Source organism: Nelumbo nucifera, chromosome 7 (genome assembly GCF_055504915.1).
Source record: "Nelumbo nucifera cultivar China Antique chromosome 7, China Antique-T2T, whole genome shotgun sequence".
In the NCBI taxonomy this organism is placed as follows: domain Eukaryota; kingdom Viridiplantae; phylum Streptophyta; class Magnoliopsida; order Proteales; family Nelumbonaceae; genus Nelumbo; species Nelumbo nucifera.
The window spans coordinates 1,107,966-1,230,341 of NC_142655.1; the positions used below are offsets into that span (position 1 = coordinate 1,107,966).

The following is a 122,376-nucleotide window of genomic DNA, read 5'->3' on the forward strand; positions in this document are numbered from 1 at the left end:
GAGAGTGGGAGGTTCGATCTTTGCAGGTTGCACTTCAGCAGCAGCTCGGACATCAGTTCATGAGGCCACCCGGGAGGAGCAGAACCCCCCAAAGCGGCTGAGAACAGAAGAGCCAATTTTCTTCACAGAAGATGATGCGCGAGGGGTCCACTATCCCCACGATGACGCGCTCGTAATAAAGCTAAGAATCAACAACTTCGAGGTCAGGCGCGTACTCGTTGACTTAGGCAGCTCAGCTGACATCCTCTTCAAAGCTGCGTTTGACCAACTTCAGTTGCAGAGAGGCGACCTGAAGCCTGCCGACACTCCTTTGGTGGGCTTCAGCAGAGAAGAAGTCCGGCCCCTTGGGAAAATAACTATACCTGTGGAAGTCGGCGCATGGCCTTGTGTGGTCAGATTCAAACACGACTTCCCGGTGGTAGCGACCCCCTCCCCCTACAATGCCATAATAGGTCGACCGATCACCCATGTCCTGCGGGCGGGTGGTCTCCACCTACCATCTGGCTATGAAGTTCCCTACAGACTTCGGTGTGGGGGTAGCATGGGGCGACCAGCTCAAGTCCCGCAAATGCTAGGTCGCCGCCCTAAAGGGAAAGACCAAGGTAGCCGACGACCTCGAACTGGAGCGACCTACGGAGCAAGGCGAAGAACGAGCCGCACCGACAAAAGAAACCGTCGCAGTCCCGACCTCAGCGGCAGACCCAGCTTGGACGCTTCAGATCGGCGCTTCTGTCCAGGAGCCCCTACGATCCGAACTGGTAAGTTTCTTACTTCAAAATTTGGATATTTTTGCATGGTCCGCGGCAGAGATGCCCGGAATAGACCCCGGCCTTATAACTCACAAGCTGAATACTAATCCTGTAGTTAGGCAAGTTAGATAGAAGAAACGCAACCTAGCCCCGGAGCGGTGGAAAGCGGTCGACGAGGAGGTCGAGAAGCTCCTCGCAGCTGACTTCATAAGAGAAGTCCACTACCCGAGCTGGGTAGCCAACTCAATCCTGGTAAAGAAGGCCAACAGCAAGTGGCGTGCGTCGACTACACCGACCTGAACCGGACTTGCCCAAAAGACTGTTTCCCGCTCCCCATAATTGATTGTTTGGTGGACACGACCTCAGGGCATGAGTTGCTAAGTTTTTTGGCCGCCTATTCGGGTTATAACCAAATCAAGATGGACCCGGCGGACGAAGAAAATACTACCTTCATCACGGAATTCAGCCTGTACTGTTACAAGGTTATGCCCTTCAGGTTGAAAAACGCAGGGGCAACCTTTCAAAGGCTTGTAAATAAATTGTTTGCGCCGTTAATCGGCAGAAAAGTAGAATGCTATGTAGACGACATGGTCGTCAAAACTCAATTCTCACATGAATTAATACAAGATTTGCAGTCTGCTTTTGAAATTCTACGTAAGTTTAATATGAGACTGAACCCAAACAAGTGTGTATTCAGTGTGACCTCGGGCAAGTTCCTAGGATACATCGTTAACCGGCGTGGCATTGAGGGCAACCCGAATAAGATTAAGGCCATCTTAGATATGAGACCACCCCGGAAGTTGAAGGAGGTTCAGAGGTTGAATGGCCGCATAGCCGCCCTGAGCCGCTTCATGTTCAAATCGGCGGACCGTTGTCTGTTGTTCTTTAAGGCAATCAAGAGAAAAGGGTTCGAATGGACCCAAGACTGTCGGCTCGCGTTTGACGAGCTCAAGAAATATCTCGCTAGTGTGCCGATCTTAACCCGGCCCGAGGAGGGCGACATTTTAGAACTGTACCTCTCGGCAAGCGACGAAGTCGTCAGTTCGGTACTAATAAAAGAAGTAGATCGGGTTCAACGACCCATCTATTATGTTAGTAAAGTATTGCAGGGAGCTGAGACGAGATACCCAGAGATAGAAAAGCTAGCATACGCACTGGTAATTGCAGCTCGGAAGCTCCGCCCGTACTTCCAGGCTCACACTGTTATCATTCTCACCGACAAGCCTCTGAGGCAAGTCTTACTTAAGCCCGAGGTCTCTGGTCGATTGACCAAGTGGGCCGTTGAGCCCAGCGAGTACGACCTCCAGTACAAGCCGTGAACTGCCATTAAGGCCCAAGCCTTAGCAGATTTCATCGCCGAGTGCACATTCAGCTCCGAAGTCCCCAGGCCAGTTGAGCACGAGGCTCCCAGTTCGGGTGAGCCCGAAGCTCCTAGGCCGATCGGGTCCGAGCCCCGTGAGGCAGCAGCCAATGTGGCATCTCTCCTGGTTCGGCCAAGCGCGAGCTGGGATGAGGAGCCCTGGATCCTTCACGTAGATGGCTCCTCGAACCAACAGGGCAACGAAGTCGGAATAGTTATGCACGGCCCAAGTGGCACAAAACTAGAGTACGCGCTACGCTTCGAGTTCACGGCATTTAACAATGAAGCGGAGTACGAGGCGTTGATAGCTGGACTAGCTCTAGCTAGAGAAGTAAAAGCCAAGCACATCGTTATCTGCAGTGACTCCCAGCTCGTGGTCAACCAGGTCACCGGCGAGTACGAAGCTCACGAGCCAACTATGATCGCCTACTTAGCCAAAGTCAGAGAAGCCCTGCTCAACTTCTAGTCACACTTTATCTGGCAAATCTCAAGGTCGGAGAACACTAAGGCCGACGCCCTGTCCAGATTGGCCAGCGCCAGCGACATCACCATGAGAACCGTGTACATAGAGAACTTGCCTCGGCCTAGCATTCTCGGGGGGGCAGAGGAGGTCGCTCCCGTCGTTCAAGCAGAGTCGAGCTGGATTGACCCGCTCGCGAGCTTCTTGCTAAACAGGACCCTCCCTGCAAATCGCATTGCAGCCAGAAGGGTGCAGTGCTAGGCAGCCAAATACGTCATGATAGACGAACGGCTATACCGGAGATCTTACACGCTCCCCTACCTGCGTTGCTTGCGACCTACCGAAGCCGAACTCGTACTCCACAACACTCATGAGGGATTGTGCGGCAGACACTTAGGGGGCAAGGCCCTCGCCTAGAAGGCACTTCGACAAGGGTATTATTGGCCAACAATGAAGGCAGATGCCATTGAACTCGTTAGCAAATGTGACAAATGCCAGAGACATGCCAATATTCACCACCAACCCGCCGCCAACCTCAAGTATCTCACCAGCCCGTGGCCCTTTGCACAATGGGGCATCGATCTACTCGGGCCATTCCCGCCAGCAACGGGTGGAAGGAAGTTCTTAGTAGTAGCGGTGGACTATTTTACCAAGTGGGTAGAAGCCGAACCCCTCGTGACGATCACAGCCCGAAATGTTCAAAATTTCTTTTGGAAGAACATCGTGTGCCGCTTCGGATTACCTCGGGTATTGATTTCTGACAACGGCAAGCAGTTCGAGGACATCAAATTTCAAGACTGGTGCCAGGACATGGGAATCCGATAGAATTTTACTTCAGTCGCACATCCTCAAGCAAATGGTCAGGCAGAAGTCACAAACAGAACCATCCTTCGTGGACTAAAAGCACGACTAGACCGAGCTAAAGGATTATGGGCAGATGAACTACTCAGTGTTCTATGGGCCTACCGGACCACGGAGAAGACCGCCACGGCAGAAACACCCTTCAATCTCACCTACGACACAGAAGCAGTGAGCCTGGCACTGGCAAGCGACCTGGTCCTTCGTAAAGTTATGGTACCTGAGCCTGGCGCTGGCAAGCTCGGGTTCAACTGGGAAGGTCCCTACCGAGTGAAGCAAGTGCTTGGGGAAGGAACTTATGAGCTCGAGACCCTCGAAGGGAAACAAGTACCTCGGGCATGGAATATTGTCAACCTAAGACAATACTATCTGTAAGAATTGAGTAGGCCACGAGCCACTCCCAAAGCCTAAGGGCCAGAATGCCGAGCTAATATGACCTCGGCACAACAGGACCCAGTCGCCTCAGTGGCATGGGCAGACTCCGAGAGTGGGCCATGAGACACTCCTCCAGCCTAAGGTCTAAAACGTCGAGCTAATGAAGAAACCTTGGCAACATACAAAGCTAAGTTGCCCCATCAGCGCGAACTAAGTACTTGCAGCGCCTGAGGTGCAGATGGCTCGAGCACGAACCTTACAACAAATAGCTCGCCCTGGCATGCGAAGAGTTAAACCTGTAAGGACAACTGACAACAAACTACCTCGGGCACAGACGGGTCGGGCATGAGCCCTACTATGTCCCTCACCCCTGCATACACAAGGCTACCCCTACTAAACAATTAGGGGCCGTGATGGCCGCTAAGGAACTCTCACCTCAAAAGTTCAATTCGATAAATTAACAGCTTGGGGTGAATGACCACTCTGACAAGATAAAATGCACAAACTCTTAGCAAAAAGAAAGAAAAAATCTCTTCATTACAAAAAGTTTGACACATAAACTTCATTAAGAATGTCTTGATTACAAGGGAGATTAAGTTTACAAATACAGGGAGCAAACTACTTCGGAAGCTCGTTTCCTCTGCTAGGGACCTCCCCGTGGGCAATAACTGGGCCAGCATCCTCTGCTTCATCTTCGGCGCCCTTGTCTTCAGAATCTGGATCATCTTTTGACTGACGCACGATGTTGTCAGTGATCCGTGAAGTGGTAATGGCCCTCGTATCCAGGTCGGGGTAGAGGTGCCTGATCAGCCACCGACTAAGCTTGAAGCCCTTATGATAGGCCTCCATCATCACGTCGTCAAACCTTGAAGAGTTGACGTAGTCAATGACGGCCTGAGTCTTGGCCTCCTCGAGAGTACCCTCGAAGATTGCAGTCTTCTCTCTTATGTCTTCCTGAAGGTACCCCACTTCATGTTCCAGCTTCCCCTTCGCCTCCTTGAGGCCTTGCACTTCAAGCTTCAAGGCATCCCGCTCCGCCTTGAGGCTGTTCACCTCGAGCCCTAAGGCCTCCTGACCGACCTTGAGGCCGTTCACCTCGGCCCTCTGCTTGTCTTTGTCTCGGGCCAGCTCCCCCTTCTCTACCATTAACACCTCGATGAAGCTCTTCTGAGCCGAGGCGTCACTCTCCAGGCGGTGGACCTGATAGTGAGCTGCCCTCAACTCAGTATGGGCTGCGCGAGATGACTTCTCAGCCTCCAGAGCCCGCCTCAGGTGCCGATCTGATTAAAGGGTCAAGGTGCGAATGGCGGTGTTCACCTACAAAGGGAAACCGATCAAGAGGGAAATAAAAAAAAAGTAAAAAAGAGAGAAGGGGGGGGCAAAAAGAGAAAGACTCACCACCATAGAATGAGTGGCAGCTCGGGCGCCGAGCTGACCAGGAGTGAGTTCGGCCCACTCGCTGACCTCCCCCAGGTATGCAGCCAGCGTGCTCTTCTTCAGGCTACACTAGGGGTTCAGGACGGTTTGGCTCCCCTGACCCTCCGAGCTGGATGCCGTCATCTCCACATCACGAGTGGAACTCTCAGAGGCCTCGGCAGGATGAGCCCCGGCGATAGCAGCATTGGCCTCGACAATGCTTTCACCAGCAGGCTCGGTGGGCCTAACGGCGGGTTCCACTAACACCTCGGGCCCCTTAGGCACGACCCCTTCTTCCAAGTCAACGACAGGCGCGACTACCACCTCGGGCCCCAAGGCAGAAGTCTGCGGAGGTTGGGGCTCGGTTGAAGCTCGCGGGGACTCAACGCACGCCTTCTTGGCTACGTGTTTCTTTCTCTTCATCTGGCATAAGAGCTTCTGGTTGTCTATTCTCTCTGCCTCCATGGGACCTGCAGCAAAACACGACATCAGCAACCCAAAGTAAACATATGAACAGAAAGATGAAGTAAAGGAGGACCTACCCGGGCTCAAGGTCGCCTGGACGAGCTTCTCCTCAGAAGTGAAGTCTTTATAATTCAACCCGAGCTGAGCCAGTGACTGGAGCACCTTTTTGGTCTTCCCGTCTAGGATGACACCGGGGTCTTGAACGGCTATCCTCCAATCGGTGGGGAAGGGCCACCCCGTACTACTCCGGACTACGAAGTAGTCCCGCTTCCAAGCTGGGACTTTGCTCAAGAGCTTGTGCATGAGTTTGAAACCCGGGCGGGGGGACAGGTAGTAGGACCGCCTGTGCCCGGGGAGAGCGCCCGAAGCGCTCTTCTTTATGGCCAAAGTTGTGCTGAGAACATCTAAATCTATGGAGAGGGAACGGTCAAAGCAAAGAGAGATGGACCCCACCACATTCCGTATGGAGTTTGGGTGGAGTTGGTCCACGGTGATGTTAAAGTGTACCAACACTTCAACGATCAAAGGGTGAAGAGGAAGTCGGAGCCCGGCTATCAGTTGCTCTTTGAAAATCACGATCTCGTCAGGACCGTGCTCCCATGGGAAGTTGCCGGTGGGAAGGCAACTTCGGTGGGAGGTGGACGCCAGATGACCCGAAGCCACCCGTACTTCGGATGGCTGAACAGCAGAGGAGCCACCCCGAGCTGAGGTACCCACCTCGGGCTCGTCGATAAGGCTGTCTACACTGGACGACATAGCGAACTAAAGCAAAGAAACAAATTGAAAAGGGGAAAGAAGCTCGGGAGGACTCACCAAAAGAAATGCAACCGGACTGGGAGAACAGGACGAATTGGAAGACCCGAGCTAAGAGACCTCCGACGCGAGCTCAAACACTAATGATGAGAGCTTTGTGGCGAAGAAAATGGCCAATGGTCCCCCTATTTATAGCCACAGTTACAGGTTCCTCGAGGCGAAAGTGGTTTAGCGCGTTTTTGACGTTTGCGAAGTCCAAATCGCGTGAGATCCACGCGTAATCCAGACGTGACTCGAGTCCTTTTTATCAAACCGGGCGCTAGACCGGTCCAGCTAGACGGAGCGTGCGACAAAGCGGCATGAAGACCAACGCCAAATCCACCCGGCGTGTCATGACCTCCCCGCATTGGGTCATCGCCGCCAACACAGGGAGTGGGGGGCAATTGATGGGGGGTGATTTGGCCCGACCTCGCAGTACGGGTACGCGTGGGCATGACCTTGCTCAAACAGTGACTCAGCACGACAGCGCAACGGACGTGACCACAACTCGGAGGGAAGGTCCCACCGAGTTCAGCTCGGCAACTGGGCGGATAAACCACTCATCGGAAGCCGCCGCACTCGCACCTCCTCTCCGGGGTTAAGGCACTTCGGGGCGCCCCGAGTTCGGGGCGCCCTGACCTCTCTTGAGGCCCGAGCTCCTCCCAACGGACCTCAGACCACTCCCAGACAGGAACATGCCGATCCATCTCTAGACAACCCGAGGCATGGACACCTTGGGTCAGTCAGCTCGGCAAAACTTCCTACGGGCAGCTCATAGCTCAAGAGACAGCCCAACTCAGGGTAATTCGCGGAAGAGTAGCTCGGCATACCGCAGGAAGGCTTCCTGCTCGACCGTCGTACCCGACAAATTTGTGGACAGCAGACATGTCCCTCGTCGAAAAGCATCGCGCCTGTCACCTTCAAAAAGGTATCTCGCACCTGACAGGCACGTACCCTGCAACGATGTCCCTGCGCGTGCCACCTCAACCTTGCCAGTAACGGCTGTGGCAGACTGACAGTGGCGGTTATACCTGCCCTGTCAGAAACAGAGGGTCTGAAACAACGGAATTCAGTTATAAGGGGCTTATTCTCAAGGAACAAGGTATCTTCGAATCACCTGCGCAATGTTCACTCTTAGCCTTTGTTTTCCCTTTGCTTCTTGGACGAAATACTGACTTAATCATCGGAGTGTTCCCGCCGGGCAAACCACCGGGAATTCTTCTTCTTCCCTCTCATTCCAGGTGCCCTTTAGGAGCCACGCGAGTGCCAGTTAGGAGTGACCGGATCGCGCTACATCAGTAGCCATAGGTGGTGGTGTCGCCTTCCTTCGGGGCGGTAGCCATGAGTGGTGGTGTCATCTTCCTTCATCATTACTCATTAGCATATAATAATAAAAGTGATTTTTCAAATGTGAAACTGCTGCTCCTGTTCATACTCCAAACTCTCTTTTTTATATATGCATCTTTTTTCTCCTTTTGCTTAGAAATGAAATAGAAAGGAAAAAACGGTAATATCTTTTGCATTTGTGCTTGGATATTCAGTAACACAGGCACCAAATAGGGGAAGACGGTCTGGTTTCTCAATTCTCAGGACTATTGCAAGCAAAGCTAGACTAGCCATCTCTCGTTTTGCTCTGTTTCCGGCGAGAAAGAGAGAGACACTAAGGGAGAAGTAGAGCTCTCTCGTTGGTTCATTCGCTCTAGATATGAAACTCAGTTGCGCCAAAGCTTCCTCAACGAAGTCAGTCTGTTATTTCCGATGAGAAAGATAGAGAGACCTGGGGAGAACCAGAGCTAGAGATGTCTAAAACCTCCCCTAAGATGCCTCAACGAAGTTAGTTTGGGTTGCTCTTCGTTATACATTGTGCTAATTCTTCCACTAAGGTTCAATCTGGGTTGCTCTTGTTGTTAATACCACTAAGATTCAATTTGGGTTGCTCTTTCCCCCTCTTCTTCTTCTCTTTCTCCTTCTTCCTCTTCTTCTCCTTCCTCCAACTTCATTTCTGTTCACCATCTTCTTGACGATGAACAGAGAACTACGAAACTCTGTTGGTAGTGTGTAGTGGAATTGTATAGTTCATCCCTATTCATCTTTGTTGAAGATGACAACCATACGTTTCTTTCCCATTTTTTATTCCATTTTATTTTGAAATTTTAAAGTAGAAAAAAGGGTAAAATAGTCATTTTTGTCTTTCCATTAACGAGTGCTAACGATAAGGGAAATATTAGTCAATTGTTAGAAACAGTAAGGTTGCACTTAATCAATTAGCTAAACTATAAGGGTAGTTTAAGAAATTTACCATTTTCTTTATTATAACTATTTTTTGGTAAATTGCAAATTAGTACCCTGTTCTTTGGGCCTAGTCCCAATTTGGTACCCAAATTTCAAAACTTACCAATCTGGTACTTAAACTCCCAAAACATCCCAATTTAATCCCTGCTGTTAGCATTTCGTCAGTTATCTAAATCAAAATTACCTTTCAAAATAAGACATTATTCATCATCTTCTTCCTCAGATTGAACCGAAATCAACCCAAAGGACATTTGGATTTGGGCATTTGGATGATTGATAAAGAAAATAAGATGATAATGGCATTTGTGTCTTTTCACATGACACTTAATAATGATTAATGATTTTGGACTAAATTAAGATGCTTTATGAGTTTAGGTACTGACACATTTTAAAATTCGGGTATTATAATGAGACAATGCCCAAACCCCAAAGTATAGGGTATTAATCTACAATTTACCTTATTTTTTTTAAAAAAAAAACTCCATTAATATCCTGTATTTTGGGCCTAGTGCCACTTTAATCCCCAAAGTTCAAAACATGTCAAATTGTCAATTTAATACATAAACTATCAAAATATGCCAGCTTAGTACCTCCCATTAATCAGCCATCAGTTCTATGTATCAAGTGCCATCAAGTGCAAAAAGAATGCCATCAAGTGCAACTTAAACTTATGAAAATATCAAAATTGCCCTTCAAAATAAAACTTTTAAACCAGCAGCGGCAACCCTTCTCCGACCTCTTCTCTCTCTCCATCATCTTTCACCTCCACCAATCGACCATGTGAAGAAGAGATAATGGATTGAGACGAGAGATGGACTTTATTCTCCACGACTGATAAGAAGAGCTCAACTGAATCTGAATGGATGATGCAGGGGGTATTTGAAGAAGATGAGCTTTGTTACTACTCCATGATAAATAATGTTGACTCGAAGAAGAGAGGATTTGAGGAGGGAGGTTTTGAATTTTGATATGCCTCTGCAAAAATAGTGAGAAGATGACGAAGAGCCAAATCGAGAAGAAGAAGGTGGGTTCTGGCAGACACTGCCTATGCCAAATGATTGTGGCTGCCAGTGAGAAGTGGTCTCAGAGAAGGAAGGTCGGTTCCGGAAACCATCCATCCATGACTGTGAAGACCGGAAAGGAGGAACTTATTTATCTTCAGGGGTTTGAAGGAATAGTGTTTAAGGGACCCAATGTTTAATTTCTTTCGTTGCTCTGTGGCTGTGTCCGTGAGAAAAATTGACCTTCTGTTTTGTTTTGCCCCTGGATGTGATCCATTGAGAACCTAGATACAGAGAAACGTACGCTAGAGTTGATTTTCGGCAGGCTTCGTTGTCACAACTTACGACAAATTCAAGTTTACCTTTTCTGTTTACTGGTCTACATGAATGAATTGCAGCAACAGACCCAGAGAAGATTTGAGTTTATACGAGTTGCCTCCGACCTAACCCACCTAAGGATTCAATGATGATGCCCAACTAGAATTCGGTAGTTGATCTGATTGGTATGGTTGACAGATCTGGCTCTGCAAATCTCCATTCTTTTGAGTCCGGGAGGAGTTCTCTGTTTATCATCTAATTGAAACTTATCGGGTTTAGGTTAAATGGTTAATCTGACCCAACAATTCTTCTATTGCCTCTTAGTTCGAAACAGAACCAGTTCTTTCTCTCGATTCATCGAAGAAGAGCTCGTTATTGGTTCTCCTCCGTCTTTTTAGGTTTTGACGCTCCCCTTCTAAAAGATTTGAGCAGACTATTGAATATTGATAAAAAGAAAATTAGATGGCATACGAAAGGTATTTATATCTTTTCATATATTATTTAACGGCTGATTTAAATTGATGTATTTTGAAAGTTTAAATACCGAATTGACACGTTTTAAAATTCGGAAACCAAAATGACACTCGACCAAAACCGAAAAGGCGAAAACCCCCTAAATCCGCTACAAGTCTACAACCAACGAGCCGTAGCCAGAGGCTTTTCCTACATGAGTCATTACACGCCTTGGCCGTTACAAATGCACATAGCAAATGAACAATGAACGATTGATAGATTAACCGCGTTAATCAAGTCAAAACTGAAAAAAGCAACAGAAAACCTTTCCCAAATGGATAAAAAACCAGCTCATCTCAGATCTTTCCCAAAGACCCAGACAATACATCCCTGATTTCCTCTGTTGTCGTGACTCTTCGAGAATTCAATTTTGATTTTGAAACGAGAGAGAGAGGAGGGGGAAGAGAGAGAGCAGAAGAGATGGTTTTCAACAGTCATTTGGTGGTGACTGTAGCCAACCTCTCTGCAAACCTGTGTCAATACATAGCTTGCAATCCAGAGAGACTAAGCAGCCAACAAGTGTTGGAGCTTGTATGCTGTTTTCCGTTGCAGCAGTTAGGGCGTCTGGCTCTCTGCTTGTGGACTTTTTTTTGCTTCCCTCCACCCCAACCGTACCACAGTTACTCATCCGATGACTCCGATTCCTCCTCGGCTTCTGATTACGAGATTGATGACTTGCATTCCGATTGATTCCACTTGGATCGGTTCGGCCTCTCTGTATAGTATTATTTTCTTTATCTTTGATTTGCTTTCGTTGTAATTTGTAAACCTAATGTTGATATATTAATGTTGTTATGTAGTTTCGAATGAAGAAAGGATTGAAACGATTTTTTTTTCATCGAGGTGTCTAGATGATTCTAGGATTTTTCGTGTTGATTGTATTGCTTCAATCGATGTAGAAATAGTGACTTTAGGCTGGTTATCTCTATTGAGGGCTCACTTTTAGATCGATTACATCTCTGGATGGTTCTCATTTCTTGTTCTATGATTTGGCCGTTGTGGAGACATAATGTTGATGTTATGCAACTTTGAAGATTAGAGATATAGAGCTTTTATTCTTGCTCAATGGTAACTTGGTAAGTCATACAAGTATTAGTAGTAGTAATAGTAGTAGTAATAATTGTTAAACTGATATTTTTCTGTTTGATTGATGTATTTAAGTATTTATTGGATTTGTTATGTTGACTTTGTTGTTTAATTTTTTTCCTTATGAATTTTGGTAAAGATGACAAGTTTGGATCTGTAATCACTTCCATGTGATTTGCTATTTGCATCTTTTTTTAGGTGGTTGATATTGTTGAGACTTGAGGTGCAGTTATAGGTGTAAGCTTAACTTTTAGTTCATTGGAAAATGAGGAAGTTATAGGATTTGGATTTGGAGATGACATGAAGACAAGTTAGAAAATGAAAGTGCAGATTGATAGAGATGAATGAAGGGACTAATTGAGAATGTATTGTGAATTTTAGTCCTGGTGCCAAAAAGCGGTTTTTATTTATTTTGAATGATAATACATCAATATGATAGGAATTTGGATAAACATTGAACATCAAAGTTGAGCTATCAGGTCTAAAGAGCATAGAGTTTCACCCACTTCTGATAAAACGCAAGTAATGCAAATACCTGACAAATATTATACGAATTTTATATGCCATTCCCACACTAATATCTTGCTTGTGTTCTCCAGGTTTATAAGCTCTTCCTTTTATCATCAAATTACTATTAGGTTTTCAACTTTCTATAGGAGCTTTAAGACTTGTTAATTATCATTTAAGTCAAATGCTACTTAAATATCTTAGTTTATGATATAATGATAGCAACCATTGCAATATGATTAATATACTATCTTAGGTAAGCAGAAGAAAAACAATATATACTGTAAGGTTATATTTTTTTAAGTCTCCTATATCTTAGTTCATCTAGAAGTTCCAAATCACCACTTTTTGATATTCAAGCAAGTTCATTTTCTTGAGACCTAACCATTTGAATTCTTGTAATTAGGATCCATGCAGCTTCAGGTCAATTAATTCTTGTATTTGTCCATATCCTTAATTCTCTTTTCTGTTTGTTTAAGTTATGATTTACCTAGGTTAATTAAGATTGTATGTCATGCACTTTTCTATCAATGCTGGTGATGATGATTTTTTTTTTTAAATCCCTGTGTTCCTAATGAAAAGATCTGGCAGAAATATCAAACATTCTTTTTTTAAGGTAATTTATATTGTAATTGATCAAAACAGGATTCATGTACAAGAATGGCCCATTGTAAAACTAGTTGGTATTACAATAGGAAACAACAAAGCACCCAAAAAAGTAAACATTTTGTGATAGCCAGTTCTCAAGTATTCTAGTGTCAATTCCTCCCTGAATTGTTTGCAAAAGGCCACCCACTTATGGTAATGCCAATGGCCTTACTTTGGCCTGATTCTTTGGGTGATCGCCATTTCTCAAATATTCTAGTGTTCCATTCTGACCATATAAGCCAAAATATGCAAAGGAGAAATATTGCCAAAGAATTTCCCCTTCTTGCCCATCTCTTCCTCCCTGAATTGTTTGCAAAAGGCCACCCACTTATGGTAATGCCAATGGCCTTACTTTGGCCTGATTCTTTGGGTGATCGCCATTTCTCAAATATTCTAGTGTTCCATTCTAACCATATAAGCCAAAATATGCAAAGGATAAATATTGCCAAAGAATTTCCCCTTCTTGCTCATCTCTTTCTTGTGCCACAAAATAAAAACTTCCAAGATAGAACAGAAAAAGATGAACTGGCCCCAAATGGTTTGAAAGAAATAGGACCATAGAAAGGTGTTGTACTTGCTGTGCTGAAAATGGGCAGTTTGTCCTCTTGTCAATTTCTGAACAAAGAATACAAGAGAGGTTGAAGATGTCACACCTTGCCTACTCAGCTGATACAACATCAAGCATTTGGAAAGGGAAGCAGTTCAAAATAGAAAAGCAATCTTGGTGGTAGTAGTTGGATCCTAGACTTGATAGTGTGGGAAATACGGAGCTGTATGTAATGTCTGAACTAAGAAAATGCCTAAGAAATCCTAAAGCTTGACTCTAGAGTCTTGAATTTCTGGGCTCTATAGGTTTTGGATGCAACTTTGGTAACAAAAATGTTAAGAAGTTCATTTCCTAGTCAATTAGGTGATGTTTGAATCTTGTATTATGGATTTTTCATTGCAACTTGTAGAGAAGATGGGCCGAATGGCCCATAGACTGTCATTTTATGTTATGTTATGTTTCTCTCTGTTGTGGGCCTTATTCTGGGCCCATACTCTGTAATATTCTGTTTTTTGTATTTTCCTGCTCACTCAAGGGCCTCTCTGTAATTTGTCAAAGATTAACTTATTAATAAGATGTTTAGAGTGTTAGAGAGAGGTAATGTTCGAACCTCTCATTCTCTAACACTCATTGCAGCAGCTCTCTCTCTTCTCTTCCTCTCTTGTTTGCTGTTTTGCTGTTTTGCATCTAATCTCAAACAGTTCCATACATCAAGTGAACTGTTTTTCAACTTGGTATCAGAGCGGGTCATTGCTTGGCGTGTCCCTCGTGTGGTTCTAGTTCAGCCAACTGCATGAGGAGGTTCTAGGGCTGAATGTTTACAGTCATTCGCCTGGTTCTTGGAGGTCATTGGAGGGTGCCCAAGTTTCTATACACTTGGAGAAGGGTTCGGTGACCAGGAGGAATCAGAGAGCAAGTTTTTTTTAGCCTGATTTGAAATCAGAGAAAAGGGATTTCGAAGCTAGCTCAGAGAGCAAAGTGTTCAGCCTGGTTTGAAGTTCAAACCAGAGATACTGTAAGTTGTTTTCTCAGTTCTTTGCTGAGTTATTTTTGTTATTTGGGAGGACTGTTAAAGCATTCAAAGCACACCTCCATTCGGCCCACTGTTGCTGGACTGATTTCTGGGTTATTCTAGAAGTGTGGTTCGGCTGTTATTGGGCTTCCAAACTGCTGAAAAACTGATCTAAATTAAGTGGTACAAGCCTCTACTTTAGTTCAGCTGCTTCTTGGACCTAGACAAAGTGTTCTTGAAGTGATTTCTGCTTGTTAACAGTGAAGTGTTGACTGTTGCATACATATTGTTTGTAAAAAGTCCTCTTAGGTACTGTGGACTGTTTTCTTTGTTCTCCTTGGAAAATTACTGTTGGGAACCAAGAATACATATTGTTTGGAGGCCTGCTGATTGTTCCTTGAAGGCTGAATCAGGGTTTCTTCTCTTTGAAAGTGCTGCCACCGAACTTGGTTCTCACGGCTGTCAGTTCTGAACTGAGTTTGTGTGCTGCTGTGTTTGCTACTGTTTCAACTCAATCTGAGTTCTTTGAAATCAAATCACTTTTAAAGGCCTGCCGAAACCCTAATTGAAGCTGTTACATAATGGACTTCTCAGAAATTGAGAACAAGAGCACTGCTGAATATGGACATAATTTGGGAACTACAACTGATTCCTTGTTGGCTGTAACTACAATTAAATTGGATGGAACCAATTATTTGGCCTGGTCACAATCCGTAAAAATTCATATTTGCAGTAGAGGAAAGTGGGGGTTTATCTCTGGGAGCAAGAAAGCTCCCCCAGAGGAGGATCCCTCTTATGAGAAATGGGTGCAGGAGAATTACACAGTGATTGGGTGGCTTGTGAACTCAATGCAGCCACAGATTAGCCAACATTACTTGTGGATGAACTCGGCTAAAGAAATCTGGGATAGTGTTGCAGAAACTTACTCCCAAAAGTTGAATGTTGCCAGAGCTTACAAACTGAGAAGTGATGTGAAGATTCTAAGACAGGGGGAGAAGTCACTTGCAGCATACTTCTCAGCCCTAAAATCTATATGGCAAGAAATTGATTTGATAGAGGCCGTGACATGGGATACCCCTAAGGATGCTGAAACATATAGGAAATTGGTTGAAAGGAATAGGGTCTTTGAGTTCTTGGCAGGGCTCAATTCTGAATATGACATTACAAAGCAAAACATCTTGTCCAAGGAAGATGTTTCATTGTCTCAAGCATATGCTTTGGTCAGCAGTGAGGAAAGTAGGAGGAAAGTGCAGGTTCAAGGGGTCAGTATCAATGATCATTTTGCAAATATGGGAATCAAACCCAAAGGGGTTACAGGAGCTCCCAGTGGCACAGGAAAGAAGGAAGTGGTGTGTGAATATTGCAAGAAGCCGAAACACACTAAGGACAAGTGCTGGAAATTGCATCCCAATCTTGTTCCTATCCGATTCCAGAAGAAGAATGACAATAGAAAGACAGGAAGTGCACATACTGCCACAAGTACAGATACAGAGTTTGAGTCTGCAAGTGCACAATTGGCAGCCATGAAAGCTGAATATGAGAAGTTTGGAAGGATGATCAGCCAACTTGAAGGTGTAACTTCATCATCCAACCCTTCTGGAAGTCCAGCCACCACTGCATTTGCTCACTCAGGTATAAGGGCTTCTGCTAACCATGCATCTACCTCAGGTAATCCCAAGACCCCTTGGATCATTGACTCAGGTGCTTCTGATCACATGACCAACCTTTCCACTTTGTTTGTGTCATATGATTTGCTTCCTGGTCGTGACAAAATCACCTTAGCTGATGGTTCTCTTGCCCCCATTTCTGGCAAGGGAACTGTCAAGCCTACAGACTCTTTACTTTTATCTTCCACTCTTCATGTACCTAAGTTAAATACCAACTTGTTATCTGTAAGTAGCTTGACCAAGTCATTGGATTGTTGTGTAACCTTTTTCCCTTCTCACTGTGTGTTTCAGAACCTGAAATCTCGGAAGGTGATTGGGAGTGGCCATGAAGCGAATGGAATATACTTGCTTGACACCCCTGGCCAATGCTTTGATCATCCCAAGAATGTTGCTTTTGGTTCTACTTCTTCAGAGTCTGTCAGTCAAATTATGTTGAGTCATTGTCGGTTGGGTCATTTACCTTTTCCTGCTTTAAGTCATTTGTTTCCCAAACTGTTTAAGGGAGTCAGTGTGTCCAGTCTCAATTGTGAGTCATGTCAGTTGTCAAAGCATTGTAGAAAAAATTACCCTGTGAGCAATAAAAGATCCTCTTTTCTTTTTCATATTGTACATTCTGATGTGTGGGGGCCTTACCACTTACCCTCTATGGGGGGCTACAAATACTTTATCCTGTTTAGTGATGACTTTTCTAGATTCACTTGGATATACTTAATGAAATCCCGAGACGAAGTCCCGAAACTTGTGAGGCAATTTCATGAGCTTGTTTTAACTCAATTTGGTACCAGAATTAAGGTTTTCAGATCTGACAATGCAAAAGAGTATTTTGAGAAGAGCTTATCCTTGTATCTCTCTGACATGGGGGTTATTCACCAAAGCTCCTGTGTTAGAACCCCTGAACAAAATGGAGTTGCTGAGAGGAAAAATAGACATATTGTTGAGATTGCAAGGAGCCTTTTATTTGCCTCACATGTTCCCACAAGATTTTGGGGTGATGCTGTACTTACTGCTACCTATCTAATAAACCGTATGCCATCCAGGGTTTTAGGGTTTAAATCCCCCTTCAGTCTTCTTCATCCAGATAAGGATCTCTTCCCAATTCCTCTTCGTGTGTTTGGTTGTACCTGTTATGTTCACATTCCAAGTGTGCAGAGACACAAGTTTGAACCAAAAGCCCACAAATGCATCTTCCTTGGTTACTCCCCCACACAAAAGGGTTATTGTTGTTTTGATCCAAAGACTGGCACCAGACATGTCTCTATGGATGTTACCTTTGATGAACTTTCTCCTTTTTATGGTTCCTCTCAGGAAGGACATTGTCAACAGGGGGAGAGTCTGTCACAAGTTTTTGCTCTTCCCCTTCCTGTCCCTGTTCAGTCTCTTGACAAATCTGTATCCTCACAAAATGAATCAAAGGAGGATCAGCCACTTCATTTTTCTTGTCCTAGTGCTCCTATCTCTTTACCTCCTCGTCCTACCCATAATCCCAAAGTGTATCAAAGGCAGAGACCCAGGAATGAGCAAGTGGTTTCCCTTACAACAGATGAGGCTCATACCCTCCCAATCACAGATGAGATAACAGGTATTGCTTCAGCTCCCTTGGAATCCTCCTTCCCAGATCTTGATGTCCCCATTGCACTATTTTGCACTGTCCAGAGCCTGGTTTGAGAGATTTAGAGCTGCACTTGTTAAATTCGGCTATGTTCAGACACAGTCAGATCATACTCTTTTTGTGAAGAAAAGTGGGTCTCTAGCAGTGTATCTCATTGTGTATGTTGATGACATTATAGTGACTGGTGATGATGCCTCAGGCATTCTGGGCCTTAAGTCTTTCCTCCGTACAGAATTTGAGATTAAGGATCTGGGGGAGTTGAGATATTTCCTTGGCATAGAAGTTGCCAGATCCAGGGATGGGATTCTTATTTCCCAGAGGAAATATGTCCTTGATTTGTTGTCTGAAACTGGCAAATTGGGTGCAAGACCAGCTGCAACTCCTATTGATATGAGTCACAAACTTTCAGCTTCGGATGGAACTTTGTTAGAAGACAAAGGGGTCTTCCAGAGACTTCTTGGGAAGCTTTTGTACCTGTGCATGACTAGGCCAGATATTGCGTATGCTGTCAGTTGCATTAGCCAATTCATGCATGCTCCTAGAGATACCCATATGGCAGCAGCAGAACGGATTTTGTGCTATCTGAAAGGCTCTCCAGGAAAAGGACTTCTATTTGCCAAACATGGTCATCTGAAACTTGAAGCCTATACTGATGCTGATTGGGCTGGAAATATTGATGATAGAAGATCTACTTCAGGGTATTGCAGTCTGGTGGCTGGTAATGTTGTCTCTTGGAGGAGTAAGAAACAAACAGTTGTGGCTCGATCCTCCGCAGAAGCAGAATATAGAGCCATGGCACATGGAGTCTCGGAATTGTTGTGGCTAAGGTCCTTAATGGAAGAACTTGGGGTAGATCATGACAAACCCATGATGTTGTACTGTGATAATCAAGCTGCCATCAACATTGCTCACAACCCGGTACAACATGATAGAACCAAACATATTGAGGTTGATAGACACTTTATTCGTGAAAGAGTCTCCTCCGGTGAAGTGTGTCTTCCATTCATTACTTCTGAAGGACAATTGGCAGATTTTCTCACCAAGGGCATTTCCAAGGCAAGGCTTCAACATGACACTGGCAAGCTGGGCATGAGTAACATCTATGCTCAGCTTGAGGGGGAGTGTAGAGAAGATGGGCCGAATGGCCCATAGACTGTCATTTTATGTTATGTTATGTTTCTCTCTGTTGTGGGCCTTATTCTGGGCCCATACTCTGTAATATTTTGTTTTTTGTATTTTCCTGCTCACTCAAGGGCCTCTCTGTAATTTGTCAAAGATTAACTTATTAATAAGATGTTTAGAGTGTTAGAGAGAGGTAATGTTCGAACCTCTCATTCTCTAACACTCATTGCAGCAGCTCTCTCTCTTCTCTTCCTCTCTTGTTTGCTGTTTTGCTGTTTTGCATCTAATCTCAAACAGTTCCATACATCAAGTGAACTGTTTTTCAACTCAACTTATAATAAGTGTTTCCCTGTCTTCAGCTCATCGTCATCACCATCCAAACCTTATCCCAACTATATAGGGCCAGCTACATGAATCCTGTTTCACCATTCCGTTCTGTTTAATGCCATATCCATTTCCCTGTCTTCGCTACCATACATAAATCTGGGAACAACCACGTGAGTATTCTCTCATTACACCAAGGTTCATACAAGAGGCAGGTTTAAGTACATAACCCAAACTGTATTTTATTCCTTTGGTAAAAGATGTTTTCTTCAATCCCTGTATTGGACTGGAAGTACCATTGGAACGGGTTCACCACCCCTGGGTTCTATCCCTCGATTTCTTAGGACATTTTTCAGCAACTACCATTCTCCAAAACTCTTTTCATTCATTGCTGAATTGCCACCACCATATCCCTATGATAGATATACTGACCATTTGTAGGTGTTGTAGATCCAAACACCCATTGCTTGGTGGAGATCTTTTTCTTTCAAGTTTCAAGTTAATGAGTGTACTCGTTTTCTTGGTGTCAATCAGCTCTTTAGTGATGAAAACATTGTTCAAGAGTTGCCTATCTTCCACGAAAACCCCTTATATGGTAGAGTTTAGGACCTTTTCCATTCACAAAACCAAAATTTTTTAAATGATCTTGTAGACATTACCTATGGGGCTTATGGATTTGTACTCCTTAATTCTAAGGCATCCCTTCTTTTTGTGATGAGAGCTATGCATGTTGTATTTAAGCTTCTTTCAAGGAAGATTTTGCATGAAATTATTTGCAAACTTTTTATTGATACTCTCTAATGATTGTCCAACTTCCACAGAAAGTCATTATGAAACTTCTCATTTCCACAGCTACTGCTTTGATTTCTTCCTCTTCAAATAGTTTTTTCAATATATTTGGATCAAGCATCTAAAATAAGGCTGTACTCGAGATCATCTAGTATCAATATCCTTTTTACCCAACCCTAGGTGTGGATTCAAGCCAAGCCAAGCCAAATGTCTAGCTATTTGAGCTCAGCTCGCCAATAAACCATTCAGGCTCAAGCACGAGTTCGATTCGAGCTAGAGACTTGTTCGAATTGGCTCGAGTCAAAAGCTCGTAAGTTTGAGCTTGGCTCGGCTCAAGCTCAACTGTGAGCCAAACATTTTATAAAAATAAAAGGTGCATATAAAAATTATTTTTATTTGGAATATAAAAAATTGGTTATTATTATATATAATATTTTTTTATATGTAAAAGCTTGATTAGGCTCGCGAGCCTCACAAGCCGAGCTTTATTGGGCTCGAGCTTGGCTTAAAGCTCAATTTAAATCGAGCCGAATTGAGCATTTCACAAGCTGAGCTTGAATAGCTCATGAAAAGCTCCTCTCATGGCCACCCTTACCCAACCCCATATAGTTGGGATAAGACTTGGTACAAGGAATAGTAGGAAAAAAAAGATTGTGTTTTAGCCCTCTTCATCCTTAATCAATTCCCCTTTCACCACCTTCTCAATTTAACTTTCACTTTCCCCGAAATTTACAATTTTATAGAACTGCTCAGTTCTGTTTATAGCAAATGTTAATAGTCTTTTCAATGAAAAGAATCGTTTTCTTATATTTAATTTCTCTGTTTGTGAAACTTAATTATTTATTTTGACGATAAAATATCTATTGATGCAGTACAAGATGACAAGACTGATAAATGTGTTATGATGGTAAACCAAAGGCTAACAAGCATGAGAATTTGGATTGGAGTCTGAGAGCAACCACTTCGTGCTAAATGTTGGAGGCTAGGTCTATATCCAGTTCATCCCTCTGAAGATCCTGGGTAGTTAGGAACAAGATTGGTTAACAACCTTTTATACAATATACTTTTAGGTCCCATAAAATAAAAGCAATAAGTATAATATATGTTTTGAGCTTTAAAAAAATCCATCTCAAAAATGAAAATGAGCAGGGTTCCTTGAACATCTCATAAATCGCTATTTATAGAAAACCAACTCCTTAATTTCCCTCAAGATGCCTTCTGTCTTCCTAAAGCCTTGGTATAGCTGTCTAAAGCTGAAGAAAGTCCAAATAGAAAACTTACATGATGAGTCCCATAACCACAATCTAGAATTGAGAAGAAAAACAATCCAAAAGAATGAGAGGACTGATTTAAAAGATGTGAGAACTAGGTAGATATCAACAGCAAAAGAGAGAAGAAGAAGAGCTCAGTTGGAGAAGAGTAGTTCGAACTGCTCCTCCCTCCCTAATCTTTTCATTAAAAAATAATTACAATTTTTCTGTAATTACAAGTAGGCCCTTAATTGGGTGGTCAACTAATTAAACAAGAATAAAAAAGTTTAACAGGCCCATTAACAAGGCCAAACTGGAGCCTTTCCCCACATGTCTATTACCTTTGCTTAAGAAATGGTGAGACAGCGACTCATCTTTTGATTTCTTGTCCTTTTGCTTATTATTTGTGGAATTGGTTCTCTTCTTTGTTTGATTATAGATGGAACCGCCCCTTAGGTGTGCTGAACCTTTTTGACTCTAGCTTCTTCTGACAACCAAGGAAAAGGGGCAGGATAATGTGGAGAATAACAAGAGCTTCCATCCTATGGTCAATTTGGGAAGAAAGAAACAATAGGATCTTCCTAGGGCAAGAAAAATCCAAGGAAGCACTTGTGGAGGTTGTCACCATCAAGGTTATGCACTAGCTGAAAGTACATCTCTTCAAGGATTTCTCCTCAGCAGACTTAATTAGAAATTGGAGTGTTATAGCTATATCCTCGCCTTCCTCCCCTGTGGTACAAGATTGTTGGGTACCACTGCCTCAGTTCAAAGTGAAGCTAAACTTTGATGGAAGCTCCTTGGGTAATCCAGGTCAGTCAGGAGTTGGGGGTGTATACAAAAACGAGGAAGGAAAAGTCTTAGCCCTTTACTCAGGTCCAATTGGGGTGGGAGATTCATTAAGGGCAGAAGTAATGGCACTACTTCAAGGTTTGAAACTGGCGTAACAATGGGGCATGCAACAATTAGAAGTGGAAGGAGACTACAAGCTGGTAATAGGGTGGATGCAAACTGGAAACCTGGGAGTGTGGTCTCTTAGATAGCCTCTAAGAGAGATTATTAGCTTAGCAAGTTTGATTGGGGTGCACTTTAATTAGGTAAGAAGGTCAGCAAATGGAATGGCTGACACTTTAGCTAAGCAAGGAGTTAATAGGGAGGCTTTGTTTTGGGCCTGTTTGTAAGTTTTTGATTTTCTTTTTCCATCCATTTTGTGGGTGGTAAGCCTATAATCTTTTCAATTATCTAATGAAAGTTACCGTTTACTATTAAAAAAAAAAGGATAGAAACAAAAAGAAATAAAGAATAGTTGTGGGCTATGGGCCATTCGGCCCATCCTCTTTACACCCCCCCCCCCAAGCTAAGCATAGATGTCAATCATGCCCAACTTGCCAGTGTATGTTGTAGTTTGGCCTTGGAGATTCCCTTGGTAAGAATGCCATCTAACTATTCTTCAAATGTAATGAATGGTAGACAAACTTCTCCAGAAGCCACTCTTTCTCTAATGAAATGCCTGTCAACTTCAATATGTTTAGTTCAATCATGTTGCACTGGATTGTAGGCAATGTTAATGGCGTCTTGATTATCACAATATAGCATCAGTGGTCTATCATACTCAACACCTAGTTCCTTCATCAGGGATTGGAGCCAAACTCAGAAACTCCATGAGCCATAGCCCTGTACTCGGCCTCAGCTGAAGATCTAGCAACAACAGATTGTTTCTTGCTTCTCCAAGAAACAATATTACCTACCACCATACTACAGTATCCCGAAGTTGACCTCCTATCATCAATGTTTCCTGCCCAATCAGCATTTGTATAAGCCTCCAGTTTCATATGATCATGCTTAGCAAAAAGAATTCCCTCCCTAGGGCTAGGAGTACTCTTCAAGTAACATAAAATTCGCTCTGCTGCAGCCATATGAGTATCTCTGGGAGCATGCATGAATTGGTTAATGCAGCTAATAGCATATGCAATGTCAGGGCGAGTCATACAAAGGTATAGCAGTTCCCTAGTAACCTTTGAAGCACACCCTTATCCTTTAACAGTTCTCCAACAGAGGCAGAAAGTTTGTGACTCATATCTATAGGGGTAGCCACTGGTCTTGCACCCATTTTGCCTATTTCAGTGAGCAAGTCTAGCACATACTTGCTCTGTGAGATTAAGATTCCATCCTTAGATCGAGCCACTCCAATACCAAGGAAACACCTCAACTCCCCCAAGTCTTTGATCTCAAACTTTATATGAAGGATTTAATATCATCAATCTCTGTCACATCAGTGTCAGTCACTATAATATCATCAACATAGACTATAAGATATACCACCAATGAACCTCTCCTCTTCACAAAAAGGGTATGGTCAAACTGTGTTTGTGTTGTCACTTTGTAACTTCCCATTATCAACCTTCTTTTGAAAACGAGGTGGAAGAAGGTCTGGATGCAGTTTCCAACATTTATCTTTTGTATGTCTGAGTTTCTTACAGTATTCACATATAACCTCCTTCTTCCCTGAACTACCTGTAGTCATCTTAGGTTTCAACCCCATATTAGCAAAATGGTCACCTAGGATAGTCCCTTGAACTTGGACCAACCTCTTGCTCTCTTCACTACTCACCATGGCATAAGCCTGAGACAAAGATACATTATCCTTAGCTAGGATATTCTGTCTAGTAATATCAAACTCTGGATTCAGCCTTGTCAAGAATTCAAAAACCCTATTCCTCTCAACTAATTTTCTATATGTCTTAGCATCATTTGTGCTTTCCCAAACAACTGTTTCCATTAGATCTATCTCTTGCCACAAGGATTTCAGCATTGAGAAGTATACTGCTAAAGGTCTCTCTCCATGCCTTAGATTATTTTTTGATCATCAAAGGAAACTTTTATTTGAAATTAGATTTAAGAAGTTTTACAACGTTGTGTATGGAACTAGAAGTTCCACACGAATACATATTTCTGTCCCTTTTGCAATGCAGCCCAAAACAATTGTTGCCTCAAAGCCCCTTGTTTAGCAAGATAATCAGCTAGCCCATTTGCACTCCTTCTAACCCATTTGAATTCTGCCTCTACCTCCCTGCCTTAGATTATTCACATCACTTCTTAACTTATATGCCCTGGCCACATTCAGTTTTTGTGAAGAGGTTTTCAGCAACACTATCCCATATTTCCTTAGATGAATTCATCCATAAATAGTGCTGACTAATTTGTGGTTGCATCGAATTCACTAACCATCCAATAACAGTGTAATTCTCTTGCAACCATTTCTCATAAGATGGGTCATCTGCCGATGGTGCTTTCTTGCTCCCGGAGATATACCCCCACTTGCCTCTACTACAAACATATATCTTTACTAATTGTGACCATGCTAGATAGTTAGTCCCATCAAGCTTGACTGTGGTCACAACCAATAAAGAGTCTACGAGTGCTCCCAGAACCTGTCTGGACTCTAAGCCAAACTTATTCTCAACTCCAGAGACATCCATCTTCCTCAACAACTCCAAAAACTACTTCAAATGATAATTAAGGAAGACAGGAAAAGGTAGACACCAACTGCCAACCTTTATGAAGTCTTATCTGTAGGCGCTACCTGTAGGCTTCACAAAACTGCACAAGACTTGGATTGATCTTCAAGATAAAGAAAAGGAACCCTTTTAGTCACTGAGCGCCAAGGTGAAGCTCCCTATGGGACCCACAATCAGAATTCTCCAGTTGATTAGGGTTTTGGGCAAAAACTCCAAGGACTACCAAAACAATGAACAAGACATCTTCCTTTTCTCCAAAAGACCACTTCCAACTGGGCTGAATACTTTCTTCAACCACTCATTCGATTCAGCTCTCCATACACATTGTGTATGGGAAAAAAACGAAAAAAAAAAGAAGAAGAAAGGAGCCCGCTCTGATACCAAGAAGAAAACAGTCCAAAAGAATGAGAGGACTGATTTAAAAGATGTGAGAACTAGGTAGATATCAGCAGCAAAAGAGAGAAGAAGAAGAAGAAGAGTTCGGCTGTAATAGGGTTTAGGAGAAGAGTAGTCCGAGCAGCTCCTCCCTCCTTAATCTTTTCATTAAAAAATAATTACAAATTTTCTGTAATTACAAGTAGGCCCTTAATTGGGCAGTCAACTAATTAAACAAGAATAAAAAAGTTTAACAGGCCCATTACTGTAAAGCCCCATTAACAAAAAGAAATAAAGAACAGCTGTGGGCTATGGGTCATTCAGCCCATCCTCTCTACAAATTGGTTTGGTTTGGTGGGGGTGGGGTAATCAACTTTCAGCAGCAAATAAACTTGCATCAACTCTATGTAGGTTCCTACTTGGGGATTTCATAGTAATTTTGAATCAAAAGTTTTCCTATCTTCATACACTTCAGAGAAGGATGGATAAAGCTCTGTAAGAAGTTGGACATCACACCATTGATATTGTCAGAATCTTAGCCTCAACCAATCCTAGGTAATTCCTTCGATCACATAAGAATATGCTTTCTTAGTGCCTCTTCAAAGACTATGTTTACCAGAAAACACATCTTTTTCATGTCCCAACCCATAATCTTTGTTTCATACCAGTCATAATTGTTTCATGAGCTTTGGGGTTGTAATTGAAGCAATATAACCATTTGCACACAACAAAATGTCAAAATCTTGTTGACATTCTCACCACTCCTAGGACCCAAACCATATTTCCTGGTGGAATCTATTTATCTATTAGGGAAAAGTAGAAAATTCATTATTTCAAAAAATAGATTCCTTATTGGATTATGCAGAGAATCTTTTGTATGTTTTGAGAAAATGGATGATGACTTGGACCAATCTCATGCATGTGACATGGTAGCTTCAAGTCTACAGAAGCTCCTTATTTCTTCTAGTCATCACTTTCATTTTGGTGGTCATCATGATTTTTTTTTTTTCTTGGCTCTATTGATATTAGTGTACCTTTCATTTACTTCCCATTGGAAACCTTTGATGCATGGAGCTGATGATGCCAAAAGCGGTACAGCAGTCATATCAATATTGTAGGCAAAATAAATGTGGAGATGAAACAAAGAACTTTGTTGATAATGAAAACTCAATTTACAAATATGATAAAGATAAAAAATGATAGGCTACATGAGGGTTGATTCAAGCCAACAGATGGGGAGTCATTCAATGAGAGTCACTCAAATTTTCTATTGCTTCTAGGCATCACTTTCATTTGGTGGTCATCATGATTTTTTTTCTTGGCTCTATGAGATTAGTGTACTTTTCATTTACTTCCCATTGGAAACCTTTGATGCATGGAGAGAATGATGCCAAAAGAGGTACAGAAGTGGTTATCAATATCATAGGCAAAATAGATGTGGAGATGAAACAAAGAACTTTGCTGATAATGAAAACTCAATTTACAAATATGATAAAGATAAACAAGGATAGGTTACGTGAGGGTTGATTCAATCCAACAGATGGGGAGTCATCCAATGAGAATCACTCAAATTTTCTAATGGAGGATTACATCCCAACATTATAACGATCAAATTAGTTCTAAAGATCTTATCATATATAATAGATATATAGAGGTGTGGCTTCTAGGAGAAGACATTTTCTCTGTATTTTCTTCTCTGTTGTTTTCTCTTTTCTTTGTCTTTTTTCTTGTAGATCTCTAAATACAGATCACAAAAACTCTTCACCACCAAGAAAGAATAGCCCAAGGATCTGTGCCACCTGGACTTCATCTTGGACAACCTGCCCCATTGGCAAGGACTTATCTGACTGACGATTTTGAGGACAGCCATATGTTTTTTAGTGTAAAGGAGCAGGGGTAGGCAGGGTCTAAGTTGTATAGTCATAGCTCCCTAGTCCCTACCTTAATATTAGCTTTTGAGTTTTTGAGGAGGGTTAACTTTTTCTTTTTTTTTTTGTACAAAGGAGCAGTGGTGGGCAGGGTCTCTTTTTATTGTCATAGCTCCTACCTCAGTATTAGTTTTTGAGGAGGGCTATCTGCTCTTTTTTATAGGGCTATCTAATTTAGTACAATCTCATTTATCTTCTATTGGGAAAAAAAAAGTGGCAAGTAGTTATTTCAGATATGACATCAGAAGATTTTAGCAGTTGTTTGGCCAAATTACATTTTTTTCATGATCTTGCCTAGATCAGTTCAACTTACTCTAGTCCCTCATTAAACCTCATGTCAGGAACATTATGGAATTCCAACATTTTGTAAACCACAACTATTTTTGACATGAGAAAAATGAAGCAAGAAACACAGATGAGAAGGTAAACCTGCTTCCATGTGACTATGCCTCAAAACATCCACTTTCATCTTGGCCAAACATAGTCTTTTAGCAAAGCCCATCTGAATCCACATAAGGTTTATAAATTCATGCTCAATTGATTATTTAAAAAGAATAATGTGGTAAGTCCAGAATTTGCCAATCCTTGGTTGAGTTGGTCGCTTGCCATCCCTTGCATTGTGGAAGAACAGGTTCAAACCTATGGAATGGCAAACTCTCCATGTTATGCCAGTGGGTGCCACATACACCCTGCTGCTCTAATCCTCTAACTAGATCTAGCATATAGCATCTCACCCCTATGGTGGCAGAAACTGCATACCCACACCCAAAAAATCTTCAAAGTTCTTATTCTTAACATGTGAAGTCATGATCTGAGCGATCAACAAATTTTATCTACCAGAACCATTCTGCCATGAAATATCCCATCAATATATTTCAACCACTCTTCTGAATAATCCCACCATCAGAGAGGGGGCTAGGTTGCATGGACTCTTCTAAATGGATAAAGTGCCCATGTTGGATGCATTTTGGGTTCTGACCATGGGATCATAAGGGACACCTCTATGTAATATTTTCCATTTTCTCCTTGCTTACTAACATAGAATGGCTAATTTATGCAAAATGATCAAAAATAGCTAATGCCATTTTTCCTATAAAAGCATTATTCAGTAACAAAGATAAATTTTAAACCTTTTTTTACTAGGTATATAATGTTAGAATTAAGTGGAATACATGGACTATTTAGGAGTTTATACCTTTTTATAGATGTATTGGTGATTCCTTGTTCTTTTTTTTTTCCTACTGAGTCAGACACCTAGATACATACTGGGTTCTGATTTCCATGTCCATGTTCATGCACCACTGGTTGGAGGGTTTATCTTCTGGTAAATGCTTCTTTTTTCCTTCTTTCTTCCCAATCTAGATAGATTTTCGCTGGAGGGCGGGGCTCTTTTGTAATGCAAATGATTCTCTATAGCCTCCCTTTTAAGAAAGAGAAAAGCCAATATTTTTGCTAGATTCTGTTTACCCCCAGCCTATCAAAGATGGTGAGACTGATAAACCTATAACCTTATAGTTGTAGGAGAGCAGCATACTTAGATTTATTAGAGTCTACAATACTTGCAGGCTTGGGGCTTGAAAAATCTGCTATTACACCATTACCCTGGGTTTCCAGTTGAGTAGCCATTTATAGTTCAGCTTAATGATGTAAGCTTCAGGATAGGGTTAAGCATTCAAGATCAAATATGGGCCTGTTACCAATGCCTAACCTATAAGGATCCAATCCAAGATAAGGATTTTAATCATGATCACCCAATATCTCTAAGGATTTTAATCATCTTCATCTTATCAATGATAGCTAGGGATGAATAAAATATATCCTAAAAAAGAAAAATCTGCTTGTTTCTTTCTTCCCTGGTCTTCAAAATGTCAAAAGACAGCTTTTTTGAAGCTTTACGCCTCTCTTTCCACAATGCATAAAAGCTCCAACTGAATGTTCAGTAATGCTTGTAGTAAGAACCATATTTCTCATCTCATCCCTCCTAGAACCTTACCTGAAAAAGCAAATGAGAATAAACGCAAACTACCTTCCTCTGTAGATTTGCACACCATGGGGTGGTCTCAATTCGACTGAACTTCAACCCATGGGAAAGTTTTTTGAATTGTCGATGTCCTTTTTATCACTATTCCTAGAGCCTTGAAGACCGAGGATGTTCTATGAGAGAGAGGATTACTGGTGCAGGTCCACTCGTAGGTCCAACCAAAAATCCCAAGTCCATTTCAAATAGGTGGGGTGCAATTTGGACTGGGTTAGATTGAGTTGAAGTCAACCCTAACCTCAACCCAGTTCTTTTTTGTTTAAAAAAATGTTCTCACTTAAACTTTTTTAAACTTAAGATTAGCCAGTTAAGGTATATGTGGGAGCAAGGTTATGGTGCTTTTAGGAGTACCATACTAAAAGTTCTTTACCTTTAACTTATAATTACTGATGCATATACATACTTCCATGCATGGATACATGAATACGTGCATACTGATATGATATTTATATATGCAAATCTGAAGATATTGGGTTCAGGTTTCAGGTTGCCCAAGGCTTCAACCCAAACCCAACCTGAAGTTAATTCAAGATTATAGTTTTCAACGCTAACTCTAACCCGACCTTTTTTTTATCAGCAAAGAAGAATTTTATTTGATATTAGATTTAAAATTTTAAAATTTTACAACTTTGTGTACGGGATTCGAACTCCCACACTATTACATATTTCTGTCCCTCTTTACATTGCAGCCCAAAACAATTGTTGCCTCAAAGCCCCTTGTTTAGCAAGATAATCAGCTAGCCCATTTGCACTCCTAACCCATTTGAATTCAGCCTCTACCTCCCTTGCGACCTTTTCCATTTCCCTTATCACTTGTTTGAAAGTCCACGAAGTAGTTCTATTGTTTTTAGTCCAAGATATGATCACCTTGAAGTCCCCTTCAACCTCAATATGCCTCATTCCTAGTTGCTTAGTTATCTTCAGTCCTTGTAACATTGCCATTAACTCAGCTTTTAGGGAGTTGCCCATGCCAATAGGTCCAGAGAATAATGCTAATATTCTCCTATCAGAATTTCTGATTACTCCCCCAATACTTGACAGTCCCAGATTTCCAAAAGAGCTTCCATCAAAATTCCGTTTGATTTTGTTACCATCTGGAAGTTTCCATTCCATCCTTACTCTCTCTTTCACTCTTGAAAATTGTGCTACTTCTGTCCAGGATCTTATAATGTCCATGACTGAGAACTCTTGAAAGATATGCAAAGATCTTACCCAATGAGCTACTTTAACTTTAATTGTATCGATTACCTCCTCAATTGTTCTACTCTTGTCCAGGAATATTCTGTTATTCCTTTCTTCCCAAATCACCCAACAAATAGCTGCTTTTGTAGCTTTTCACATAACCTTCCCTCTTTTCTTTGGTTGCCTCAAAAAAACTAGGTTGAAAAGTCCTACCACATCTTGCGGGAAAACCCACCTGCAACCAAAGAGAAAGCAAAAGAATTCCCAAATGTGATACACAAAGGAACAAGATAATAACAGATGTGTCAAAGTCTCACCACTTTCCTTACAAAGGGAGCACATGTCAAGAGAAAGGCAAGCAAAAGGCCTTCTTCTCTGCAGCATATCACAAGTATTAACTTTTTCAAGGAAAATTTCCCAACAGAAGGCTTGAATTTTTGGGGGGATAGGCTTACTCCAAATTTCTTTTACAGGGAAAGTCCCCATCCGGGCTAGAAAATTGATAATCATGAATTCTGAAAATCTATAACATTCCTTTCGCCATCTATTGGGAAATTTGGGTAGGAGTAGAACTGTAGATGGAGGGGGAGAGAGGATTCAGAACTGTAGGAAGATGGAGAGCTGAGGTGTCGATTGAAGCTAAGACCTTCAAGTTTGAAGAGGAACGGGTAAGAGGTAAGGAAGCACTAAAGATAAGACAGAACAACAGGGCGACAATACTGGTTCTAAACGAAGTCATCATATGGATGAAAGGATTTGTAGATGGGTCTATCAACTCCGACAAGTTTGAGTTCTAAACGAACTTAATGTCAGTTCCAGGCAAGAAGTATGTAATAGAACTGAAGAGAAATTGGAAGGGGTGGTTCATCACAGTGGAGGAGCTCTTTGGAACATCTGGAAAACAGATGCTCTGTGTACCAAAAGGGAGAATGCAGAAAGGATGGAAGGTCTTTGTGAAGGTGCTGCAGTCCTTTCTTGAAGCATTGGAAACTAGAAAGATGGAAGGAGTGGAGGCAACTGGTCAAAACTTCAAAGACCAGGGGCGGAGACAAGAGGAGTCAGTGTCATTTGGAACTACTGGAAATGCAGAAGTCCAAAACCTTAAGACGTCCGAAGTGGGTGGTGGCTTGTTCATCTATACAGCGTCGTATTCTGGTGGGAGCAGGGAAGGATGCTTGGAAGAAAAGAATGGTTCTGGTGGCTGATAAAAAAGTGAAAGAATGGAAGAAGGTTCTGGAGGTTGTTGCTGGTGAGATAGGTGTTGGAGATGAAGCAACATTGGTTCCATTTGCATATACGAATGTTGTGTTGGATGTGGGCGATCAGGAACTGAGCTTTGAAGCTGTAGCAGTGGACGGGGGCCTTATACAGGTCCAGAACTGGAGCCCCATCTACAATGAAGTTGCAGTCCAAGATGGGTGTGTTAGGTTGAAACTTGTAGGTCTCCCATTCCACCTTTGGTGCGACTCTGTTCTTGAACACATTGTACAGAGTCTAGGAGTCTTGGTGGAAGCTGATAAACGGAACTTGGTCGCCGTCGAGGTACAAGTGGCAGGCATCAAACATGAGAATATGTCGAGGTTTTTTGAGGTTTGTTCGGATGGTGTGTGGTACAAAGTCTGGGTAGCTGAGGAACTTACAGGGGAGAGTGGGACATTGCGAAGATATTCTGGGACGACTCAGAGGAAGATGGGAGGTGTGTAAGAGGAGGCCAGGAAGGTCAGACAGAGGAAGCAAGAAGCTTGGGACCCCATGAAACAAGCAAGACTAAAGGTCTGAAGTGGGAAAACCTATGCCCAAGACCTTGGATTGTGCAAGGCATAAATGAAAGGGCGAATCAGGAGAATCTGAAGCAGAGCTGGAACATACCAATCAGGGGTGAATTAGGGGTACAGAGAAGAGATCACCATGTTGACCAAAGGACAGAAGGACTCTCCCACCAACCCAGAGAGACAGATATTTGACCAACCTCGAGAACTAGAAAGGGAGGCCGGGTAATCAAGTGAATTCGGATTTTGTTACTAATGCTTTTTTTGTGTCCTTTGTTCCAAATTCTGCTTCCAATCCATGTCTTGATGCCCATGTATGTGCAGTCAATCAAGAGGGTAGGGTTTCAGAGGTGTTGGAAAGGGAGGTGAAGAACAACGAAGAGGAGCGGGAAGGGAGATATAGAAAAGAGAAAGTGTGAGCAATTATTGAGAGGGTATTCAAAGAGGTGGAAGGAAATGTAATATGGAGAAGGGGTGAAGAGGAGAGAAGAGGGGTGGGTCCACTAGAGAGAAGGGAAAGGAGAGTAGGGAAGGAAAGGATAATGTAGAGTGCACACTGGAGGAGGGAGGAAATGTGATAAGGGGGTGGGATGGAGAGGAGAGAGGAGGATAGGGCCGAAAAGGAATGTGGAGGAAGGTCAGTGGGGGAGGAACCTAGGCAAGAGGAGTTAATAGCAGATTTTGTGGGGAAGTTGGGATGCAGATTAGAAGATCTGAATGTGCTGAAGGAGGGGTTACAGAAGAGGAGGGAGCTCAGAACAAAAAAGAGAAAGTTGAGTGAAGTTGAGATATTGAAAAGAGATGCGGAAGGTGATAAGAAGTTTGGGGCAAAAGGGGATAGGAGGAAAGGGGGAAAGTAGTGGGTAGGTGTAGAAGGGAATTAAGGAAAGAGTGAGAATGAAGATACTAAGCTGGAATGTGAGGGGAATAGGAAGTGCGAGGAAAAGAGCAACAATAAAAGAGGTAATAAAGAGGTATGACCTAGACATCGTAATGTTACAGGAGTCCAAGAGGATGGAGTTTAATGATAAATGGGCATGGAGTGTATGGAAAGCGAGGGGGATTAGTTGGGTAGCAGCTCCCTCCCGAGTTGCTTCAGGGGGGATAGTGACCATGTGGAAGAGGGATGTGGTAGAGGGATTGGAGGAACTGATTGGAAAATTCTCAGTTTCCATGAAGTTCAAACAACAAGAGGATGGATATGTGTGGGTGCTCACAAATGTTTATGGGCCAAATGATTATAGAGAAAGAAAGGAATTGTGGGAGGAATTGGCTGATACAAGAGGACTGTGGGATGGGCCTTGGTGTGTGGGTGGAGACTTTGATATGATCAGATACACTTAGAGGAAACAAATAAGACCAATCAGAGGGTGACAACTAGCATGAGGAAGTTTAACAAGTTTATGGATGCCTTTGAGCTTAGGGAGATACCTCTAGCCTAGAAGATTTTTACTTGGTCAAATCTCCAGTCTAGACCCATTTGCTCTAAGTTGGATAAGTTCTTGTTTTCTTTGGATTGGGAAGAACACTGGGGGAACTTGGCATCTAGAGCCCTACCTAGGTTGACCTCAGATCATTGGCCCATAGTGATTTGCATGGAAGAGAGGAGTGGAGGACCTGCTCTTTTTAGATTTGAAAATATATGGTTACTCCGTCCCGGGTTTACAAATAGGGTAAGGGAGTGGTGGAATGGGAGAGGATGATATTTCATAAAAAGCTACAATTCCTAAAAGCTAAGATCAAGGAGTGGAATATCTTGGAGTATGGGAGGCTAGAAGAAAGAAAGAGAACTCTGACGGACAAAATTGAAAGCCTTGATTTCAAAGAAGAAAGGGGGGAATTTAGAGAGGGGGACAATGAACTAAGAAAAGACTTGAGAAGACAGCTAGAGGACTACCTACATAAGGAGGAAGTTAGCTGGAGGTAGAAATCTAGGTGTAAATGGTTGCAAGAGGGGGACAGAAATACTAGGTACTTTCACTCTTTGGCAGATGGACAAAGAAGGAGAAATTTCATTTCCAAACTGGTTGTGGATGGAATTGAGTTAACTCAACAAGAGGAGATAACTGGGGCATGTATAGAACATTTTAATCTATTTTAAGAAGGCCTGTAAGTGGAAGGGTGTGGGTGGAAGGATTGGACTGGCCATATGTAGGGAGGGATAACAGGAGAAGTTTGGAGAGGGGGTTTGACTTGGAAGAGATTAAGGAAGCTGTATTTTCTATGGATAGAACAAAAGCTCCAGGGCCGAATGGTTTTACAATGGCTTTCTATCAGGATTGTTGGGATTTTCTGAAAGAGGACCTTCTACGGGTTTTTGAGGAGTTTCATAGGAGAGGAATTATTGATCCGGGGGTGAACTCCACTTTCATTGCTCTGATTCCCAAAAAGAAAGAAGCCTCACACCCAAGGGACTTTAGACCAATTAGTCTGGTCAATAGCCTATACAAGATCATTGCAAAAGTGTTATCTTTGAGACTGAAGAAGGTATTGCTAGACTTAATTGAACAAAATTAGGGTGCCTTTGTGAGTAGAAGATAGATTACAGATCAAATCCTTATTTCCAATGAGAGTGTGGAGAGTTTTAAGAAAGATAAAAAGAAGGGGGTGGTTTGTAAAGTGGATTTGGAGAAGGCATATGACATGGTGAATTGGGAATTTTTTAAGAAAGTCGTGACCAAATTGGGGTTTGGGGCTAGATGGTGTAAATGGATCATGAGGTGTGTTCGGAACTGTCATTACTCAATACTAGTGAATGGGACAGTGGTAGATATTTTCCTAGCCACTAGGGGTATAAGACAAGGTGACCCCCTATCCCCTTTTCTGTTCTTACTTGTTGCTGATGATGGGAAGTTTGATTCACAGAGCAAACTCTAGGGGCCTCATTAGAGGATGGAGGGTTGGTAGGGAGGACATCCCACTCACTCACTTACAGTTTGCTAATGATACGATCTTGTTTTATAGAGGTAATGTGAGATTCATCAAGAATTTGAAATTAGTGATTCAACTTTTTGAGCAAATGTCAAACCTGAAAGTGAACTTCATGAAGAGTTGTGTAGTGAGTGTGAATATAGAGGAGGGAGAGGTTAGGGAGAATGCAAAAGTGCTTGGGTGTGAAGTCTGAGATTGGCCTTTGAGTTATTTAGGTTTGCCCCTAGGTGATACTCCCAAGAGAGAGAGTTTTTGGAGCCCAGTGGTGGAGAGATTTGAAAAAAGGGCTTGCTTCTTGGAAAAAGAATTATCTCTCCCTTGGTGGAAGGACTACGCTGATCAAGGCCACGCTAGCAAACTTACCCATTTTTTTCCTTTCAGTGTTCAAAATTCCAGTGAAGATTTCTAGTAGGTTGGAGAGATTAATGAGAGATTTCCTTTGGGAGCCGGGAAAGGAGAAGAGGGACCATAGAGTTAGCTGGAAAATGGTGACCAGGAGTAAAGCTTGTGGAGGTTTGGGGCTCGAGAATATCGGGAAAAGGAACTCGGCCCTCTTGGGAAAGTGGTTGTGGAGGTTTCCTTTGGAGCAGGAGAAGCTATGGGCTAGATTAGTGGCAAGCATACATGGGATGGAGAATGGATGGGATGCTGGAATCAGAGTAAGGTCCACAAGCAATTCACCTTGGAAACCCATTCATGATTTGCTTCCAGTCTTCTCCCCACTTGTCAGGTATGATTTGAATTCTGGCACTTGCATAAAATCCTGGGAACAAATTTGGGTGGGGAATGTTCCACTTAAGGACCAGTTTCCTTCCTTGTATGCCCTCTCTAAGTTTAAAAATAAGCCAATTTCTTTTTCCATCACCCCTTCCTCCTCAAGTTCTGGGTTTGGGTGGAACTTGGGATTGAGGAGGGCTGTGAGGGACTCTGACCTCCACAGTGTCTTGAGCCTCCTTGACCTTTTTGATAATGTCTTCATTGACCCCTCTAAGGTGGACTCTAGAACTTGGACCCCGACCCCCACGGGCTCTTTTTTCTGTGCTTCCTTTTTCAAAGTCTTATGTCAATCCACCAGTCCTGCAACCTCCCCTTTCCCGGTTAATGAGGTTTGGTGCAGACCAATTCCTCCTAGGGTTGGTAGTTTTTGTTGGGAAGCCTATCTGGAAAGATTCAATGCTGGTGATTTGCTTCAAAAGAAGAAACCCAATACATGCTTATCACCTCATTGGTGTGTTCTATGCAAAGCGGATGGGGAGACTAGTTTTCACTTAATGGTGTCATACCAATTTGCAAAGTCAATTTGGGAATGGGTTTTTTCTCTCTTTGGGCACAAGTGGAACCCTCCTTCAGATCTGTAGAGCCTTTTTTCTCCTTTGTTCAGATGGTACATGAAAAGAGAGAGGGGCTGAAGTATGCTGGTCTTTATGGGAAGAAAGAAATCTTAGAATCTTCTCAGATGAAGAGAGAGGGGCTGAAGAATTGAGGGCTATGATCCAAAACAGGTCTGTACAGTGGATGAAATCTCTAGAGCTATTCACAAACTACACAGTGGATGACATGTTGAGGAAGTGGGGTGAGATTGCAAGCTGTATGAAGTCCAAATCAGTTGTGAAGGTGTCTTGGACACCCCCACCTGCTGGATTCCTAAAAGTGAACTTTGGTGGAAGTTGTAGGGGGAGTCCTGGACATTCAGGGATTGGGGGTGTTTTTAGGGATGAGAACGGGGTTATTTCAGCCATGTTCTCAAGTCCAATTGGAGTGGGGGATTCTCTTAGAGCTGAGATCTTGGCAGTTATGGAAGGAGTTCAGAAAGCTAAGGAGATGGACGTCAGAAAACTCATAATTGAAGGGGACTCAGAGGTGGTAATAGGGTGGCTGAGGAAAGACAACTGTGGATTATGGAAGTACAGCAATGAGAGAAGAAAGTTCAAGTGGCTGGTGCGGGAAATGGAAATCAGGATGAGTTGGGTTAAAAGATCAGCTAACTCTATAGCTGATGGGCTAGCTAAATAGGGGATAGAAAGGGATGTAATGTTTTGGGCTAAGTTGTAACTAAATTGCTTTTTTTTTTCCTTTTCTTTCTTTGAGGACTTAAGTTGTTTTTGGAAGATAAGAGTGTTTGTCTTCCTTGCTGTAACTATTCTTGTGATATTTTAATAAAATTGCTGAAGTTGTTATTGATAAAAAAAAAAAGAAAGTCCCCATTCGGGTTGTTAGGTGTGGCAAGAACACTAAAAAGGGAGGAATGAGAGAAGAGACCATCTGAGGAACCTTTCCATATTCTAGAATCTTCCAAGGATGGGTCCAAATGAACTTGTCCTAAAAGATCCAGCAACTGAACTAAAGAAGCACATTCATTTTCCCTGAGGCCCCTTCTAAATCCCATATTCCAATTGACCCCATTTGGCCAGGATCACCCATTTGGGCCCCTTCTAAACCCTAACCCGACCTTCAATCCAACCCTTTTTTTCTTTTGGGTTGGGTTCGGGATAACTAGGCCCAAGTTGCACCCCTAATTTTAGATATGATTTAACATGCACTCGCCTTCAATTTCCTCAGTGTAGAACATATTTACATAACATTTCCCAGGAGTGAATGTGAAAAATGCAGCAATCAATATTAATTTCCTTCGTAAAAGAAAAGGGGGAAAATGCCAGTCAAATATTTCTTAACAGAATCCCTTCTGTTATTTTTGTTAGATCTGTGAAAACATTCAAAATATCAATTTTTCAATTAAAGGAATTCAAGGCAAACCTAGACTTGGGAGCATATCCTTATTAAGGTTGAACTGTTGAAGATATCCCATATGTCCTCTCTATGAAAGTGCATTTCAAGCCGTTTTCTGTTATCTTCCTGAATACGTACCTAGTCAATTTGAATTACACAGCTCAATCTAATCATTGTCTCTAGAATTTTCCACCTCTACCTGTTCAATGGCAAGTTTAGAGAAGAATTTTCCCCTTCTTTTTTTGATTTTTTATCTCCAGTTGCAATATTGCAGAAGACTTCCATGTTACTGTTTTGTTCGTTGACCCAGTTACCTGTAGTTTTTTTTCCTCCTTTTGTAGCCAACTGATTTATCTTTCCTCAGATTTCTCACGTGCATTCTTTAGGCAGTCTTTCAATAATACAGTGTTCATGATGGCCCTACTTTCTTTCAGACCATCTAACCTTTAACTTCCTTTAATAAGACTGGCTTTGTGCTCCCTTAAAACTTTGAAAATTGTATCCATTTCACACCTTCAACTCTTGTTCATAGCCTACCCCTGTTTTCCAACCTCCAGTTATGCAGTTACCTTTGACCTCCTTGAGCTGGGAACTCTCTTTCTAGTATTGCTTCTACCTGCTTTAATTGTGCATCTTGAACTTGAGCTATCAGAAACCAACTACTAGTCTATAATTCTTGCTTCAACCTCCTTTAAAATTTATTGATTTTTGGTTAAAGAGTGGCCATTAATTGTGCATCTTGAACTTCAGCTATCAGAAACCAGCTACTCCATACTTCTTGCTTCAACCTGCTTTAAAATATATCCACCCAGTGGCCATTGATCATTAGTTTTGCATATTCAGCGATGTTCTATAGATCCCCTCTTCTGTCATTTTGGAAAATCCCATTCTTATAATAGGTTTCACTACGAGCCTTTCCCATAGGCAGATTGATACATACATGTCATTTAGTGCTTGTCCTATGATTCCCGTTTTTAAAACTTATGATTTTACTATCAAAGTTGCATGAATGGTTGGCTGGGGACCTTATCTTATCATTCGGGTACTTAATGTACTCCTGAAGCTGAGTATGAAAACAGAGACAATGTATGAGCTTTTTGGAGCCTTTGAAGCTGCTCATGGAAGCCACCTAGAAATGGAATTAACAAGTCAATGTGATTTATAGTTCAGAATGTTGGGAAAGGGGGTTTCATTATTGGATATACATCAGGTGGTTCTTTGTTTTTCCCCAACTGGGAATTTAAGTTGGTTGAGGATTTTTCTGGTGTTTGATCATGGCACAAGGATTGACTGGAGTAAAAAGGTCCTGCAAGCTTAGAAAGTTTAAAAGTAGGGATTTACCTTTGAAGCTTTTGGTGATCGATTAGTTTGAGTTGAGTATGGTTGGAGTCTTGGAAACTTGGAGTTGTTTCTGACATATGAGGGATGGTTCTGCAGAAGATGTTAGGCTAGGTGGATTACCAGGTTTTCTAATGGAACCTTCTAGAGAATGATTCTGAACTCAACAGGATGACTGAATGTACTTTCTAGTTTCTACTTCTAATTGTGTTGACCTGTTAATTTCATTTTTCCTTTTTCTGTTTGAGGGTTTTTTTTTTTTTTTTTTGAGGGGGGGGGGGGTTAAAAAACCTGATGGATTTGCATTGATTTTTTTTCTTGTAGCAAACCAATAGATCTTATTCTATCCCGTGGCAGTAACTAATTTTTTATCCTTCAACTCCCTCATTTTTATGATTGAATGGAAAAGTTGATCTTTCAATGACCCCTTCTTGGTTTGGAAGATTCTTGTAAGTCCCTTGCAATGCATTGAGTTAATGGTACCAATCATAGATGCAAGATTTAAAAATCAAGCTGACTGCGTGGTGCCATGTGCGCCTCCTCCCCAAGGAAAATAGTGTCATTGCCTGATTGCCATACTTAGTTGTTCAGGGCCACCCTATTAGTTTGATCCTTTCCTCTGTCTTTTCATTTTCTGGTAAGTTTAATTTAATCTTTTCCCTTGAGACATGTCATTGGGTTAGTATGGGTACTGTGGTAGTCTATTTTTGTACAGGTGAGTTGATAACAATGGTGGGGCTATCTGAAAGCTTCTGCCACATTTTGAATGGGATAAAGACAATGGCCGGTCTAAAAGTTAGTACGTTGATGGACTGCATATATTGTCCGCATACAACTAATGACTCCACAGCTTTACCCACCAAGACGAGAGGAAGGGTAATTGTTAATTATACGATCAATGCCGAAAGGATATAATGTTTTCTTTGTACCTCTTGGGAGTGCAGTGCAGTGCATCATAAACAACTCATCTGGAGTATTCCTTCAGTCCAGATGGGTTGTTTCCAAATGATAGATTAGATCATTAGAGTCTTCGTCTAACGTCCTCTCACATGGAATTGGTGGAGCGTACCAGACATGGAAACGTGTAAGCAAAGCAAAACCTGAAACCTGAAAGGAGATCTCTGTCCTACACTCTTGCTCCCGATATTAGGATTGGGAAGCTAGACAATAGACAACTATGACTCAGTTTACTCTTCAAAAGTTCAAAATTTTCTCCAGGCCTGCTAATGAAATCTGCATTGTACCAACTGCTAACCATTGCTCGTTGGCGTTTATGAATGCCCAGAGCCCAGTGCCCACCCAAAGAAGTTTACTCACCGAGGACCAAAGCTAAATAAGAAGATGATATTTAAATTAGCTTTCAACAGAATTATTTACGTTATCGATATGACGAGTTCTGATTCATTGACAAGTGACAACACTCTCGTCGAGAATGCGTGTTAACCTTCTTCTATACGTTTTCTGATGGTGTGTGAATGTGATCCCTGTAAGTTTGGGGGCTCACAGGAGTGATCATTTTCAAACTAGCCCAGAAATTCTGGCCTTGGGCCTAAATTTTGTGTTTGGGCCTGGACCTGCATCAGGCCTGAGCCAAAAAACAAAGTTTACTTCACAGCCGCACACCTTGAATACTACCCTATCAATGACAGCATATTAGAAGTACAAAATGCATTTGAGACGAATGGCTGTAGTGTCTTGTGGGTAGCAGATCCGAGCTTGTGTCAAGCTCCAAGTCCAATTGCACCAAAATTTTATGGGTGGCCTGTTAAGAGTGAGCCTTCGGTACAAGGGTTGATCTGCCATGAGGCCATGAGATTGACCAAATCAGATCATGGGCACTGGTGGGAGCCCCCTTCAAAAGGCAGCTTCAAAATTAGTGTTGATGCCAGTGTTAAGCTTAACATTGGTCCTTGCGGTGTCTTTATTAGGAATTGCCTTGCAGAGTTGGTTCTCTTTTTAACTTTGACCAGAGCAGTGGTTCGTCTCTCTTTCAAGCGGGAGGCGTTTGTTGTGCTTTTTGGTTTAAATCTAGCAAGCTTGTTGGGTGATTACAACGTCATCTTAGAAAGTGATTGTGAATTCTTAGGCTATTTTTGGTTTGAAGGAAAGGAAAAGATAAAGAAAGGAAGGGGGAGGTAGGGAAATTTGTATAAGTTTTGTTTCTGTTCTCTACCCTTTTCTTCAAACCAAACACAGCCTTAGGGAATGTTTGTCATCATTGGTATAGTAATTCTGTTTTTTTTTTTTTTTTGTGCGTATTTTGTGTTATTTGATGCCATTTTGGACACCACATGGACAAAAAGGTAAAATGTTGTTTTCATTGCAAGAAACATCAAAATGATGTTTTCTCCAAAAATTCTCTCACAGAATTTGAAGTAACTTTTGGTCCTAATATCAATAAGAATAATCTTTTTAATATAATTATTAAAATAGATTAACTTTTTTTTAAAATATCAAATAGGGGCAGAAATACTATTCATCTCCTTCCTCCTTCAAACCACCGAATAAATCTCCCCCAATCCCGATTTCTAGGCTTTAATGACGTCCAAAACTGCTTCAGATACCTCTAACAAGCTTTTGAGAGACCAGAATATTTACATCCCCTATTATGCTGCTCACGTCATCGATTCCTACACTATGAACAAGGTTCATAGTTGTGAAATCTGGCGTAATCACCACTGATGGAGCTTCTTCAAGGGAAGATCAGTTGGGTCGAGCAAAGAGTTGTCATTCGAGCGTTGGGTCACCTGGCCAATTACAAAAGAACATTCAAGGCTGTTGTGCAACACGAAGAAGAGATAGTCCAGCTAGCCATGCAGTTGACTTCCGCCTACCTTGATGTGATGTACGTTAAGTTTGTCGGGGTGAAGGACAGGAAGAAGAGATTGAGGTACCAATGCGATTTTCTTACCAAAGGGGTGGGAAGCTTGGAGATGGAGAATCGAAAAGCAGAGGAATGGACTTGCCAGATTCAGTGCTGGTCTCTCTAGAAAATCAAGCAAAGGAATGCACTCCTAATGGATTACAAAGAAAACAAATCAAAATTCAAGAACAACAAAAGGGTAGAGGTATCTTAAGAAGAAGAAAAAGGAGAGAGAGAGAGAGAGATTTGTTCGGTGGTCTGGAAGAAAAATGAGATGAACAGTATTCTTACCCCTTTTGATATTTTACAAAAAAAAATTAATATATTTTAGAAATTATATTAAAAAATTATTTTTATTGATATTAAGGCCCAAAAGTTGCCCTTATCAGCTAGAATCCCAAAAAAATGAGGGAGAGAATAAATGTCTATATAGCATTGACATTGCAAAAATGCCTGAGAGAAACGACCATGATGCCAAACACCTTGGTAGATTGTATTTTGTATTGTGGTGCTGCTTGTCCAAAAACACTCCCTTTTTGTATTGAATAAAGTTTGTGTGATTATTAGATAGGATTAGTGTTGTTAGTTATCCTCCAAGCTGGTTATTAGATAGGATTAGGTTGGAGTCGTCTCCTAGTTAATGTAGTGTGATCTGTTCTTGGAATTCTTAATTATTTTTTATTGAAATTTTCTTTAACCAGAAAAAAAAATTAAAAGATCATGAGTCCTGCAAGACTCATCTTAAGATTGGAATCTGTATCCTGGTGGGTCCCAGGTCTCATCTTAGCCCAGCCTCACCACATCTTCCACTATTGACTTAAATGACTGGCATAGATGCTTGTCTTGAGAGTTGAGAGTTGAGGCTTGGGATTCAATTCAAATTCCGTTGAGAGTTGAGACGTTAATTCATCCACGACAATTGCTAATGTCATGGTCACGGCACCATCATACTTAAAGCTACTAATTGACCATTTTGTGATATCATTTCTCACGGTCTCATTCCACTGACTCTACTAATCAGTACCCAATTTTAATATAGAAAACATTTTCATTACAGGTTGGAGATTTGATAAAATGTCCCCACATGAAGGTGACCTTCACAGTTTCCCTTTTCACCATTGGATTGGACGATATGATAATACAATTACAAGGTGGTTAGGGATATTGTAGATTCAAATCTGATGTCATCCAAGTTTTATCGTATAATTATGGTTATATTCATACACCGAAGGCGCGATATGGTATGATATTTTTATATTGTATCAATACTTTGAACCTTATTAACGCAGTTGAAAATCTGATGTCTGAAAATCAAATCACCACCCTTCATTAATAAATCAGGGATTGTGAAAGCTAAAGTGGATTCAGGGGTTTCAATTCTTGGTTGGTTTTGTAGCGAAAACGTGATGGATCATAACCAGTACCATTACCATTCAGAGGCCATTTTTGTCGCCATCTTTATCACGAGAGACCACATACCTCTCGACATCTGATCTCACCTCGTGGAAGGTATGAAGAAGCTCTCTGCTCTCTGCACTGCAGCTCTCCAGTCTCCACAGTGCACGCTTACATATGTGCACTGTTTCAGAATTCAGTGTGAGAAGGCTGTGATTTTCAAACCGACGTCATCTTTACTTCTTTAGCGCCAGTCTTGCCCGTGAATGGAGCCTAATCAGAACAAAGAAAGAATAAATAAATAGAAATCTTATTTGTAAGCCTTGGCAGCATTATTTATTTGGTAGAGGTTCAGGTTGCATTCCATTTGTGCCGAGGATCCGAGTTACTGTGTACCGATGAGAAAAGAACCTTTCCAGCCGGTTGCCCGTCAGCCTCCTCCGCAAGTTGCGCAACAAAGAGGGGTGGAGCGGAAGCTTCATTCTGAGTCCGAGCAATCTCTTATTGACTATTGTAGTAACAGCGTTGCAAAGTTCAACATGACTTTCAAGAGAGAAAATATTTGGAAAAGACGAACATGTTCACGTGAAAACGAAGGGAGGATCAGGAAACCCGGGTTCGCTGTTTTTTCCAAAGGCCTAGGTTTAATGCTGCTCTCTTACACTATTTTGCACTGTCCAGAGAAAAGGTGAACAGTCTTGAGTCTTGACTAATGTGATTCTTTGGGTCAAAACTCAAAACTCTTCCCATGTGGCAACTTCACCCCCAACCACCAACAGGCCTTGCCACGTGGCAATAAAAAGTCCGGGTTGTTCAATCCTCCAAAGTCTAAAGCTTCTACGCATGACACATCTCATGGCTCATGGAGGATTCGGCACATAAAAAGGCCTGTCTATCCTGACACAAGTGTGGCAGTGGCCAGTGGGTACTCAATAGACCCTGGACCAATTAACAGGGCGCAGGTTCTATATTTGCCATTCATTTGAGATTGAATTTGAGGCCCGTTGCAATACGGGATCGAGGTCAATAGATTTCGAAAACATCTCTTGTTACATTAATAAGGCTACGTTTGGGAGTGATTAAAAATAAATGTTTATTTGAATAAATACTTATTTTGGATTGGCACACTACATTATTTTGAAAATACCCATACTACTTCTATCTTAAATAAATATGTTTTCACCAAAGACTCATGAGCACTTATTTTTTAAATAAATACTCCTAAACTTAACATCCGTTTAATAATTAGAAACAATCCAATTAATACCCCAACTGCATTTCTGGTTTTTACGCTGCCTGCATAGGATTCTCAGATCTTCCTCTCCCGGTGCTCATGGTTATACTTCTTTTGCTCAACAACAAGTTTACTCTATTTTTTATTATTTGTATTTTTTCACTTTTCTTGCTGTTTGAATTCTACGCTATTATAATCTGAGCATTTAATGACTGAATCTTACCTTTATGGCTTTATAAAAAGACAATAAAACCGATTCAGATTAAATCCAAATATGATATTTTGGATTTGAAATTTTACGAATCAGGTCGAGTTACATAGTCATAATAATTATAACATAAATAATGATGTAAGTAGCTAGTTTAATAATTAATGAAATATAACATAAATCAAATCCAAGTTATATATTCTGATTAGTTATGATCCAAACAGAATTAATTATTTACTTTGGATTTCTTTTATTTTTGCCTGATAATACGTATCAAAACCAGCATCTTTATCCACTGATTCCAACAATTGGAACAATTGTCATGTGGGAAGCAGGAACTAACGCAAGCATCCACATTGGCCAAATCCAGTATAGGAATCCATCAATCCCGAAATGCTTCATCCTCCACCTGTTTCGTGGATCAAATTTGTCCAAATCCCTTTTCCTGCCTGTGATTCAACAGGAGAAAAGAGTAGGTTGTGCTGCTGTGCAGTAGAACTGTGGAGAGGATGAGAAAAATCAAAATTCAAACATGGGATTAATTCAGAAAAGAATTGCTGATAAATATGTTGAGGCTCATCGAGATTGGAGAGAGAGAGAGGTTGATTCTCTCGACGAGAAGCTTTTGCTCCTTCGTGGAAGGAAAGAAAGGCTGCTTTCGTGGTTGGGTAATTAGAGAAAGGAAGAATGCCCACTCTCCCATGTTTGAGAGAATCTTAATCTTCACATCGATGACATGGACTACGTGGCCCTGTTTTCCACCACAGGATGGTCCCAGTGAATTCAGTAACCAGTGTTACTATATTATGATATAACATGTCTGATGGAGAACCATTTAATGGACCACTAACATACCCGATTATAATTTATTAAATAAAGACCACTAAATTACATTAGTGGGCTCCTGGAGCTAGTGATGAATTACTTTCCAGAGATCTTGAGATCTTTCATCAGTTTATGGCTGAATTCATATAAAATAGATGTCTGATACTGTGGGGTGTTCATTTCATTAATCTAAGGAACACTTTGAGAAATTGGATGCCACAATCATGGATACTAAAAGCAGAAAAAAAGGCATGAGGCTCCACTCAATTTGTGACACTTTGATTGTTTTCAGCCCCATCAAAATTAAAGTGGGTAGATACCACTTTTTTTTTTATTATTATTATTTCTGTTGTTGTTGAATGAAAGATCATGGATGGCCAATTGGCTTTCTCCAGCATTCTCAACCCTTTTCACTTGGTGGGGTGACTCTTCTTTGTATTGGGAAAAAGGCCACCCACTATATTATAACTAACATGATTGTATGGTTCATTGCATGTCGGGAGTACAGTAAAGCAAATGCTAAAGAGACTTTTTATAGGGGAATTTCTTTTTCCTCTTTTGTCTTTTGAGAAACTAAACAACCACTTTTTTTAATTATCTAAATGCTCTTCCGAAAATCTTGCTTTATTATCAAAAGAAATTTCTCCTAAGTTTTTTTTTTTTTCCGATATGAAATATTTGAGCTAGACGTAATGTACTTTTTGCCCCTCTGAAGATGAAAACATTGTTTTCCTTACCCATTACATCAACACAAATTACAAGGGGTAAAGAAACAGAAGAAAGTTGCACAGAAAGTTCAGATATTTCAGTCTGAAAATCAAAATTTTAGGAGCTTAGATTTTGCCAAAATATGAAATTTCTTCATCCACATCCTCATTCTCTTTTCTGTCAAGAAAAAGAACAAATGCACATCATTGTCTAAGGTGGGTCAGGGTTTTTTTTTTTTTTCCTTATGGCCATTTGAATTTTGAACATTTGGTGATAATTGGGTAGTTCTACTGGAAGGAAGTTAGGCAGAGAAGATCACATCTCCAATTCTCCATAGTATAAGCAAGTAGGGATCCAATTTCTGTCTCCTTATAAAGTAGGGATACCTTTTGTCTACTCTCTACAGCTTTGAACACAACCCATTTTACTATACAGTCAGCCCAATTCACCTTTGACAAAGGCTCCCTTTTTTTATTAATTTTCTTTTGGGGTTTTGGATCAGGTCCTACATTGCTTTTCCGGACACTTCGTAGGGTTGGTCCTTTGTGGGAAACCAGAGACCCATATTTGTTCCAGTGGTTAGGTAGGGTTCCTTTGTCCCAATATGACTCAAACCAGGGCTTGTCATGCACCAGTAGTCGTTGCTTCCTTGGCTACTATTAACTGAATTTGTATGGATCTGATGATGTGTGAAAGGGGGTAAGCATGGGGCCAGCAGGTCAGTCCACATCTGGCTCCATGTCAATGAACAACAAGCAAACCCACATGGTCATGTGGCCACTCAAGTACCAAACCAACCTGTAAGCTGTTCAAATGGACCCAACCGAGTTGAATTGATCACTCATTGATATTATCTTAGAAACAAACTAAATGGGCCTTGTTAGGTGAAACAGAGCAACTACCACATGCTTCCCTAGATGCCGGTTACAGGTCAGTACCCATGTCCATGGACTCCAATCTTATACAAATGCTTGAATATGGAAGACGGGTAGGAAATCACCGCGTGATGGAGGAAATCAATTGATAAATTGATCATGATTCTTGTGTTCATTTGCCGCTATATTGGACCTGCAAAGATATCAGAGACTATCAATTATCCAAGTAATTAATATTTTCTTGTAAATTGATAAGGAATTTATTTGCGTGCCGATAACACTTTCTTCTTCCTGTCTCTCTTTTTACTCAGATGACTTATATCACATAATAATGTTGAAATTTCATTTATCTGAGTAATTTTTATTTGAGAAACACTTGCCCAAAGTGTTTGGTTTTACAGAAAATAAAAGAGAAATAGAAAATTGAAAAAAAAAAACTCTTTAATTAATTTTAATTGTGATTAGAGAATGAGATCATTGCTCAATGGACTATTGAGACCCATAAAGTTGCTTTTGGAGTATGTGTATGTATGTATGTAATGTGTATAGTAGAAAGTGAATGAAACAAGTCCACATGTTGAGCCCCGTCCCAAGTCCCAACTACCTCGTATTGTTCATTATGTGGAGTACTAACGCTCAGAAGATGCTCTATCCGGAGATCTCAGCCGTTCAACTTGGTCCAATTTATTGAGAAAAGAACACCCAATGCTACATAAGAAAAGACAAATTGCTGTAATTATCTAATCATATTTGATTTTGGACACAATAGACTCCAATCCAATCATATGCAAGTTTAGCTCCTCCCCTTCTTTTCTTTTCCACTATATACTTTGATATTGCCAGGGGCAGATTCCATTTCAATGATGGATGATCAAGGCAAGCTTCAATTAATTTCAAAAAAAAAAATAGTGAAATTACAGCATGAACTGATGAAAGTACTTTATTGTGAATAAAATAAAATGTTTAGGAGGAGAGTAATCAACCCAACATGCCATGGTTTCATTGTAGAGTAGAGCCCACAACCTGCCTAAGAATTTGTTCACCAAAAGGGAAAGCAATGAGTCAATTTATTTAGGCTTTTAGCCACTTCAGCAGCCCTTATGATGACCTGACCAATGGCTAGCCCTAAGTTAAGGCCGCAAATCCTATCCAACTCAACTCAATTGAGTCCTACCTAACTATATTATGTGGGGTCGCTGTATTTCAAGCCCAAACTCTTTTTACCCTTGGATTTATTTTAGGCAATATCCACGATGCCGAAAAGGTATGATACTAGAAGAGTTTTGACGGATAAAATTAAAGGTGTCAATGGATCAGATTAAGTGATAAAAAACCAGTCTGGCACGACTCTATAGAGTTAGTATTGGATCATTCTTAATTGGGTTTTGGTTTATGTTTGAGATAAAGTGACGAGTCTGTATTGAACCAGTACTAAAATACTCGTAAATATAACTTTGGTTGGGATAAATGTATTATATATGGGTGGGAGGGCAACTTGTACATCCCCTGTTTGTTTAGCTGGCTGGGTTGGGCCAGGGATTGGGTTGAGGTTGATTCGGTTCAGATTTGAGTTGAGGCAAACCCATACTGAATCTTATCCATTGGCGTCCCTAGTCGCCCGGTATATTTTGATGAATACCACTTAATTGGTGATATCGATAAATGTTTTAAAAATCTAACTTGGAACCGGAACTGCTTTAGCCATCAATTTCTGGATGGATCAGCAGTGTGATTGTTTGGTCTGAATGGATCAATTTATGATATTTTAAAAAATTAAAATAAGTAAAACAAAATTGGCCTAAATTTATTATTTGGATCATAAATTCAGTCGTTCAAGTCAGCAGATCATTGATCAATTCAATGATTTTTGAGCAAAATATCAGTTCAGGGCTGAAAAAGAAACCGGTACCCTATCTGATTTTCAGGCCGAACAGTCTGACTATTTGGATCAACAATGATTTTAAAAATAACTCATCAGTTTTTCAATATGATGCCACGTAATATTCAAATCATTTTATTTATCCAAATAGAATTGTTTATAGATAAATAAATCGAAATATCCAATCCGATTCGATCCGTTTGCAGCCCCGAATTGGATAAGTTCGTGTACCTCACATGTGCCCCATCTCACAAAGTAATGTAGAGTGGGAGAGAGAAAGAAAGCATTACGTATTCAAAAATCTAATGATGACTCGTATGCAGTCTCAACTTTGGATTCTTTCTGCGCAGGCCGGCCGTTTCCTCTTCTGTCGTCTTCTCTCTCTTTTCTTTATTTTCGTGAAAAATAAATAAAAAAATAAATGTGGGATGTTAACGGCCACCGTGGACGGAGTTACGAAACCCAAAATATGAAAATACAACGACGTCCAGTGTGGTGTGTATGTTGCCGTGTGCGGTGTGCCTCTCCGCTTGGGAGAGTGAATATTATTCCCTTTTCGCTTTCCAGCTCCTATATGACCAAAATACCCTCATCATCCAATGGGAATCTTATTCTCGGGAAATTGCATTGAAAATATTAAAATTCTGTGTTTGGGAATAATCTAAATGCATTAATCCTAATATAATAAAATTCACAACGTGGTGAAAGGATTTAGGGATAATATAATTGAAGAAGTAGATCGATCACCTGTTTGATTTGTCTATTTAACGTTTTAGGGATAATATATTCATTTCCCAGTGTGGTTACAGAGCCTCACAGGACGAATGTCACTAATTTCTTTTTTTCATTTTTTTTTTTTATCCTCTGATCACACCAAGAATCCAAGACCACGACCACAATGCAACAAGATGTTAGAATAAACCTGGCATCGAATAATGTCAGTCAACCAGAATAGATCATTAACTATGACTCCTGCCCATACAAAGAAAGAGCTTATGCAACTCTTTCCCTTTCAAATAAAATGGGGCTCCTGCCTAATTTTTTCTGCAAATCTGTCTTCTCTCTAATGTTGTATCCAGCATTTGTATAAACCCCATTTTCTACTTTTACCTTGTTGTAAGGAATTAAGTGGGTTTTAAAGAGATTTAAGAAGAGAGAAAAAGGAATTTAATGAGAAAGTGGAGAGATTAGAACTTTAAACTCAGTTTGGAAGGAGTATAAATATAAATATGTACAGTATAAATAACTCTAATTGTTTTAATTCTATAAATAAATAAACCATGTGTGAGATAGGAGACTATTGGGTGTTTGGTGTGAGGACTCTTAACCTGCTTCTTTCCTCTATATTAATATAGATATGGGTAGATCTCGGATGCCCGAAAGATATTAAAGTACTGAAGGAGCTTTGAGGAATCAAATCCCCCAATGTAAATTTTAATGAATACCACCTGATTAGTTATCATATTTTTTATGACATGATTGATTCGTCATAAAATTTTCCAATATCATAGTTGAACCTTATATAAATATAAATAGTCTTTATAGACAAATTAAAAAAAAAAGTAGGAAAATTCTTGAGATGCTTTCACAAATGAAAAATGGAGGAAAATACTTGAATTATATGAGGAAAAATCATGTCTAGTCCTGATCCAATTAAGTTGTATTTGGCATTACTGTTGTTTCTAGGTTGATCATAATTGGTGAGTTATCATATTACATATTATCAGTCACTTTAGTTAGAATGATTAGACTTCAATACTTTACTTTCATCAAGCAAGAAATTTCAATTTGATGTTTTTAATAACATTCTCCTTTGCAATTTTTTAATGCATATATCAATTATAAAACAGCCCCAAATAGAGGCCAATTTATATTGATCAACCCAAAACCCTTTGTATCAAAAACAAGAAAGAAAAAACCAAATTTCTTCATGTCAACTAAAAACAGCATGGATACCAAACACAACATAAGAAAACATTTAGACCCAATTCCAGGCCAAAGAGCCAAACCCTAAAAATCAATCTCATACCAAATAAAGACTGGTTTTAATTATAATAATGAACGTAAGAAGTAAAAACTTTGTTATCTTTCTTCTCAACATATCTTATTCATCTCCTGTACAAAGATATTTTAATAAAAGTAGGTATATATTGTAGATGATAGGCTCAGATTATGGGGGATTGACCCGGACCCATTAACAACACTGATTAGAGGAACAAATTCAGTGAACCAACAAGTCTAGGTGCTTCGAGCCTAGCCCTAGCACTACCATCACACTCACCTTGATTTTTTAACAAAACCCTAAATCAACCTATCCTCTCCCTAAATTTAATTAAGATTGCATTTCTTTCTCTCTCCAGTTTTCAACTTTTCCTACATCCATACACAATTAACCCTAACCATTAATCTGGTTTAATGGTTTGAAACAAGAATCTTGGCCCCATCTCCGTACTTCACCTATCTACGTGACATCTTGTTGTGGATGTTACCGTTGCGGAGTTGGTCATTCAAAATTTTCTCCTTTTAAACTCTCGCCTTTTGTAAAGGTTATGGGCCTTTTGGGCGGCAGCATGGCAGAGGCGTTTAGGTAAATTCATTACGCCTATTATTTTGAAATGGAAAAAATGGGCCGATTTGGTACCCACCCAAACAACAGTCTTCCCAAAACGACAAGAAACTCTGCGTTGTGTTACACAAATCGATACATTTCTCCACCTCCCATTTTTTTATTTCTTTTCCTTTTATTACCCACTCTCTCCTGTGAAAGTGGTTTTTATTGTTCAATCCATCACAACAAATCTTAATTCCACAAAATCTTAGTTCAATCCATCACAACAAAATCCCATAATACATCCCGCTGTGTATTGGGAATATCTCTCGATGATGACATTATCATTTTTTATATTATCATCAAAAGATGTTCTTCGTACACGACGGATAGAATTCAAATAACCTCCCACTATGATGATAATATGATAAATGATGATATCATCATGCAGAGATATTCCCAATATACGGAGGAAATGTGTTGCGGGACATTATGAAGGCAATTTAGTTACTCTAGATCTCCTGCCCACGAAAATTCTACCCAGGCCTATCCAAAATACATTACCCTCCCTGGATTGGGAACATCTCCTCAGCATAATACTATGCAGAGGATGAAATGTTCTCAGCGATAGACGTGGGCAGAAGATGCGGGCGGATATTGATATTATTGGTGGGGGTATTTGAAATTTAGAATTTTGAGATGGAGTGCAGTATAGTTTAAAAAAAAAGAGAGAAGGAATAACAGAGCGTCGGCGGTTTTGTTGGATTCTTGTGGGAATAAAACCCTGCCTTAAAACACCATGGAGGGGTGCGTAGGATAAGCAGACATTGGTGTTGTTTGTGGGAGAGAAAGAGAGGGTTAAAATATCGCCTAATGCCCATGGTGGACGCTCGTTAGCCACAACAAAACTCAGTTGGTTTTTGTGTCTGAAGTTTTTTATCTGGGTTGGGCTCGGCTCGTCAGAGTTGCTGCTCTCAGTTGGTTTTCACGATGGAGCCGCAGCTTAGCAGCGGGAGGAGGAGGAGGAGGACAGTGTTGGTGCTCCTCCTCTGCTTCATGGCTTTGATCCCGTTATCGTCGGCCGCATCTGGGATGCGCATTTCAAGGCAGAAGTTGGAGGTTCAGAAGCACTTGAAGCGTTTGAACAAACAAGCCGTGCAAAGCATCAAGGTTGTTCTCTAAGCATTTATATTCTGGCTCTTTTAGATTTCTGAGTAATCCCAGTTTCTTGGTCAAGCGTTCTTTGTTTTTGTCATCTCTTCCTTCCTTCTGCCTTTTCTTTTCCTGTATGGATTTTCTTATATTCTTGTTATAATGGTTTTTCTGTATTTTATTCTGGGCTTTCTCCATTTCAACACAATTACTCTTTTTTTTTTTACTTTTCTTGTTTTATAGTTTTCTTTTTTTTCATACAATGTTTTTTCATTGCTTTTTTGTTAGGAATAATTTTGTTGGTATTGCTAATAATGTGTGTTCTGATGATCCCTCTCATGATTTTGCCGGAACAACAGAGCCCAGATGGAGATATTATTGACTGTGTCCATATGGCTCATCAACCCGCTTTCGACCATCCTTTCCTCAAAAATCACACAATTCAGGTCTGATCTCATTCTCCTTCTCTCTCTCTCTCTCTCTCTCTCCCCCCCCTTTTTTTTATTTTTCATGATTCTGATGGTGTTTTGTTATGCTTTTTTTTTTTCCAGCTGAGGCCTAATTTTCATCCAGAAGGGCTCTACGATGAAAGCAAGGTGTCTACAAGGCCTAAAGACAGACCCAGGACCATCACTCAGCTATGGCACTTGAATGGTAGGTGCCCAGAAGGAACCATACCCATTCGTAGAACAAAGAAAGAAGATATCCTAAGAGCTAGCTCAGTCAAAAGATTCGGCAAGAAGAAACACAGAACCATCCCAAAACCAACCTCTGCGGATCCTGACCTGATTAATGAAAGTGGTCATCAGGTAAGGAAAAAAGAAGAAACATGAAAGAAAAAAAGGACTTTTTTCATTTACTTTCTGCTGCTTTGTTATCTCCTTTCTTAACATCTCTTTTTTATTATTTTTGGAGTGATTAGCATGCAATAGCCTATGTACAAGGAGATAAGTACTATGGAGCAAAAGCAACCATTAACGTTTGGGAACCCAAAATCCAACAGCCTAATGAGTTCAGCCTGTCCCAGCTCTGGATCTTAGGAGGTTCTTTTGGCGAAGATCTCAACAGCATTGAAGCTGGTTGGCAGGTATAATTACTCAATAACCACATAAATATTGAAAAAGGAAAGCATATACTAGAAAGAAAACGCATTTCCATTTGTTTTTTGTTCCTTCATCGTCTTCTCTATTTAATATTAACCCAGCAAGAAAATACAGGTTAGCCCAGATCTCTATGGAGACAATAACACGAGACTCTTCACCTACTGGACTGTAAGTAACCATACTTTCCATCTTTTCTTGAGTTCTTCTTTGCTTTCTACTGTTATCTCTTTGTCATCTAATGGGTTCCTTTTTATCTCTCAAAAAAAAAAATGCAGAGTGATGCATATCAAGCCACAGGTTGCTACAACCTTCTATGCTCGGGCTTCATTCAAATCAACAGTGAAATAGCAATGGGTGCTAGCATCTTCCCTGTATCTGGCTATCGTGGTTCCCAATATGATATCAGTATACTTGTCTGGAAGGTAAAATCCAAACGACCAAACTGCCCCAGCAAAACCCATAAGAAAATACGTATGATTATAAAATTATATCAAAAGCAATTGTTCTCACACATTAAAAAATGTAAAACAAAAAAAAAAAAATTACAGAGAAGACTGAAGAGGCAGAGAATCTCTGACATGTTTTACACCTGTCCATGCATTATTTTTTCCTGTATTAATTTGTTTAATTAAAATTTGACTTGTTGACTAATCGTGTTTGGTTAATTGTGGCATTTTTGTAGGACCCGAAGGAGGGGAACTGGTGGATGCAATTTGGAAATGACTTTGTGTTGGGGTACTGGCCTTCGTTCCTATTCTCATACTTAGCTGATAGTGCATCCATGATTGAGTGGGGTGGAGAGGTTGTAAATTCAGAACCAGATGGTGAGCACACCTCAACTGCTATGGGTAGTGGTCATTTTCCTGAAGAGGGTTTTGGCAAGGCAAGTTACTTCAGAAATGTTCAGATTGTTGATGGGTCCAACAATCTAAGGGCCCCCAAGGGAATAGGTACCTTCACTGAGCAATCCAACTGCTATGATATCCAAAATGGCAATAATGGTGATTGGGGCAACTACTTCTACTATGGTGGCCCTGGAAAGAACCCTAATTGCCCATAAGGGAAAAAAAATTCTTCTAATTCCCCTTTCTACTACCTCTATGTAACATTCAATGTAAGCTAATGCCCCTCTTTTTTTGTTTATTATTATACAACCTTTTTTTTGTTTTTACTCAGGTTTAGAGTTTAGAGTTTAGAGTTAGTAACATTTGCATCTTGTTTCTTATTCTCTGTATTGTGAAGTTTTGACCCCTGTATTTTTCACTTAAAACTCTCCACATAAGAAGTTGGAGAGAGGGTCAAGTTTCTTAAGCCCAAAAGGAACAGACCCTTGTCACTCCTTTATATGTATTTGTTTGCTCCTGTCTTTGGAGTGGTTTGTTAATGGATGAATGAGATTTTGATGGTTGGGTCTTCTAGCAAGTAGTTTTGGAGCAAAAATGAGACAATACAAAAAACTTGGTGCAATTGGTTGGAATTTGGAAAGGTTCCTGCCTTTTACAAGCTGTCTACCATTTATTTTCTCAAAGACTAAGCTGTCCACCAAATCTTGAATTTTTTAAGTGTATGGTGGGAGAATATGAACTGTTTGATAAGATGTATGGACCATGGAGAGCATGAACACGTGAAGGGATGACTCATGTGGACCTGCGAGACTTTGATGGGCCATTCAATTATTTGCAAGAGTTTGTAGTTTCATGCTCAGATTCTTCTTTATAAAAAAGGATTATCAAGATTGAATTTGCCTTATCAACCGACTTCCGATTATTCTTCTTTCTCTCTCTCTGCATAATGAAATGGTTGTGACGATAGAATTTAGAAAACCCATTTAATCTGAAATAGAAAACACATAAGTGACTAGAAATGCTTGAACTCTGCACACATTCTGAAAGCATGGGAATGTACTGGTACAATGGAAACATCTCCCCATGAATTTAGCATGATTGTACAAGAGATATTCCTATTGTGTGGTTGGATGCTCTGTGAGCAGAGTTTTTACTTATATTCGGGCTTGAAAATTTTACTAGAAAATGTACTATAAAAGTTTGGGAGAAGTATGAAAAATATAATTCTCCATAGAGGTAGCAGCATTCTCACTCATTTCCTTTGTCCGGTTGCACTTGGCATCTTGTTGCTTCCTTAATTTGTTTTTCCATTTCAGTTGCTCTCTCCCATATATATAATAAGTTTATCTTACACTGCCAATGTGAACTCATCTTATGCTACTGGTCCCAAGCCCAGATAAAAATGGAGGGTTACATCAGGTTGATAGCCTGCATTTAAAACTTTTGCCTAACTCTAGTGACCAAGGATGACTGACCCCATGTGGTTTGAGATAAGGCCTCGATGATGGCGATGATCGGTCACCCTCTTCCATCAGTTTTAGCCCAAGAACTCTCAATTGTATAATGGACAATGGCTCATAAATTCCTTCCTTGCCAAATTTTCAGACGTTTCATTTAATTTGAAAGTGTTGCAAGAGGAGAGTATTCTATGGAAAATGAGAAACAATGTCATTTTCGATCGTTTAGTATTCACATTTCAAAAAAAAAAAGGTTTTTGTAATCATTTTACAACAACCCAAAATCATAAAATGATAATTCTCGTCAGAATATTATTTATTTTCTTCTTTCATTTTGATTCCATTCACCACAGAAATTTACCTCTCTCTCATGAGCATCAAATGGAATCAAAGCATGAAAGGCACGTACAGAGCCATTACAAACATGGCTAATATTTGGGGAGTCCCCCCCAATTGGCTAAACAGTAGGAATCTGCAATGTCAGTTCACTTCGCCAGTGTGCAATATCTGTTGGCTTATGAGGTAATTAGAAATTTAGAACTGAGAGTAAGTCAAAATTGTACCTCCATGACAGCAACTGCATATGGATTCAGTGCCTTAGAAGCTGTCTGGTGTCCATCAATGTCTCTATGTGATGTGGGTACTGGGTAGAGATGCCAACAACGCTCCCCTCCTTCGAAATAGGATGGGCAGAAAAAACTCTCTCTGTATTATTGCTCTCTGGGGATGAAGCTCTCAAGGCTCTAAAAACCTTACCATGCAATAAAAGCCAAAACAATTGAGGTTAGAAGTCATTGTATCATGATTTGGTGTAGACCAACATCCAACATTGTATTAGATATTCTCTATAACTGATGTCTAGCGGTGAAAATAAAGGTTCTAATTTCTAAATATGATGTCAATGAGACTGGGAATGGTTTGAGGATGAGATCAACAGTCGGTCTAAAATTAGATGGTTTTCTGTTTTAAAGCTAAGATTTTAATTAATGTCAAAATGGAGAATACAAAATTACAAAAACACAGTGAGCAGATTGAGGAAGTAGTCAATGGTGTGATGGTTGATCAGTATTGATTATCATGAAAAGTAGCGCTTTCATGGTTATGGGGATGGGACTGGGTATAAATAATTACACACAGACACAGTACCTTGAAAATAAACACAGTAATGTACTGAAGCAAGTATATTCTGAGATGGTGGTGGAGACAAAGCTCTGGCCCGGTTAGCATTCTCGAGTCTGAAGATTGAACCCAGTTGGAGTTGGAGGTGGCTTTTGGAAAAATAAATGCTAAGCTAAACAGATTCTGGCGGGGTAATCTAGAAAGTTAAACAGATTCTGGTGGGGGAACCTAAAAAGCTGTAAGTGCTGAACTTATTCTGGCAGGTTGATGGGAATGGGATTATTCTCTCTATAAAATTAAAAAAAGGTGTGGACCTGCCGAGTTCGGCCCAACTTTTGCTGGCTTCAGTGATCTCAACTTAAAAACCATAGATAGATTAGTCAACTCCCAAGCTTAAAAATTATAAATAAGTGGATGGGGGAAGTACTGAAGAAATATGCATCACTCTGAACTCTGAAGATTGTTTTTGACAAGTTTCTATACCAGATTCTCCTACATATTCCTTTTGTTTGGCCTCACACAGATCACAGGATTTTGTTTAACTTTACACACCTCATCAGTATAGACCACTGATGTTGATAATCTGATAATAATAATAATTATATGGGTAGACTGTAGACAGACCCTGTCGCTCTCTAAATCTTCAAGTGAGAATAAGTAGCATGGACTGATAAGTAGAAGTGTTAGTACTTTATGTTATCAAGCAAAGGATGGAACATTGGATATGCTTAGGTTTTGGTTAAGGCTTAGTTTGGGAGGAGTAGAACCACAAACATATAAACATGTCTTTTCAAAATCTTGTATTTGCACTGTACATATTTGGTTGTTACCTGATGTAGTTGGGTCTCGTTTGAACAGTTTTGTAAGTCTTGGACCAGATCGGATGATTCAACTGGCCTGGTGGCCAGTGATCCCTCTGGGTCTTGGCTAAACAATACCCAAAATGACTTTGGTGGAAGCAATAAGAAATTACTAAGCAAACAATTGATATGGCATTAAATAGAAAAGAATGAGAAAAGAATATTCATGTAACTGAACCCATATAGTTGGGACAAGACTTAGACGATGAATAGACCAACTATCTGATTAACCAGTAAAACCGTGACCCCTTGAGCATTCAAGTTTACTGTCCGAATCTTACAACTAGTTCTCAGGCCCTACATTTGATCCTTTGGCTTAAGCTTGGAAGTTGGATCTGCTAAGCTAGCAGGTGCATGGTACAGCTAAATTAGCGGTACTACCCTTGGCTAATGGACATGTCGAGAGATTCCACTAAGACCCCCAAATCCACCCAAGTGGCAGTGTTTATTAGTTTTGTCGAAAATAAACGAACAAGAAAAAGATTCAAGCCAGAACCGTAACTCAATTCCTAAAACAAACACTAGAAGTTTAGAGTTAGAAGGACCAATTTGAAACAGTCAATTTCCTGACCCATTCTCTTTTGGGGTTTCTCTGCTTTGAGATAAAGTAGATGTTGTGTTTCATATATTATATTTAACTTACCCTTTCTTAGGGTGGGGTAGTGAATTAATAGTTTTTCGTAACCTAGGGGATGTTTGGAATCGTGGCCGTTTTTCAAAAAAAAATGGTGTCACGCCAGATTCATATAGGTGTTTCAACAAACGCCCATATATCTCATTGTTTGGTTCAGCCAATTATTAAAAAATCGGGCATGCCTCAAAAATCGGGACTTCACCGATGCATGAAACGCCAAATTGGTGTACCGTTTTTCAAAAAATTTGGCATTTCATGCATTGGTGAACTGTTTCCCCTAACGGTTGATTGATGTGAATCCTATGTGGTGCTTACCTGTCAGCACATATATGAAAAACGGTAATGAAAATCACCTTACCAAACAGCATAGTATTACTCACTGCCTACGTGACAAAAGCGTTTTTTTTTTTTTTTGTGAAAAACGGGTTTTAGAAGCATGGGCATTTTTTCTTGAAAATTAGTCCCAAAAAACGTCCACGCTTGCAAACACCATGCTAATTCCTTGGCAATCTAAATTATGTTGTGTCAGGCTGTCAGCTCAATTGGAAAAGGCATTTTCAGTATTAATCTCTTGGCCAACTAGAATTCAGGGCACTTCTATCTTTAAGCATTTTCTATATATGGGTCTTCATTTGAAGAAGATAGGAGGTTATAAGCAGGGAAAATCATGGGCCGGGCCTGACTGGGCTAGGCCAGGCCTATGACTTTAATTATTTTATATTATCTGATATATATAACATATGTTATGTATAATAAGAAATATTATATCTTTTGGTAGATAATATGTCATGTATAATATAATAATAAGAACTTGACTATGATATCGAAAAAACTTTTAAGCAATGACTTGATGACAAGGAAAACTCTCTGCACGCATTGTTAAGCCAACTTTCTAGTTTCTTTTCATTTATTTCACTCTTTGAAACCTTGAATTGACTAAAGTGCTTTACCAAAAGAAAATGACCAAAGTGTATTCTTCCCCAGAATCAGTTTATGCCAGTTGGAGCTCTTGACAATGAGTGGCTGCTGGGCAGCCTGTTTGGAGTCTTACTTCCGTCCATTATATTGCATGATATATAAAACCTTATTTGCTTGAATTTGAATATTTATACTGTGGCAAAATTTATGGTGCATCTATTACTCCGTGCAATAAAAGATTAATTGGTTGATCTGATGATAACTACATCTTGTTAAATGCTAATATTACATTTAATTTTGTGAGGTGTAAATTAATGAAAAATATGCAAATTTTAATTCTGATTGGTTGAGATCTGAATTTAAGGTTGAGTTAATATTACTGAATGTACCTTATTTGAACTCTAGTGTTGCTTATAGATAGGTGGCATTTTGTCATGTATAAGGTCCCTGCCGTCGGGATTTGCCATTTAGTAAGGACTTAATCCATTTGATTACTGCATGTTGATCTGGATGGTCAGACCATTTGACCGGGAATCATTTATGCAATCGGTTCTGTTTTATCCCTAATTCATTCTTTCACAAAAAAAAATGTTGACTTGGTCAATGACCTGTTGACCTGGGCGATAGAATTGTCAACCCATTCAACCCAAATAATGGTTTTTGGCCTTTTTTTAATATTTTTTTATTTTTTATTTTTAAAATAGAAATGAATTATCCATTCAAATCAGACGGTTGAACTACTGGCCCGAAAACCAGTGGCCAAAGCGGTTCCAGTTCCGAGTCGGTTTTTAAAACATTGGCACAATGCCTTTGTTGGCTGCTGGGTGTGTGGACATGTGGTCATTTAGTCAGAACTTGGTAGAGATGCCTAGAGTGATTTTTATTTAGTCTCCCTCAGGTTCTTTCACAGTCAACTACTTTCTGAGACTACAGGACTTATCATGTTCATTAATTAGGCTCCAATTGCTGGACACGGAGGATCAGGATTCACCACTGTTGAAACCTGCTTAATTAATTATAATGGATCATTGCGCCTATTAAGAAAAAATGGTATTGTTTTGAGAGATGTATTGCTTACCAAAGATCAACTTTTTTGTTAATTGGTTGGAATTCTTTTCCAGAGGCTTTTATGTTCATGGTCTTGCTCACTAATTTCACATAACTGCAGCCCTAGCTAAAATGATCAACATACAGGAAGATGCTTCATTTGCAGCAGAAGGGGATCAATTGAAGCTTGTCAAACCACTGGACCAAGTTTAGTGTTTCTTTCTTATTTCCAGAGGTGAAACAGAAATCTTTGTTGAATTCCTGGTTTCAAAAACATGCAGGATTCCTGAGATTTTCCAAACGGCAGCATTAGCTTCTGTCCAAGCCCATGTAAAGGAGGGTGTCAGCTGGTTGGGACCTGCACGAAAAAACAAAACCTTTAGCCAATCCAATATGAAATATGAATTCTGATCAGATTCGCTTAATATAAACAAGAAGATAGAAACTACTAAACGACAACCCTTGTCATGGATAAGGACATGGAGTAGGTCCAGCAGACCTGATCCTGCAACTGAGGCTTTAATTTACTTACAACTGAATGAACACAAGAATTACAATCCTCTCGTAAATGAAAGAGAAAGAAATTAAACAGAGATCAGATAGAGAATAATGAAACCTCCAAAAGTTTCCCAACATCTTCAATAATCGATCGGGGAGCAACCAGAAACTCAACCTACTTGTTCTTTGTTGATAGCATTGACGAATACTCAGCATCGATCAGTACTTCTAACACAGACCTCCCCAGAACCTCCCGATCGAGATAGCTTGAACTCGAAGGCAGCATAGTCGGATTGCTAGCTTCTGCTCTTGGCTCCTGGACACCACGCATGCCAGTGACAGGCTTTACCAGCTGCATGCAGTCAAGTTCAACCCACATCGATCATAATATCTATGATAATGATGATGATGAACACCCAAATCAGGCCTCATCATAAACCCAATTCTGGAACTGTTGAGTTGGTAGTGATTTTGATCAGCCAAAGAGTAGGAGACAGTGAGACACCACTTGCAAGCGTGAGGAGGCTTAGCAGAAGTGGGGTGATAGATGAGGACAGTGAGTGAGGCCACACCAGACTTAATTTCTTTGGTGTTGCTGATAATCTTATAGAGACCTTTCTAAAGATCCAAAGCTTCTTTCTTGAATTGAAAATCAATAATTTGTTCCTCGGTTTCCAAACTGGGTCTGGTTTCCATATTTAAAATCATTCCGCAGAGAAGCCACCTTTGAAGACAATGCATCCTCTAGGATTTCTTAGGGCGATTGTTAGTAATCTCACGCTTTACTGCAACCGACATTATCCTGTGGCATTTGTAGTTGGACGTTCAAAAGTTTGGACCTCGCCATTGAGAGAAGGTTTTCTGTAAGCTTTGGACCTCGGATTTACCGATACATTCAAGATGATGCAAACCATATTACCAAACTTCGAATTATATTGGAGGAATTTAATTGTTGAATGCAGAAGTTGTCTAAAACACTTCATGTATTACTTTAGTTCTGTATGGACCTCGTTCTTGTAACCACGCTAGCTACTCAGTGTCTAGGAAAGAAAGCTAAAGAAACCAATATGAGTACTCCTTCATGTGGTTACTGGTAGCGAATTTCCTTGCTCAAACATGTTCTTGAGAAAGAGATGCACCCACAGAAAATATTCATGATCATTAGTGGAACTTCAGTCTTTGGGCATTCAAAACAAAAGGTCTTGGTATGTAACTAGCCACATTGTTAATTTATGCTTCAGATTAAACAGGTTGTTTTGTTGTATGCATGATTAATATAATTTTTTTGCATATATACTGTTAACTGTCTCCCTGATCAATTATATTGTTAATTTAAAAGTTGAACAGAAAAAAAGGAAAGGATCAATGGTCTTTATTATGTTTTGTAATATCTCCTTTTATTAAGAGAAGCTGTGGGGAGAGTAGCTTTGCAGCTGTTAAGTTCACACAAGCAATAAGATTAGCATCTGCAGCTTGATTCACAAGTCATGCTAAGAGAAACATGCAAAGTGCATATCTATATGTATACTTCAATTCAAGCTACTGCTGCAAAACATTGTGTATATTTGCAGGAGGGGTTAATTCCCCTTTGGGAAGGTACAAGATGGTAAACTAAAAACTTCTCTGTGTTTCTAACAATAATTTGTTGTTTGATTCACTAATTAGGTTGTGTTTGGTTTGATAGAAAATAAGAGAGAAACAGAAAGTTGAGTTTTGGAATTTTACATTTCATTAAGACCCCATTCGATTTTTGGTAAGTTACTCGGGTAAATGCAGTTACTTGGGTAGTAAGTGCATTTACTCATGCTCTTTTATTTCTCATGTAAATAAGACAATGACCATTTTAGCCATCAAAATCCATCATTAAAAATGGTATTTTTGTCCTATTCAAGTATTGACAACTTTCCCCCTAGGTGGGAAAGTTATTTACCCACCTAAAAGATGGGTATCACTTACCCGATACCCAAGAAAATAAACTTTTTTTACTCTTCACATAAATCTGAAAAAAGAACATGTGATTCTTGGTCAATGGGAACCAAAATCCATTGACCAACTTTCCCCCTCTCAAAATCAGAAAAAAGAGCACCCCTTAAGAATTTCCCCTCAGCTCTATCTTATTTTATCAAATCAAACACAGCCTTACTTCCTCTCAGTTGACTTTCTAAGAGATCAATGGAATAAAAATATGTTAACTTAGTTGAATTTATTAATGATCTTAGCCTTTACCTTCAAGAAAATAACACCCTTTTGATGGTTGTCCACCTAATAAAGATGAGTGTTGACCGGCAGATTTTCAACTGAGTCTTCATTTCTTTTAATGTATAAGGATGGGAAACAAAGACCCAGATATATATATATATATATGTGTGTGTGTGTATATGGCTAAAACATTATTTCAGATTGAAATTTTATCACCTCTTAATGGAGCCTAAGAACATGTTACTACATGCAATTGAGTATTACACTCTAGGTCCTAGTGTGAATGTGTTGAAACCTTTTAGGCGCTCTCTTTGTCTGAAGTGCAAACTTCAATTTCACCATTGGTGTAAATGCATGGGAATACAAATGGACCGAGTGTAAACTCTCGTTTACTTTTGCTTCAAGTTTGACTTTATTTTATTTGTTTGTACGCATGCTTTTGGTTATAGTGCAGTGGTGTAAATGCATGTACAAATAGGTTAAGTATAAATTTCCAGTAATTTCCTTTTGCTTCAGACTTTACCTTGTCTTGTTTGTTTGTGAAAAGTAAAATGGTGTGGTCCCACTTTATGTGCAAGAGAATGGAGTTAGAGGAGGGTTATTTGTTTGGAAGTGATGTAGGAAGCAAGATAATGTGGTCCCCATTTTACATGAGGATCCTTTTACTCAAAGAAAAAAAACTTTACAAGAGAGAGAATTGAAATAAAGAAATGTGATGTAAATTTTGCATCAATTTCTTGAGATTCCAAATTAAACTGCTAGTGAGTGCAAATGAGAAAGAGTATAAATTTTCCATCAGGTATGAGCATAAATCATGGAATAGTTACAAACAAATAGATGCAAAACTGATCAGGTGCAAAGTTTGTATCTGGTTAATTTAGATTTGCACCACAGTCAAAACAGCTTATGGTGTAAAATGTGAAGTAAAATGAAGTGATCCACACTTTCTATGAAAACGAATACAGGCAGGAGAAAGGTTGTCTTTTTTGGGAGGAGTAAACTTAGAAGTAAAATGATGCAAAATCACTTTATACGAGAGAGCCAAGGTAAGAGGAAAGTGGTAAAGATTTTGCATCAGTTTTTGGGATCCAAAATTCACATTGCAAACAAGTGTAATAGACACAAATATGGATTAAGTGCAAAGTTTGCATCCAGTTCAGATTCATGGTGTAGAAGTAAAATGATCAAGGAAAATAAGCCAAAGAGTGACACCTGGACAAGTTGAGGAACAACAATGTGTACGCCCCTAGAGCCATGTACATGACCGGCAAGCTAGTGTTGAGAAAACTTGTGTCCCACTACCAGCGAGACTCGTGAGATGAAGTAGGGATGCAAACGGCGATCGAATCTAATAGGATTCGGTTTGAATTCGAATCAGTTGAGTCTTCAAATCTGATCCGATTTGATTTATTTTCTTTAAAAAATAATAAATTATTAAAAGAAAATTAAAATATATTATTTAAATAAATTAAAAACAAAAATAGAAGTATTTTTTAATTATTTTTATTATATATATATGTTTTTATAAAAATATAAATAATATAACAAATTTATAAAAATAAAATATAAATATATATTTATAAATAAATAACATATATATATATATGTATTATATATTTATATTTATAAATATAAATATATATATATATATATATATATATATATATATATTACATATTAGATTGGATCTTCTCGGATCGGATAGTGGTGATTCAAATCTGATTCGAAGATCCGAACAAGGGTGATTCGAATTCAACCAAATAGAATTGGATCGAATCATGATGGGGGTGGACCATGTTGGTGAACAGCCCTGACAGGGACCCGACTTCCCCCAACCCCACTATATATGTAAAATTAGTGAATTTCAGATGTTAAAGGTTTGATCCAATACAAACAACCTTCTTTATTCGGAGCCTCTAAAAAGTCAAAAAACAACTATATCTCTTTTCATATTTTAAACACTTTTAATATCTTGTTAACTTTTTAAATTTTAGATTTCATATTTATATTCAATTTTCAATAATCAAAATAGTCTTAGATTCCATTTTCAATTTGCTAACAAACATGCTAATTTACAAGTGAACTATTTAGGTGATGTTTGGCAACGATGATGATTTCCCATAAATCGGTGCCACTTAAGGTCTACACCAGAATATGAAGAAACAATTTTTTTTTTGGTGATTGGCTGATTGTGTTGGTTTCTGGGAAATCAGCCAAAAATCAACCATTGAAATCAGCCCTTTTCATCTATCACATTTTCTAGTGATTTCCTGAATTTTTAACTGATGCTGATTTTTTGAGGATGACATTGCATTGAATAATAACTCCAATACAAAAATAAGCTGCCCTTGAAAAATTAGTACCAAACAGACTCAAAGTCAGTTTCTCAAAAAGCAGCTTATATTAGTATAAATGATATCAAACAACAAATTTTGATGATTTTTCAAAAATCACCGATCCATAAATCACTGGTTTTTAGATAACTGGCAATGAGAAATCATCACCTAAGTCTTATGTTTGTTTGCAAGGCATGCAATTCATTTGCACTAGTAAAAAACATAATAGTACAAATTTTGGTTCACCATAAACAAACGAAATAAAGTGAATAAATCTTCCAATAGAGACTTTTAGTGTGCGATATAAGATTTAAAGGAACGTTCCAATACGAAAGAAAGGAAATAACTCCCAAATCATCCCAACTACAAACATTACATACGCAATTACAAAAGTACTACTGGGTTACTCAACAATAGAATATGAAAATCTTGCGCAATCACAAATTAAAAGTACCACTAGGTTATTGAACAATAGAATACAAAAAATCCCTTCAATAATGATAAAAGAGGACAAATCCTTGGGTGTTTGATGTCTCTCTAAGAACCAAGGTTCAAAATATTGATACACCTCGATACGGTGGAAGGAGTGTATTGATACTTTGAACCTTTCTATTTTTTAAGTTTTTTTTTTTTCAAAATTTCATAGGATGGGCTATTTTTATATACTTTATTTATTAAAAGATATTTCTCAAAATTCCTTTAAAATGGGTGTATCAAGAGTCAAAAGATATAATATAATCTACTTGATATAGGATGTATCGGATATAGATTTTGAACCTTGCTATATCAATCGGAGTGTCAATGGACTAGTTTTGGGTTGTTGAACCCCATCCAAATCAAAATCAATTTGGATGGACCAATAAGACATATTGAATTGGACCAATCCAAACTTAATGGTCCAAATTTGTTGGATTGAATTGGAACTTGTCAATCCATAATGGATTTATATTGGATTGGGTTGGATTCATTGAACCAATGTCTGGTCCATTAATGGAAGAGAAAAATATAGATGTCAACTGACTGGGTTTGGGGAGGAACCAATTTAAGTTAGAACCATTTTGAACAAATTAAACAATCTAGACATTGAATTGGATTGGTCCAAAGTATTCATCAGATTGTAGTGGACCTGGTCCATTTGTAATGGACTGATGTCAGACTGCATGGAATTGGGCCAATTCCAATCCAATTGACACAATATAAGATGTATTGTATCGAAATAATCATGACTAGCAATTTTGGTGCCAAGAGGTGAGAGGTTGAAGAGTCTTTGGGGTTGGGATTGAGATTAGGGTAATCATTTTTCACTCCACTTGGACTACACACACATATATAATGGCACATATAATATACTAGTAAATATGTATGCGCATTTGCACGTGACAGTATCTCCAAGACAAAACTATTTATAGTTCATGGGCAATTTTTGAATAGTTATAAGTTGACAGTTTCTTAACTATTATAAGTTGACAGTTTTTTGAGTGAGAGTAAAGGACATATATGCCCTCTTTATGCCTGTTGTATGCTGCTTAGATAAGGGGTAGAAATTGTCCAATGAAAATTCTATAAAAAAAGAGACATTCACTCTTTTATAGGTAGTATCGATTATGTATAATATTTTATATTTACACAAATTATAACATATATATTATATATCTAATAATATTAGTGTAATAGCATGTTCTATGCATGTGTGCGAATAAGCATTAACAATATATAATATATAGTCTAAGGAGTTGACTTTTATAACCTGTATGAAAAAAAAAAACCTTGGAGCCAACAATCAAAATAGCTTTTTGTTTGTCAAGTTCTTAAAAATGTTGACTTGCTTAGACTTACCTCGTTTTATATATGTGTCGATATTTATTGTTGTAAGTATTTGGATGTAAACCATCTTTAAAAGATAATTTAATTTTTTTGTTTAGTTTTTATGTAAATAGATCAAATAATTGACTCCTGTTGTTGCCAAATACGGAGCCGATGGGAACAACATAATTTATAATGTCTGAGGCCGATGGATCCAACATGTTGAGAGAAATAAGACATTAGAGGCCCCGGGAGTTACCTCGGGGCAAAGATTCCGATGGTCAAATTAGCTGAGAGCTTTGAGGGGTCAGATCAAGCAAGAGAGGAAACTGAAAACTTAAATCTGTGTATCTCTAGTCTTTATTTCAATGTGAGAACCCTTTTATAGCTGAAGTTGCCTTAGAAAAAGGGATAATCGATAATAAGTAACGACAATTGGCAGTGGTTGATGATGGATGGCCAGAATGCATCCAACCAATGCCACGTATCACGATCCACAGCTTAGCTAGATATCCCTACATCAGCTCCAATGATGAAACATTCGACTTATGATCCAATCACCAAAACGGTTCCTTATTCTGCCATAGTCTTGTGATACTTATTCATCAACGTGATCAAATTCAAGAAAACGAAATTTGGATTTTCATTTTCTATCTTTATATCAAAGAAATACAAAAAAAAGAGAGAATCTTCAGACCAATTAAGAAAACAAAGGGAAAATTTATATATTTTTTCATAAAAAAAAATTTGTTTTTTTGGTGGTTAGGAAATATTTACGAGACATAGTGACCAGATCATATTATCAAGTATCAGTAAACCTTATTGATATTTATAATTTACAACTGAAATTCTAAAATCAACCTCATGTATCAAATATTAGTACACTCTACTAATTTACTGGACAATAGGACCACCAAAACCGGGAACCAACAATCAGAATGGCCTTTCGTTTGTCCCTTCTTGACTATGTTGACTTGCTTCCAAAGTTAAAATCACCACTTTTACAATTTCTTAATATTTATTGTTATATTATAAGTTCATTTTGATGTAAAATACTTTAATTGACAATCTACTTTTTTTTGTTTTCTACTTTTATTTAAGTCCAATAATTGACTCCATGGTCGAACCAGTCCACGTGGGGATGCAAAAATAAAATTAAAATATAAGGTATAAACCCTGTTTGGGAGTACTTATTGGATCAATAAGTGATTATCTTAATAATGTTTGGTGAAAAAGTGCTCTTTCAACTGGGGGTAGTATAGGTGTTTTTCAAAATTATGTGGCCGGTTAAGATGGGTCAGAAATTCAAAAAGTGCTTGAAAAACCCAAAATTTTGAGCTTATCCTAGATGGGTTAGATCTTGAGTTGAGAAATCGCTAATTGAGGTTTATTTCCCAAATGCATATAATGACATGAGTGCTTATTGGTGTGTTCATGTCTAAAATAATCATTTTTTTCAATAAATGCTTAAAAATAAGCGCATTCAAACGGCGACTAAATTTAAGTATTTTTTTTTTTTTTTTTGTGATAAAAATATTTCTGATTTTTTTTCCAGTAAGAAAATATTTCTGATACGATTCCATAGAAATACCTGATTGATTGTGTCCGAAGGCTAAATGCCTAAATATTCGAAGATAAGCACCGTACTGGCGATCTCACTGTATTATACTGAGCGTGTCCGATCAAATGGCTAGGGTGGTATCTAATCACCGAATTCCATGGAGGGCCGATCCAAATCAACAGTAGTCAGTAGTCTCCACTATCCACCATGCTGGCAAGAAAGTTCGTTTCACGAGATATTGTCGATAAATTGGCGATATTAGGACATAATATATCGATCCATCCTGATTTCTCGTTTATCACATCCCGGTAAGATTCGTTTTGTTTCTTGAGGGCCTCATTTTTTTATCTCGGTCTCTCTCATACACACACTCTCTCTGCCTCTCTTTTCTCGGAAAGAAAGAAACCTTTCACTGTTACAGTGTAGGGTTTCAGTTCTCTACCTCCTTCGTCCCTAGAAATCGAAGGAGCAGAAGACGAAAACCCAAAACCCTAACTCGGTAACGTGCTCTGACTTCTATACAGCCCCCTAATTGCGGTCGAATCGATTTATTGTCGTCTGCCTCGTCTCTTCATTTCTTGAATGCCGTCTACCGTTCACAGCTGAAAGTCTTGGTTTCACTGCTCAAATCTATGGAGAAATCGCCCGTTTACGCAGGATATCGTCAATGCTCTTCTCTGCGATTAGAGCGGCTGTGACGAGAAGGTAAAAGCGATCATCAGTTGTTCCTATTCCTTTGTTTGGATATTTTGTGGTCCGATTATGGAATTTTTAAAGTAGAGTAGGGGAGTCAAATGTGGTCTACCTTTCTCCATCTTTCTCCATCTTTCTTCTTTAATTTTTTTCCTTCTTTACTCTGTTTGATTAGGGATTGAAGATTGCTTTTTTGAGCTTCTCTGAGGTTTTTTCTGTTTATCTCTCAATGTTGTGAGTTGGAAGAGAAGAGGAGAGCCATGGAAGGAGACGAGCGGCGCCTTGTTCTGATGGCATGCGTTGTTTGCGGGACGCTATTCTCCATCTTGAGTTCACTTTCATTTTCTGTACTTTGGTCTGTGAATTGGCGGCCATGGCGACTTTATAGGTATGATGTACTTTCTTTCATGTGGGAGGCTTAGTAAATAATTGAGCTCATGATCGTGCAAATTTTCATGCTTGACACCCTGTTCTAGTCAACAATCGTACACATTCGAAATGCCATTGTTTTAGTTGCGTATGAGTTTGATTCAGTTTCGTTCAGATCAATTTCATGGCTTCATTTATAACTAATCGTCTGCTTTTCCTGTTCTTATTTACAACTGTACATGCAAACCATTTTTATAAATATTTACTTGCTTATGGGGATTTTTTTTTTTATTTTTTTTTTTGGGATAAGTTTTTCTTACGAGGATGTGCTGCATTTATCAGTATTCTGATCGTGGAGTGTTAGGCTGGAAATAATTTCAGGTGCCCCTTTCTGGGTTGATTTATATTGATGGATTCTTTTTGTAGCTGTCCTGCGTTATGTCCAGGCTTATGTTGATTTTTTATTTCAGTTCTGTTTAATTATTACGGATATAGACAGAAAATGTTGAATAAGCACCTGATCTTCATTCTTAGATGATAGCCAGACAAGACAATGACCTTTTTTAACATAGTTGCCTTGCTGGATTGAACTCAAATGCTCCAAAACGGTTGGTCTTACAATTATTTCCTTCATCGCCGAAACTTTGATTACTATTGCCTTTGATGGATAACCCATCCCCTCTCTGCTTTATCTATGATAAGAGAAAGGTAAAATATACATGTTTCTTGGTGATTAAAAAATATGTAACTTCCTAGTAAAAGTTAAATGTTAGTTTCTTTGCCATTTTGTAATAATTTCCACTGTTTTGGAAAGTAAAGAGCACAAATATCTTCTAAGACAGGTCTCTTGGATGAAGAGTCAAGGAAGAAGAAAGTGCCCCAAACTGTCAACCCTTGATAATTTTTTTGGTAATAAATAAAAAAGAAAACTTTATTAATAGAAAAGGAAAATGCATCGGCAAGGGTGATGAAGAACTGCCATAATCTTCTTACATACAAGCCACAAAAGAAAATACAACCAAATGGATAACCAACATAGCAAAACTAGCGATAACCAACATAGCAAAACTAGCTTCTTGACTCCAATTCAAGAATAGACCAAAAACTAGCACCAAGATCTTCCTCTGTGTCTCCTTCAAATTCTGGGAGGTAAGCATCCAACCAATTATTCTTTTCCCACATAAGAGAGCAATTTTATCTCTTCCTTGAGCCTTGTCTTCAAAGATCCTTCTGTTTCTTTCTTTCTACACTTAAGTAAATGACAAAAGGTGTGCAGCTCCACACTATCTTTGCCTTGATATTACCTCTAATTGTAAGCCAATGAGCAAAAATGTCTGTTGGAGTCCTCGATTCCACCATATTAGTTTTGAAGAGTCCAAAGAAGAATCACCATATGAATTTCGAAAAGGGACAACCAAAATGTAGGTGTAATACATTCTCTTTAGAAGCTTCACATAATTAACATCTTGCAGCAAACTGTATACCCCTACTTTGAATACAATCCAGTGTCAGAATATTGCCAAAGCTGCAATCCAAGCAAAAGCTTCCTCCCTAGGTGGAATAGGATTTCCCTTAACTCCTTTCACCTCCGATCTCTCTGCTTGATTCCTTAATAAAACCTTGTGGAAAGATTTAGCAATTCCTTCCATCACCTTAATTCCCCCCCATCCACTTGCATCTCAATTGATAGTAATTTTGAGAGCAAATCCACTCCCCAAGCTCCCAATCCAAAAAGGGTATTCTGAACTTTGGACACCACACCACCCTTCCTTGAATCAATTCAAAATTCTCTACAATAGAGGTGATATTCTTGCTTAACCTCAGGAACGGGGTGGGTTTGGGGTGGAAACTATACTCCTTGTTCCCGTCCCCCGTTGTTGAATAACCCTCCACCCCCAACCCTGACCCTCGATGGGGAGAAAAATTATCCCCCACTCCAACCTCGGTGGGGGTCCTGTCTCTAACGGGGACTTGATTCCTGATTTTTTTTTCCAGTTATAAGCCTATTGGATGCCAGTCACATTGCTGCTGAACAACCTAACTAGAAGGGGAGGACAACATGAACCATTTGGTTGTTGTGCTGCTAGTTGGTGGTTGTCGATGGAAGATGCCACTGCAATGCTAGTGAACGGGGGACTTAGGGAAGAGAGTGGGGATTGGATTAGATTGTCTCATGCAGTCATGCCAGTTTTTGAGTTCCACTGTGGTTTTCAATTTAGGAGAGGTTGGAGGTGGCACGCCAACATCACAACAAGTGAGGTGAGTTGGAGGCGGAGGGCTGAAAGGTAGAGGCTAGGTTTCCTTTCCACTTTGAGGGAAGTGGATTAGTGGTTACGACTTACGACTGTGATAAGTTAGGGTAAAGGGTTCTAACTTTTAAGTTTTTTACTCTTTTTTTTTTTTTACAAAAATGCCGTCTAATGATAACAATACCACTATAATCTTATTCGGTTTATGGGTTTTGATGTTTTGTCATTTGGAACTTTGATTTTAAGTTTTAAGACTTTTGAAATATTCATTAAAAAATAATAAATGAGAGTTAATGAATTATTAGATCATTAAATGACGGTGGGCATTGGCACAATTGTTGTGTTGCTACATTGCGACTTGGGTGAGTAAGGTTCAAATCTTGAAGATAGCCTCTTTGTATGTGCAAGGGTAAGGTTGCGTACATCTATCCCTCCCCAAAGCTTGCATTGGCAGGAGCCTTGTGCACTGGGCTTCCCTTTAGTTATTAGATCATTAAATAATAATTAATAAATAACAAATGCATTTTTGTAATTTTATAGAAAGTATAAATATATTTAAAATTTAATATATATATACCGACCTCGATCGGGTAGCTTAAATTTTTCCCCATGCCTACCTAAGCAACCTCCATACCCAACCTGATTGGGTTGGAGATGCCAAGTACCTTGTGGGCACGAGGAAATTGCCATACCTACTTAATCTATATAGATGCGAGCAGCTGGGCACAAATCACAAAATTTTCCAAACCCCACCCAATTATCTTCGAAAAATTTTATTCTCAAACCATTCCCGACCTTGAAGGAAACAAAATCAAGAAAGGCTGACTGAAAACTCATTATTCCTTTCCAAACACATACTCCATAAGAAGACTTCACCTCCTTAGTAGCCCAACCAAGGTCCAATATGAGAGTCAACCTTGAAAAGAGTAGTGAAGCAGGGGTGAATTTGGAAAATAGTGTGGTAGAAGCTATTGCTTGATGTCTAGAGTGCTCTATCTCTACTTGGCCTTTGATCTACTTGGGACTTCCATTAGGAGCAAACTCTAGGGAGAGTAGCTTTTGGTGCTTGATTGTGGAGAAGTTTGAAAAGAGATTGGCTTTGTGGAAGAAGAATTATATTTCCTTGGGAGGTAGAATCACATTCATTAGAGTCACCCTTGCTAACCAACCAACCTATTTTCTGTCTGTCTTTAGGGTTCCTTCTAGGGAAGCTAATAAACTAGAGAAATTGATGAGGAATTTCCTTTGGGAACCGGGGAAAGGTAGAAGGATCATCTTTTAAAGTGGGAGGTGGTGTGTAAAAGCAAAGAAGAGGGAGGCTTGGGAATAGGGAATATTAGGCAAAAGAATGCGACACTTTTGGGGAAGTGGTTGCAAAGGTGGCCTCTAGAAAAAGAGAGATATTGTTGCATGAGGTGGTAGGCATGGTCACTCAGAGAACGGGTGGTATGCTGGGGGTATCTTGGAGGGCAACTTTGGCAACACTTTGGAAGGCAATTCATAGTATTCTCCCCCAACTTCACAATTTTATCAGGTATAATGTGTGTAATGGTAATTCAGTTCACTTTTGGGAAGATACATGGGTTGGAAAGGCTCCTTTGAAGGACCTCTTTCGGTCATTATTCACTTTATCTCAATATAAAAAAGAGCCTGTGCCAAAATTCTTCCCTCCTGGAATCTCCTTTGGCACCAAGTTGGGGCTTTGGGTTTTGTAGAGGTTTAAGGGATGAAGAGATTGAGAGTCTAACCGGCCTTTTGAGTCTTCTTGAAAAAGTTTGTTTGGATCCTTCTGAGCCAGACAAAAGAATTTGGAAATCTTTGCCCTTGAGTCAGTTCTCTTGTGCTTCCTTCTTCAAGGCCCTTTGTTGTTCTGAGTCTCAACAAGTTTTCCCTTTTAAGGAGGTTTGGTGCAGGCCTATTCCCCTAAGGTCTTGGCATTCTGTTGGGAAGTGTTCTATGGGTAGGTAAGCATCCTGGATAATCTACAAAAGAGATGACCTTATCTTTGTTAAGCATGCTATTTGATCCGTCGACCTTTGCTTGGCACCAATGAAGAGGAAGAATAATGTGAAGGTGTGCAAGAATGGGTTTGCTCTGGACAGCGTGGGAAGAAAGGAATGCCAGGATAGTCCAAGAGAAGAAGAGAAGCAAACACGAATTAAAAGGACTGTATCTTGCATAGAGCTAATCTTATGGCCAAAATCTTTGGACTTATTTCATCAGTTCTCTTTTAATGATCTTTGGAGGCATTGGGCAGCAGTGGCAAGTAGCTTCTCTAGGAAGAATAAGGTGTATATGAGCTGGGCACCCCCCCCTGAAGTATTTATGAAATTAGATTTCGATGGCAGCAGTCAAGGTAACCCAGGTCCCTCTGGGATGGGAGGGGTTATAAGGAATGAAAGTGGTAATGTGGCTCTCTTGTACTCCTGCCCTGTAGGTGTGGGGGACTCCTCTGGGGCAGAATTACTAGCTGCCCTAAGGGGTACAGTTTGCAGTATATCTAGGAGTGCAACAGCTACTAATAGAGGAAGACTCCAAGGTGGTGATGGGGTGGCTACAGAACCCAGAGGGGACAAGCAACGGGAAGATCTTTTTCCTGTAGATCTCATAGATATTGATTTCCAGACGTATAACCTCCCACCTTATTTGGTCCACTCCACATTGATTTCTTGGGAAAGGCCAAAAGGGGGGGGACTAAGGTTCTGATAATGTTTTGAAAAAAGAAGCACAAGTGAAAGAACCAGGAGCAATTTGGGACCAAATTCTGCAATCAAGTTTAGGATTATCAATGTAACCCCTTTCTAGAAACTAACAGAGCTAATGACCTGATATACTTCTAGATCCTTAATGGCTCTTCTTAACTCTAAATCCCAAGAAAGCCCTTTTTTAAAGAAGGAAAGACAGTGAGATAGGTTTCTACTTACAGACTAAACTCCTGTCATTTGTTGCTTAGTTTCTTTTTATGCTTTGAGTGTAATTTGTTGTTGGGCCATGATTCATTTTTATTTGTGGTTGATCTTTTTGGTTATACCATTATTTTACAGGTAATTTGAATGATGCATTATAATTTTCATTTGTGCATCATATTATTGAAATTGAAACATGGTGTGGATTTTGAAGGTTATTGTACCACATTTGATGTGCATCTTTGACTTCTTTGACTAGTGATCTTCCATTTCTTATTATTGCTATAAGTATTTTTAATTGTTATTCTTTGCTTCACACCTGGACATTTTATAAATCTGTTTCTACCAGTCTTGTATCTCCTTGAATTTTCATATAACGTTTCTTTCATCTGTGTCTTACCTGCTGTTTAGTGCCAGTATTGCTTATTTATTTGTTATTTTGCCTTCTTTGTGCATTTCCAGTTGGATCTTTGCTAGAAAATGGCCAGACATTTTGCAAGGACCTCAATTAGGTATAATTTGTGGTTTCCTATCGTTGTTTGCATGGATAATTGTTCTTTCTCCAATTGTGGTACTTATCATTTGGGGGAGCTGGTTAATTGCAATTTTGGGTCGAGATATTATTGGATTGGCTGTGATAATGGCTGGCACTGCTCTTCTGTTGGCATTTTATGCTATCATGCTTTGGTGGAGAACACAATGGCAAAGCTCAAGTATGTACTGCTCTTGAACTCTTCTACCTTAAGGATCAAAGTTTATTGCATCCCCTTCCCCACCAAAAATAAAATAAAAAAACTCACTCTTTAATTCATTTGAATTATAGGTGGTGATGATCATCATATTAGTGATTGTTATGAGCTTCTCTTATTCCCAATAAAAATGCTATTTCTTTGATGTACCATGTAAGATGTCTTTACAAAGAAAGAATGCCTGGGTTGTTGTTGATTTATAATACAGTTATAAGCTATAAATTGAGCACTTGGTTTATTTGTTCTTTTGCTTTTGTATTCAGTGCTTAAGTTCAAGAATAAACCTGGTTTTCAAAGACTATTTAGTATTTATAGATGACCGTCTGTTCTCTATTTCTTTATTTTCTTGCATGTTTCTGTCATTGTTTCCCTTGACCTCCTTTTCATCCTCATATCAAATGTTCCATTTTCTCCTGTTACATGTTAATTGTAGCTAGTTTTGAGTTAGGCTTGGTATTGTTGTTTCATTTCTGTTTATCTTGGTTTCCCCAATAAATCTCCAGCCAACTGCACACTGAAGTATGGGTTTCTTTTTTCTCTATCCTTTGTTGAATCTGATTTTCAGAAGTATAGCTTCAAAGAGCTCGTAGAATATATTGAGAATGGAATAAATGTCAGAGAAGACTTGTTGCTTTGATGGTGATCAGATATGGAAAGCTGTTATGTTGTATAGAAACTTACAAAAGTAGGTTCACCCATTGACAATTTTAGATCTCTTTCCGTAGCCCAGGGTGGAATCATTTGAGACCTTGTAAGGAAGCAATTATCTCCACCCTACAGGAAAGTGCTTAGCTTATCTAAGAAAACAAATGATTTTCGACCGTCTTTTAGAAAATCACATCCTCTCTTTTGGGGTTAACTTCAGTGTCCTCCCTACCAATAGTTTGGGTGTTCTATTCTTTTGTAGATTCCCCCAAGCTTTGCACTGGGCAATCACAAATTTGCCTACACATTGTTTGTATGCATGAATGACCAAGATTTGAACTAATCCCAATCATTCAAGTAATCTTTGAAAAATTCTAGAAAGCCACAGAAAGTGATGTACCAAATAACACAAAAAATCTGGGTCATCAAAATGCTGTCCTAAGATTAGTCAACTAATAACCATCTAAATGATGTGCCAAGATTTCATCTAATCTAGCTCATCCAATTGATTTGCCCAATTATAACCCAAGGATCTAAGCCTCAAAGTATTGTACTGATGCATGCATATCTCTGAAAAATATCCTGACAATGTTATGTGACATATGAAATGAAGATAAGATCTGGACCATCAAAATGATCTCCTAAAATCAATCAATTATTGTCAGCCCTCCGGATGATGTACCAAGATTTCATCTAATCTAGCTCATCCAAATGATGCATCAAATCAATTTGAAGAATGGTGGAAAGAGAGTTCTGGACTGGGAAGGAGTGTACAGTGCTGTTTTCTATAGTTAACAACGCATTCAAAACAAGGTGACCATTGTTGGACTGGGAAGGAGTGTACAGTGCTGTTTGTTATTGACTAGAGGCTATTAGGGGGGTTGGGGGGGGGGAGTAATGAGCCAGATGAGAGATGGTGGAAAGAGAGTGCTGATGGAAAGTTCATTGTTAATCATTTTATGGGAGACTTATGAGAAGTTTGGGGGAAGGAAATAGTATTTCTGGGCTATGGATTTATATCATAGCTGAGAGTGGAAAGCATTGGCATGGCTGGTTGCATTTGATGGTATTTGGACTCTTGATCACTTGAAAAGTAGGGGCTTTAATTTTCCAAATAGCTTTGTCATGTGTGAAGAGGAGGAAAACATTTTATGTTTGCTTTGCAAATGCAGTTTCGTGGATTTCATTTGTGGGTTCTACTTCCAAATGTTCAAGAATCAGAAAATGGAGCTGACTGAAGTATTTGCACTTTGGCCTATGACCAGTGATAGCAAGAAGCTGAATATATTATGGAGTGTAATTCCATTTGCAGTGTGTAGGGGAGTTCAGAAAGAGAAGGATAGGTAAAATTTTGAAGACAAATGCATACAAGGACAAAATGCCGGCAGATATTTGCTCAATAATGGCAGGGTATAAATACTTTAAAGATGTTAATTGAAGGGATCTCCGGTCAGAGTCATGGTTATTGGAATCTGAAATGGGAAATCAATAATTTATTTCGTGGTTTTCCTCATGGTTCTTGATATTTGGTCAGTTTATGCAAATCTATTTTGGTGAAAACTCTTCACCGACTTTGTTATTATCCTTGTTCTTTAAATAAAATTTTCTTTCTTTAATATAAGAGGTTCAGTGCCATTCAAATTACTTATCAAATGAACTTCAAAATCTAAACCCTTAAAGTGGTCTCCTATAGCAGTGGGTTAATTCATCCCCCAAATTGTTGCATGAAGATTTTAGCTACAATCTGGCGTGTTCTAAATCCATCTTGGTACATAATTTGGGTGACCGAGATTAATTCACTAATCTTAGGAAGCAATTTGATGATTCTAATCTTATGTTTTATATACATTGTACATGGGCCATGGCTGTGATTAATTTAGTTCTCTTAGGAGATCATTTAGATAGCATAGATTCTTTGTTTGTTTGGTTTATTATTTTGATGACCAATATTTAGAAGTGTAAATTGGGCCGTGCCGCCCGTGGCCCGACACGATTTTGAGTCGGCCTGACCCGATGGTCCATGGGCCGTGTCGCGGTCCAGCACGATTGTATGGGCCGATGGGCCATGTTGGGCTTAGGGTTTCAGGTTAGCGGGTCGGGCCGGCATGGCCCGCACTGTCGTGCCGTTCTGCTCGTGGCCCACAGGCTGGCATAGCCCGACCCAACCCATATATATTATATATATTTATATATATAAATATATATAATATTTATATATTTAATATATTTATATATAATATATTAATCAAATAATCATTTTTTTCAATTTTATTTAATTATTGTATATATAAGCAATTGTATACATCAAAATTCATATAAAATTAAAATTATAAGATTTTTTTTTTCAATTTTTTAAAATAAATAACTTTGGCCCGGTGCATGACCTGGCCTAGCACTAGTGTTGGGCTGACCCCCCAAAATATTGGGCCTGTGCATGCTCGGGCCATGGGTCGTGTTGTGCTGACCCCCAAAATGTCCCAAGGGATGGAGGTGTAGGCCGTCCCGACTCGGCACTTTGCACTGGCTTTGCCGTGCTGGCCCAACATGACCTGTTTTACACCTATACCAATATTAGTTGAAATCTTTGTACATCACTTGGATGATGAAGAACAATTCATTGTTATAAAGAGAAGATTTTGATTTTAAAGAAACAGGTCAATATGTCGATGGTGATGAACAGAGACGGTGAAAAACGTCGTTGAGTGATGACAATATCCAATATTTTCCACTCAAAGGTGATGAAGAAAACCGGTTTTTTGAAGGGAGGGGGAAGAAGATGGGGAGTGGAGGCATTGTACAACCTAGGTTGGCTGGACCCCAGACTTAGAAGTAACTTCTCCTTTAGGAAGACAATAGTGATGGGGGTTTGGCCAAGCTTTGAAGCAACATTTCTAAGAAGGATAGGGGAAAGGCAATTTATAGAAACATCGAAAGATGGGGTTTTTGCTAGAAGGAATTCCTAAAGGGTTACTTAGTGGACTGTTTTGACAGGAAGCTTCTAGTGGAAGAAGTGGAGTATTGGGCAGCAAGGAGCTGGGGAGAAGTGGGAGGGTAAAAAAATTAATCAAAGATTTGTTTCTCTTCATCTTTCTGTTGAAGGAAGAGGTAGATTGGGTTCTTAACAGTTTGTGGAGTGTTGGACAAATTGGACTGGCACTAGACTGGTGAGCGGAAACAACCGATAGTTTTTTGTCGGAAAGAAAGGGGATATCCAACAAGTATAAGGAAGTTTGGATTAAAGTGTTTGGTTTACCATTGCTACTTTGGTGCCCAAGTGTGATGAGGAGATCGGAAACCACTACAGGGGCTTCCTAGGGACAGATGACTCAGTTGAAAAGCTGAGGACCTGCAAATGGGTGAGTATTAAAGAGAAAGTGGGGGAAGAGATCCCAAAGAAAGTGGAGATTGTGCTAGGGGGTTGCTCGTTCTGGGGTTTGGATTTGGCAGGAAAAGTGTCCATTGGTGGAGTTGAGAGAGAGGAGTAGGAAGGGGCAAAAGGAAATGGGCTTGGGAAAGAAGTAGAGGAGGATGAATCGAAAGTAAGTGGAACCCTGGTTTTGGTCGAGGAGGAAAACAATAGTTTGGGGAGGCCAATGGAGAAAGGGGATGACCGAATGGAGAGTGAGATTCAAATTTTAAATACCAAACAAGGTTGGGTGGGCTTTTCAAAAGTTTGGCTAAAAGAGGCCCTTTTGGAATGTCTAAAAGAACTGGACTTGCTACCAGTTGGAAAGGGGGCCAAAAAGCGGGGGGCTAGGAGAGGGTAGGAGATTTGGGAAGTGACACAACACCTAGAGGACATAAGGTGGCAAGTGGGGATAATAGGAAGGGAAAGTATTCAGTTGGGCTGGGTAATTTGAAAGAAGTTCATGTTCACTTGGGTCTAGACTCAAACCAATTGACCTTGGTGGGGGTGGACCTTTAGTATTAGAAGGTCCAAATTGGTTAGTTGCCCTGTCCCAACTTCCTATCAAAGAGAGGAGGGAATCCAATTGAGGTTTTGAGAGTGGAAGGCAGAAAGAGCAGGGGAGCTGGGCAAGAGCTTTAGGGCAACAAAACATTTCTCAGTCGAAGAAGACACCACAAAAGTTGTGTGTAGAGCAAGTGTGATTGATTTGCCGCTTTCTGAATTATTTAATCAGATTTGGAGCCTGTGGAAGTTACACCCCTGGTAGTGGTGAAAGATTTGGGAATTCTAGTTCCAACATCTCAAAACTCAGACAAGGACGATATGAGCTAGGTGCATACGTTGCCATTGGGTAGAGAGGATGGGTGCAGTGTAGGGTTAGAGCTTTATGAGGTGAATATGGAGGGGTTGAAAGATAGAGGGAAGGGGGGAGAGAAAGGGAAGGGTGTTGACTCTGCTTTGGCCTGGGTTACGTTGAAATTGCTGGTCTTGGAAAATTTCTAGGGGTATGTATAGCAGGACTGGAAGAGGAAATGATAAAATACTTGGAGAGCAGTGAAAAGATGTGGTTAGAAGAAAAAGGAAAGTTGAATTCAAAAAAGGGGGAAATTCTGCTAAAAAGAGTAGGGAGATGATAGGCTATCTTGGGGTTTGAATGAAAAAAGCTGGGAAAGGGGATGGTCTGTTGGGGGAGGGGAGGCGTTTTAGTGGGAGATGGGGGGGTTCTCTTATTAGGTTTAATCATTGAATTAAAGCTGCTATTGTGGAACGTGAGGGGGTTGGGTTTGGGGAGAAGGAGTATGGTGGTGTGCAACTTGCTGAACAGATGGAAGTCAGTCATGGTTTTTCTTCAAGAATCCATATTGGAAGTAGCGAAAGCTGAAATGATAAGGAGTATATGGGGTCAAGGCCAAGTTAGATGGGCGAGCAAGTCGGCCAGAGGAAGTACAGAAGGCTTATTAATTCTTTGGTATTGATTGAAATGCAAACTTATCTCTTCACATGTTGGGGATTTCTCGGTGTCACTGCTATTGGAACTGGTGGGAGGCATTCAAAGACAATTTATGGAGGTGTATGGTCTGACTGAGAGTTCAAAAAGAGAAAGGCTCTGGGAGGATCTGACTGAAGCCAGGGGTTCTTCTTCTTTGCCTTGGGTTTTAGGGGGGATTTTAACGTGGCCAGATTTTTGGAAGAAATAAATGGAGAAAGTCGGAGAACTAGAGACGTTGGAAGATTTGCAGTGTTTGTAAGCTACTTTGATCTTATAGACCTTCCTTTAATAGGGGCACGATTTACCTGGACAAATAATCAGGATACCAAGTGTTGGTGAAATTAGATAGATTCCTGGTTTCTCCTGGATGGAAGATTTATTTTAGAACCTTAAACAGGTGGCCCTCCCGCAGCCTGTCTCTGACCACACCATCCAATTAGTTTGTGGTAATCAGGAGGTTAGGAAAACCCCTTTCCAAATGGAAAATGCCTGGTTTGAAGAGGAGGACCTGGTCCCTTTGCTATTCTCAAAATGGATCAGAAACCCAAGTGGAAGGAACAAACTCCTTTGTCCTTGCAAAGAAGATCAGTGCTATCAAAGATACTTTGAAATCCTGGAGGCAATCAGGGAAAGTTAGAGACAGAACTAAGAAATTGTTTAGGGACAATTAAAGAAGTGGATTTGGCTGAAGAAAGAGGTCCTATTACAGAAGAAGAGAGGAGAAAGGATTGTTGGCTAAATTGATTTTGGACATGCTAGCTTATAAGGATGAGTTGAAATGGAGGCAAAGGGCTAAGGTGAAATGGCTAAAAGCTGGGGATAGAAAATCTAGCTTCTTTCACAAGATGGCCAATGCAAGGAAAAGGCTAAACCTCTTAGAGAGGCTTGAACATGAAGGTCTGGTGGGTGAGGACCAGTCGGAAATGAAAAGTATTACTACAAAATTCTTCTTGGAAGATGAAATTTGGCAGGTGGTGGAAAATCAGGAAATAGATAAGTCTCCAGGGCCGGATGGCCTCACCAATCTCTTTTACAAGTGGTGCTGGGAGGTGGTGAGAGCTGATCTGTTCAAAGTACTTCTCTGGAAAGGAGCCTGAATGATACTTTCATTTGTCTAATTCTGAAGGTAGACGGTGCATCAAACATTAAGGACTTCAGACCAATTAGTCTTCTGAATAGCTTCTATAAAATCCTGGCTAAGGGTTTAACGGAGAGGCTCAAAAAGATCCTAAATACTGTGATAGAAAAATATCAGTTTGCATTTGTGCCAGGCAGACAAATTTTGGACAGTGTTTTGGTGGCAAATGAGCTGATAGACTCAAGGAAATGGGAGGGCAGGCCAGGGATGTTATGTAAATTGGACTTGGAAAAGGCTTACGACCATGCCAACTTGTGATGTTTGGACTTTGTCTTGGAAAGAATGAATTTTGGCCAAAAATGGAGGGACTATTTTAAAGCTTGTATTACTTCCCCAAAATTTTCAGTTTTAGGCTGTTTGTAATTTGTTCATCTTTTGGGGGAGATACGAGAGTTTATCTCTCCCTTCTCTGCTATTTTCCATTCGATCCATTCCATCTTTCTTAATGTTTTCAATGAATACAATTTCTGTTATTGATCATTTTTTTTTTCAATTTTAGTGAATGGGCAGTCAGTGGGATTTTTTAAAAGCACCAGAGGATTAAGACAAGGGGATCTCCTTTCCCCTCTCCTCTTCATTTTTGTGATGGAAATCCTAACAATCTTTGTTGACCAAGTGAGGGAAATGGGAGTGTGGAAAGGGTTTGAAGTGGCTCCTGGAGGGGAGAGGGTGCAACTCTTGCAGTTTGCTGATGACACACTTTGTTTCATCGATGCGGATGTGGATCAACTGGGAGTGTTGTTAGGGGTCCTAACCTGGTTTGAAGTAGTGGCAGGGCTGAAAGCCAAGTGGTCAAAGAGGAGACTAATTCCAGTGGGTAGGGTAGATAATTTAGATGAGTTGGCTGAAATGCTGACATGCCAGATTTGTTTTTTTTTTCATTTATTTATTTGGGTCTACCCCTGGGAGCCAAATGCACTTCTTTGGTTTGGGACCCAGTTGTGGAGAATATGGAAAAGAAGCTGCCCTCTTGGAAAGCTAAATATCTTTCCTTGGGAGGTAGAATCACCCTTCTAAAAAGTTCCCTCTCTAATTTGCCTCCTAAACCTTTCACTATTTCCAATTCTGGTGAAAGTGGCCAGAGAATAGAAAAACTGCAGAGGGACTTCCTTTGGAAAGGATAGGAGGAGGAAAAAAAGATCCATGAAAGGTGGCCTGGGAATTGGGAAAATGAAAATCTTTAATAATGCCCTTCTGTGTAAGTGGATCTGAAGATTTGAGAAGGAAAGGCCCTTCTGTGTAAGTGGATCTGAAGATTTGAGAAGGAAAGAGAACGTTGGTGGAGAAACTTGATTGCTGAACCTTAGGCTATGTTTGGTTTAAAGGAAAAAGTAGGGAAAGGAGGGGAAACCTTTACAAACCTTGTATGGGTTTCCCTGTCTTACCTTTCCTTTCCTTTCCCTATTTTTTCCTTCAAACCAAACACAGCCTTAGTAGAGGTTCAATCTGGAAGAAAATCAGGGAAATCATTCTGCATCTTAGTAGAGGTTCAATTCCTAAATTAGGTAATGGTCAAAGGCTGAGTTTTTGGAAAGATAATTGGTGCAACAGCAGTTCCTTAGCAGAATTATTCCCTCAACTATACCAAATTGCAGAGAATCAGAATGTGGTACTGGCCGAGTGTTGTGAAGTAAGTGACAGCACTATCTCCTGGTGGCCTTCCTTCCGAAGACACTTCCAAGACTGGGAAAATGAAAAGGTGGCAGAGCTGCTCTGTAGTCAGACACTGGACCTGAACTCTGAAGATAGTTGGAGCTAGAGTTGGAGTGCAGATGGGATATTTTCAGTCAAATCTTTTGCCTGGAAGCTCTCTGAAGGAAACTGAGCTGATGCTCCTGCCTCTAAAATTTGGAACCCATTACCCCCATCCAAAGACAATGCTCTGGTATGGGCTGTAGTGTTGGACGGCTGCTTAACAAAAGTGAACTTGGCAAAAAGAGGGGTCATTCCAAGATCTGCTTTGTGTGCTTTGTGGCCAAGCAGGGGAGGATAACAACCACTTGTTCCTCCATTGCCCTGTCTCCTCTGCTATTTGGGGGCACTTTTTATCAACCTTGGGGTTAGCATGGGTCATGCTGAACTCTTTGCTGGATCTGTTTTGGTATGATGTTTTCTTGCTTCATCATCCATGTGCTTCACCTTGTGCCTTGGGTGTTAGAAAGCCCCACACTTTTCTCGTGCCCGTTGCTTTCAAAACATTGGTCTAGATCTTTTGTTGGAAGATTATGACTAGAGTTATTTTTCTTGACAATATAATAAAATGACTAAATACTATAAATCAAGAAAAATGCATTTTAGGGTTTTTGAAATGTCTAACAATGCACCTGGCATGCATATGGGCATATTCTGTAAATTTCCTCGACAGAATGGTAACTGAGTGGGTTATCTGATTATTGGATGAAAGTTTTGGGGAGGGGGATTTTCAAAAGTGGGGGGTGGGGGTCAAGAGCCAATGTTTTGAAGGGTCCTTGGAGTTTACTTTTTTAATTGTTTTTGTATTTTTAGGTAATAGAGGTACTGCCAATCTGTCATAGCTTTTCTGTACTTATTTTATGATTTTTTTTATTTTTGAGTTGTTAGTAGTTTGCCTAGTTTCATTAGGAATTGGTTAGTAGGTGTGTCTGGTTGGCAGCCAGCATCGAAACATTTGCCTAACTCTTGTGGTCATGGTAGGATAAGACCTAAATGATGATAATTAGGAGTTAGTTTATTTCTTACCTATGTTGCAATATCCTAGTCCTTACCCAGCTAGGATCTGCTCTATTCCTGTTTAGTTTCATAATTAGTTTCTTAGCCAGTCATCACCCTCACTCAGTGATTTAAAAGGTGCGCCTAGGCACACAGGCAAGGCACATTTTAGGGTGCGCCTCGCCCAGGTCCTAGGCGCACGCCTTTCTAAAATTCTGCACTTTATGCTTTTTTTGAGCTTAACGGCTGGGCTGGGGGTCCGCTCCTGGACCCCCGACTGTGCCCCTTGAGGCTTTTTTTTTGATTTTTTTAGCTTTTTCTGTATTTTTGCACCTTGCTTCAAAAAGGTGCACGCCTCACCTTGCGCCTTGCGCCTCAGGCGCAAATTGGCCCCTGCACTTTTTTTGCGTCTTGTGCTTTAAAACACTGCCCTCACTATACCCTTTTTGATCCTTTGATGGAATATGACATTCATTGATAGAAAATTTGGTTTGTAGGGGACAAGTGATTAAATCTTAATTTTTTTATTGGTTGACAAGCCTTCTTGTTGAAGGCCATTTATTGGGTTGCTGACATTACTCTGCTGTCTTGCAACTCAAGTTGAAGCCTCTGTGTATCTATGTTCAAAATTTTGTATTTTCAATCTTGTACTGATAATTTTCTTTGTATTGAATCTAATTTGCCTTTTCTTTTCTTCAAAAGGGGCTGTTGCTATTCTTCTTCTTCTGGCTGTTGCAATTCTCTGCGCATACGAACTCTGTGCTGTATATGTCACAGCAGGTTCAAATGCATCCAAGCGCTATTCACCCTCAGGCTTTTTCTTTGGTGTATCAGCAATTGCTTTGGCAATCAACATGCTCTTTATTTGCAGAATGGTCTTCAATGGTAATCATTTGCTCATGCTGATTTTAATTTAAATGTTTACCAAATTAAAGGACATGCATCATTTATTACATGGCATGACCATACTTACACTAAGTGGTCGTCAAAATGGTACTGATTAAAATGAAGCAATAACCCAATGTTGGTTGTAGCTATCTGGGGTCTTGGGAGTGGTGGACTGGATACGGACCTAACCTTTGGCAATCTTTTTCTCAAAATGGTTCCAGATAATCTCCTAATCTCCTTAATGTATGTATTCCTCAGGTACTGGCTTAGATGTGGATGAGTATGTTAGGAAGTCATACAAATTTGCTTATTCTGATTGTATTGAAGTGGGACCAGTGGCTTGCTTACCCGAACCACCAGATCCGAATGAATTATATACTCGGAAATCTAGTAGGCAAGTCCTTGATATTTCTTTCTTATAGACTGTCTCATTTTTTTAATATATTGATCAACCAACATTATTATTTCCATTACAAGTGTTTCAGAGGTGGTTGGAATTGTAATTGTTCTAGTAACTTGTTATTTCTTGCAGTGACCAGTTTTTTGGTTAAGATGGGTATAGAACATTTTCAGTAGTATTTTACATATCAGAAGCATTGATATGCTTTCAGTGTATAGGGCCATGGTTCTCCCAAAACTAAATTTCATTTCTTTCAATCTCTTCTGATCTAACTCTTTTACAGGGCTTCACATCTTGGACTTCTTTATCTTGGGTCTTTGTTTGTACTTGTTGTATACTCCATATTATATGGATTGACCGCAAAGGAGTCCCATTGGTTGGGGGCCATTACATCAGCTGCTGTTGTTATTCTAGGTATGCTCACCATTTTTTTATTATACATATGCACCCAAACATGCATATACCCAAGGAATGCATGTATTTGTACATAAGATGGACACATGGATAATGGCATACAATGCATTATTTGTATATGTGAATATTTGTCATACATTTGTGCAATTTTCTTTGTATATGTTCTTGCTTTGCTATTTTTGGTATTGTTTAATATTTAAATTGGTTCAATTGATCCTTTGATAGATTGGAACATGGGTGCTTGCTTGTTTGGGTTTGAACTTCTCAAGAGCCGAGTTGCAGCACTATTTGTTGCTGGAACTTCACGTGTTTTTCTCATCTGCTTTGGAGTGCATTATTGGTTTGTTCTGGACTCAATTTTATTTTATTTTTTATTTTATTGCACGCGATTGGAATTTATTAGTTTATGTTATTGTTTCTATACTTATGGTTCCATTAACTTTTTCTGTTTTCTTCAGGTATCTTGGACATTGTATTAGTTATGCTGTTGTTGCATCTGTGCTGTTAGGGGCTGCTGTTTCTCGCCATCTATCAGTCACAAATCCATTAGCTGCAAGGAGAGATGCACTACAGAGTACAGTAATTCGCCTTAGGGAGGGGTTCAGACGTAAAGGACAGAATAGTTCATCGAGCTCTTCTGAAGGTTGCGGGTCTAGCGTGAAGCGTAGCAGTAGTGTTGAAGCAGGTCCACTTGTTAATGGTATTGAAACCATCTCTAGAAGTACAACACTTTGCGCAGGTGATGCTAGTAGTTGGAATAATGCTATTCTAGGTAGAACTGCTAGTTCTCATGAAGGTATTAATAGTGATAAGAGCATGGATAGTGGAAGGCCAAGTTTAGCATTGCGTAGTAGTTCCTGTCGTTCTGTTGTTCAAGAATCTGAGGTTGCAATTACATCTGTTGATAAACAATTTGATCATACCAACTCTTTTGTGGTCTGTTCTAGTGGTGGCCTGGAAAGCCAGGGGTGCGAGTCAAGCACTTCAACTTTAGCCAATCAACAGGCATTGGAGTTAAATTTATCTTTTGCCTTCCAAGAGAGTCTGAATGATCCCAGGGTTACTTCTATGTTGAAAAGAAGGGCAAGGCAAGGTGATCATGAATTGGCTAGCCTATTGCAAGATAAAGGACTGGATCCAAATTTTGCTGTTATGTTGAAAGAGAAGGGATTGGATCCCACTATTCTGGCATTACTACAGAGAAGTAGCTTAGATGCAGATAGAGATCATAGAGACAATACAGATATCACTGTCATTGACTCAAACAGCCTAGACAATACCATCCCCAACCAGATTTCATTGTCAGAAGAACTGAGGCGCCATGGATTGGAAAAATGGCTAGATTTCTCTAGATTTGTTTTGCATCAAATAGCAGGTACCCCAGAGCGAGCATGGGTTTTGTTTAGTTTTATATTCATCCTTGAAACAGTTGTTGTGGCCATTTTTCGTCCAAAGACAATTAAAGTGATAAATGCCACGCATCAACAGGTGAGAATGACTTTCCAGTTTAGGATATTTTAAAGTCATTAAGGTCTAATATGACAATCGATTTAAATGTTTATGGTGGCTTGGCTTGTGTTTTCAATCCATTGTTGACCTAGCTGGTTGGACCAGTACATGGTGACCTGGTCACAATACTGCATTGGGTTAACCTCCAAGCAGCTATTTTACAAAAACACATTTACTTGGTCAATGACTTCTTTACCTAGATGGTTAACCCGTTGACCACCTGACCCATTCAATTGGTTATTGGGATCTTGTATTATTATTTCTTTTGATTTTTTATGGTATCCTCCTGACCCATTCACCTGTTGGCCTGGGTGGTTGAACAGCTGATCCATATCGAGAGGGCAGAATGGTTCAATATCTGGGTCAGTTTTTAAAGTATTGGGTTTGATGTGTTATTGCTACTATTCATGGAAATTATTGTCTTTGCAGTTCGAATTTGGCTTTTCTGTTCTGCTTTTATCCCCTGTTGTTTGTTCGATAATGGCATTCCTTCGCTCACTTCAATCAGAAGAAATGGCTATGACTTCAAAACCTCGCAAGGTATGCTTCACTGATTTTCAATGTTCACCTTTGGAATTTGGAGAATTTTTTTGGATTTTAGGAGCATTATTTGCACTTGCTTTTTCCAGTGTCTTTTGACATTGGTGTCCTTTTTTTGAAGAAAAGTGTAATATTTCATTAGTATGCAAAATATGTACAGTATTAGAGCTGCACAATACTATACTTGCAACTGTAGTGTGCCTCCCTATACAATTGACCGTCTTACATTAGATACAAAATGTGTATTATTACAAATTACTATAGAAACATCTTTAAAACATTTCTGCGTAGCCACCTAAGAGTAAATTTTGCCCCCACAAAAGTCTTGTTATCTTAATTCTGGTTTGCTTGTTCTTTTTCTATATTAATTTATTCTGGTTGATTACAAAAATAAAGCTTATTGTTGATTAAAAGAGCAAACTTGTTAAGAATTGAAATGTGGGCAAAGAGTATGAACCAGTGAAATAAGAGAAAAGAATAACATACCATGGGATTTGAGGCTAAAATGCTCTCGTTGACGATTAAAGAAGTTCTCCCATCTATAATCAACCAAGCTCAAAGGGCTTTCATTCAAGGGTGATCAATAACCAACCAAATCTTGATTGCTAATGAAAGTGTGGAGGAGATGAAAAGGTTAGGGAAAGGAGGTTTTGTTTGTAAATTGGATCTCGAAAAGGTTTATGACTTGGTGGATTGGCAGTTTTTTTAGAAGTGTTGAGGATTTGTATGTTTGGAGAGAGATGGTGTAGATGGATGTTTGGGTGTGTTAGTACCTGCGATTGCTCAATCTTGGTTAATGGAGTGGTGAAGGATTTCTTTCCAGCTTGTAGAGGTGTTAGGCAAGGGGACCCACTTTCACCTTTCCTTTTTACCCTAATAGCTGATGTTCTTAGTAGAGTCATCACTAAGGTCGATAGGGAAGATACTAAGGGGTTGGAGGATAGGTAGAAGTTGGACCCTAGTCACCCATCTTCAGTTTGTAGATGATTTGATGATTTTGTGTGATGGGGGTGATGGCGAGAAGGTAACAAATTTGAAAGAGTTGATTAAAGGATTTAAAAGAATTTCCAATTGGGAATAAATCTAGAAAATAATTGTATAGCGGGCATCAATTTGGAAGGTAGGGAAGTTGAGGCTATTGCAGAGTGCCTTGAATGTTCTATCTCCTATTGGCCTATGTCCTACTTAGGGCTTCCGTTAGGAGAAAACCCTAGGGAGAGTAGGATCACCTTGATAAGAGCTACCTTGGCGAACCTACCTACTTATTTTTTGTCTGTCTTTAGGATACCACCTAGGGAAGCAAAAAAATTGGAGAGGTTAATGAGAGACTTCCTTTGGGAACTAGGACAAAGAAAAAAAGGATCGGGTCATTTAGTGAAGTGGGAAGTCGTGTGTAGAAACAAAGAAGAGGGTGGTTTAGGATTAGGAAAGATGAGTCAGAAAAAATTAGCTCTATTGGGGAAGTGGTTATGGCGTTGGCATTTGGAGAGAGGGAGGCTATGGCACAAAGTGGGGGGAAGTATTAATGGAAGTTCAGAGAATGGGTGGGATGCTGGTGTATCAAGGCAGGCTACTTTGGCAACTCCTTGGAAAGCCATCTATAGTGTTCTTCCCAGTTCCTCAGGTATGTCAGGTACGACGTTAGTTCTAGAAACTCAGTTCATTTTTGGGAGGATATTTGGGTTGGAGATACCCCTTTGAATAACCTTTTCCCCTCACTATTCTTTGTCTCCTTGTATAAGGAAGATGTTGTCTCAAACTTTATCCCACCTGTGGGAACCCCCTTTGATACGAATTGGGATTTTGTCTTTCGTAGGAGGTTAAGGGATGATGAGATTGATTCCCTCTCTAATTTTCTTTGTCTTTTAAATCAGTTTTGTTTGGATCCATGTAAGCCAGGCAAAAGGATTTCGGTTCCCAAGTCTAAAGGTTTTTTTTTTCCTTTTTTTTTCTTGCGCTTCTTTCTTTAACCCTCGGTCTGTGTCCCTCTCAACAGGTTTTCCCTTCGAAAGAAATTTGGTTCTGGCCAGTTCCTCCTAAGATAATGGCATTTTGTTGGGAAGTGTATCATGGGAAAGTGAACACCTTAGATAACTTTCAAAAGAGAAGACCTTTCCTTTGTATCTCACCCAACTGGTGTACACTTCTCTTTGTAAAGATCATGGGGAGGATTGTTACCATCTACTAATGTCCTGTCCTGTTTCTGCAGAATAATGGTTTTGGCTTTTTTCGTTGTTTGGGTGCAGGTGGAACTTGCCAGCCGGAATAAGCATGATTTTTAAACCCTCTACATTCATTTGACCTTAAAAAAGAGGTAAAAATATGTGGAGATGCGCTGGAGCAGCCTTGATCTGGACAATTTGGGAAGAAAGGAATGCTAGAATATTCCAAGAGAAGGAATAGTCAGGTTTTAAAGGAATGCTAGAATATTCCAAGAGAAGGAATAGTCAGGTTTTAAAGGAATGCTAGAATATTCCAATACATTGGTTAAAGACCATGGAACTGTTCCATCAATTCTCCTTTACAGACTAATTGAGAAATTGGTTAGCAGTAGCAAGGTGTTCATCCAGTAAGGCTAGGGCAGTTACAAGATGGATCCCGCCGCATGAAGGCTTATGAAGATGAATTTTGATGGGAGAAGTCATGGTAATCCAAGACACTCTGGAATGGGGAGTGTGCTGAGAAACGAGCTTGAAGAGTTTGTACTCTACTCAGGTCCTCTGGGATTTGGGGATTCAGTGAGGGTAGAATTACTAGCAGCCCTAGAAGGAGTGCAATTTGCAAATCAACTGGGTGTAGGGCAGCTACTGATTGAAGGGGACTCCAAGGTGGTGGTGGGGTGGTTGAAGAATCCCGAGGATATTATATGGTGCTACAAGAATTAAATAAAAAAGTTTCAGTGGCTGACAAGGAATATGTCTGTTCTTATACAATGGGTGGGGACTGGGGAGATCAGCAAATGCTTTGGCTGATGGTTTAGCTAAGCAAGGGGCAATTAGGGAAGTCTTGTTTTGGGCTCAGCTGTAATTCTTGTTCTTTCTTCTTTCTAATTTCCTTGTAATTAGTTGGGAGAGGCTGCAGCTCACGCCTCACCAAGGGCTATTGTATGAGATTAAAGTTTTCTATTACGTTATGTAGTAATAAAATTTTTCTTTGTTTACAAAAAAATAAATAAATACCTGGCTCAAAGCATTATTTTAAAATTTTTGTGATTGGTAATTTATTTTGGAAACCACTTTTATTTTATTTTATTTTTGCTCAATAACTGTATTAGTAATTTTATTAACATTTCATCAAAGTATATGCTTAGCGTTGGGCTTATAAATACAAGAAGCAGAACCTTTCAGGGGCCCTCCCTTGAGACCAGACCTAACAAGTATGTTGCCCAGATACTGCAAGGCCTTCGCTGGATAAGATGCTTGTTATGGAATTTACCATGGTTCAAAGTTTGACAATTCACAAATGGATCTAATATGGGATGGATATTAATGTTTAAAGCCATTAAAAGGCCCTAAGTCTCAGTATTTCATCTATTGATGACCAGATGACCCTGAAAATTGATGCTTGATAGGGCCTCCTTGTATAGTTGTCCAAGTATATCCCTAGAAATAAATTTACTGGTGTCTTCCTGTGAACAATCATATGCCCTGGGCCTTATAAGAGTACACGTGGCATATCCTTTTTTAGGAATCCTACAATCTACCTTGTTTTTTTCACATATTTGTCTTTCGTTGAGTTTTGTGCTCTAGACCTTGTAGTAGTATTGCTGCTGGGGTCTGGTTTTCTTTAGTTATAGCTGTTTTTTCATTTGTTTGTTTATTTTTGTACTTGAGAGGGTGGTTTTATTATGCCTTGTCATCAGGTTTATGATTCTAATAATCTTGATCAAAGGGAAAAAGCCTGTGTAATGAGTTGGAAAGTACCAATTCTTTTTGTGCATAATCACTTTGTTTTCATGTTAGGATGGGTGTTCCCGGATTTGGAGTTTTGATTAAAGAGAAGCTAGATTCCTGTGACAGTACACTGTAATGTGTTGTAGATTTGATTGATTCTTGGAAGAGAGATGGAAAAATGGTGTTTAAGTGCCCTTTTTTCCAAGCTGATTAGGATTCTGCACTTTTTATAGGAAGAGAGGCTGAGAAATGGTGGTTAGAGGGTTTAAGTAGAACACATATTTCTGAATATTCAATTGTTTTGGGTGAGGTAGTTAAGCTCATGAGAGGAACACATTTTTTGGTAGACTGGTGAACTTAAGTGGATAATATTGTCAAGGTTTAGTGACTTTGGTGGGAGGAGGGAGCCCCCATAGTGAGAAAGAGCGAAAATGGGGGGGGGGGGATCTGGAGGGAACTATTTGAAGATCGAAGGTGAGTTGGTTGCAAAAAATCTTGGGTGAATGGATTAAGAATGTGATGGAAACACTGCCGACATTTTGTTGGTATTCCAGTTGTTTTAAAAAAAAAGCATTGCTAAGTGTGCCACAGATGAGGATATCTTCTGCCTTGTACTCTTTGTAGGTGTTTGAGGTTGAAGGCATTATATGAATCAAGACTTGAGAAGGGTGTTCATGCAACAAAGTCAGGGAAATTGTTTTCATGGTCAAAGGTAAAGCTCTTCGATCCAATAGTTTTCCCATGCCATTCTATTAGTAGTGATTGGGATGTGGTGAAGTGGAACTGCTGCTAGTGTTTTGTCCTCCATGTTAGGTATCGTGAACAACACAAATAATATTATTTGTTGTTGTTGTTGTTATCATTTGATGTTGCTCCCTAAGGTGGTTGTAAGGGCATGGACCAGAAACAGTTTGGGTGATCCGAGAATCTGAGAATGAGATGGCCGGATCTGAATGGGAATGGAAATTAGTTGCCGCCCCCTGGAATGGCTGTGCTATGTACCCATCCGGAGAGGGATCAGGCTGCTGCAGTTCCTGCTGAAGGTCGGTGACTCGGTGATGGGTGAACAAAGAGAAAGTCTGAGAGAGGAGAGGGAGAAGGAAGAGAGAATTTGGGTCCCCCTCCTATTTATATTTTTCTTTCTTTTAAGAGTCTTTCTGGAATCTTCTAATAGTTTTGTCAATGCATCATGGGTGGCCAGCTGTCAGCCACTAACTAGTTCATTCTTATACAACTTCATTTAATTTGTTCTGAATTACTGCTTGGTGACCTAGGTTGGTCATTGGACCAGGCTGACTTGGTTTTGATTCAAGATCTACTAAACCCGGTCTACGGTGGTTCATATGCCCATACTCTGACAGAGGGAAAAATGGAGATAAACTGATAAGCCTTGTTGGAAGCATTAAAAAGTTTATGGTGAATGTGTTATCTTGGATTGGATGTGTTCTTGGAGATATCATATTGCATAGGTTTCATTCATTTTAGCAAGTACTAGCATTCTCATAGCCAGCAAAGCATGGAAGATAGAACCAAAAAATTATTGAATGGTGTTTAATAGAACTTGGACCTTAAAAGGCATGCATATTTTGATTAGATTTTCTTAATTCTGTTGCTCAAGGTTAGGTGGTGGAAGCCTTCACTAGATGCTTAGAGGGGGTGTCAAAGCTTTGCAGTAATATGGGGGCCCCTTTGGGAGGGCTTCAGTATTTATTGAGCTGCGATAGCCAAGCCGCTTGTGAGAGACTACCAAAAATAGCTTCACTGGAAAGTTGATTTCTCAGTTCATGTAACCCTATTTTTGGCTTCTGTGCTTTTTCACAAACATGACTTAATGGCTTCTGTGTGGGGCGTACCTTGCAATGCCAGAAGTTGCTGTGTGAAAGCCTCCTAATGGGCACTGGGAGTTGGGGCTATTGGAGTGTAGACATTTGATAAACGCCTTATTTAGTAATGTGGGTTGGGGTGGAGTATTCACGGGACTGTGTTCATGTTTCATGGCTGATTCTTTTGATTGGTCAAAGTCCATGATATTGGGCATATGTGACTTGTTGGAAAAATGCATGGAAATAGCAAGGTAGAAGAGGTGATATCAATTATTGGGTGGTTTCAACCTTGGTGCTGTTGTGCTGGTTCCTTTTGTACCTTTTAGATATTTGATTGCCGTTGCTGCTCAAAAATAAGGAGAAAACTCTTTGTCCTTACAAATTTAGACTAGAAAAAGTGGCAATGGGTTTAGTAGGCTGAAAGTTGCAGTTTAACTTTCTGAAACCTGACATTAATGGTACTGCATTCTTGGGGAACTGGTTGTGAAGGTGTAAAAGAGGCACTTGAGGAATTGGTTCATGTAATATTGGTTATGATCCTCATCTAATATCTGCTTGATATGTTGTCTGTATGGAAGGGTTAATATTTACATATGAGTAACTCTTTGTCACTTGCATTGTATGCATTTAATTTTTTTTCGATGGAGACTCATATTTTGTCTTTTTTATCAGTGGGACTTATATTTTGCCTTGACATTTTATGTTTCCTTTTTCTTTTTGGGTCATATATTTAAATACTTGTTCTGACATTATTTCCCATTTTATGGTGCCTAACTTGTTACCAAAATTTCAGTATGGTTTCATTGCCTGGCTGTTGAGCACCTGTGTAGGCTTGCTGCTTTCCTTTTTGAGGTATGATACACCCTTTCTTCAATTCAATGATCAGTTGTCATTTCTCTAAATTTTTCTATGTTGTGATGGCATTATTTCATCTAGCTCTACTCTATGTTCTAAATAGGGCGAGGTTTTTTCTTTGTGCTACAACTATTATCTCTGAATTGGGTGGTTATCTATGTGGTTTTATTCTATCTGAACTCGCAAGTTCTTCTTGGTCTTTTTGTGGAGTATGTATAGAGGATTTGGAGTATTCATCTGTTAAGAGACCCACTGGAAGCCACTGTTTTGGACTTACACCCCAGGATATATTTCACTTTTTTCCTGCTTATATATAAATGGTTACCCCAGGATTATATTTCTAATTCTTGATCTTTTTCTAGTAAATAGTTGCCTCTTTTGGCATGTGGAATGGACTTCTCTGCTGATATTTTCCACATGGAAAGTGGGTGATCTGGAAGTGCATGTTTTTCTTCTTTTGGGCTGCAACTGCAATTTTTCTTTGTAAAGTATTGGAGTGTCCTAGACTGATCTGTTTTCTATAATCAGTGAATGCTGCCTCTTATTAATGCACTCATTTCTAATTCTTCTAATGTGGCTCTGCCACTTATGTCTCATTTTCCTTATCTGTGCAAAATATCCCATGAACATCTCCATTTTTTCCACCTGGATTAATTCCATGGGCAACATACCCTTTGAGATCTCCCTTACAGTGGATTAGTAAACAATGTAGTGAAATGGCCACTCTTATATTTACCAATAACATATCAGGAGTTTTATTATAAGCTCAAAACTCTTCAAAGTTCTCCCACACTACCAATAAAAACGAGTGCAGAGTCCCATACTATGAGAACCAAGATACCTAACATTACCTTAACCCCATATGACAAAATCAGGATTTACCCTTAGGGAGAGACCCATAGTACCGGTCTCTATGCCCAACAGGTCCTCTAAATGATGAATGTGCTGCATTACTAGCTAATATTTGGACTCGCTTGAAGAGATGTTCACATTTGAGGTAGTGTTCCAGCTGCCTAATGACATTGTGAAGGGCCATGGGCCCTTATTTTTCCTACCTAGCATTCAACCATCACTTGGGAGATCTCTTCTGCTAATGCATTGGTACAGCTTGAGTAGCCATCAGCCATAGGACTGAAGAAGCAACACAATCTGAATATGAATAAAGTCCTCCAAAAGACCTCATATTTTACTTTTAACATTTGAATATCTATTATGATGGATAATTCGGCAAGAGGTGATTGCTGCTGAAGGGTATGCTTCTTCTAGTCAATGAAGAGGCTATTAATCTACACTCTCATGGTGTCATTGCCTTGTTGGTGCCGGGACCTCTTAACTCTTGTCTTGTGTGAAGCCAATAAACTAACCCGAGGGTTATCAAGTCCTCATATGTTTCTTCATTGTTCTTTTTTTACAAAATGATTGTGGCTTTTTTCCCCCAACCAAATTGACCACACTACCTTCTCTTGGACACCTTTACATAGTTTTTACTTTTTTGTTCCATCCAAGGGCAGAAGAAAGGGGGTAAACTTGTCTTCAGGTCTTATTGATGGTATCCATCTGGCTCCAAACAAAGAAAAGAAATGCTCCTAAAAATTATATACAAATGTAAAGAAGATTTTGTCCCTTGTTTGGATGGTGTAGAATGGAAAGGTAGTCCTAATAGAATGATTGTGGTGGATAAAAATTATAACGGTGAGACTTGTTATCGTTTATTAATCTCCTGCCCCTTTGAAAGTTCTATTTGGGATTGGTTTCTTCTTTGTTTGGGTGTAGGTGGACTCCCCCACCAAATGTACACAGCTTGTTTGCCTCTACATTTGCTACTTGGCCTAAGAAGAGGGGGAGAATTCTATGGAGGTGCACAAGAGCGGTTGTTTATTGGACAGTTTGGGAAGACAGGAACTTGAGAATTTTTGAAGATGAGGAAAGAAGTTGTGCTGAATTAATTTAAGTAAGCATAATAAGAGTAGTTCACTGGTATAGTTGCTTCAACTGTTTGATGATGTTCCATTGGTTGATTTGCATAGAAATTGCATGGTGGTGGCTCCTTCGGGTCCGGTTAAGGCTGTTACAGTTCCTATTTGGTCTCCATCCATTGGTGATCCAATAAAGTTGAACTTTGATTGTAGTAGTGAAGGGAATCCTGGTCCGTTGGTTATTGGAGGAGTATCAGGAATGAAGAATGTAAAATACTATCCTTCTATCCAGGTCCTATTGGTGTAGGTGATTTGTTAAGAGCTGAGGTTTTGGAATGAGTGCAAAGGGGCAAAGTAGTTGAACATTAGAGAGTTGATTGTTTAAGGTGACTCAAAGTTGGTAGTAGGTTGGTTGATAAGGGAGCAAGCTGGATTTTGGTTGCTATCTTAATGAAAGGAAGAGATTAAATGGCTGAAACAAAATATGGAAATATAACCGGAATGGGTTAAAGGGAGTGCTAATTCGTTTGCTGGTGTACTAGCAAAACAGGTGGTGGGAAGAGATCAAATGTTCTGGGTTCTATAGTAAATTTTTGTGTGTAGGAGCTTGTCTCTCCTCTGCTTTACTTGTACTTTGCTTTAATTTTTAATAAAAGGTTGAAGTTATTCATAAGAGGGGGGATAAGGACCTTAATTATAAGAAAGAAATTCAGATCTGAAAAGAGAATAGAGAGGAAGAAATAATGCACCTTTTGAAGAAAGCAAAAGATATAAGCAAGAAGGTTCCATGATATTGTGGATGGAACTCTCACATAAAGAAGCAAGAAAATTGTCAAGTAATTTAGATAGGTGAATTTATGGTATCAATAAAAATGGGATCAAGAAAAGTCCATTTAACATATTAGTGAAAAGCGGTCAGTTTAGATCTGTTAGTTGTCTATCTTTATTCAAGAGGAAATTTATGACTAAGAAATAATGAAGCCAAAATACAGGCAAGTAAATGGATAAAAGATTTAAGCTCTTGGGTTGCCCATGGCGTGGCCCTGTGATACTCCCAATCTAAGAGGCACTCTGAAGGGGCTTAGCAGTTAGCAACTTAGCACCAATTCAATGTAATATTCCTGCCTATGGTACCACCGGCCAAGAGGTTAGCTTGTTCAATAGCTGACTGGCTAACCCATGGGAACCATATATTCCCTATGCTTTTAATGATCTGTTCTCTCACATTCAGTACCGGTAACACCAAGTCTCTTCCCTGCCATCCATCAAGATACCTACCATAATCTCTGAGCCTCCTTCAACCTCAACAGTAGTATACCGTTATGAACACATCAAATTGCAAACCTTTAACAGCATGAAAAGATCACTTAAAAATTCATTCGACAATGCCAACCAGCCTATATCACATCTGTTGAGTTATTGGCAAATTTACATTGCATACAATCGGTTTTACTCCTTGCTTAACTTAAAACATTGACATGCCACATGATAACCATCTTCTGCATGATTGTGGTGGCTATTGTGTGGGGTGTGTGTGTGGTGGTGAAGGATTCTCTTACCCAGATGTGCAGTTTTTTTACCCTTTTCTTTTCTGTTCTTTTTCCTAATGAACAAGAATTTAGTTACATTGTATATGAACAACATTGACATTTGACAACTATTAACCATGATCCCTCAATGGCAGTTGTATTATCTAATTAAATAAACAGGAAATTCTTGTCATTTCTGTCTGGCTTTTAAGCAATCACTTTTTTTTTTTGTAGAGTTTGTGTTACTTCTTCCTATTCTAGTATGTTGCTTTTATGCCTTCTGTGTTTATGTTTTTGTGTTCTCTTCTGTAGCAAATCATCAGTTCTACTTGGCTTGGCTTTGACTGTTCCCCTCATGGTGGCGTGCCTATCTATTGCCCTTCCTATATGGATCCGTAATGGCTACGAGTTTTGGGTTCGACGTGTTGACTGTGCAAGTCATGGGGGAAATCATCAAAATTCTGGGACAAAGGAGGTCTTTGCAGCAACTTTCTGTCTCCTTTACATGACCAATAAAACATTTTTACCTACATCATGCATCTTATTTGTGCTTATACCAGAACTCTTGTATGTATGTATGTATGTATGCCCACTGAAAACTCTCACAATTATGCTGGTATTTGGGAACTAGGCCATTATTTCAGCCCACAATATGAAACTTTTATTTTGTGAATAATGTTGCAAGTTGCATTGGCAACATTTACCGACTTTTTAACCTTCACCGGTTGTCTATTTGGTGGATAGAATGTAATACATCTCTTAATGTTGTACCAGTTATGTGACATGGGCTCCTGAATAATGGAGTACTTGGTGCTGGCTGGTTAGGCAAGAACCAAGCCACTTGACTGCCTTTTGGATTTTACCTTATAGGTTGTGTTATGGTTATAGAACTAAGGACTTTTTGATGGGTCTGCCTCCCCTATATGTCACTACATAGTGCTTCTATACTTTATTGTATAGGGTGCATAATTGCATTTTGAGTGGCTCTTTGCCCCATGTCTCACCACATGGTGCAGTTTCGATTACTGGATGCCACTGCTTAGGTGGTGCAACCTAAGAAATTACCTTAGGCAAATATAATCATGAATAATTACATTTAATACATGTCCCCAGACTCCCCACTTCCCTATTCCTTGATAATTGTTGTGATGTGATCAAGCTGATTTCATGGTACATTGTTGTAATCATTTGATGCTAGGGCCTGATAATGTGGATGTGTTTGAAATATTATGGGGCCCCAAGACCCATTTGTGAGTGCTGGGTTCTGCATAACGACATCTAGTATGCTTCCAATTTTGATATTTGTAATGGACATATAATATAATTTGATGCAATGTAATATAATGTGTTATGTTGTTTTATATAATATTATATGTTAGAATGTTGAAGAATTTAAGTGTGGCAGAAATGCTTTAATGTTGTGAATTGTGATGGATGAGTGGGAAAGCTAGAATGTATTGGATCAGAAATGAACTTATGGAAAGGATGTAGCAGTAGTTTCAGTAAGTGATAAAATGAGGGAAAGTAGACTAGGGTGGTTTGGTCAGGTGCAGAGAATAACATTTACATCACCATTAAGAAGTGATCTATTAGACACTGAAGGGGCTAAAAGAGCTTGGGGAAGACCAAAAAGGACATGGGCTGAAATGGTGAGATGATTTAAGGGTCCATAATATAACAATGGATATGGCACAGAACAGGACAGAATGGCAAAACTGGATTCATGTTGCTGACCTGATATGGTTGGGACAAGGTTAAATAATGATGATGATATTCTAAAATAGTTAGGTTGTTCTATTGTGGCCCTTCTGTGATAATGTTGAAGACCCTAGAGAAAAAAGTGCATACAGCACACTGAAAGAAAGCAAAACAGGCATAAAATGTTAAAAAACATGTTCAGTACTTATTGACGTGCATATGCCACTGATATATATTATACGTTCATTTAAAGACATTTAGTTCCATTGTGCTCTTATTTTGATTTTCTTAACTTGGTTCTTAATTGGCTGCGTTTGCTGTGGGCTAATTTCTGCCACTTTTTAATGAGGAGGCACACAAATCTCTGCTGCCCTGTATTTGTTCACTATAAGTTAACAATATATATGATTTGCAATCTTTGCCCCTCATGTTTTGATGGAAGTAGTTTTGGACTGGACTTGGGTAGTGGATATCATGGTGGGTGTCCTCATAACAAATCAAGGGTAATATTTTATATTATATTATCTACAGTTTCTGCTGGTAATTTGATAGCCAAGATCTGTCAATTTTGTTTCTTTATCAGATAATAAATAGGTGAAAAGCTATAGTTAACATGTAGTTTTTTCTTGGTCCTGCCTGCTTGCAAGGAATAATTTTAGAAAGTTGGAAGACTCAATCACCATGATGCACATACTGCTGAATTGCCACTTAGCATCTTGTTTTGAACTAGTATTTCATAATGTGTATAGTTGTACCATTCAACAACTATTGTGATATTTTTCCTGGTTGGGTGTTAGTGATTCTTTAGAAAGGTCTGGTATATGGACTTCAACAGCGCTGGTTTTACAGTGTAATACCAAAACAAATTTGTTGTATTATGCACTATTTACATGAAGTTAAAAGTTATATTGCGGAAAATTGACATCTGATTAAATTATGTGAACATCTTATGAACTGGATCTTAACTGGATTAAATCGGGGTACAGATTCATCCTGATTAAAAGGGTTGATATTTAAGATCATTATCTTGCTTAATCAGGTTAGGTCTGGAACAAATCCAACTTGATGACCATTCCATTGATAGCCTCACTGCTTGTTGATAAAAAGCAGTTGATACTTTATTTATTTGGTTATAGTTATACTTTCAAAGTTCTCTCTTTTGTTCTCCTGCCAATATTTGTTAAGGAATATCTTTGATATTAAAAGTTTTTATTGTGTGTTTTGAATTTGAAAAGAAACCTTTATTTTTGTCTTCACATCCCTTTCTTGGTACCTTCTCAGGGTATTATTCTTGCTGTTTGCATATTGGTTTTTACTGGATCTCTCTTAGCTCTTGGTGGAATAGTATCTGCAAAGCCTTTGGATGATTTAGGATACAAGGGGTGGACTGGGGACGAGAAAGGTTTCACTTCTCCTTATGCATCACCAGTTTATCTTGGGTGGGCTATGGCTTCAACAATTGCTTTGATTGTTACTGGTGTACTGCCTATTGTCTCCTGGTTTGCAACATATCGTTTTTCTATGTCTTCTGCTATATGTGCTGGAATATTTGCTGGTAAGCTATCTCATGCAAATATCATGTCATTTCTAGTGGTGTTTCTCTGGAGTTTATTCAACTATTTGACTGGTGAGTTTGTGGAAAGTGGAATATAACCCTGGTAGTAATATATATATCTACTCACCTTATCTGGCAGTTGTTCTTGTGGCATTTTGCGGTGCATCTTATTTGGAGGTGGTGAATTCCCGGGATGACCGAGTACCTACAAATGGTGATTTCCTTGCTTCTTTACTCCCATTGGTGTGCATCCCAGCAGTGCTATCACTTTTTTGTGGTCTGCATAAATGGTTAGTAATGGCACGTTAACAGTATGTTGTCATTGCAATAGGGATAATGCTGTTTCTTAAATTGGGTATGAAAAATGTTTACAGGAAGGACGATGACTGGAGACTTTCTAGAGGTGTTTATGTATTTGTTGGTATTGGTCTTTTGCTTTCGCTTGGGGCAATCTCAGCTGTTATAGCTATAGTTAAACCTTGGACGGTTGGTGAAACTTGTCTTGTTTTTTGAATAATCCTAGTTTTCAGATTTAACTGCTTGGATTGATTTGTCCTTGGTTATTTTCTTTCTGTATTGACAGATAGGAGTTGCATTCCTTTTAGTTCTCCTTCTCGTTGTCCTGGCTATTGGTGTTGTCCACTACTGGGCTTCAAATAATTTCTATTTGACGAGGGCACAGATGTTCCTAGTTTGCTTCCTTGCATTTCTTTTGGCTTTAGCTGCATTTGTTGTTGGATTATTAGATGGTGAGAATGTCAGCTTTTTCTATTTCATATTTTTCCTACCCCCTAAACGTTGCTTATCAGATGAAATCACTATTCTGTTGGTTTCTTTGTTAACATTGTTGACAAAATTATTTATTTGCAGATAAACCCTTTGTTGGGGCAAGTGTTGGTTACTTCTCATTTCTGTTTCTTCTTGCTGGGAGAGCATTGACTGTGAGTATCATTGCACTCTGTTGAAACAATTATTGAATCTGTATAATTTGGCATTGGGTTATTGTATCTTTGACTTTTTATCTTAGTTGTTGGTCTTAATGGTCATCTTCTCTCTGACAAGTATTTATTTTTTTCAGGTGCTGCTTTCACCTCCAGTTGTAGTTTATTCTCCAAGAGTGTTGCCTGTGTATGTTTATGATGCACATGCTGATTCTGCAAAAAATGTCAGGTTTGTTGTAAAGCATTTTCTGTTTACTTGAATGTTAGTGATCTTATTGTTGGTTATCCTGTGTTCTATCATTTGCAGTCAATTTCTTTGTTTGGTTTATTTGGCATCCAGTATTAATTTATTTCTTTTATCTTATTGGACCTCCGTCAATTGTTGGGCAGTGCTGCATTTCTTGTTCTATATGGGATTGCATTGGCCACTGAGGGCTGGGGTGTTGTTGCTAGTTTGATAATTTATCCACCATTTGCTGGGGCAGCTGTATCAGCAATTACACTTGTTGTAGCTTTTGGGTTTGCTGTATCTCGTCCTTGCTTGACACTGAAGGTTGGTCCCTTCGACTGTATGGCTTTAGGGTGAATGTTCTGTGATGCATTCTTTTAATGTTTGTCTTATGTAAAGTCATCTATTTCTATCTGATAGCATTCCACTCATTTCTTATCACCAGATGATGGAGGATGCTGTGCATTTTCTCAGTAAAGAAACTGTTGTTCAAGCAATTGCTCGATCAGCAACTAAAGTATGTTTGCTTATGCTCTGAGATGGCTTGAATTTACAGAGTATATTTTCTTTTTTTTTTCCAGATTGATAAATCCCTTTATGAACATCATCGTTCCCATATCTTCTTAGTTTGTTATTTGAATCTTGAAGCAATCCAAGTACAATTGAAGTACTGGGTTTTCAATCAGAGAGCATTCGGGACTGAAAACAAGATTGTCAAGTGTGAAAACAGTTGGAAAGTCACAAAGCTAGGCCTGGTTAATGTCTTGATGAATGGGTTTGAAGGAGAATGTTTTAAGATTGAAATCCTGACTAGTACAAGGTCTTTAAGAACGTAATTGTCTGCTTGGGTTGATGATTCATAAACTGATCAACCATCAGCTTCAACAAATTCCTTTCAATTGTAGGGCTTCAAATTTAAACAATGGTGTTTCAAGGTTGTCTAGCCTCTTTTCTAGGATTGGATTTGGAATGTTTTCTGTTTATAGGTGTAACGTGGGCCGTGCCAAAATTTAGACAAATAAATATATGAATAATATGTGTAAATGCACATAATATTTATTAATAATATATACATAATATATATTTATATATTATTAATGTGGGTTGTGCCAGGCCGTGCTGAGCCAGGCATGTGGGCCGTGACAGCCTGTGGGCATTGAACCCTTGGTCCAGCCTGGTCCTGGGTTATGGACTATGCATGGCACGGCACTGCACGGCATTGTAGCACCGCAGGCCGTGCTGGCCCATGGCTGGCCTGATCTGTTTTATGCCTTTACTGTCTATGGTTGAAACTTGATTTTTATTTCTGTTTATGTCAAATTTTATTCTTATTTGAATTTCAGATGTGTTAAGATCAATGTTTAAACTTGTATAGAATCTCTTGGATTTATTGTTTTTGTGGAACTAATATACATGTGCGTACGCATATATTTGAACATACTGATAATTAGATCCAAGGTTTTCGAGAACCTTTGGAGCATACACGATAGTTTTAGATCCATTAATTTAACAATGGATATAGCACTAAACGGCTTGGAATGGCAAGACAGGATTCATGTAGCTGACCCTATATAGTTGGGATACGTCTTAGATGATGATGATGATAAAACTGAATCTCATTCATATTAGGTGCAAATGGTTTTTGATTAGCAGTGGCTTTTTGGCACTGCTTATGATGATCCTGACATTCCTGACATACTCAAAAAGTAGATATTTCACTTGCTATATCACAACTAATTCCAGAGAATTACTCCACTGCCTCTGAAGCTCTTGTAATTTATTGCAGCTGCATCTAGCTGTTATATTTACTCTTGTGATTAATTTTGTTAATCTGTTTAACCTTGCAGACTAGAAATGCTATTTCTGGAACTTATTCTGCACCACAGAGGTCAGCTAGTTCGGCTGCTCTTCTAGTTGGTGATCCTACTGTTATGCGGGACAGGGCAGGGAATTTTGTTCTTCCAAGAGCAGATGTTATGAAATTGAGAGATCGCTTGAGAAATGAAGAATTAGCTGCAGGGTTATTCTTTGCCAGAATGAGAGTTGGTAGGACATTCCGGCATGAATCATCCAGTGATGTGGGACACAGGAGGGAAATGTGTGCTCATGCACGCATTCTGGCATTAGAAGAGGCAATTGATACAGAATGGGTGTACATGTGGGACAAGTTTGGTGGTTATTTGCTTCTTTTGCTTGGTCTAACAGCTAAAGCAGAGCGGGTGCAGGTGAACAAGAATGCTAATGATTTTCTATATAAGTTGTTTATATTTTAGTTGTTGTAGTTGTATTATGGGTTATCCTTTTGCTATGGCAGGATGAGGTCCGTTTGAGACTGTTTCTTGATAGCATTGGTTTTTCGGACCTAAGTGCTAAGAAGATTAAGAAATGGTTGCCTGAAGACCGCAGGCAGTTTGAACTTATTCAGGAGAGGTGCATATATATTCTTGAATTGCATGCTTGTGCAGTTTTTCATCCAAGCTTATCTTATTGTTGGCCGTTATTTTTTTTTTTCTAATTTTATATTATAATTGTTGTAGCTACATAAAGGAAAAAGAGATGGAAGAGGAAATCTTAATGCAGAGGCGTGAAGAGGAAGGCAAGGGAAAAGAGAGAAGGAAGGCACTTTTGGAGAAGGAAGAACGTAAATGGAAAGAGATAGAAGCTTCTCTAATATCCTCTATTCCAAATGTTGGTAGTAGGGAGGCTGCTGCAATGGCAGCTGCTGTTCGTGCTGTGGGTGGTGACTCTGTTTTGGATGACTCTTTTGCTCGAGAGCGGGTTGCCAGCATTGCTCACCGTATTCGCACAGCTCAGCTAGCTCGTAGGGCACAACAGGTTGGTTTTCTTTTATCAAGAGTTAGAATGTGCTTCTAGAATTGGGTGAAGAGGACAAGAGCAGACAAGCTTATATACATGCTGTATAGTTATGTGTCATGTTGTTTTGTTTACTTTGTTTTTTCTTTCCTAACCTGGCAGCATAATGACTATTATCTCATTACACTCATGGACCAAAGTTTTCTTGGCTATGCCTGATTGGGAAGTTGATAAAGGTTCTGAAATGCTTCATGAAGTATTTTGTTGCCACACCATTTATCTTTGCAAAAACAAATCTGGTTCCCAACACCTAGTAAATAAAGCAAAATCTGCAAGCCACAATGAAGTAGGTAGATTAGCAACCGATGAGATTGAGAAGATTCACAAGAGAAACAATATGGCTTCGTTGAGAAGAACAACGGTGATCGGTGCGAAGATGCTCAGTTTGGAAATACAAGCAGATGAACGAGAAGCGATTGAGGTGACGGAAAGGAGTGGAGGAGCCTGGACGAGACTGACTCTAACTTTCGAGGAAGTGAAGTGGTGGAGAAACTTCATTCAGAAGGTGCTCAGGAACCCGAATTGTTCACTGGAGGATAAAAACCGAAATGAAAAGGGTAGAGTTCTCATCCTTGAACTGAAAGAGAACAAGTTGGGTAGGTAGGTTCATCCGCTTGAGTAGTTGGGAAAAAAATTATAAGTTGAGAAACATATGCTCACCTAAAGAGCCATCCAGTGGAGGCTAGAAGCGGTTCGAAAGCTTGCTAAACACTCTAGTTCCCTCAAAAGAAAACCTTGACCACCCGACCTCTCCTTGAGCTCTTCCCTCAGCTTGAGAAAATAAGTAAAGTCGTAAAGGCAAGAGGGCCTTCGTTCATTTCAGTTGACCAAGATAAAACCATTTGGCAAGTGGAAGCAAGCGTTCGTTTGTACCAAACCGGGAACACTTTCGTGGAGAGAAGTGGAACCAGGACTCTTAGCTAACCTCCGTACCCATGAGCTTGTAAGACTCCACCCAGTTGAAGTTCAAATCAGCCCCCTAGAAGATTGTCCCCCACAACGTCCCACAACACATCCCCGCCGTGTATTGAGAACATCTCCCGATGATGACATCATCATTTTTGGGATTGTCATCGGGAGATGTCCCCAATACACGATGGGGATGTGCTGTGGGACGTTGTGGGTGGCTGATTTGGTCTTAACTGAGCCTATTCCTAAAACTCCTAGCTCGGGAAGACACAACAGAAAGATTTACGTACCTCCTTCATCACCAAATAGTACAAACTCCTCAATCTTTGAATCAGAGGGCACCAATGGAGTTGAGGATTTGAGCTCTTTGTGACAAAGGCCGAACCAGATCCTAGGGAGGTGGAGTTCTCAAGGGCCAAAGACCTTTTCACTGGTAAGGAAGTTTAGGGAAGTGTAGAATTGTTCGAACAGACTCATTTGGTTAAACCCTGAGTACAGGATTGATTGTGAGCCAACAAGCCTAGAGAGAGAGAGAGAGAGAGAGAGAGAGAGAGAGAGAGAGAGAGAGAGAGATCGAGGACGAGACTCACATTCCTTTTAAGTATTCATGTTTCTTCTTCTAACCATGGATCTCACTGTTTTCCCCCTTGTACTCTAGATTCGAACAGAGAGCTTTCCCAACCGAGCGTTAACCCAAACTTCCAAGAAAAGTTGGAAAATGGGCATCACAGTTTGGGCAAACATGTAAGGAATGCTATCTTGGAAGAAGGCATAACCCATATGGCTAGGAATTTGGGGATAAGCGAAGAAAAGGGAATTTCTCACAATCAGACTCCAAAAAATGGGAACCGTGGAAATCAGAAGGTTATGTTTGTGAACATCGGAAAGAGGAACTGTAAAAGGGAATTAAAGAGACTTCAATGGAGGCTGACAGATCAAAAGGTAATAGGACCTAGGGCAGATAAGGGAAAATCATTGATCGGAGTTCAATGAAGTTGTCAAGTTGGAACGTCAGAGGGTTGGGAGGCCATCTAAAAAGAAGTTTGGTAAAAGATACCCTGAGAAGAGAAAGACCAGATATAGTCATCCTACAAGAAACAGAAAAAGAAGTGGACAGAAAACTTCTGAGAGCAATTTGGGGAATTCGTGGAAAGAAATGGACTGTCCTTCCTACTCTAGGCACCTCAGGGGGAATCATCCTAGCTTGGAACGAAGAGGAGGTGTCGGGCATTGAGATAGATAAAAGAGAGATCTCAATCTCCATACTCTATACTAATAAAAATGATGGTTTCAACTGGATTCTGACTGGAGCATATGGACCAAATGCTCCTGCATATGGACAAAAAACTTTGGGAAGAGTTAGACTCTCTGCACGAGTTTTGAGCTCCCTTGGGTCCTAGGAGGTGACTTTAATGTCACAAGGTTCTCCCAAGAAAATTCAAACAGAAGATCAGTAACTAGAAGCATGAGGGATTTCTCTAGTTTTATCTTGAGGCATAACCTTTGCGACCTCCCTCTCCACAGCAGCCAATTCACTTGGTCAAATCTACAAAACTTAATAAGCTGCAGACTAGATAGGTTTCTAGTAACTTCACATCGGGCAGAGCACTTTCCTAATCTTCTCCAAGAAATGAGACCTCACTGCACCTCAGATCACTGGCCATTAGTCCTGAGAACAGACCTGGTTCTGAAAGGTAAATCACTATTCAGACTGGAATAAGTGTGGACTTTGCATAAAGATTTTCACAAAAATGTGGCTTTTTGGTGGGAGGAATGTAGAGTTGAAGGCTGGGGTGGTTATAGATCAATGCAAAAAATTGAAATTCCTAAAAGGAAAACTGAAATCCTTGGGGAGAGAAGAATTCAAATCTTTTTCAGAGGAAAAAAGTGCTATCCTTTTGGAGTTGGAAGAACTAGACAAAAAGGAGCAATTAGGAACTCTGGAAAGAGTAGGAAGAAGTAGGAGAGAAGGTCTAAGGAGTTCTTGGGAAAAGGTGATTAGAAAAGAATTGGAGGCAAAGGTCAAGGGTCAGATGGTTAATGGAAGGAGACAATAACTCAAAATGTTTCCATAGTTACGCGTCGCGAAGGCATAGGAAAAACTTCTTCTCAAAAATCAAGGTGGATCAAAGGGAGGTGGAATATGCAAATGGAATCACATAGGCCTTCCTTAACCACTTCAAAAAGTTGTACTCAAGGAGAGCGTCAGAAAGTTCACTTTAAGAAGTTGGAATGGGCCAACTCTAATAGAAGATAAGAGGTCTTGGCTTTGAAAGGGATTTTGAGGAGCAATAAATAAGGGAAGCAGTCTTTGATATGGATGGAGATAGAGCCCCTGGGCCCGACGGTTTCCCCATTTTCTTCTTTCAGATTTGTAGGGATGTTGTAAGAGATGATCTTCTGGAGGTTTTCAACGATTTCCACTCCTTGGCTGTTGTAAACAAAGGAAACAACTCTACCTTTATCTGCCTCATCCAAAAGAAAGACGGCGTCTTGGAAGTGAAAGACTTCAGACCAACAAGTTTAGTAGGAAGTGTGTACAAAATTCTGGCAAAAGTTTTAGTAAAAAGACTTAGAGAAGTCCTATCCTAAGAGAGCTTGTTTCTCCAAATCAGTTTGCTTGCGTGAAAGGAAGACAAATCGTGGACAATATCTTAATAGCAAATGAAATCGTCGAAGATAGAAGGAAGAGTGAAAGGTTGGGTCTCCTTGTGAAACTAGATCTTGAGAAAGCTTATGACAAAGTAGACTGGGACTGCCTTCTCCAAGTTCTGAAATTGAGGGGCTTTGGCATGAAATGGCTGCAGTGGATGAAGGGCTGTATAAGTTCAACATGGTTCTCAGTCATGGTAAATGGAGAGGCCAAAGGTTACGTCAAAGCAAGTAGAGGTCTCTAACAGGGCTGTCCTCTATCCCCTTTCCTTTTCACTCTGGTAATTGATGTTTTTAGCCAGCTAGTGGAAAACGTCAAAAGCCTAAATTTAATTAAAGGTTTTCAGGTAGGAAGAGATACTCTTAATGTCTCCCATCTCCAATTCGCAGATGATGTCATCCTTTTTCTGGAAGCTAACTTGGAGAATATTAATAATGTGAAAACAGTGCTGCATTGTTTTGAATTAGTCACTGGCTTGAGGGTAAATTGCTCAAAAAGTAGCCTAGCGACCATAAACCAAATTGAAGAAACTCTCTTGGATAGCTTCAAGGAAACTCTGAATTGCCGAGTGGAAAACATCCCCGTCTTATTTGGGCCTGCCTCTTGGTGGGAATCAAAAAAGTCCAAGCTTCTAGGAGCCAGTGGTGGAAACATGTGAAATGAAGTTAGCCACTTGGAAATGTTGTTACCTATCAAAAGGAGGCAGGCTTACCCTCGTCAAGGTTTCCCTTGCAAATCTGTCTGTTTACTTCCTCGCGGTGTTTCAGATCCCTGCCAAGGTTAGGTCACAGATTGAGAAACTACAAAGAGATTTTCTTTGGGAAGGTGGAGGTGAAAAAAAAAAGACATCTAGTAAAGTGGAGTCAAGTCTGCAAGCCTAAAGAGGCTGGTGGGTTGGGGATTGGACACCTAAAAGCGAAGAGCAATGCTCTACTCGGGAAATGGTTGTGGAGATTCCCCATTGAAACGAATTCCCTTTGGGTATCTGTCATCACCAGCAAGTATGGGTTAAACGCAAACGGTTGGGACTGCAATCTCCGCTCAAACCGATTAGCTTCCTCAAATCCTTGGAAAGGTATCATTTCTATTCACAACTTTTTTTTTCTTTCACAAGATTTAAAGTGGTTAATGGTACCAGAATAAAGTTTTGGACAGACCTGTGGTGGGGAAATTTCACTATAGCGGAATCTTATCCTAGAATTTTCAACCTCACCCTAAACAAAGAAGCAACCATCTCTTAGTGTCTCCCCACTTCTCCCAATGAAAACAACATAAATTTGAGCCTTAGAAGACCCTTAAGGGACTCGGAGATTAGTGAGCTAACTGATCTCCTCCAGTCTCTCAGAGAAGCCTGCATTTCCCCAAACTCCCAAGACTCCCGTGTCTCGAAACCCCACCCTGTTGGTGAGTTCACTTACAAGGAAGAAGACTTTGAATCTCATGTGGAACCCTCCACCTCCTGGTTTTATCAAACTAAATTTTGATGGCAGTAGCATGGGGAATCCAGGGGCCTTCGGGTATTGGGGGGTCCTAAGGGATGAGAGAGGTAATGTAATAGCTATGTTCTCATGTCCAATTGGAGTGGGAGACTCCTTGAGGGCTAAGGTGTTAGCAGTGTTGGAAGGGGTACAAAGGGCCAAAGAAATTCAAGTCAAAGAAACTGCTTATAGAAGGAGATTCTGCGATTGTTGTGGATTGGCTGAAAGAAGACACTTCCAAGATGTGGAGCTACAGCAATGAGAAAAGAAAATTCAAGTGGCTGATTAAGGATATGGAAGTCCTATGTACTTGGGTTAAAAGAAATGCTAACTCCTTTGCCGATGGATTGGCTAGGCAAGGAGTTTTTAGAAATTCTGGGTTTTGGACTCAATTTTAAGGGTCTGAGTGTTTAAATCAGTTGTACTTCTTTTGTGGGGAGTTGAGTATCTTTAGCTCCCCTTCCCTGTAATATTTTTCCTTTATTAATGAATTCTGTGGTTATTGATAAAAAAAGAAAGTCTTTCCTCGAGGCTCTGGTTGCAGGAGACTCTGGGACTGTGTCTTTCCTTTCAAGAAGATCTGTTGTAAGTTTGTTCCCTCAAGAGTGTGTTTTTTCGTTTGGGAGGCGGGAGGCCTGTCTGAATCGAGTAAACACCTGCGAATTACTGCAGAAGAAAAATCTTGGAAGGCTTTATTATCTCTCCTCACGTCTGCATCCTCTGTTTTCCTGAGGGGGAGACAGCTGATCACCTTTTCATACACTGCCATGTAACCAGCAACATCGGGAACTACTTCTTACAGCTAGTTGGGTACAGCTGGGTGGCTCCTAACCATCTTCAAGACCTGATTTCCCAGTGGCAAGGTAAAGGTCTGAGCAAGAGAGGTAAGGTATACTGGAAAATAGTGTTACATGCTGTGTTATGGGGAATTTGGGAAGAAAGGAACAATAGGTTGTTTGAAAACAAGGCAAAATCCATGAGTGAGCTGTTCCATCATATCAATTATCACTGCAATTTGTGGGCTTCTAGCTCAGAAGTGTTCACAGGAATCAATGTTAATGACCTTAACAGGAATGTTGTCAACTTTCTGTTCTCCTCCCCTTCTATCCCACATACCCCCAAGGCTCCATCAATAAGAAGGGAAGGAGCTTGGACTCTAAGCTTTGACGATAGTGCATTGGGTAGCCCTGGAGTTGCTGGCATAGGAGGAACTTTAAGAGACGAAAATGGGTTCATCTGCTGGGTGTACAGTGGACCGATTGGTATAGCTGACTCTACAAAGGCAGAAGTGTTAGCAGCTCTCACAGGGATTTGCCTAGGCAACAGACTGGGCATTCAGAACTTCTCCATTGAAGGTGACTCAGCAAACACCATGAAATGGTTAGGAAAACAGGAGGCTGGACCATGGAGACTTAGTCACTTCCTAGCAGAGGCAAGGGACCTATTGGCTTCTAAGAACGCATCTCTGTACTGGATTCCAAGGGATTTAAATGCCATTGGTGATGGATTAGCAAAATTAGGTGCCATTCTGGAGACATTGTATTGTGACAAATTCCCTCCTGTGTAATTTTTAGGGGCCTGACCCCTGTTTTGTACTCATACACCTTGTGTACCCCCATTTCTTTTAATGAAATATGTTAACTTCCTTAAAAAAAAAGTAGGGAGATTAGGACAGATACCTTCCTATATCTCTCTGCAGTTACACTTGTATATGGTGATGTTTAAGAGGTTACCAATAGACTTTTGTTCATAAAAAAAAAGATAAAAAAAAAAGATTACCGATAGACAGGAACCAGTGGGCACATATTGCTTTAGGGTCAATTGTATAACGTCTTGTTGTAAATGGGCATTGAATGGCAAAGCCAGGGTTTACAGCTATTCCTGATCCTGTTTATATTCTTTGCTTGGTAGACATAAATGTTCAAGTCATAATAAATACATAACCAGTCAACTCGTATTCACTTATTCATGTGGGGAATTTTGATTGGTTAAAGCCTTTTGGGCACTGTACCTTTTTGTTACCATTAGAAATTGTCATCCAAAACATATCATGGTTTAATTTTGTTGTGTTAATTTGTCTGTTTTTATAAGCTGCTGTTATTGAAGCTTTTGTTGATTGCTGTTTGAGACTTTTAATTGTTTAACTTGACTTATGTTGATTGCTGTTTGAAATGTGTCACTAACTTGGTTGGCAGACGGGAGTTCCTGGTGCTATATGTATTCTTGATGATGAACCTCTAGCTGGTGGAAGGCATTGTGGCAAGATTGATTCCAGCATTTGTCTAAGTAAAAAAGTAAGCTTTTCTATTGCAGTCATGATCCAGCCCGAGTCTGGGCCGGTTTGTCTTTTAGGTACTGAGTACCAGAAGAAAGTTTGCTGGGAAATCTTGGTTGCTGGTTCAGAACAAGGCATTGAGGCTGGACAGGTTGGACTGAGATTAGTTACTAAAGGTGACAGGCAAACTACTGTTGCAAAGGAATGGAGTGTTGGTGCAACATGTATTGCTGATGGAAGGTTTGTGTTTCCTTGTCTACATATCAACATCTACACACACATATATGTGTGTATTTATGTATTCTGTTCTTATTTTGTGTTTATAAGTTCTTCCTCCTTTGCTTTATCTGATTATGAGTCTTATTTTAAATTGGTTTGATTCTGTAAAGCTTTTGGTTCTTATATTATTATTATTGTTGTTGTTATTATTATTATTATGGTTGTTATCATCATCATCATCACCATCATTTTGTTGCTGCTAATGTGAAATATTCAACCATTCCGTTATTATTGATTTTTGCAGGTGGCATATTGTGACAGTGACTATTGATGCTGACCTAGGTGAGGCAACTTGCTATTTAGATGGTGCCTTTGATGCATACCAGAGTGGGTTGCCTTTGCACACAGGCAATGGAATTTGGGATCAGGGAACTGAGGTCTGGGTTGGCATTAGGCCACCAACTGATTTGGATGCCTTTGGGAGGTCAGATAGTGAAGGAGCTGATTCCAAAATGCATATCATGGATGCTTTCCTATGGGGAAGGTGTTTGACTGAAGATGAGATTGGGGCTGTCCATGCTGCTACGAGTTCAACTGAGTATGGCATGATAGATCTACCAGATGATGGCTGGCAGTGGGCAGATTCACCTTCAAGAGTATGCATTTACAACTTTGCATATTGTATTATTGATTTGGTTCTTATGCTGGTTTTTTGAAGGTTTTGATTTATTAAATGTTCAGCTTGTGAGGAACATGAATGCTCATTTTACATCGACAATATTTAACTATTTTGTTCTTGTGTTATTTATTGACTGGTATTTTCTATGTTTAGGTAGATGAGTGGGAAAGTGACCCTGCAGATGTTGATATATATGATCGGGATGATGTAGATTGGGATGGTCAGTATTCAAGTGGAAGGAAAAGAAGGCCAGACCGTGACGGTGTGGCAATAGATATGGATTCTTTAGCGAGAAAGTTGAGAAAACCTAGGATGGAAACCCAAGAAGAAATTAATCAACGGATGCGATCAGTTGAGATGGCTGTTAAGGAAGCTCTATCTGCAAGAGGGGAAGCCCATTTTACAGACCAAGAGTTCCCTCCTAGTGATCAGTCTTTGTTTGTGGACCCAGAAAATCCCCCTTCAAAGTTGCAGGTTAGTTTCTTGATTAGCATAATCCTATTTGGCATGTGTGCTATTCAGATTGTCCTTATGCTTGGCTTGGTGTTCTATCCTAGGTCGTTTCTGCATGGATGAGACCAGCAGACATTGTGAAGGAAAACCGTATGGATTCTCATCCATGTTTGTTTTCTGGGGCTGCAAACCCATCTGATGTTTGTCAGGTATCATTGCTTTGTTTCAGTATGATCTTGATATTCTGTTTCTTTGATCATGCTTCTTGTGACATGCTGCAAGGAATCCCGTTTTGGTTCTTTTAATTACTGCAGTTGTTTTGTACAGGGTCGGTTAGGTGACTGCTGGTTCTTGAGTGCTGTTGCTGTTTTGACTGAGGTTTCTCGAATATCACAAGTAATAATTACTCCAGAGTTTAATGAGGAAGGAGTTTATACAGTTCGCTTCTGTATTCAGGTAATCAAGTCCTGCACCTTAACCATGAGAGCTCAATTTGTTTGTTTTATCTGTGCTCTTAAATCTTTGGTTTGATTTGTGTTCCTGTGATATATAGTCTGCATGCCTTGTTCCCAGCATGTGTTATACTTCACTACTTTATCATTTAGGAAATCTTCATCCATAAACATGCAGCTGACTTGAAGAATTTAAATTGCATTTGGGATCAGGGCCCTGGGTGTGGCCCCTTCTAATTTTAACAATTACTCAACCCTTGCCTGCCCATGTTGCTCCCTATTCGTCAGCTCATTATTAGCATTGTTAATGATTGCTGTTTGCATTTCTGTAGGGTGAATGGGTCCCTGTTGTTGTTGATGATTGGATTCCTTGTGAATCGCCGGGAAAGCCAGCATTTGCTACAAGTAGGAAGGGAAATGAACTCTGGGTTTCAATATTGGAGAAGGCATATGCCAAGCTTCATGGCTCTTATGAAGCACTGGAAGGTGGGCTTGTCCAAGATGCCCTTGTGGACCTTACTGGAGGAGCTGGTGAGGAGATTGACATGAGGAGTGCTCAAGCCCAGATTGATCTCGCGAGTGGAAGACTTTGGTCTCAACTTCTGCGCTTCAAGCAGGAAGGGTTTCTACTTGGTGCTGGAAGTCCATCAGGTTCAGATGTGCACATCTCTTCCAGTGGAATTGTTCAAGGGCATGCTTACTCAGTATTGCAGGTTTGCTAAATTGGTGCCTCTCATCGGAGTTATAGTGTTATACATATTGGGTATCTTGGTTTGAACTTTTCCCCTTTCGCTGTCTGTATTGTGACTGAAGGTAAGAGAGGTAGATGGCCACAAGCTGGTTCAGATCCGAAATCCCTGGGCCAATGAAGTTGAGTGGAATGGACCATGGTCTGACTCCTCACCTGAATGGACTGATAGGATGAAACACAAGCTGAAGCATGTTCCTCAGGTACTTAATCTAGTTGAGTTTTACCATGTAAACTATGAAATTATTCAACTTTTTTATCAGATCTTCATCTTGGAAGCAGTGTGTGGTCTTGGTTTGTGTTGTATAAATTGTCCTATGGTGATTTTATTGTTAGCTCCCCAACCCACCACTTTAAACCCCTGCACATGAAAAAAAAAGATGGAGAATAATATGAAAACAAAAACATAATTCCAAACAGTGTGTTTAGTTTTAGGCTTTAGTCTGATAAATTTCCAAACTTCTATTCCATTATGACTAAGCATTTCTTTTCTGAACAGTCGAAAGATGGCATTTTCTGGATGTCTTGGCAAGACTTCCAGATTCACTTTCGTTCAATATATGTTTGCCGTATCTATCCCCCGGAGATGCGTTATTCTGTGCATGGGCAGTGGCGTGGTTATAGTGCTGGCGGTTGTCAAGATTATGATACATGGCATCAAAATCCACAGTTTCGGTTGAGGGCTTCTGGGCCAGAGGCTTCATTTCCAATTCATGTGTTCATTACCTTGACTCAGGTAGATTTAGCTATTTTTTTGCATTGTTGAACTTTTACTAGGTTCTTGTTTACTGTTTTTTTTTTTTTTTTTTTAACTTGTGGACTTTTTTGCTAGGGGGTGAGTTTCTCAAAGAAGGCAGCTGGTTTCAGGAATTACCAATCCAGTCATGATTCAATGATGTTCTACATTGGGATGCGGATTCTCAAGACACGTGGCCGTCGTGCTGCTTACAACATTTACTTACATGAATCAGTTGGTGGAACGGATTATGTCAACTCTCGGGAAATATCATGTGAAATGGTCCTGGAACCCGATCCCAAGGGATACACTATTGTTCCCACAACTATCCATCCAGGGGAGGAAGCACCATTTGTTCTCTCTGTTTTCACCAAGGCAGCAATAACACTGGATGCTATATGATACAATATGGTGGCCTTCTGTTGGTGAATCATACTGTACTACAGTTGGGGTGCTTCTGCATGGTTTTGGATTGCTCGCCATGTCCTTGGATTGTGCATGCCAGCAGGCAGATTTCAATTGGTTCATAGTTGTTTTCAACAGGGTGAGTCGGTATGTTTATCATCTCAGATCTTTTCTCACTAGTTGGTATGCTTATCATCACTTAAGGCTCTGATTTTAAATGAGTGAAAGATTGCCTTGCATGTGATACTTTTTATTTGTGAATGATACTTAGATGTATGAGATGTAATTATGTTCTTATCTTGTTCTTGGAAAAAGTTCTACTTGAATCTATTAATTTTTAGAAAGTGCATCATTATGTAGAGACTAGACAAATTGGAAAAAGTAAAATATGAAAAAATAGTATTCTCACTGTTGAAATAGATTAAAGGGATGAATAGGTTGATCGAGCAAGAGGCCGAGGAAAGGGAAGACAAATTCATTCTTTTAGATCCCTAATTCTCTATTGGGTCTTCCAATGGCTCCTATGATGGGCCAACAATCAGATTACCACAAATCCATGTGAACCGGACCCGCTTCCATGCACCCTACAAATATTGAATAGCAAGCTCAACCCCAATAAGATGCTTAGCTAAGCGTGTCAACATTATTAAGCCCATTCTAGCAATCCCAAGAAGCTGGTTTCATATTCATGTGTATTTTTTTATGGTTAAAAACAAAATTGTAGTACAATTAAATGGATATTATAAAATTGAAGAGTGTTCACCAAAATGATCTTCACATAGATTGGCCTGAAAAGCTCTTTCATTGGCTGTTCCTGTAAAGGATATTATATTATAGGGAGAGTAACATTTTGGTTGTGATGTTTGTGTAAATGAAAATGGTTAAAATTTAACAAGCATAATTGATTATGTTAAAATTTAGCATCTTAGTTATGTTTAGAAAATTGGTTCTTGAGAAGAATTTCATAAATCGTGGTTTTTGCATGCTTGATGGTCTTAGCTTGTGATTTTTGTGGTCTTTTCCATTACAAACATTTGTTTCGTTGAAGTCTTGGTTCAACAGCCTTGCTGGAGGATTTTTCCATCATGAACCTTCTAATTTTACTGAACAATCATTTCTGTTGAGAGTTATAACTATCCATTGTAATTTGACATACTCAGCTGCCTTGTAAGTTGTCATCTAAAACATTCCCAAGTCATGTAAGTCTTTCATGGATGACCTTTTTCCTTTGTATGATGCGTTTGTGACTTGTGTATGTTTTGATGCCTGTTGTGGAATTATTCAGGTGAAATTTGACAGTTTTATATTCTTTTTTTTTTTGTGGGGGGATTTATTAATACTATAGGGGAATATATGATCTGAGTAGGTGGAGAAAAGTTTAAAAAGTTTGGTGAGAATAGGGTATATAGGTTCCAAATAGAAACTTCAATGAATGGGGTTGAAGGAGTTGAAACTGGAGAAGGCTGCAGATCACAAATTAGTCTTGCAATAGGGACAAATCTAGGCTTACTAGGTAGGCTAGGCTTTATGATGGTGTATTTAAAGCTGATACAATGATGAAAATGATGAACTGATAATCAGAGACCTGGTTTGTTGCAACTGCAGTATTATGAGGACTTTAAGGTAAGCTGATCACTAACTGGTGGTATTACAACCCACACTGCTGTTGCTGCAGTATTGCAAGGACTTTAAGGTTAAGTTAAATTACTAACTGGTGGTATTACAACCCACACTGCTGTTACTGCAGTATTATGAAGAGTTAAATGTAGGCTAGAGATGGTCCAGACTCCAGCCCTACTAGACACTCCTTATCATGCCAAAAGACTAAGGGAGCTCCAAACGGTATCCAATTGTCTGAATTCTAATTCGAATTGGATCCATTTATAATTGGATCAAATATGGATCCACCCCCATCCAATCCGAAATAATCCAATTGGATTCGATTAAAACACATATACTTGTAAATACTTAAAATTTATATTTAACTGTCAGTAAATTTGGTTTGAATGTTGTATTTTCACTAAATTGTCATAGGGTCCGAGTTTCATATAAGTGATTTTTAATTTATTTTGTCATAAATATAATATTAAAGTCATTTTAGTTCATTTTATTAATATAATATTACCACTTTGATTATATTTCATTTAATTTATTTATATAACTTAATATCTGATTACAATCCAAATTTGATTCGGATCTGCTAGATATCCAATGGATATGATCGAATTTGAATTCAAATATGAATATGAACAAATCAAATATGGATCTACCTATATCTGATTCGATTTGAAAGAGAAAAGGTGGTCCTGAATTCAGGAATAGGTGGAATCATCAGAGATCACAAGGTAGAGGTTACCTTTCTGCATAATTGCCCCATTGGAGTGAATATAAGATGCGGCTTGAGTAGTTGAATGGAGTAGTGGAATCATCAGAGATCACAAGGTAGAGGTTACCTTTCTGTATAATTGCCCCATTGGAGTGAATATAAGATGGGGCTTGAGTAGTTGAATGGAGTAGTGGAATCATCAGAGATCACAAGGTAGAGGTTACCTTTCGGGCATATCTTTAAGGGATGCTGGTTTTCTGGCGAACAAGCTGGATGTTTTATTCATTCAGGTTGGCAAATGCCTTGGCTAATGCTTTTTCTATGGAAGGGGTAAATAGGGCTGAGCTCTTTTAAGGGACTGGCCAAACATGGGTAGGCAGTTTAGCTATTGTCTGTAGCTATGATAGAGACTAGAGGCTCTATCCTTGTCTGTTTCTGTACCTTCTCTATAAACTATTTATAGAATCTTTTCTGATCTTTTAGTGATAAAGAATGGTAGTTCTACTTTAGACCTTGTCTTAGTGACAATGTATTGCTATTTTGTTTGCTAAATGTCACTCCTGTTTTATGTAGGAGAAGCCTTGGTTCTGAAATTCCTAAAAACCATTGTTCAAGGTCAGAACTACTAGAAATGTTAAGTCCTATAAGAAATTGTATAGAAAATGTAATTAAGCAAATTAATAAACTCTTGCTGGGCTGTTTTGCACAATAATTTGGTAGGTAGCAATTGGCCGTAGTGTTGTGTTTTTGTTGGGATGTCCAAAACATGCTTGCTGAATGCTGATTGCTTTAAAGTGCTCTTCTTAATTCTATGACATGGTTATTGCATTGTCATTTTTCCCCCCTCTAAAGCCGACTTGATATATTTTGACAGATCCAAGGGCTGTGGTTGAATCTTGGCAACAAGGGCAGCATTTGGCAGCAATTTGATGGGATTCTTCAGTTGTGCTCTTTTGTGACCTCAGGGCTACACGGGATCCATTATTCTTGGATGAAATGGACATATGGAAGATCCAACTTTTGGGTTAAAGCCTTAAAAGGGCAAATGGTGTGTATGGGGACGGAATGAATAGGCACTTCTATCATTCCTTGTGTGACGGTGTCAGAGGAGGGTTGGTGGTTCAATCTGTAAATAGTGGTGTAACGGGGCTGGAATGGTATAGGTGTTGTCAAAGTATTGTAAAGTTAAAAAAATGAGGAAAAGAAAAGAAAAGGAATAGAAAAATAAATTATTGTGTTTTTCATTGGGGGGAGGGAATAAGATGGGCCATGGCAGCTGGGAAGGGGTTTGCTTTGAGTTTCAGCTGCAGTTTTTCTCAGTTGGCCACTGTAGAGAATGCTTCTTGTATTGTATGTATATCGTTCTTTTTCTTGCAATATAATGCCCCCAATTTTTAATGCTTCATTTAACAGACTCGCCTCTCTCTCTCTCTCTCTCTCTCTCTCAGTGTGGACTTTGATTTGTACTGGGACTATCAGTATGGGAGTGCAAATTTGGGTTTACTCTTTTATTAAGGTTTTACTCGAGTATGGTGGATTGGTAGGATGGCAACATTTTAATCAATTGAGGGTATAAACCAATTATTTCAGTTTCTTGGATTCCATAAAAACATTGTCAAGGTTTTTGAGGTTGTCCAATTACCAACCCTCTGGAAGTTGAAGTGATCTTCTCTCCTTCCTCTAAATTTCCTTGGGCTTAAAAAAGTGTATGTCAAAACGATTATTTCTTTCGACATTTCCATTTGATCACGTTAATCTGCCGTTGCATTCAAACATAATCCGCAATGCAAAACATGCCTAGTTATTCTACCTTTTATTTACTCGTTATTAACAGTGTAAAGATGCATTCCGTATGATACATCAATTTTAGTAAAATGATTTGCTTGCTACATCAATCATCATATTCTAATTGCCAAACACTTGTCATGATAAATGTTGCACGGTTGGAGCTTTGTAGTGTTGATAATGCTTAAATTCAGCAATGAAAAATGCCAATACAAGCAATAAGAGATATCAAAACTCTCCCTGTTTTATATTATGACAAAATGATGGCAGGGAAGATCAAATTTTCCGTTTTCTTTTACAACTTTAACCTCTTACTCTCTCTGTCCATGGAAGGATGCAATAGTGTGGGCCCATCTGTGGAATTCTTAGATTGGGTTTGGAGGAACAAGTTCATCCTGAAGAACATATATGGAGTAATGTGGGTCCAGCTGTATTGAGCAATTGGAAGCGTCACCCACTTGAAATGTAAGGTTTAGTTTGGGAGTGCTTAAAAAAAATTGCTTATTCCAATAAGCACTTTATTTGTGTTTGAGAAATAAGCCCGAATTAAGTGCTAATAAGCACTTATTTGAGAAGCTCAAATTTTGGGCCTATTTTTAAATACTCATTTTTTTTTTTTTTGTCTATCTTGGCCTGCCTTGTCATTTTATAAATACCTGTACTACCTCTGTTTAAAATAAGTGCCTTTTCACCAAATGCTCATAAGCACTTGTTAGAATAAACACTTATTTTTCAGCATATATTTTTCAAATAGGCGTGCGCATACACACACATATATAAATTAAATATATTTAAAACATTATTTGTATTTTTATATTTTCTTTTATTT

General features: G+C 39.6%; 2 protein-coding genes across 10 annotated transcripts; both read left to right on the forward strand.

Moving 5' to 3' along the window:
- Nucleotides 1-52,194: 52,194 nt before the first annotated feature.
- On the forward strand, nucleotides 52,195-55,175 carry LOC104597674 (protein neprosin). Its single transcript, XM_010259370.3, has 7 exons — nucleotides 52,195-52,668; nucleotides 53,010-53,096; nucleotides 53,202-53,459; nucleotides 53,573-53,737; nucleotides 53,868-53,921; nucleotides 54,029-54,175; nucleotides 54,436-55,175. The coding sequence occupies exons 1-7, from the start codon at nucleotides 52,489-52,491 to the stop codon at nucleotides 54,811-54,813; spliced, it is 1,269 nt and encodes a 422-aa protein (XP_010257672.1). The 5' UTR covers nucleotides 52,195-52,488; the 3' UTR covers nucleotides 54,814-55,175.
- A 14,152-nt stretch (nucleotides 55,176-69,327) lies between these two features.
- On the forward strand, nucleotides 69,328-121,167 carry DEK1 (calpain-type cysteine protease family). Of its 9 annotated transcripts, none has more exons than XM_088892382.1 (33): nucleotides 69,399-69,529; nucleotides 69,633-69,735; nucleotides 69,899-70,111; nucleotides 75,710-75,960; nucleotides 86,068-86,250; nucleotides 86,512-86,647; nucleotides 86,937-87,067; nucleotides 87,293-87,407; nucleotides 87,526-88,555; nucleotides 89,006-89,116; nucleotides 95,626-95,684; nucleotides 99,445-99,607; nucleotides 102,112-102,385; nucleotides 102,525-102,675; nucleotides 102,760-102,871; nucleotides 102,969-103,134; nucleotides 103,256-103,326; nucleotides 103,464-103,555; nucleotides 103,717-103,879; nucleotides 104,001-104,072; nucleotides 105,403-105,780; nucleotides 105,870-105,985; nucleotides 106,093-106,390; nucleotides 113,665-113,984; nucleotides 114,268-114,619; nucleotides 114,796-115,116; nucleotides 115,200-115,304; nucleotides 115,423-115,551; nucleotides 115,880-116,260; nucleotides 116,361-116,498; nucleotides 116,795-117,031; nucleotides 117,128-117,583; nucleotides 120,637-121,167. In XM_088892382.1, exons 3-32 carry the CDS (start codon nucleotides 69,984-69,986, stop codon nucleotides 117,431-117,433), a joined length of 6,489 nt encoding a protein of 2,162 aa, XP_088748508.1. In that variant the 5' UTR covers nucleotides 69,399-69,529; nucleotides 69,633-69,735; nucleotides 69,899-69,983; the 3' UTR covers nucleotides 117,434-117,583; nucleotides 120,637-121,167. The 9 variants fall into 9 exon arrangements, with proteins under 9 accessions (XP_010257665.1, XP_010257664.1, XP_088748514.1 ...); XM_088892383.1 differs by having other exon boundaries at nucleotides 69,908-70,111; XM_088892385.1 differs by having other exon boundaries at nucleotides 69,963-70,111.
- Nucleotides 121,168-122,376: the final 1,209 nt, after the last annotated feature.

Excerpts from the sequence above, each read along its gene's own strand:
- DEK1 (XM_010259363.3), top strand. The coding sequence starts at position 69,984 with ATGGAAGGAGACGAGCGGCGCCTTGTTCTGATGGCATGCGTTGTTTGC. Across the intron at positions 103,556-103,716 it reads GATTCTGCAAAAAATGTCAG|TGCTGCATTTCTTGTTCTAT; the intron begins GTTTGTTGTAAA and ends ATTGTTGGGCAG. Across the intron at positions 114,620-114,795 it reads GGGCAGATTCACCTTCAAGA|GTAGATGAGTGGGAAAGTGA; the intron begins GTATGCATTTAC and ends TTCTATGTTTAG.
- LOC104597674 (XM_010259370.3), top strand. The coding sequence starts at position 52,489 with ATGGAGCCGCAGCTTAGCAGCGGGAGGAGGAGGAGGAGGACAGTGTTG. Across the intron at positions 52,669-53,009 it reads AAGCCGTGCAAAGCATCAAG|AGCCCAGATGGAGATATTAT; the intron begins GTTGTTCTCTAA and ends CCGGAACAACAG. Across the intron at positions 53,738-53,867 it reads GCATTGAAGCTGGTTGGCAG|GTTAGCCCAGATCTCTATGG; the intron begins GTATAATTACTC and ends AAGAAAATACAG.